Source organism: Ziziphus jujuba, chromosome 8 (genome assembly GCF_031755915.1).
Source record: "Ziziphus jujuba cultivar Dongzao chromosome 8, ASM3175591v1".
Lineage (NCBI taxonomy): Eukaryota > Viridiplantae > Streptophyta > Magnoliopsida > Rosales > Rhamnaceae > Ziziphus > Ziziphus jujuba.
The window spans coordinates 11758676-11888263 of record NC_083386.1 but is presented as its reverse complement, the minus strand read 5'-3'; the positions used below and the strand labels follow the sequence as shown (position 1 = coordinate 11888263).

At 31.6% G+C, this 129588-nt stretch overlaps 15 protein-coding genes and 2 non-coding genes across 22 annotated transcripts; 12 read left to right on the top strand and 5 right to left on the bottom strand.

Moving 5' to 3' along the window:
* Window positions 1-19739: 19739 nt before the first annotated feature.
* On the top strand, window positions 19740-21581 carry LOC107413553 (zeatin O-xylosyltransferase). The gene has a single exon (XM_016021534.4). The coding sequence runs from the start codon at window positions 19848-19850 to the stop codon at window positions 21321-21323; it is 1476 nt and encodes a 491-aa protein (XP_015877020.3). The 5' UTR covers window positions 19740-19847; the 3' UTR covers window positions 21324-21581.
* Window positions 21582-24553: 2972 nt separating this feature from the next.
* On the top strand, window positions 24554-26017 carry LOC107413455 (zeatin O-xylosyltransferase). The gene has a single exon (XM_016021409.4). The coding sequence runs from the start codon at window positions 24554-24556 to the stop codon at window positions 26015-26017; it is 1464 nt and encodes a 487-aa protein (XP_015876895.3).
* A 1194-nt stretch (window positions 26018-27211) lies between these two features.
* LOC107413456 (glucan endo-1,3-beta-glucosidase) lies at window positions 27212-30351 on the bottom strand. Its single transcript, XM_016021410.4, has 4 exons — window positions 29856-30351; window positions 29198-29773; window positions 27537-27819; window positions 27212-27435 (listed from the first exon to the last, which is right to left on the bottom strand). Exons 1-4 carry the CDS (start codon window positions 30303-30305, stop codon window positions 27407-27409), a joined length of 1338 nt encoding a protein of 445 aa, XP_015876896.2. The 5' UTR covers window positions 30306-30351; the 3' UTR covers window positions 27212-27406.
* Window positions 30352-39378: 9027 nt separating this feature from the next.
* Window positions 39379-40848, top strand: LOC125421535 (protein RDM1). Its single transcript, XM_048470738.2, has 2 exons — window positions 39379-39601; window positions 40475-40848. The coding sequence occupies exons 1-2, from the start codon at window positions 39379-39381 to the stop codon at window positions 40846-40848; spliced, it is 597 nt and encodes a 198-aa protein (XP_048326695.1).
* Window positions 40849-43143: 2295 nt separating this feature from the next.
* On the top strand, window positions 43144-46126 carry LOC107413452 (uncharacterized). The gene is made up of 3 exons (XR_001581063.4): window positions 43144-43430; window positions 45053-45156; window positions 45335-46126. It is a non-coding gene; the product is annotated as an uncharacterized LOC107413452 (transcript).
* A 145-nt stretch (window positions 46127-46271) lies between these two features.
* Window positions 46272-48560, bottom strand: LOC107413434 (uncharacterized). Its single transcript, XM_016021382.4, has 3 exons — window positions 47763-48560; window positions 47401-47617; window positions 46272-47290 (listed from the first exon to the last, which is right to left on the bottom strand). Exons 1-3 carry the CDS (start codon window positions 47964-47966, stop codon window positions 46800-46802), a joined length of 912 nt encoding a protein of 303 aa, XP_015876868.3. The 5' UTR covers window positions 47967-48560; the 3' UTR covers window positions 46272-46799.
* A 6776-nt stretch (window positions 48561-55336) lies between these two features.
* Window positions 55337-59015, bottom strand: LOC107413447 (DNA replication complex GINS protein PSF2). 3 transcript variants are annotated; one of them, XM_016021400.4, is made up of 9 exons: window positions 58870-59015; window positions 58681-58783; window positions 58512-58586; window positions 58293-58407; window positions 57220-57319; window positions 57120-57150; window positions 56920-57015; window positions 55816-55968; window positions 55337-55695 (listed from the first exon to the last, which is right to left on the bottom strand). In XM_016021400.4, exons 2-9 carry the CDS (start codon window positions 58726-58728, stop codon window positions 55675-55677), a joined length of 639 nt encoding a protein of 212 aa, XP_015876886.2. In that variant the 5' UTR covers window positions 58729-58783; window positions 58870-59015; the 3' UTR covers window positions 55337-55674. The 3 variants fall into 3 exon arrangements, with proteins under 3 accessions (XP_015876886.2, XP_060675339.1, XP_015876885.2); XM_060819356.1 differs by having other exon boundaries at window positions 58861-58879; XM_016021399.4 differs by having other exon boundaries at window positions 58681-58982.
* A 5981-nt stretch (window positions 59016-64996) lies between these two features.
* LOC107413459 (triosephosphate isomerase, cytosolic) lies at window positions 64997-69555 on the top strand. Its single transcript, XM_016021413.4, has 9 exons — window positions 64997-65156; window positions 65490-65565; window positions 65998-66121; window positions 66550-66634; window positions 66721-66853; window positions 67465-67559; window positions 67722-67800; window positions 68974-69056; window positions 69194-69555. Exons 1-9 carry the CDS (start codon window positions 65118-65120, stop codon window positions 69239-69241), a joined length of 762 nt encoding a protein of 253 aa, XP_015876899.1. The 5' UTR covers window positions 64997-65117; the 3' UTR covers window positions 69242-69555.
* Window positions 69556-72597: 3042 nt separating this feature from the next.
* On the top strand, window positions 72598-75796 carry LOC107413457 (receptor-like cytoplasmic kinase 176). 2 transcript variants are annotated; one of them, XM_060819914.1, is made up of 6 exons: window positions 72598-73006; window positions 73561-73847; window positions 74074-74209; window positions 74315-74457; window positions 74557-74692; window positions 74947-75796. In XM_060819914.1, the coding sequence occupies exons 1-6, from the start codon at window positions 72955-72957 to the stop codon at window positions 75303-75305; spliced, it is 1113 nt and encodes a 370-aa protein (XP_060675897.1). In that variant the 5' UTR covers window positions 72598-72954; the 3' UTR covers window positions 75306-75796. The 2 variants fall into 2 exon arrangements, with proteins under 2 accessions (XP_060675897.1, XP_015876898.1); XM_016021412.4 differs by having other exon boundaries at window positions 72626-73006; window positions 74557-74680.
* A 7568-nt stretch (window positions 75797-83364) lies between these two features.
* On the bottom strand, window positions 83365-84138 carry LOC107413453 (agamous-like MADS-box protein AGL80). The gene has a single exon (XM_048470942.1). The coding sequence runs from the start codon at window positions 84136-84138 to the stop codon at window positions 83365-83367; it is 774 nt and encodes a 257-aa protein (XP_048326899.1).
* A 5332-nt stretch (window positions 84139-89470) lies between these two features.
* Window positions 89471-91348, top strand: LOC107413446 (anaphase-promoting complex subunit 11). The gene is made up of 3 exons (XM_048470210.2): window positions 89471-89521; window positions 89796-89914; window positions 91135-91348. Exons 2-3 carry the CDS (start codon window positions 89857-89859, stop codon window positions 91248-91250), a joined length of 174 nt encoding a protein of 57 aa, XP_048326167.1. The 5' UTR covers window positions 89471-89521; window positions 89796-89856; the 3' UTR covers window positions 91251-91348.
* A 634-nt stretch (window positions 91349-91982) lies between these two features.
* Window positions 91983-96539, top strand: LOC107413437 (uncharacterized). Its single transcript, XM_048470209.2, has 10 exons — window positions 91983-92296; window positions 92438-92513; window positions 92646-92743; window positions 93324-93425; window positions 93585-93671; window positions 94067-94183; window positions 94965-95068; window positions 95211-95350; window positions 95513-95649; window positions 95761-96539. Exons 1-10 carry the CDS (start codon window positions 92057-92059, stop codon window positions 95935-95937), a joined length of 1278 nt encoding a protein of 425 aa, XP_048326166.2. The 5' UTR covers window positions 91983-92056; the 3' UTR covers window positions 95938-96539.
* A 542-nt stretch (window positions 96540-97081) lies between these two features.
* LOC107413461 (serine/arginine-rich SC35-like splicing factor SCL30) lies at window positions 97082-102548 on the top strand. Of its 2 annotated transcripts, none has more exons than XM_016021416.4 (8): window positions 97082-97239; window positions 97868-98063; window positions 98199-98276; window positions 99828-99992; window positions 100103-100143; window positions 101297-101375; window positions 101507-101716; window positions 102212-102273. In XM_016021416.4, exons 2-7 carry the CDS (start codon window positions 97876-97878, stop codon window positions 101691-101693), a joined length of 738 nt encoding a protein of 245 aa, XP_015876902.2. In that variant the 5' UTR covers window positions 97082-97239; window positions 97868-97875; the 3' UTR covers window positions 101694-101716; window positions 102212-102273. The 2 variants fall into 2 exon arrangements, with proteins under 2 accessions (XP_015876902.2, XP_015876901.2); XM_016021415.4 differs by having other exon boundaries at window positions 97083-97239; window positions 101507-101689; window positions 102212-102548.
* Window positions 102549-110204: 7656 nt separating this feature from the next.
* LOC107413451 (16 kDa phloem protein 1) lies at window positions 110205-112571 on the top strand. Its single transcript, XM_016021404.4, has 5 exons — window positions 110205-110361; window positions 111158-111223; window positions 111652-111784; window positions 111951-112086; window positions 112239-112571. The coding sequence occupies exons 1-5, from the start codon at window positions 110295-110297 to the stop codon at window positions 112299-112301; spliced, it is 465 nt and encodes a 154-aa protein (XP_015876890.2). The 5' UTR covers window positions 110205-110294; the 3' UTR covers window positions 112302-112571.
* Window positions 112572-114787: 2216 nt separating this feature from the next.
* On the top strand, window positions 114788-114860 carry TRNAK-UUU (transfer RNA lysine (anticodon UUU)). Its single transcript has one exon. It is a non-coding gene; the product is annotated as a tRNA-Lys (tRNA).
* Window positions 114861-115442: 582 nt separating this feature from the next.
* Window positions 115443-117024, top strand: LOC107413427 (uncharacterized). The gene is made up of 5 exons (XM_060819821.1): window positions 115443-115605; window positions 115746-115862; window positions 115961-116297; window positions 116401-116733; window positions 117020-117024. The coding sequence occupies exons 1-5, from the start codon at window positions 115537-115539 to the stop codon at window positions 117022-117024; spliced, it is 861 nt and encodes a 286-aa protein (XP_060675804.1). The 5' UTR covers window positions 115443-115536.
* A 1906-nt stretch (window positions 117025-118930) lies between these two features.
* LOC107413460 (AP3-complex subunit beta-A) lies at window positions 118931-127975 on the bottom strand. 2 transcript variants are annotated; one of them, XM_060819650.1, is made up of 11 exons: window positions 127586-127975; window positions 127354-127430; window positions 126910-127159; window positions 125485-126117; window positions 124557-124730; window positions 124086-124212; window positions 123899-124008; window positions 123044-123244; window positions 121573-122546; window positions 120660-120929; window positions 118931-119518 (listed from the first exon to the last, which is right to left on the bottom strand). In XM_060819650.1, exons 1-11 carry the CDS (start codon window positions 127799-127801, stop codon window positions 119149-119151), a joined length of 3402 nt encoding a protein of 1133 aa, XP_060675633.1. In that variant the 5' UTR covers window positions 127802-127975; the 3' UTR covers window positions 118931-119148. The 2 variants fall into 2 exon arrangements, with proteins under 2 accessions (XP_060675633.1, XP_024927490.1); XM_025071722.3 differs by having other exon boundaries at window positions 127335-127430; window positions 127586-127600.
* Window positions 127976-129588: the final 1613 nt, after the last annotated feature.

Sequence of the window (129588 nt, the reverse complement as noted above, 5' to 3'; positions counted from 1 at the left end):
ATATGGTACTGAAGCCATCTCCTCTATCTCTTCTTTGGATGAGGGGCACAATCTCTTACTCAACTTGAAATGATTTGCAAGTGGAATGCTGACCGGTTTGGCTTTATCCATGTTGAATCTCTTTATCACTCGTTCAACATACTTCTCTTGAGATAGCCATAACCTTCTATTCTTCCTGTCTCGGATTATTTGCATTCCCAAAATTTGTTGAGCTGGTCCTAAGTCTTTCATATCAAAGGACTTAGACAATTCTTTCTTCAGCTGACTAATCTTCATTGCATCTTGTCCAACGATCAACATGTCGTCCACATATAGCAAAAGTGCAATGAAGTTTCCTCCTGAAAATTTTTGAATATAAACACACTGGTCTGCTGCAGTCCTTTAATAACCTTGACTCACCATAAACGAGTCAAACTTCTTATACCAATGTCTTGGTGCTTGCTTGAGGCCATACAAGCTCTTCTTTAGCTTGCATATGAGGTTTTCTTTCCCTGAAACCTCAAATCCTTCTGGCTGCTCCATGTAGATTTCTTCATGTAAATCACCGTGAAGAAATGCTGTCTTCACATCCATCTGTTCAAGTTCTAGGTTTAGACTTGCTACTAAACCAAAAATGACTCGAATTGAAGTCATTTTTACCACTGGTGAAAAAATCTCATCAAAGTCAATTCCTTTCTTCTGAAGAAATCCTTTGACCACCAATCGGGCTTTGTGTTTCACCACTTTTCCGCTGCCATCTTTCTTGAGCTTGAACACCCATTTATTCTTTAGTGCCTTTTTTTCTGTTGGAAGCTCAACCAACTCATAAGTATGATTTTTCTGCAAGGATTCCATCTCATCTTGCATTGCTTGCAGCCACTTTTCCTTCTCTTGATGAGAAACAGCTTTCTGGAAACTCTCTGGCTCCCCCTCTTTAGTAAGCAGAATATACTCAGATTCTGGAAATCTCTTTGATGGAATTCGGTCTCGCTCAGATCTCCGAACTTGTAAACCACTGGTTTCAGGAGGTGTACCATCATCTGACCGTTGTGATGGCCCTGCAGCTGCTTGAGAGGATTAAGTCTCCCCCTGCTCAATATCCCCTTCTTCCTCCTGGTCTGCTTCTGGTATATCTTCATGCACCTCATTATCTTCTGTGGCTATTTGTGCTGGTGCTGGATTAGAACAAAAATTCTCGGCACTAGAACTACAATTAGGAGACATTCTGGGCTTTTCAATGTCTTCCATTTTCTGGTTTTCATGGAATACTACATCCCTGCTTCTAATAACCTTCTTTGTTTTCGGGTCCCATAACCTGTATCCAAATTCTTCATCTCCATATCCTATAAAGATGCATGAAGTAGATCTTGCATCGAGCTTCTGTCTGAGCTCCTTGGATACATGTACATAAGCTAAACAACCAAACACTCTTAAATGAGAGTAGGAGGGAATCTTACCCGACCACATTTTCTCCGGAATTTCAAAATTCAACGGTACTGATGGTGATCTGTTGATTAAATAACAGGCGGCACGAACAGCTTCTCCCCAGAATGGCTTTGGCAGCTTAGCCATACTGATCATACTTCTGACCTTTTCCATAATGGTTCGGTTCATTCTTTCGGCTATTCCATTATGTTGTGGGGTGCGAGGGACCGTCTTCTCATGTCGAATGCCGTGTCTTCTGCAATAGGCATCGAACTCCTTGGAAGTATACTCGCCTCCATTATCTAAGCGGAGACATTTCAGCTTCTTTCCTGTTTCACGCTCTACCATGGTATGAAACAGTTTGAAGTAATCCAATACCTGGTCCTTTGTCTTCAAGAAATATACCCACACCTTCCGTGAAGCATCATCAATGAAGATCAGGAAATACTTGTTGCCACCTAATGATTCCACCTCCATGGGACCACAAACATCAGAGTGCACCAGACTAAGCAACTCTGATCTTCTCGATGCAGAGGAATTGAAGGAGACTCTATGTTGCTTACCAAACAAGCAGTGATTACAAGGATCTAGCACAGCATCCTTGCAAACAGTGATAAGCTTCTTCCTTGCCAAAGAGGACAATCCTTTTTCACTCATGTGACCGAGTCTCTGGTGCCACAGATTTTGAGACGCCTCTCCTTCTGCAATATTGAGGCTATCTGCACATATCTTCACATGAGTCTTGTACAGCGTTCCACAAATATGTCCTCGGGCGATAACTATGGCACCTTTCGTCATTTTCCATGTGCCTTTGCTGAAGTAGTTGTCATAGCCTTGCTTGTCTAAGGCTGCTCCCGAAAGTAGATTAAGCCGAAGATCTTGAACATGACGGACATCCTTCAAAGTGATTGTACAACCAACATTCGTTTTTACCTAAATATCACCAGTTCCCATAATCTTTGCAAAACTGGAATTTCCCATCTTTACCGTATCAAAGTCTCCTGCTTTGTACGTTTTGAAGAAATCTCTGTGTGGAGTGACATGGTAGGATGCTGCAGTATCGACTACCCACTCAACATCTTGGGTTGATATATGAAGGCATGTCTCTTCTTCGGTGGAGCAGAGCGCCACTTCTCCTGTAACAGTGACTAGTGTCTCTCCATCCTTCTTCGGCTGATTACCTTGGAGTCTCTGCTCTCTCAACAACTTTCTGCAGTTCTTCTTCATGTGACCCTCCAGGCCACAATGATAGCACTTATATGATGATTTTCTACCGTCTGTAGATCTGCCTTTGCTCTTGCTCCTACCTCTCCCCCTATCTCGACCACCTCTTTGCTGTCTTCCTCTCTCTGTGACGAGGGCATGTGACTGATCCATGCCAATGTCCTTTCTCCTGGCCTCTTCATTAAATAGGGCATCCTTAACCATAGACATAGTAAGTGTGCCATTCGGGGCCGAATTGCTGAGAGAGACTACCAATGTCTCCCAACTGTCTGGAAGAGAGCTTAGAAGTAGGAGGGCCTGATCTTCATCCCCTAGTTGGTAATCCACAGCAGATAGTTGATTTACCAAGCTCTGGAACTCACTGGTATGCTCGGCTACAGAAGTTCCACTCTGTAATTTTAGATTTACCAATCGCTTAAACAACAGGGCTTTGTTCCGAGCAGTCTTGGCCTGGTACATGTCCTCCAATTTTGTCCAGAGGGCATATGCATCCGTTTCCTTCGCTACATGATGGAAGACACTGTGATCGATCCATTGCCTGATTTGACCGATCGTTTTCTTGTTTAATTTCTTCCATTCTGCTACTTTGCTGGGATCGGGGTTTTCTCCTTTAGCTTCTATAGGATCAAACAGATCCTTACAATTAAGGAGATCTTCCATCCGAGGTCTCCAAAGTGTATAATTTGTGGCAGTGAGCTTAACCATAGCTCCCGAAGATGATTCTTCCATTGACATTATGGCTTGACCAAAAATGGAGCTGAATTTGGCAAAACGGAGTTAACCGTTGCGTCCGGAACGGCCGAAAATGGTGGACTTGACTCTTCCGGGGTCAAAATATAATTACCAGAAATTTGGGAGCAAAACTGTAATTTCACAAAATTTCTAGGTCAACCTGCAAATACAGAAACTTCAGGGGTCAATCTGTAATTTCCAATAATTTAGGGGCTGTTCCGTAAGTTCAGAAACTACAGGGGTCGATCTGTAATTTCCAATAATTCAGGGGCTGTTTCGTAATTTCAGAAACTACAGGGGTCAATCTGTAATTTTCAATAATTCATGGGTTGTTCCGTAATTTTAGAAAATATTGATGACGTGGCAGATTGTGCTGACGTGTCAACACGTGGCAGATGACGTGTCGGCTGGCGTGGCAAATGACGTGGCAGGGTGAGCTGATGTGTCTGCTGATGTGGTCGTCTTCAACCTCCAGACGGCGTGTGCGGCGCGTGAGGCGCGTGACTTGTTGCAGAAAATTTCAGGTGGCGCGTGCGGGCGCGTGAGACGGTGTCTTTCTCTCCGGAAAACTTGTGTGTTCTGGTCTCGTCGACTACTTTCACCTGGGATTGTCAAATTAATTATTTGAGCAACCTTTCGAAACACCAACTTGAAGAACAGTAGCTCTGTTTCTTCAAATTTTGAACCCAAACTCTCGACCTGGAGCTCTGATACCACTTGTTGTGGTTCTCTGACCACTTTAAAGAAGAAATATGAGAAGAAAAATAAAAAGAATTTTATTAATCTCTTAGAAATAGAATACAAAAATAAAAACTTCTCTCATGGAGGATTCTCACGTGGAACCTCTCTCTACACTCTCAAATTCTCTCTGGAATTGCTCACTCTTCTCTCAAACTCTCTCTGGAACTTAAACACTCTCTCTCTCGGAGTTTTCTCTCAATATTCCTCACTTGGGATAATATTGAGCTTGCTCTCTTGGCTTAGTTTGCATACAACGGGATGGAGCCTATTTATAGGCTTACAAGATCGGTTGCATGGCCTCAATCTTCAACAGCCTCTGCAGAGCCCACAATTGTTGAACAATCCATTTTCGGTGCAGCAATGGTGATTGTCAAAAATGGTGGCTGTCGGTGCAGTGGTGTCAAACATGATGGCTGTGCAATCTTCACACTGTCGGTGCAGTGGTGGTGCGGCTGGACTTCACAGGATATACTGTCGGTGTGTGCCTTCATATAAGCTTCCCTATAACACACAGAACAAGCAAGTCACTAACTTTCAAATTTCCCGAAGTGTAGATTGGTGAAATTGCGTGGCCATATGCGATCCAGCTTAGTTCCCACCTCCTATGTGAACAAATTTTGACACGCAAGTCAACTAATAAAACTTACACAAACAATATTTTATAACGTAATTTAAATATATATGTGTCTCAGTTTCTCAAGTCATGGACTCATTAATAATTTTTGCACCGAAGAGAAAACAAGATGACAAAATGGAAACCGCAAATATTTTAGATATCGTTGCCTTCTTCCAGCATAATACTCAATTAGAAAGGATACAAATAATAAAATAATATCTTCTCTGTTAACTTTGTCAATGTTGGAATACCTTCTCTGTTATCTTCGACAATGTTGGAACATCTTCTCGGTTATCTTTGTCGACGTAGATTTTCTATTTATGATGGAATCTTACCTTTTAAAAGCAGTAATTGTTTTCACTCAGTTTTATTTGTGATAGAATCCCACCTTTTAAACATGTGACAGAAATCATGTAGTGTAATGTGGTTAAGTCTAATAGTATCTTCGACAATAATTTCAAATTTGAAACCCCAGTCTTGGAATATCAAAGCAAAACAAAAAATAAATAAACAATACCCTCATCGAAAACTAGTATTTCATTTTATAAGATTTTATTTATTTATTTATTTTTTTGCTAAGGTATTTCATATCGTAAGATCAATTATGAATTTTAAGTTACTCAGTCCCTCCTACAAAGTCGCCAACCAAATATATATATATATATATATATATTAAGAACACCAACCAAATATTCCTTAAACCATTTGCTTTTTTCCCAAAGATCGATAAACACCCACGGGTTTACCAGAAAAAAAGAATACAGATAATTAAATACCCACAGTAGACATCATGTTCAATTATGGACACTTGTGTTTAAAAAAAATAAATAAAATAGAATAAGTAATAATATAATATACATTCTAAAATCTTATATACAGTAAATTATATTAACACGCTACTATTTTTCTGAGCTTCTAATTTTTTATTTATTGCAATGTCAGGTATTTTTTACACAATTATTAAAATCTAAACATGTCATTTTTATTTTTTACCCGGAAAAACAATTGTAAATTACTTTTTGCAGACAAATGCAAAAAACTATCAGCTTAATTGGGAATAACAGTAACAAAAACAAAATTATTCAATGAAAAAGGACCCAATAAAAAAAAAAAACAGAAAAGAAAAGAATTATAGAATCTTCCACGTTATCCTTAATGAGCTTGCAAATGTCCACCATAAATTTATCTATTTCTCTCTTTGCTCATCTAAGATACGTACACATATGACCACCACATAAATTAAAAATCTAAGAATTTCACCAAAAATAATTATTTTTAAAAACTAAATAAAAATTTAAGATTGACAAAGATGGATTACTATATATTTTGCCCTTGGGTTCTTGCATGCTTTCAAATGCAATAACGTAATCCTATGTTCATGATTGGCTACTCATCATCATCATTATCATCATCACCATGAGCAGAAACATGAAAACCTTGGCGTCAAAGAGGCTTCGGTTATTGCGTTAACGGTTCCTTTCCAAGTTCACAGCCATATGAACCAGCTCTTGCAACTCTCATTTCTTATCCCTTCCTACAAAATACCAGTTCACTATGCCGGTTCTTCCATTCACAATTCTCAGGTCCTACTCGAGTGATGCAGGAGCTGAATCAAATTTTTTTTTTTTTATTAATAAAAATTTAAAATAATTGGACGGAAGTCGTGACAGCCATATGAGAGAAATCAAAGTTGAAATCGGTAGGCCTGAAAGTAATGAATGAAAGCGTGGGACTGGATGTCATTCGGCGGGAAGAAGGCCTCACCTGGCCGAATGGGCTTGCAATCCAAGCCAGAAATGCATGCGTAGTCTATGTTTCCTGCCCCGTGACGGTGCCATATTGCCTCGCCACTGCCACCACCACCGCCCTATACGTTTTTAGACAAATTCGAATGTTAACAAGAAGGAAATTTGGAATAAAAAATATAAAGTTTTGGGATCAATGATGAAATGCCTTGTGCATTTTTATTTTTTTAACATAAAAAAAAAAAAAAAAAGTTCTTTATCTGGTAAGGTTTTTGCCTTGGTTAGCTACCCATTGGAAAACCCAATAATCAAGTAAGTGCAAATATGTGAATGTATTATAATATTTGATTCAGCTTACATCAGTTTTTTATTATTATTATTATTTTTTTTTCGAATCATTTTACAAGTGAGAGTTGAAAATGCATTATAGTTCACCAAATTTGGTTCATTTTTTCCAAATTAGATTTTAATATATTATTAAATTTATATTTAAATTATTAATTAATTTTTAAATCCTATTTTACAAAACGATTTACAGATTTCAAAACTGAACGCTTTATATCTATCTTTTAGCGCCAACATGTTAGATGCAATCATATCAGCATTAATATACCGGATCCCATTAGAATTCCCACTTAGACAAGAGTAGTATTAGGAGGGAGATTGTAGTATTAAGATGGGTGACCTCCTGGGAAGTCTTCATGTTGCATCCATTTTTTTCTTCTTTGCACATTTTACCCTCCTTTTTATCTTTAGAGTTTCCTTTTTTTCCCCATTTGGTCAGTGGGTAGGTACCCCTTGGAGTTTCCCTTTTTTCCCATGTCATTGGTGGGTAGGTGCATCGATGCCATTGCTCGGATCATATCGAACACACTGTTTGAATGCAGATCAGCTTCACTCCAGCTTTCAAAACTTCATGCTTTATATCAATACTTTAGCATCAACATGCCGGGTGAGATCGTACAAGCACTAATGCACCTAATCCCATTAGAATTCTAAAATTAAACGTGGTTGGGCAAAAATAATATTAGGATGAGTGACCTCCAACTGCACGCCTTATATCCATTTTGTAGCACCAACATGTTGGGTGCCATCATACTAGTACTAATTGTGAGATCCCACATCGGTTGGAAAAGGGAACGAAACATGACTTATAAGCGTGTGGATACCTTTCCCTTATAGACCTGTTTTAAACCTGTGAGGGCTAGGTTGTAAGAGGATTTCCGAGGCCCAAAGCGGACAATATCTACATGCGGGTGGTCTAGGCTGTCACAGATGGTATCAGAGCCAGACCCGGATCGGTGTGCCAGTGAGGACGCTGAACCCCAAGGGAAGAGGATTGTGAGATCCTACATCGGTTGAAAAGGGGAATGAAGCATGGCTTATAAACGTGTGAATACATTTTCCTTGTAGATGGGTTTTAAACCCGTGAGGACTGAGTTGTAAGAGCATTCTCCATGCCCAAAGCGGACAATATCTACATGCAGGTGGTCTGGACTGTCACATTAATGCAGTGGATTCCATTAGAACTCTACCAGGATGGATGACCTCCAACTGCACGCCTTATATCCAATCTTTAACACTAACATGTCGGGTGCCATTATACCAACATTAATCTAGCGGATCCCATTAGAACTCCACTAATAGTATTAGGATGGGTGACCTTCTAGGTGGGTTAGATATGGATAGTCTCTAGACACTTGAATACCTTATTTATTTATTTACTAAGATTATATGTAATCAGCAACCTTTCGATATCGAGAGATTGCTAACTTCCAATATAACTTTAGATAAAGTGTGTCCGATAGAATAACATTATATATATACAAGGAAGAAAAAATCAGCAATATCATTGAAATTTCGTCGATATTATTAGGTTTTGACCAGCATCGGCATCGATAGAAGGGGGGGGGGGGGGGGGGAGGAAGAAATATCCAGCAGAGGTGTCATGAAAATGCCGGCGATAATACAAAATATCAATGTTGTCGACTGAAATCGATGGAAGTCTCATTTTTTCGACTAATTTTTATGGAAATTTCGAATGTCGGTGAAAATTTGAGGTTGTCGGTCCAGTGCAGTCTTTCCTCTTTTCCTTATTTGTTCAGCAACAAATCTATAGAGAGAGACAGAGAGAGAGAGTGTGTGTGTGTGTGTGTGGGAGAGGAGTTGTCCAAATAGGTGAAGAAGAAGCAAAAAAAGAAAAAGAAAGAGAACGAGTGGGAGAGAGATGCCATCGGAGAGAGAGGAAGAAGATGAAAGGAAAAAAGGAAGAAGAAGAAAGGAGAAGAAAAAAATCTTTCTTCCCACATGGGGGAAAAAGGAAAAAGAAATAAAATAATATAAAATAATAATATGATAATGTTATATTGGGTTTCTTTATAGGCTCTTAAAATGCTCAAATATCCAACTTATTAATTGGTTCGGCTAAGTTGTAGTTACGGATCTTTTTAGAAAATCTAAAGTTTTTAAAGATTATAGAATTGTTGCATCTCAATACACATCCCTCCTCTTTATCTTTTTGTCCACTCTTTTAGTGTTTAATTTAATTTTATCTATTCAAAAACCAAAAAAATAAACAAATAAATAACATTATTAGTTTTTCTATTGTATAATATATAGGATTTTAATATATATGCCTAATTGGATAAGTATTTTATTATCATTGTACTCTAATTATTGTATTTTTTTATATTATTTTACTATACTAATGATTTTATATGTAAAAATTTATATTCTAAAAATATGTATAGTTTTCATAATTTTATTGACATTTTCATCGATATCGATATTTCTATCAATATTTTCATAAAATCATACCTTTGATATTTCTGTCGATATCGATATTTTCATCACTGTATATATACAGGGAAGCAAATATCGTCAAGATGGTGGAAATGTCGGCGACAGTTTCCGTTGTCAACCGCGTCCGACACAGACAGGGGGGGGGGGGAGAAGTTTCTTGCACACGTGTCATCCACTTGTCGAAGGAATTAATGGAAGTCGATGGAATGGTCCATTGTGGGTGAAAATTTTGGGTTTTGGGTGGATAACGTGGAAAGAACGGCCGGTTGTCGACGGGAGAAGGTGGAAATTTTTGGGATATATCGGCCGGACTGGTTGGGTGTGTTTGTGTTGATTTGTGTGTGTGTTTGGTTTGTGGTAATCGGCCGGAAGGGAGAAGAACTGAAGGGGGGAAGAGATGGGGGGATACACAGAGAGAAGAGAAGAGAAGGGAGAGGGCCGAAATTGGGAATTTTGTTTTTTTTTTTTTTGGGTTGTTATTGGCTTTGAAAAAAAAAGTGAATGAAAGTGTGAGGGCCGAAATTGAGGAAATAAAATGTGAATGATAATGCATGAATGAATGTGCAGTGCAGGAATGATTGATTTTTTTGATTTTTTTTCAAAATATTAATCGAGTAGGATATCGAAAGTATAGGAAAAAAATTTGAAATGAAAAAAATAATAAAGTTTACAGCTGTAAATTCACATGTTCGACTGAAAAAGTAAAGTGATGGAAAGAAAAAAATCACGAGAAAATTGCAGAAACAAATAATACAATGAGAGAATTGCGGGGAGAAATAATAAAATAAAATTATTACAGGCAAGTATGTTACTGTCTTTTTTGTTTGTTTAACTTTAAAAGTACAAACATTCACGAGACAACTTATTTTTTAGTGGTTTATAATTTTGAAGAGGTAAGGAAATGAGTGTAGTATAAGAATGCGTGTATAGTAGTTCAGCCATATTTTGATGTTTTGAATCCTCTGTTTCAGCATAAATCATAAAGAGAGTAAACATAAAGTTTCAGAAAAATGAAATTGAGTGCACGTGAAGTTTTCACAGAAGTAATTAGTTTTTAATCTTCTTTTCTTTCTTTATTCAACATTTATATTCATAAAAGGAAGAACTTTTGGAAGATCCACGTTAGAAAAAAAATCTCAATTCACAATTTCTTGATCATCAAAAGTAAGCATTTTAATAACAAATATTATTAAAATTGTGCTTATTATTTAACAATTTCTAATTATTATTGTTATTATTCTTATTGATGTTGTTATTATTTATATTATTATTAATATTGTTATTATTATTATTATTATCATGATTGTTATTAATATTGTTATTATTGTTGATGTTATTATTATTATTAATGTAGTCATTATTATTTCTATTATTAATATTATTATTAATGTTGTTATTATTGTTATTTATCATTATTATTAATATTATTATTATTGTTATTTTTCTTCTAATTATTATTGTTATTATATTTATTATCGTTATTATTATTAACGTTGTTATTATTATTATTAATATTGTTATTATGGTTATTATTATTCTTCTTATTATTGTTATTATTATCATTATCATGTTGTCATTATTTATATATTGTTATTATTGTTATTATTGTTATTATTATCATGATTGTTATTAATATTGTTATTATTGTTGATGTTATTATTATTATTAATGGAGCCATTATTATTTCTATTATTAATGTTGTTATTTTTTTGTTTATTATTATTGTTATTCTTCTTCTAATTATTATTGTTATTATATTTATTCTCGTTATTACTATTAATATTGTTATTATTATTATTAATATTGTTATTATGGTTATTATTCTTCTTCTTATTATTGTTATTATTATTATTATCGTGTTGTCATTGTTTATATATTATTAATATTGTTATTATTGTTATTATTATTATTATTATTATCATGATTGTTATTAATATTCTTATTATTGTTGATGTTATTATTATTATTAATGTAGTCATTATTATTTCTATTATTAATATTATTATTAATGTTCTTATTTTGTTGTTTATTATTATTATTAATATTATTATTATTGTTATTCTTCTTCTAATTATTATTGTTATTATATTTATTATCGTTATTACTATTAATGTTGTTATTATTATTATTAATATTGTTATTATGGTTATTATTATTCTTCTTATTATTGTTATTATTATTATTATCATATTGTCATTGTTTATATATTATTAATATTGTTATTATTGATATTGTTATTATTATTATTATTATCATGATTGTTATTAATATTGTTATTATTGTTGATGTTATTATTATTATTAATGTAGTCATTATTATTTTTATTATTAATATTATTATTAATGTTGTTATTTTGTTATTTATTATTATTATTAATATTATTATTATTGTTATTATTCTTCTAATTATTATTGTTATTATATTTATTATCGTTATTACTATTAATGTTGTTATTATGATTATTCTTCTTCTTCTTCTTATTATTGTTATTATTATTATTATCATGTTGTCATTGTTTATATATTATTATTATTATTATTATCATGATTTTTATTAATATTGTTATTATTGTTGATGTTATTATTATTATTAACATAGTCATTATTATTTCTATTATTAATATTATTATTAATGTTGTTATTTTTTTGTTTATTATTATTATTAATATTATTATTATTGTTATTCTTCTTCTAATTATTATTGTTATTATATTTATTATCGTTATTACTATTAATGTTGTTGTTATTATTATTAATATTGTTATTATGGTTATTATTATTCTTCTTATTATTGTTATTATTATTATTATCAAGTTGTTATTATTTATATTATTATTAATATTGTTATTATTATCATTATTGTTATTAATATTGTTATTATTATTATTAATATTGTTATTATGGTTATTATTCTTTTTCTTATTATTGTTATTATTATTATTATTATTATCATGAATATTAATATCGTTATTATTTTTCTTATTAATGTTGTTGTTATTATTTTTACTACTATTAATGTTGGTATTATTGTTGTTTGTTAATATTGTTATTATTGTTATTCTTATTATTATTAAAATTATTATTACTGTTATTATTTTTTACTTGTTATTATTATTATTATTTTTCTTATTCTTATTGTTGTTCTTAATATTGTTATTAACTTAATAATTATGTATGATTATTAAAAGGAAAAATGGAAAGTAGTAGCGGAAAAGCAGATCTAGCTTGGTCACATTGTATTCCAATTGGAGGTAATAAGTATGGTATAATTTACAAATATTGTAACCATAAAATACAAAGTGGTGGAATAACAAGATTAAAGTATCATTTAGCATATTCTGATCCAAAAAGTAATGTCAAAAAATGCTCCAATGTACCTTCAGAAGTGAAGAAAGAGATTTACCATTATTTGTGGAAGAAAGAACATGAAAAATTGAAAAAAAAAAAAAAAAAAAGACAATGGAGGAAGATATTCGTAATAAATTATGGGGTAACTTAGCTCTATCTCGGAGTAATTATGATGATGATGATATATGTATATATCCAGCAGATATGCATCCTGATGAAAGAGACTCATATAAAGCTGCAGTCCATACATCTAAACAAGACATATTGGAAGGAGAACAAGGAAGGAACTTTGTTAACCCTAGAGGTCAAGGATCAGGATCTTCTCGAGAGGGTGGTAGTCAACCATGTGCTCAATTTTATTGTGCAACAAGTGTAAGGGAGCCCATTCATAGACAACAATATCAAAAATTTTCTCTAGTTGCACTTGCACCTTCGCTATATAAGTCATGCGGTGCAAAACAAAAAAATATAAAAGATGTGTTGACAAAAGGTGGTATGAAAAACGCATTGGGAAGACTAGTAGCAAAGTTTTTTATTTATGATAATATCTCACCTGCAAAAGCAAAATCGCACAATTTCAAAAACATGATCGTTGGTGCTCAACAATCAGGTATGGGAGTTCAAATTCCATCTCTATATGAAATTAAGGAAAAATATCTAGACATGGAATATAAAGAGATGCAACAGCATATTGAAAAGTTTAAAGAAAACTGGAAGACATATAGTTGTACAATTATGTGCGATGGATGGATAGGACTAACTAAGCTGTCCATATTGAATTTTATGGTCTATTGCAAAGGGTTATCAGTGTTTCTTAAGTCAATTAATACCTCGGATAAAATCAAAAACTATAAGTATATATACAAACTTTTGGAGAATGTTATCAATGAAGTGGGCAAGAACAATTTTGTGCAAACAGTCATGGATAACGGTTCTGCATTCGTAAAGGCTGGTAAGAAATTGATGACACAGTACAACTTGTATTGGACACCATGTGCTGCGCACTGTATTGATTTTATATTTGAGGATATTGGAAAGCATGAAAGTATTGCAAGGATCATTCAGCGTGCAAGAATGATAACCAATTATATTTATAATCATAATTTGTTACTTTCTTTAATGCTAGATATATGTAAAGGAGACATTGTTCGACCAGGAGCAACAAGGTTTACAACAAACTATATTACTTTAAATAGTCTCCTTAAAAAGAAAGCTTCTCTAAAAGAAGTATTTACAAGCGATGCATGGGCTGAACATCAATTGAGTCGAACAAAAGCAGGTAAAAAAGTGGAGAAACTTATCCTTGATAATCATTTTTGAGATTCTATTACTCACGTTGTTAATTTATATGAGCCATTATATAATATTTTGCGAATTGTTGATGCTGAGTTTATACCTACGATGCCAATATTGTATGATTGTTTTCAAAAAATGAGATATGCAATCAATAACCAAAAAGGAACTCAGTGGATTATAGACATCATAGATATTCGATGGAACAATACACTTTCTCATCCTCTCCATATGGCTGGTAATTTTATGTCAATTACTTATTATTAATTAATATTTTGTCTTATAATTTATATATTAGATTTAATTTTTATTATTATTTTGTAGCATACTTTCTAAATCCATGATTCCAGTATAAAGAAGGAATGGCACTAATTCAGATCTCGTACAAGCTGTTCATGATGTCTTTGTAGCATTATATCCAAATTCGGATCATATATCTCAATTTGGAAATAAAGTAAGATTTTGTTTATTATTTTTTTTAAGTAACATAATAATAACGTTTTTTATAATTTTTTCATTTTTACATATAGATAATATGCTTTAGAGATGCACGAAAATGGTTTAGTGATCGTGCAGCAATTGCCGCCCAAGCGGCAATGATACCTGGTATGTGCATTTCAATTATTTGTTATAAAAAGATGTGCTTAATATCAAAAAATTTATTAATATTTAAAATTTAATATATTTTGATTTATAATGTTGAAATATACAGCTGAATGGTGGACAATGTATGGTAATAGCATCCCAATGCTCAAAAAATTGGCAAGGCATATTTTGTCACAAACTGTATCATCATCCGCATGCAAGCGTAATTGGAGCACCTTCACTTTAATACACACAAAACAACGAAATAGGCTCGCATATGAAAAACTTTAGAAATTGGTTTTTTGCTACTATAATATGAAATTGCGGATACGTGATATGCAATTAACAAATCAACCGCAATTAGATTCTGATTATTTGGATCTTCTTGAAATTGGAGCTGATCCTGGTGAAGATGAAGATAATCCTAATGGGTTAAGAATTCACACTTAGATGATGATGAAGGCAATCCAGATCCTCGAGTCGTAATGCATGCTTCACAATTAGGGATAAATGTTGACAATGTTATTGCTGAAGAAGTTATGAGCAGTGATAGTGGAGGAAATTATTCGTTTGAAGTAGTGACAAGGCCTTCAACTAGACGATTTAGTCATCGTGTAGAAACATTTGGTGGTGGTTATTCTCAACCAAATGAATATGAGGATGAAGATGATGATGATGTTGTTAATCTTGATGATGATGATGATGATGGTGGTGGTGGTGGCAATAGAGGAGGAGGATATAATATAGGTGGAGGTGGGAGTGGAACATACTATCGAGAATCAAGTCAACAACCATTAAGCCCATTTACTGGTGAAGATCAATATAGACATGCAACACAGGATTTTGATCATGGAGCTGAAACAGCAGACACTGGTTCAAGAAGCCATTATGGCACTTCGATGATGAATCAACATGATGAAGATTATCTTTCTAACTCTTTGGATGCAATGAATTTAAATACACAAGTTAATTCTCAATCTGGAAATTCTGAGATTCCAATTGTGTATCCAATTGGTCAAATGAGCTCACATAATCCTCACAGAGATTACGATGTTGATATCTTCAATCATCCTATGTCTCAAAATGAATGTTATACTCCTCATTGGATAAATCCACACTATCCTCCACTTGGACAATTGGTTGGGACTGATAGAGAAAGATATACTTGGCACATCCACAATTACATGGAAAATTTATCTAATATGATGAGTTGGAATGCCTATTTTTATACACATGAAACATCAAGATATGACCATCAATTTGAAGAACCAAGAAATCCTTTTTGGTATTAATAATGTATTAGGGATTATATTTGAGAATTTCTTGTATCTTACTATTATCTGTTAAATTTTCTATATTTTGATGTGAATTAACTTTATATTTTATTCACTTATAAATAATTTGTTATATTTATAGAATATTTTATGATTATTGTATTCTAATTATTATATTTTTATATAATTTTATTATATTAATTATCTCATATATAAAAAATTGTATTCTAAATTAAAAATTTACAGTTTCCGTAACTTTATCGATATTTCCATCGATATCGACATTTCCATCGATATTTCCGTAAAATTATACTATCGATATTTCCATCGACATCGATATTTTCTTCACTATATATATATATATATATATATATCAGATTGTACCACTCCAAATCATTTGTGACAATTTGCTACATCAACTCAACATAATTGATTTTTATTTTATTTTCTTTGGAAACATAAACCATCTGCACGCCTTTTCTTCTCAGGGTTTCAACTTTGATTTTTCTATGATCTCCACTGTAAATTCACAAGAACAAAAGCTTAAAGGTAAACAAAAAATTTATAATTAACAAAATAAATAAAACCCTTTCTGTAAATTTTTCAAGCCTTTCCCAAAACTGAATATAGAAAGATTAGAAAGCTCAAAATCTTCTTCTTCTTTTTTCCTTCATTTTTTTTTTTTTTTTTTTTTTTTTTGTTTTTCTCTCCTGTAAAATCTGTCATGGAAGATTGTCAAACACATAAGAGATTGGCTTTGTATTCGGTGATTTGGCAAGTTCTGTGGTCCATTGGTGAAAGAGAAGAGTTATCCATGGATTGATGAGACTGAGGAGTTTCTGTTCATGTTATTGAAGTCTCAACCCTTTCAGTTTGAACAAAAATCAAATCTTGTTTTGTTTTCGTAGTTCTTAAAAAAAATTATTTAATTACCATACTAAGAACAGATAACTTTAAAATTTTTTTTAAAATTATCTAAGTTAACAGATAATTACTCTTTAAGAAGAGATAAATTTTATTTTCAAGGTATTGTTCATAAAAATGGAGATAGTTTTGTCCATAAACCAGAGAAAAAGATGGGAAAAGAAAGAGAAAGGTGCTCTGGAGGCACAAAACCAAAAACAATACGACTCTTTTGAAAAATTAGAAATTTATTAGGGAGGATGATTTGGCAAATTTGTAACAGATGCTACGAAATGACTTGGAGTGGTATCAGCTGATAGATACCATCATATCATTCGAGTTTTTTTTCTTCTTTTAATAGGGAATGGCCGGCCAATCATGATTTAATTACATAAAATTATACAAATTGAACGATAATAAATGCTCGTCGCCCATTTATTGATAGGGAATGTTGCCCCCAACAGTATTTTTGTATATTGCTAATAAATACAAGGCAGATAGGAGATAAGTGTAGCTTTATTATTATGACAAGATATAGCAATGTTGCGTGGAACCACAAAAGAAATGGTAGGCAAGGATTAGATAAAGCTAAAGGATGGGTTTTTCCAGGGAAATGGTATCATCGTGGTGCAAAAACTTGTTTTCGCCCTATTTTAAAATGCAAATTTTTTTTTTTTAACTTTATTTTTCTCATTTGTAATGTCCTCTTCTTTTTCTCAGTTTTTGTTAAAGTTGTAGTGAATATTACGCATTTTTAATGACTTCTTTCTCTCAGATTTTGTTGAAATTGAAAATAATAAATATCATATCATAATTTTAACGTTTAACAAGCGCATGTAAATTTTTAAATTTTTATGATTTTATCATAATGTTCGAAAATAATTTGCGTATATATTCGTTCACTTCTCATTCAATTTTTTTTTTTTTAATAACAAATGGTTTTTTCTTTTCTTTTCTTTCTTTTTTTTTTTTTTTTTTTTTTTTTTACAAAGTGTAAATAATTGGAAGTTTAGAACGTTACATGCTAAAAAAGATTTACATGCTATCTTAATCCATTCTAATAAAATAAGGAACTCATTCTAGAAAAAGAAAATAACTACCACAAAAAAAAAAAAAAAAAAAAAACATTTGACATTACTGAATAAAAAACTATGAGAGGAAAAAGGAAATTGACAATCCTCATTATATAAGGATAAAATGGAAACTGCAGAAAATAGAGCATTAAAATTCAGTGGAAACTAGGTGCATTTTACTCCGTGGCAATAACACTGCCCTTTTTTTTCCATGTTAAAAACCCATTTGGAAACAAGACCAAAGAAGATAGTAGCTACGGGATAAAGACTCCGAAGATATGATTGATATGTAAGACTTTATTGTATTGAATTAAATTGTAGTATATTATTTGGTGTAGGATCATGAAAAACTATAAATTTTGACTAAAAATATTTTTTTTTATTAAAATAAAGTTGATTTTTAATATTATTCCTTCTAACTTTTTATAAATAATTACATTTTTTGAAATAGATAAATTGATTTTATCATTATTGCTTATGAGTTCTTGATTTTATCATTATTGCTTATGAGTTCTTTCTTCAAATAATTACTTTATAAATAGAGTTTTGATTATAATTTATTATGACAGTTATGAAAGAATTTTATTATACCTAGTCTAAAAATACCATTTTTTAAAATTGTCATTTTTCTTATCACTCATGTAATTTTCATAAATAATTACATAATCTAAAATTACATTATTTGAGTATTTATTTTTCAAGTAAATGTTTATATTCTTATTCCAACTTAAAAATAAAATAAAATAAAATCGGCATGAGTTAGTGCGAGTTGAACCGGGGGTGCTGGATCTAACGGTGCAAGATAGAGTGTAAATTGTATACTTTCGTACAACTTTGGGCACACCAAACGTGTACTGTACTATTTAGTATAGTCTTGCTTTATAGGGGGTTTCAAATGCATTTTTAAGCATTATCAAAAACAGGAAAATGGAAAATTTAGGATATAAAAGAACCCAATTGTTTTATATATATATATATATATATATATAAAGGAACAACCTATTCACCAAAAAGAGGAACATTGTCTTCTTCTCTTCTAATGTTACATCTAGCTTAGATATCAACTTAAACGTCAGAAGGGTTTTATCTGGCAACCCTCCGATGTGCATGAAGCCTTGTTTTCAGGATGGCAATGATGCTATGTGGAGCAGAGTCTAAGCTTGTGGCATTAACATATATATTTTGCAATGATATATTGCAAAATTTTTGAAACATTGTGTTATTTTTGGTAATAGAAAACGTGTTAGAAATCATGTCTTGTGACGGTTAAATTTAATAGTTTCTTCCAACAATAATGATTTCAAATTTGAAACGCCAATCTCAAATATCAAAATCTTTTTTTATTGGTAAATATTTCATTTTACAAGATCAATTATGAATTTTAAGTTACTCGATCCCTCCTACAAAGTCACCAACCAAACATTACTTAAATCGTTTTCTTTTTGCTCAAACATAAATACACACAGCTTTACCACCCCCCCAAAAAAAAAAAAAAAAAAAAAAAAAAAAAAAAAACAGATAAGTAGCCACATTAGACATCATATTTAATTATGGACACTTGTGTTTAAAAAATAAATAAATAAATAAAGATAGTAAATTAATAATCTAATATACATTCTAAATTCTATATACGTAAATTATAAAAACACCTAATCTATTTTTCAGAGCTTTTGAATTGTTTTGTTGCAATGTTAAATATTGTGTACGCAATTATCAAAATTTACGCATGTGATTTTTATTTTTTTGACTTGGAAAGATAATGCAAATTACTATGTACAGACAAATGCAAAAATATCTGCTGAAAGTAGAAAAATATAGTAACAGAACAAAATTATTCAATAAAAAAAGACAAAAAAAGAATCATAATATCTTCCCTGTTATTTTCGATGGACTTGTTAGTGACTTTCTCTCTTATCTCATCTAAGATACGTACACATATCTATTACAAAAAAAGAAAAAAAGATACGTAGACATATTACAACCACATAAATTAAAATCTAAGTATTTCACCGAAAACAAATGAAAAATTAAGGAAGACACAGCTCAAGTAATATATATTTTACCCCCGGTTTTTTGCTTTCATACGCAACGCAATCCAAGATTCATCAATGGCTACTCACCATCAACATCAACATGAGCAGCAGAAACATGAAAACCTTAGCATCAAAGACGCTTCGGTTATCGTGGTAATGGTTCCTTTCCCAGTTCACAGCCATATGAACCAGCTCTTGCAACTCTCATGTCTTATTTCTTCCTACAAAATACCAGTCCACTACGCCGGTTCCTCCATTCACAATTCTCAGGTGAGGACGCGAGCTCATGCTTTGAACTTATCAGAAATCCAATTCCATGACTTCCCAATTCCTCCTTTCGTCCCTGAATTTCATGACTTCTCAATTCCTCCAACTTCATACTCCACAGAATTTCTTCTTCCATATTTTCATGTCACTGAGCACCTTCGTCAACCAGTTGGTGCGCTTATCCACCAGCTCTCTTCCAAAGCCAAAAGAATTATCATCATCCACGACGTTTTAACCTCCTCTGTAGTACAAGATGCTATTTCTATAACCAATGCTGAAACCTATTTCTTTCAAGCCACCACTGTTTTCACTGTTTTTTGCTTTTCTTGTGCTGCGAGCTCAGAGAAATTTCTTCCAATTCCTAGTGAATTAGCTCATGAAATTAAAGACCCAATTGAGATTCCATCTACTGAAGGAGCTTTTAGTTACCAGACTACAAATTTTTTAACTCGCCAAACCCAGTTCGTGAAATCATTATCTGCTTTGGGAACTTTATACAATGCATGCAAAGTGATAGATGGTGCTTTTCTTGACCTTCTGGTGGAGAAACAGAACGATAAAAAGGGCTGGCCGATTGGGCCTCTACACCAGGTAACATATAATTCAAAGAATATTGGGAGAAATTCCATTAATGGCAGAGACAAATGCTTGGAATGGCTTGACAAACAAGAACCAGACTGTGTCTTGTACATCTCCTTTGGAACCACAATTTCAATGGGGGATCATGATCAACAGCTTAAAGAACTTGCTCTGGGATTGGAGCTGAGTGAGGCAAAGTTCATTTGGGTATTCACAGATGCAGATCATAAAAAGGATGGTCTTGTAGAAAGTGAAAAAGGTCGACATGAGCTTCCGGAAGGGTTTGAGGATAGAGTGAAAGGAAAGGGAATGGTGGTGAGAGATTGGGCTCCACAGCTTGAAATTCTGCAGCACAAATCTACAGGTGGGTTTTTGAGTCACTGTGGGTGGAACTCTTGCTTGGAGAGCATTAGCTATGGAGTTCCTATAGCAACATGGCCAATGCATTCGGACCAACCCATGAATGCTCTGCTCATAACAGACGTGCTCAAAATCGGTGTGAATGTAAAGGAATGGAGACGCAGAGACCAAGTGGTGAGCTCGTCGGAGATTAGCAAAGCTTTGAGGAGATTAATGGGTTCGGATGAAGGAGATGAGATGAGGAAGAGAGCTAAAGATTTGGGTGACAAAGTTCGAAGTGCTACTGCTGATGGAGGAGTTTCTCGGTTGGAATGCGATTCTTTCATTGCCCATATTACCAGATAGATCTGGATTATGAATTCGTTTCTTTTATTTAATTTGGTGGATGAAAATCTAGTTCCGAATTGATGATAGATATTAATTATAATATCTATTTGTTTTCTGCTCATTAATTTTTTATTTTTTTTTAATTCCCTCTTCCTGTACCTGTTTGCCATTTTCCTTCATCCCCTGCCACTGTCTTCACGGTCCAAACCACAGATTTACTTGTATTTGTATCTGTTTGCTTGACTGTAATGTTATACAAGTTGCTTATTTTGGGCTTTTGGATTGTTTGAACTATTCACCATCAACAATTGAACTACTAGTTTCCATTAAAATAAAATAAAATAAAAAACAAAAAATTGTACTAATAGTGGGGAATAAGCTAATCAATGGAACCCTGGTATAAGCCTTTCTTTGGTAGGAGAGATGGGATGAAAAATAAAAAGGATGGACAATGAAAGAGTAATGAAAAATTGGAGGGTTGGAAAATTTTCATATTTCTTGCTCCTATAGTTTGGTATAACATGAAAGATAAAAAAATTATTTTTTATTTTTTATTTGGTATAGAAGTAAAAAAATTTAAAAAAAAAAACTAAATAAATTGCGTTATTTTATATCTGTTGAATGTTTATCCTTAGATAGAGAAATTATTTTTAAAGAAAAAAATTATCCCTTATTTTTTTATCCATTCTCTTTTCCTTCCTGATTAAATAATTACACTATTTTTCTTCTTTTCACTTTTTCATTCATCTTTTTCCATCCTCGTACTTTTCCACCATAACAAACATAAAACCATAATGGAGAGCTATGTACAATATGTTGTGTGGATGTCGTGGTGGGCTTAAATGGGAATTTTTTTTTTTTATGTAAACGGCGTATGGATATTAAAGCTTCACAGATCATTTATGATCAAATATAACCTAGAGCTCAACAAATAAAGGACTTTGCAAAACCAAACAAGGGACACAGTTAAGCAAGAAAGAAAAGGACAAGACTAGTAAGTACGAACCTTATCAAAAGCTTTGAAATTGAGAGTGCCAGACCTGGAAGTGACAGCCATTAAGTGGCTAATGTTCACCTCTTCTACGTCTCTTCCGCTACCTCATCTCATAGTCATGCAATCGGCTTAGTTGGCTTTCTAACCATTTATAATCAAAAATTTAATAATTATTTCGTAAAAATTACTTTCTGCATTATTACAGGTTATTTAATTTATAATAATATTTTTTTTTCTTGGAAATCATTCAATTTGTAATAAATAAAAGTTATAGGAATAACAATTATATTAATAACTTTTCAGGTCCAAACATACTAGGATCCAATTGAGTAAAATTTACATGAAACAATTATATCACATTCACATCATTGTAGCTCATTATTCAGTGATAAAGGTTTTTCGTACTTTGTACTTTGTACCTTGTTTTTGTTCATGTTTATGGGCCTCACAACAACAAATTTGGCCTTCAGCAACACAGCTGTGTATCACTAAGTGTATAAATTTCATCATTAAACCAATTTAGTGGCATAAGAATGCTAGTCACGTAATGGTATCTGCGATGCTAAAGGCTCACAGGTATAAATTTAATGTTTTTGTAGCTGATCGTAAAATTTAATGACAAAGTATATGTTTATCACAGAATGCCATTCATTTAAGTGACACAAATATTTATCACGAACCTAAGATATTTTATCATTGAATTTGAAATTTCGTAGGTGTAATTTCTGGTCAGCCATTGGCTGTCCTCGTTTAGCTCTGGGGATGCTTTCTATCTCAAATTTAGAAAATGAGACAGAAGTCACATAACATGAATAATAGTCCCAGCAGTGTACTCAGGAATTATCCTTGGGTGCACCTTATGTAATAAAACTTAGTTTTCAATTTATAGTTTAAAAAAAAAAAAATCTGCAAAATTATATTGTGGTCATACTAATTATAATATTCACTAAATTATATTGTGGATATCAAAATATAAAACAATTGCAAAAAGATTATTAACATTAATTAACAATAGGATCATGATTTGCAAAAATCCCTATTGAGTATATATAATAAAATTAGCGGGTCACCCTCCTTCCCCATCCTCATCCATTCTCAAGAAACATATTTACATGTTCCACAACCCGCACAAACACACATATATTAGAAATTAATCACATTAAAAATTATAAAATAAAACTGTAGATTACAGAATACTCAATTAGAAGGGACCAAAATAATAAAATAATACTTAATTTTTTTGGCTAAAAAAAGGATAAAAATAATAAAATAAGATCTTCTCTGTTATCTTTGTCAATGTAGATTTTCTATTTGTGATAGACTCCTCCCTTTTAAAAGCAGTAATTTTTTTGACTCAGCTTTATTTCTGATAAAATCCAACCTTTTAAACATGAGTGTCAGAAATCATGTGATGTAACAGTGAAACCTAATAGTATCTTCGAAAATAATTTCAAATTTCAAACCCCCATCTAAAATATCAAAGCAAAACAAAAAATAAATAAATAGTACCCTTATCCGAAAGCTATGATTTCATTTTATAAGATTTATTTTTGGTAAACATTTCATATTACACGATTAATTATGAATTTTAAGTTACTCTGTCCCTCCTAAAAAGTCACCGATAAACACCCACGGCTTTACCCCAAAAAAAAAACAAAAAAAAGGCTAAAAATGATTACCCACAATGGACATCATATTCAATTATGGACACTTGTGTTTAAATAAATAAATAAATAAAATAAAATAAATCAACAATATAATATACGTTCTAAAATCTTATATACAGTCAATTATACTAACGCCCTATCTATTTTTGTGAGCTTTTCGTTTGTTTGTTTGTTTTTTTTTTTTTTTTAACGCAATGTCAGATATTTTGTACATGATTATTAAAATTTAAGCATGTTTATTTTTTGACTTGGAAATAGAAGTATATCAATTTCAGTTGGAAATAACAGTAACAAAGAAAAAATTATTCAATGAAAAAGCACAAAAATGAAAAATAAAAGAATTATAGTATCCCCCACGTTATCCTTGATGAGCTTGTTAATGAACACCAAAAATCTATCCATTTCTCTTTTTGCTCATTTAAGATAGGTACACATATCACCACCATATAAATTAAATCTAAGAATTTCACCAAACATAAATAAAATAAAAGTTGAGATAGACAAAGCTCAAAAGTACTATATATTTTACCCTTACACTTGGTTTCTTGCATGCTTTCATATGCAATAACGCAATCCAAGGTTCATCAATGGCTACAGGTCATCATCATCATCACCATGAGCAGAAAAATGAAAACCTTAACGAAAATCTTAGCGTCAAAGAGGCTTCGGTTATCGTGGTAATGGTTCCTTTCCCAGCTCACAGCCACATGAACCAGCTCTTGCAACTCTCATGTCTTATCTCTTCCTGCAAAATACCTGTCCACTACGCCGGTTCTTCCATTCACAATTCTCAGGTAAGAACCAGAGCTCATGATTTGAATTTATCAGAAATCCAATTCCATGACTTCCCAATTCCTCCGTACCTCCCTGATCCAGCTTCGAATTCTACTGAATTTCTTCTTCCATTATTTAATGTCACTGAGCACCTTCGTCAACCAGTTGGTGCGCTTATCCACCAGCTCTCTTCCAAAGCCAAAAGAATTACTATCATCCACGATGCTTTAACTTCCTCTGCAGTACAAGATGCTATTTCTATAACCAATGCTGAAACCTACGTTTTCCAACCCACCCCTGCTTTCACTGTTTTTTGCTTTTCTTGTGCTGCGAGCTCAGAGAAATTTCTTCCAATTCCTAGTGAATTAGCTGAAAATATTAAACACCCAATTGAGATTCCTTCTCTTGAAGGAGCTTTTAGCTACGAGACTAGAGATTTCATAACTCGCCAAAGCCAGTTTATGAAATTATTATCTGCTTTGGGACATCTATACAACGCATGCAGAGTGATAGACGGTGCTTTTCTTGACCTTCTGGTGGAGAAACGGAACGATAAAAGGGGTTGGACAATTGGGCCTCTACATCTGGTAACATATTCAAAGAATGGAAGAAATTCCATTAATGGAAAACACAAATGGTTATTTGATTGGCTTGACAAACAAGAACCAGACTCTGTCTTGTACATCTGTTTCGGAACCACAATTTCAATTGGGGATTACAATCAACAGCTTAAAGAACTTGCTCTGGGGTTGGAGCTGAGTGAGACAAAGTTCATTTGGGTATTCACAGATGCAGATCATAAAAAGGATGGTTTTGTAGAAAGTGAAAAAGGTCGACATGAGCTTCCGGAAGGGTTTGAGGATAGAGTGAAAGGAAAGGGAATGGTGGTGAGAGATTGGGCTCCACAGCTTGAAATTCTGCAGCACAAATCTACAGGTGGATTTTTGAGTCACTGTGGATGGAACTCTTGCTTGGAGAGCATTAGCTATGGAGTTCCTATAGCAACATGGCCAATGCATTCGGACCAACCCATGAATGCTCTGCTCATAACAGAGGTGCTTAAAATCGGTGTGAATGTAAAGGAATGGGCACGCAGAGACCAAGTGGTGAGCTCCTCGGAGATTTGCAAAGCTTTGAGGAGATTAATGGGCTCGGATGAAGGAGATGAGATGAGGAAGAGAGCTAAAGATTTGGGTGACAAAGTTCGAAGTGCTACTGCTGATGGAGGGGTTTCTCGCTTGGAATGCGACTCATTCCTTGCCCATATTACCAGATAGATTTTTGGATTATGAATTTGTTCTCTTTAATTTGGTTAATAAAAATCTGGTTCTAAGTTAGTGATAGAAAATATGGTTAATAATATAGATTTGTTTTCCGCTCATCAAAATTTTTTTTTTTTTCTTTCTTTCTTTTTTATCTCCTCTTCCTCAACGTGTTTGCCATTTCCTTCATTCCCAACCACTTATCTTCATGTTCCATGGCACACATCTACTTGGATTTGTATCGGTTTCTTCCACAATAATTAGATAAAAATTTTCTTAGTTTTGGCTTCTTCTTCTTTTTTGGGATTGTTTGAACTATTCACCATCAACGATTCAACTAAATGGTGGGGAATAGACTGATAATTAATGGAGCCCCGGGAATAGCAACAATAATGAAGAGCCTATGTACAATAATACGTTGTGTGGAATTCTTGGTGGCTTCAAATTTTTTTTTTTTTTAATCGGTTTATGGATGTTAAAGTGTCACAAATTATTCAAAATTTGAATATTTAACAATCATTTTATATGGTCTATATTATTTTACATTGTATATGAATATAGATTATTCAAATCAAATAATTAAAAACTATACAGAATTGCATAACAATTACATGTAACAACTTGTGAATTCCAAATCTACGTGGATCCAATTCAGGAGGAAAATAGGAAAATTTACATGTAGCAATTATATCGCATCATTTCAGCTCATTATTTAGTGATAAAGGTCTTCTCATTTTGTTCATATTTTTTGGCCATTGGCTATCGTCGTTTACCTTTAGAGGGTGCTTTCGCATCTCAAATTTAGAAGATGAGACAGAAGTCACATGGCATGACCAGTACTCACAGGACATAAGCTTTGTGAGGAAGCAATTGTCGTAATCACTGATAAGTGAACATTTTCCATTTTGTCTTTTTTCCTCTCTTATTTGGTATGTCTGGTCTGTTAGTGACACTATGGAAAAGCATGAATGAAGTGACTTGTATGATTGTCATTTTGACTGTTATGCGTCGTTTGTTCTTTTCTAGCCGGAGATACTGGTAATATTATTGTTGATTTATATTGTAGTTTCTAATAGCCAACTGCATTAACATATTTTACATATCCATTATTGATTCGTTAGGTTTTCAAAAAGAAACAGAGTTTGGTTTTATCATTTATGCATACTCTTAAAGATCACTTTAATACCCAATATTAAGAACAACAAAGCATAAACAATCGAAATTGCCCTTTTGTATTAAGATGGACATTTTTCTTGCGTTAGAAGAAGAATATCGAAAAGATAAAACAATGCAAAAGAGACTATTAATATTTCATTAACAATAAGATTGTGATTTGTAAAAATCCCTATCGAGTATATCTAATAAGATTAACCGATCACACTCCTTCCCCATCCTCATCCATTCTCAAGACGCATATTTACACGTACCATAACCTGTACAGACACACACATATATTAGAAATTAACCACATTGAAAATTATAAAAATAAATAAATAAATAAAAAAGAAAAAATTAAAATAAATTTTTGACGTACTTGGGTCTACGGAAGTTATGACACCCGTATGAGAGAAATCACAGTTGAAATCGTGACGACCCTGGGCTTGAAAATAAGAATTCATAACGAAGGAAGCGTGGGCCCGGATATCATTGGGCTTGAAACAGGCTCCACCGGGCTGAATGGGCTTGCAATCCAAGCCCGAACTGCAGACGTAGTCTATGTTGGCCTGAAGCTGTTGATTTGTGGCCCCTGGCTTTGGTACGCACCATTTCCGGCCCGGTGCCGGTGCGACACTGCCGCCACCGCCGCTGCTACCGCCCTATAAATAATTAAACAGATTTGAACGTTAGACAATTAAAAAAAAAAAAAATTGAATTAAAAATATAAAGTTTTGGAATCAATAATAAAATGCCATGTGCTTTGTCTTCTGCGCTACAAAAGTTTTTGATTTTGGCAATTATGAGTAGGACAAGTTTTTTTTTTTTGGCTTTTTGCCTTGATTAGCTGCAGAGCAGAGGTGACTATATTATAAAATATTTAAAAATATTTGCTGGAAATCATGTGATGTAACGTTCAGATCTAATAAGATAGTATTTATGGGAGACAGATCATCGGTTTCCTCATACAATGATTTGGAATTTGAAAACTTAATTTTCAATATTCAAAAAAAAAAAAAAAATCTAATCAGATAGTGTAATGTGAAAATGATAGCTAAGGGATGAAACAGACTAGTGATGAGCACATCCAAATAAATGTTTTTTTTTTGGTAACAGCAATATTCAAATAAATATGGTTGCAATTTATAAATAAGAAATATAGTTGGGAGTATGGTGTCGTGTACAAGTTATTAACGTCGACATTTATCAAAAAAGTTATTAACCAAAAAGAAAAATAAACATAAATAAACTAATTGTGTATCTACCATGTACTCATAAAGATTATTCTTAAATAAATTTAAAAAAACAGCAACAAACTCAAAAATAAAATAAATAAAAAATAGTTCTTAAATAAAATTCAAAGAAATAGCAACAAAGTCAAAAAAATAGGACCCTCATAAGAAAATTATGATTTCGTTTTATGATATCTATGATGAATTTCAGTAGGCTGCTCGGTCCCTCCTAAGAAGTCACCAACCAAACATTGCTTTAATTATTTGCTTTTTGCCACAGGCCACAGTACACACCAAATTCAATAATGGACATTTGTCTTTTAAAAAAAATGATAATAATAGAATAGAAAAATTAATAATCTAACATATATTAGCACCCTATCTACTTTATTTCCTGCGCAGCCCCTTTTTTTTTTTTTTTTTAATGTAAGATACTTCTACACAATTATTAAAAATTTTACATATGTAATTTTTATTTTTAACTTCAAAAGAGAGATTTAAATTGCTTGCAAAAAAAAAATATGCAAAAATATCAACTGCATTTGGAAACGATATTTTAAATATAATATATATATATATATAAAGTGAAAATTTAGATGTTCGCAAAATTTTAAAAGATTGTGTATAAAAAATAAAAAAATTTCTAACAAAAACAACATCTGAAAGACAGCTTTTGCATTTTCTACAAGAACATGAACTCATCTGCAAAATATCCAAACTAAAAAAAAAAAAAAGGAAAAAAAAAGAAGAAGGGATATCAATGTAATTTGATGAAATAAAATTAATTTATCTAAAATAAAAATCAAACCTGTTGATTGCGCATAACCCCGGCGTTGTAAACCGGAGTAAAATCCGGCTGAAACAAACCCCAATTGCGTTCAGCGGTCGGACCGGGTTTAAGATTTTCATTGAACAAAGCAAACAGGTAGGTCTCAAACGTCCTGTTGGGCATCAACGGCGTTCCTTTCCCCGACTCAACATGGTTTACCAGATTATAATTGTACTGCGAAGCGATCTGCGGCGAACACGGTGGTCCTTCGCACACCGATGGCCAACCGGTCTCGCCCACCACAATATTCACATCTCCATAGCCCAGAGCTTTCATCGCCGAATGCACGGCGTCCATATTAGCATCAAACATGTTGGTGTACACTATCCCCGTATACCTGTCGGGCATTCCACGGTTCCGCTTGAACAACGCGTAGTTCTCCTGTTTCGGAGAGTAACCGAAATACGGATACGGATTCGCCATGAAAGGACCTTTGCTCTCGCGCAAGAACTGCAACATGGGTGCTAATACTTGCTTGTCCTGGCCCGGCCAAAACCGACCTGTACTCGGTGGCTGCGACCTTCGGAGAATACCCAATGAACTCGGGCTAGTAACCTATAAGAAATAAGTTTTAAAAATAATCAGTATCCATGGAAATATCGGAAAAATTCCAAAATACGGAAACATGGATTTGAACCTTGATGTCATTAATGCCCTCGCGAATGAGAGCATGGTAAATGGTTTTCATAGCAGGAACGAGATTGCTGATGAGGTTCTGATCTCCCCAGTGGAGGACTTCATTTCCAACGGCAATGTAATTGATTCGGGTTTGGGGGTGGAATGGTTTGATATTGGCAACGACCCATCTTCGAGCCTCTATAAGAGTGGTTAGCCTAGGGATATCGCCGTTACCGATGGTGATGGTGACGGCGATGCCGCTGTTAGCGAAAGCACGGAGGATGTCCGGGTTGTTGTCGAAGATCTTGACACGGTCGATGATGGTTTGGGTTTTGAGGAAGTTGGCAACCTGTGCCGGCGGTGGAAGGTTGTTTGCGAGAGTTCCATAGTTTACGCCGATGGAGTGTACGGTAGAGGAGAGGCAGAGGAAGAGGAAGAGGAAGAGGAACGAGAGGTGGAGGGTAGACATGGTTGAAGTTGTTGCTGCTTCAGATGAATAAGAAAATGAGAGGCTGTCTGAAAATGAAAATTAATAGTGGAGGGATATAGGACAACGGGCCAATTGGGTAATGCCATGTGGTTTTTCTTAAAGAAAAATTAATAAGTATTATAAGCTAAATTTATGGTTTTCTTATCATTTTTTAGGTATATTGTTAATAACAGAATTCGAATTTTATCTGTCTCTTTTAAAAAAAAAAAAAGAAAAGAAAAAGAAAAAGAACAGAAAAGAATTTGGATTTTATCTTTAAACTCAATTACATGCTGTACTCAACCAAGATTAGTGGAATCCGTTTTGTCTTCACATATATGTTTGTCTGGATTTTATCCGAACATTTGTAACTTTCCTTTTTTCTGATTTTTCTTTTAATTAAATCCAATTTAACCAATATAAATATACTTAAAAGTGCAAGAGTTTCAACTACAATTGAGTAGTTTATATACAAAAAATAGTAAAATCCACTATTTTTTGGGGGGTTTATAATCCAAATTTAAATCTCTCATTCTTCAATATACTACGATTGGAAAGAACATAATGGAAAAAAAAGAAAAAAAGAAAAAGAAAAAAGAAGTAACGTTACAACTACTTCTTACCTTTTTTATTATTACACAACTACTTTTAATGCCAAAGCAGAAAATCAGATCTACCTTTACTTTTATTAAACAATTGGCTTCAATGAATGCCATTCTTTAGCAACCTCAAAAACTTTAAAAATCTTCCATTAAAAATGTATATAATTTGTGCCAAACAATTTATTATTATTTTTTTTCTGAAAAAGTCGATTATATTTGATAAAGGAAACAATATTAAAATTTGAATAAATAAAATAAATATTAAGATATTTGTATATTTATAAATAGGGGTGCATAATCATAGTAGGAGAGTAAGCCGTGTATTAATGAGACAGACAGCTGGTGTGAGTTTCCGGGTCAAAGATAGAAGCCGAAGAAGAGTGTAGACTCTGGACCCACCAAATGAGACTTTTTTTTCCCTTATCAAGAATAAGATGAGAAAAAGCAAATCGTATTTGTATTGGTGCCGACTGTGAACGCGGTTCAAAGTTTCAAACAAGCCAGACCACCTTAGTTTTTTACCACAATGTCAATATTACAATTACAAAACATAAAGCCAAGGTAAAAGACAAAGACAAAGACACACACACACAGAGCCACTAATTAATATTCGATTCCGTGGGTTGTCGTCGGTCCTAATCTTTTAAAAAGGTTGTGGTGGCGTTTCCTGTCTGGAAAAGCAGCAACTTCTCTCTGTTTTTTAGTGCGCCTTACGCGGTTTTCATTTCTTTGTTCATATTGAAGTAATGAAAGCATACGTATAAAGTACAAAGCTCAATCAATTATTAGAAACAAAAGTAGAAAGAATAAACACGTTTCGTTAACATTAAACATATAAGGAAAAGGACAATGTGAGTAGAGACTATATAAAAGAAAATTAAAATTTAACAAGCATCCACTGAAGATGGCTTCCAATTAGCAAACCTACTAGATTTTAAAACTTCTTAACCAAAAAAAAAAAAAAGGATTTTAAAATTTAGTTTTTTAAAAATATAAAATTTTTTATTTTTTTAGTTTTCAAGAAAGTTTTGGATTGGAGAAGGTTTTAGTTTAGTTGGGCTGTGTTTTGCCAACTTGGTTGACCCAACCTTTAGCATTACGAACCAGGCTTACCGTTTACGTGGCCCATGCAGGGCTCAAAAGGTGCCTTGAACTGCCCATATAAGAGTGATTAAAAAAAAAAAAAAAAAAAAAAAAAAAGCTTCTTTGAAAGTGAAAAATGTAGAATGGCTGCCAACTGCCAAGGGACTCCCACCGCTTACTGATGATTTGGACACTAGTGGCTGCTAGTGAGGTGGAGATGGAGAAGAAGATAAGTTAATTAAAAAAAAATAAAATTTTAAAAAAAAGAACAAGAAAGAAATTTTAGACATTTCAAGAAATTTATTTAGAGGTTGGATTTAGAATCTCTCTGGAATTGCAAAAAGAAGTATCTCCCAACAGTTGTTCTAAATCTAGTTGGGTGAAGACAGCCCATTATTTGAGGTCACATATTTAACTCAGTTTAAAGAATTTGAAGTGTATGAGTCCGGATTAACATGTATTATTATGTATATTCTGCTAGTTTGAAAAAGAGTAGGCAGTTGGATTAGTTGAAGAAATAAAAATTAGGACCAAGAATGGTGATATTGCAGCCCAACATTGGTTATCTAAAAACACAATCTAATTTTAGCTGAAACTTGTAAGGAAGTCCAATAGATAGCCCTCGAGTTACGCAATTGACAAATGGACATAATGAGATGTGTGAAAGTTAACAATAAAAAAATGATTCACTTTTCTTTTAAGGAATGAAAAAGGATAAATATGAGAATGAAAATTGTTTAGCACTAAGCGTTCCTCATCCACTTGTTTGCTTTGGGCCAAATTTCGGTCATAAAACAAATATAATCCAGGGCCAGAAACTTTTTCATTTCCTCATTTAAGAGTGTAAAATGCACAAAAATTGCATTTAGTATTAAAGTTTGCCTTTAACTTTCGCTGCATTTATTATTCTTTTCCATTAACACATCAAAGAGAGCTACGTTGATTACTCTCATCTCCTTCTATGCTATTCTCTACCAAGGCATTAAAACTATCCAATATTTATGATGTTTATTCCATCATAAAAGAAAATGCAAGATAAGGAAATTTATTTCGTACCATATGCGATACCTAGAAGGGCTCATATCTCAAACCCCACTAGGATACCTTTTAAAGGAATCGGTCTGATAATCAAAACGACGACACATATGTATATATATACGTGTATATTGCTTTTGAAACAATAACAGTTTCATAGTCCAGGTGCACATGGTCACTCCAAATGTTAATTATGAAATACAATCCAGGTGTGAACGGCATGAAAAAATTTTGAGGTGACTCAGATGAGAAAGAAGAAAAAGGCAGTTTCATGCAGAAATGGGTCCCACCTCCTTCTATGTGTCTAATTAATTGCATAACCTTTTCTGCAACCAAAATTCACATGTGGCCAATATGCAAACGGAGCCGTTTCAATTTGGGTAATGACAAAAGATTAAAACTAACTTGGAATCCTTAACAGAGCGGTTTCACTACCCTGCAGGGTCTCCAAGTTCTCATATTGTTATTCACTCCCATACCCCTTAAATATTATACATTTATATATGATATATTTTCCATCATAGCTCATAAAGGTTGGAGCATGTTTAACGGGAATATGAATTTTTTTCTATATGTAGTGAAGAAATTGGAAGAGATTATGTGACATAGATGTTTATTTAATGGTCATTTAATCCCAAGAATCAATTTTTAATCATTCTGTCTTAAATGCAAGTCATTGATAATATTTTAGTAAAAAAAATTATTAATAATGTATGTATTATTTATTTTTTTGAAAAAAAGAATATATTTTTGTCAAAGTTTTTTTTTTTAAAAAAAAGAATTATTTTTTTGGATATTAGCATTAAGAATTTTCTAAGCTATTTTTTAGCAATCTATATTCCCATTGATTGAAGATGCTTTTATATTCAACCTTACATGGACTGCAAAGATGAAGCTGTTAGATTAAAAGAAAATCTTGGGATAAAATATAAATATCTCAAAGTTTTGATCTATAAATACAGACACTTTACGCAGACCGAAAACCACACTTCTCATTTCCACTATTCTGCTCATTTCCTCTCACTCTTTCTCACACACACACACACACTCATTTTCATCCTTCTGCTAGAGAAAGAAAACCATGCCTTACAGAGCCAATTTGATACATGCTTCCAACGCAGAATCACCTAACTTATACGCCGTGGTAGTCGCTCCGATGCCTTTGCCTCCACCAGAGCCATATCTTCCACAGCTTCAACGGGGCTTTGTTTACTATGCTTCTCAGGACGGTTCCATTGCTCCGGTGTCCTCTAGTTGACGGAGTTGTTACCGGACAGGAGCGGCGTCTTGCTTGGGAGACTAGCTTGGCATGCTCTCCGACTCTCTGGGGGGCAAAGTTGAGTAGACGGCTGGATATAGACCAACGTCCATCTTCTACGACAAGTTCTCTACCCCGTCATTATTGGCTTCTGGATCGATATTGGGTGAAGCATCACGTTAACTATTTTTCTTTTTTTTCTTTTTTTTACTAAATTTAATCCTAGTTGTTTTTATGGTCATAATTTATTTGCTCAAACATTAGGGATCTATGTTTCTTTGCTAAATAAAAAGATATATTTTAAAAAAATTTCTTTATGATTTTTCTAACTTAGTATGACAATTTTTTAAGAAAAATTAGTATGACAATATATATAATTTTTTTTTCATCTTAATATGATTTATTTTATTTGATAAAAATTGTTTTCATGAAACAAAAATTTTTAATGATATATTTATGTATAGAAATTAATCTTCTTAGCCCTCTTTATTTGTATCTCATTTAGTATTTGAAATGTGGGTCGTGTATATATATATATATATGCGCCCACTAGATCTAGATACTAAAATAATTTCCACAATCGTCATCTTCTATTTTGAGAAAAATCTAATACTGTTCAAGATATATTCAAAATACAAAACCTATATATCTTAGCGAAAAAGAAAAAAGAACCTAAGTAATTAGCAAAACCATAAGAATGAACTTTACCTCATTAGAGGCTTCCCTATAAAAGAATTCTTTCTATCGCCACCATTCAGAAGTGAGCAGTGGCCGGGCAGCTCACTTGTAGTAGAAGATGGACGTTGCTCTATCCGGTTGATCTACCCAACTTTGCTCGTTAAACAGTCTGAGAGCTCTTTGAGATAGTCTCCTGGCAAGAGTTTGATCCAGCCTGGTAACAATTCCAATTCGGTCATGGCCACCTGAGCGGCTGAACCATCCTGAACTGCATAGTTTATGAAGCCCTGTCGTAAGTGTGGAAGATATGACTCCGGTGCCGGTTGAGGCCTTGAAGCCCATTTCACAGCGTAACATTTGTTCGATGATCCTCTGTTGGATGTACAGATCAAATTGGCTGATTGATGAATAAAAATGAAGGGATCGATTTAACGCCATCGATGCAGCAGTTCTTCAATGCTAGCTGGTAGAGAAAGCTTGGAGTGTGCAGATTAGACCATTGAGATGGTTGGATTTCTTACAAGTGGTGTACTTAATTTGGTGGAAAAATGAGCAAGAATATGTTATTATTCTATAAAGCCCCTCCTTTCTATATGTTCACTTCAATAAGAAAATAGGTTGCTTCTTTTGACATAACTACAGTTTTGATAATTTAGTATAAATACTAACAGTTGAAAAGAACCTTGCGACGAACGAAATTAGAGAAGAAGAATAGACATTATATTATTAAAATAAAAGGTATGCATAGACGGTGTTCAAACATAAATAAATAAATATATATATTAAAATATTAAATCATTGAAACACCAAAAAAGGTCAAAAACACATTTTAAGATTTTCCACTATCCTTGTGGAAGAGGGAAAAAAAAAATTAAAATTTCTCTCAAACAAAAGTACATACTTTTAAATCTACACCTTCAATACTACTATTGAAAACAAAGTTTCAGCAGCAAAATAATTAATTAAATTTTTATAATTAATTCACAGGTAGAGAGATGAAATTAATTCATGCATTAATTAATTGTATATTCTTTTGTGGTAATAATTAATTGTATGTTTTGAAAACAAAGTATTTACATGTTTTCAATTTCAATCTTACTATTCATCTTGCACCAATAAGTAAAAATGTTGTGATTTTTACAAGCTATGAGAAAGAAAGTTGTTATATATGATTCCAAATTAAGAATAGTGCCCTTTAAATTTAAGATGTAACCAAATTAAAGTCCACGATACAAACCATGTATAATTTTATCATTATTCAATTATAATTGCAAATTAATATGTTTGAAATCACAACTTTCTATACCACATGAGATTATTACATCTTCAAGATGATTTAGTATTTTATGAACTTATTAAGTAATTGTTTTTTTTGGACAGTCTAATTGACAATGATCATGATGTAATTTTTATATTTTAAATTCAAAGTTTGATGTTAAAATTTTCCTCCCTAATTTATCAAAAAAAAAAAAAGTTTGATGGTAACATTGTCTAGCTCATTGCTCTGTTTAGCTTTTTCAGAAAATTTGAATGTATTTTTTAATAATATTTTTTATGTATTTATATTATTCTCTCTTTCGGATATAAACTGTAAATTAATTACCATAACAATGTGAAAATAATAATAACACTTTTATATCGCCCAATAATACAAGTTATTGTTCTTTCGGCAAATAAAGTTTGGATCTCTCATTTTCAATATCGATACCGATGGATATAATTAATACATGGCATACGACAATTTCAATGTGCTTTGTAAATTTTACCCACCGTATACAGTAGACATTTCCCAATATGTTCATCGTACTTGTTGACAATATGTACAGCGGACATTTAATGTCCATCATAATTGTCATGTCTCCTTTTTGTGTAGCAATGTTTTTCTTTACTTATCGCATCCAAGATGGTCTTTCAAGTTACTGCCGTATAACTCAAAAACGTTGTGTGTGTATATATATATATTTATATATATATATATATATGCATTGAGTTATTTTTGTTGTAATGTATACGGTACAAATTTGGGACTAGCATCGTTAAAATTAAGATGTGACTATGTGGTCGAATTAAGCGCAAGTTACAAATCATACATAATTAATGATCAAGAAATTATTAGAACTGCAAAGGTGTTTAGATGAGACAAACTCACCTCATAAGTTAATTTAAGTGAGAGTTTTTGAGAAGGATACAAGCTAGGCACTTCCCAAAAAATGCCAATGAAACTTTAAAGAAATATGGACTAAATACTCTATTTTTTTTCTCATAATTAATATAGCATTTACTTCATAAGACCACGCATCCCAAAAATTATCAATTCATCCATTAGAGTGGGTGAGAATCTCCATTAATATACTTGTTTTGTATTGCTACGAAATAGATGTTTTTCTATGGGAATACAAATATTGAAGAACTAATTAATAATGCTATGGAATCCAAAGTGATTAAAAATTCTAATGATCAGTTTGCTTGTTAATTATCATCTCTTTTTGTTATTTACAGCTCTACGTACTATGATAACTTGGGAATCCAATATTGGTCTAAGGAGCAAGTTTTCAGATTTTGGAGAGATCAGGCTTGAACAAATGAAGAGGTATAATGGTTAATCAATAATGTTAGGTTTATCAAAATTATTTATTAAATTAATTGATTAAATCATATGACAGGCGATGTGATAATATTTAATTTATTTATTCATTAAGGGTTTACTCATTCATATATTTGTTATATAAATGTATCAACTAATAACATCTTAATATGTCATTTGGTAGATATCAAAATGTTCATCAAATTTATTTATTAAATGATATGTGTTAAAATATTATTTATTAATATATTCATATAATATAAATATATAAAAGTAAACACTTAAATGATTGAGTGAATAAAAAAAATAATATAATCAAATATTATCATATCATTTAATAAATAAATTTAATAAATATTTTTATAACTTTAACATACACACACCGAACTAAAGATCATGAGTCGTTTTTCAGCTCAACAGTCTTGTTACAATAATATTTCAGATATAGTTGATGGACTTAAAAGGAATTTGTATAGTATATATATGGCATTCTTGCTGTAAATGTTTTTTTTTTTTTTTTTTTTATCTTCAATTTCGGACGTGGGAATTTAAATTTGGGATTATTGTCCGAAACCATGTATTGGGTCTGGTCGTGAAGGAAATCCATTCCTGCCTTTACTTTATCTCTACGTGTTATGGCAGCCGTGGTGGCTGCATTCTGATTCAAATTTTGTCAATTAATGCCTGCTCGGAAATGTGACTCAAAAAAATAAAAATAAAAAAAGAAAGTTTTTTATTAGCGATTGGTCAATAAATTAGTTGCATGGTTTTTTTAAAAGACCTCTCACGCGGTTTCTATTAGCTGACAGCCTGCCAAATAAGAACATTTGAAAAATGCAATCATTCTAGGTCCCATCTTTTTAACTTACCATCTTAAATACCTCTACTTCTTAGCAAACAAAATTTGGACCTAAAAACAAAATTTTGGTGCTTGATCAGCTGACGCCATTCTAGCTTGCTATTAATACTTAAATTTGGCCATATATATATAACATTATTACTATAGATACCAAATTATTTATCAAATGATGTTTTATAGTAATGTGTCAATATTATTATTATTTTTGAAAAAAATATGTCTTATATTATTGATTAACATATTTATAATTTTATATAATTTAAATATGAACAAATAAACTGTTATATGAGTGAATAAAAAATAAACCAATTAAATATTATTATATAATTCATCATACTATTTGGCAAACAATTTAATCATTCTAATATTATCAAAATCAGGTTATTGTTGTGAAACATTGGCTTTTACCATTGTGCGTTGTCCCCGCATGGAGTATCACCGTTATATTCAATGGTTCAAATGAATTTTTTAGAAGTACTTTTGTGGTTAATGGAGAAGCCTAAGGTTGTTCATCCAAGTCTACGTTAATTTTTTTTATCTCAATGTCAAAAAGTAAAAAAAGTTAACCAAAATTTCAGGCAGAAAATCCAAAATTGTAAGTAAATGACAGTTTTTGTGTCAAAAGGAAAACTGTTTTAGCATTGACGGTTATAATTTCACATGTAAGTAATGGAAGACAAAATGCAGTTCTGGGCATCTTTAAGAAGTAACATGAGAAAAGGGGAGGGTGGGGGTCTAATTGGAAATATCAAACTGCTTAACTTTAAAAAGTGCTTTATGTATAATTAATTTTCTATATGAAAGTAGATATTTTATAAACATAAAGAGCAATACAACGATGCAAAAACCTTAGCCATTGATGAAACCTTAGCTTGTTAATTAGCTACTTAATAAATAGCTTAAAACCAATATAGCAAAACATCTATAGTAAAACCTTTTCATTTACCCTAATCTTGGCCTTTGTTAGTGTAAAGATGCTGCGGCGGCGTTGTCCTCTACACTATGAGCATCTATTACTGTCAGATTCAGAGACAGAATCCGATGATCTGTCTGAAAAATATAAGATTCGATTGCAGAAGATAAATGAGGAAGGAAGAATTATTGCAACAGAATGTGATAAAAGCAAGAAAGACAAAAAGAAAATTGGCATTCAAGAAGAGAGTAGAAGAGATACAAAGGCACATAAGGAAGATCCAGGTTTGGAAATGATTGATGAATACTGTATTTACTTTGAAAGTATTTTGTACATGTAAAGTCTTGAATAAAAATACATATATAATATATATCCATTCTTTTGCATAGGTTAATTACCATATAATATAGATGTAGTTGTTGATTAAAGTTTCATTACGAAATTGGACTCATAAAAGCTACTTTTGATTAAGAAACATGTACAAGCTACATTTCCAGCCACACTAATTCGTTTTAAGCCACAACCTGGCCATAATCCCTTTATATGACCATTTGGTACTCATTAAATAAAACGCTTTTAGCCACAAAATATTTCAAGACTAAAGATTATTTTGTTATAGGAATATTTGATAAATCATATTAGAAGGGAGTTATATATGTATATAGTCATATATTTAGGAGACATCACTTCCCCATTATATAATTCTATGTGCAGCCTGTCTTCACTATGTTGCTTTAATTTTGTCCCCATCATACTTCCCTCAGGAACAATTTCGAATACATAGTTAAGAAGTGAAATAGGAATGGTAGAGGTCTAGTATTAATTATGTATATCCATTAATAATTAATTGATAAATTCATTTTCTTTTTAAATATTTCTAATCTAACATTGTTTACCAACTTGATCAATTGCAGTAATACTCAAAAGAAATAAGAAAATCATAAAGAGTAATTACATGATATAGGCTAGAATTAGTTCTAAATTTAATTCTCATAACATGCAAATAATCTGCACTTATCACAGCCAAATGCTTGCTTTGAATCAATAATATATCAAAGTTTTCCAAATAATTTCATTCATAAACTTCCTCTAAATATTACTAATCATATCACAGTTATTTACATATCAAAATAAATCATATATATTTTGCATCGCAGATGCTCTGGTAAAATTGGCAAAAGATTATCAGCAGAGAATGAAACAGATTCCGATCCCAGAGGGCCGGCAAACGACAACGGAGATTGTGTTTATAACTTGGCGTGGATTAGCAAGATCAATGAAGCAACTTTATGGACAACCGTTACACTATCTCACTCATGTTCTTGCAAAGCAGTGGGATGAGTCAAGGATTGGAACCGAGGACGAAGATAAGCCAATGGAAAACCTTATTCATCCAGCTAAAGCTGAATCTATCATTTGGGATGTTGAAGAAATCCATAGGCTTTGCACTTCTTATTCTCATTTGGCTAAGCTTTGGGTTTCTGATCCTGATTTCCATACTTTTGTTGATGAGATTATTCCACCATCTTAATTAGATCCAATAATATTGAGTTTGTTTGAATTTGAATTTACATTTGTACATACATACATACAGTGTATGATTTTATTGGATGTTGTGGACATGGCCCTTTTTTTTATTTTTTCGTTTTAAGGGTTATTATGAAATTTTTTTAAATTCAAAATTTGCTCATTCTTTTTTTTTTTTTTTTTACATGAATTCAAAATTTACTCTTAGAAATGAATTTTGGAACATGTTATAGCTAGAATATCTTAATATCTTCTCCATTTGTTTTTATATATATCTTTCATTTGTTATTTTAATGTGTAGATTAATCGTAATATATATATATATATATATGCATATATGTATCTGAAGGCTAACGGTGCTCTTGTATATAGACCTTTTTCTTTTATTCCTTAATTTGCTCCCATTATTGGTAAACACTTATAAGGTAACCAGTTTATTTTCCTAAATATTCATTTATGTTGGCCCAGTTTTTGTAAACAATATATATATACACACACATATTGTATATAAAAGAAAATTTTACAATGCGGATGGTCCGCATTTGGATTTTAATATTGTAAACGGTTTTGTGAAATATTTATCATTAACACTTGTCTGTGTATAATAGTATTGAGGATAATTTTTTTAAAAATCGTTGTCAATATTGGAGATCTGCATATGGACCGTCAAATTATTTATGAATGCATATAAAGATAATAATTTTTTCTAAAATCGTTATCAATATTTTACTTATAAAGAACAGTTATATTAAAAATTATAGTCTTATATATATATATATATATATATATATTTATAAATTAAAAACTTACAGATAATCTACACTATAAAATCTCAAAATTTTATACGTATATTAATTTCTTTTAGAACTAATTATGAGTAGATTATTGGCGGCATATCATTGCACTTTTTTTTCTTTCGAGGATTACAGCATATTTTTAAATTAAAAGGGAAAGAAGACTTCACCCAAATCTAATCAAATTAGAATTAATGAAGATATATTCTCTGTAGTTTAGGCCGAACCTACAAACAAAGTTTTTTATGCCAAAATTAGGATGATACTTTTTGTAGCTTTCACAAAATCAAAGAGATGTGTCTAACTCGTTTATTTCATATATATCTTAGTTTATTTATTTATTTATTTATTGACAATAAACTATTGGTATTTTTTTGTTTTTGGTGAATAATATACTATTCTTAATTAGCTTAAACAAATATATATATATATATATATATATATATTGGTGAAACAGATATATAGTTCATATTATTTAGTTATTTATCTTGCTAAAAATATATTGTTTAAGAAAAAAGGAGAGGAATTAAAAAAAGAAAAAGAAACTATAGATAAAAGAAATGAAAGAATAAATGTTTCTATAGAAAATGCTCAATAAAAGCATTAAAATCTGAATCACAGTAAACACGTTTTGCAAGCTAGGCCGGATGGCAGAGGAAGCAATAAAGCAGAGCATACCCACAGTACCAATATTAGCCTTTTTTGGTAATACAGTATCAGCATTAGCTATACAATATCAGTTACATAATAATTAATGGCCCAGTTAGGGAATCTACCAAAGCTTTACTGACAAAATCCAAGTTGGATTTTGACTGTTTCTACCTTTAATATTAATTTTTATTTCCAAATTATCCTACCAATTTAAGAATCGGTTTTTTTCCATACTGTACCCAAATATTTATTTCGTGTTTTTTTATATCAGTTCACCACTAGATTATTATTATCCTTTCTAGTAAAAAGCATAAAAATAAGTATTAAATACTATTCATATACAATATCATCATCGCAGATTTTTCTTCTAATGTATAATAATCATGGGAATGTCCTCGATTCATCTTCTCTAGCCCCTAAATCCTAAATCATTCGGCATACGCAAAATCTTTACTATTCTTTTTGGACAAAAATTCAATAGACAATTTTTTTTTTTAAATAAAAAATCAGAATTCGAATTCTCATGTTTCATATTAAAAAAAAGAAAGAGAAAAAAAAAATAGCTTGATGACCGAAAGAACTTGAACAACAAATCTTGTTGAAATCAAAAATTATGTTTTTATTAATTAGAACAATTTCTTTAAAAGAAAAAAAATATATAATAATGGCACATACACTTGCAACAATTTTTTTTTTTTTTTGAAAAAAAATTAATGAGCATATAGACCCGAAAAAAAGTCAAGTGAAAAGACACACGCATGATAAAAGCATGCTTACAAAAGTACTAAGCACATACATAACATGCATACATACATACCATACACATACATCATACATCATTATAAAATAGCTGCTTTCTTTTTACTGGAAGGACCTTAAAAAAACCAAGCTTGGTGATATGGGAAGGAGTGACCAAAAAAGCCAAGACCGGCTGCAAGTCGGCAAGAACAGCGGCCAAAGTCAGAAGATATCAAAGTTGACATTGTGCACTGCATTAAAAATAGCAAAACAGCGTCGGCGGCGAGCAAAACAAACAGCGACAAAGTTGACCATCCATGACAACACTTCTCAAGGCTATGGCTGGCTGCTTCCTGGGTGGCTCGCTGAAGAGCGCCAAATGGAGTCCGGCAGGATCTACAGGGTAAATGCAAAATTAATAATATTTACATATCCATACATACATTTAAATTATAAATCACCATCTATTGGATCCGTCGAATAGCTTATATTAAGAGTTTATAGTTCTATTACCATAACACCTTATATCTTCTTATTAATTTGCTTCCTCTTTCATTGCTTTTATATGTACTTTGCATATGGGACTGCTCGTATATTGTTTCAATTAGGGGTGTGTGTGTGTGTGTGTGTTTTAATGATACTGACAAACTGAGGATCCAAACTTTGACATTTTTTTTGAAAGAGTAACAGCTTTTTACCATTAGGCTATCTACTAAAAAACTAATTAGGGTTCTTAATTGGAAGAAAATGAGGGATATTGATTGTATAAAATTTAATTTCAGAGATGAGGGAGACTTGGTTAGCTAGCTTGGTTGATAAACATAAAGAATTATCAATGGGAAGAGAATTTTAATGGTCTTAGAGTGATCATTTGTAGAAACGACACACAATGAATTTTTTATATTCTTAACTCTTAAAGGAATTTAATTAAACAGATTTCAGAAAGAAGGAATGCGAATAAAACTTAGTGTGTTGTATAATATCTAATGATTTGTTCAATACTTATCATTTCACAGATCTCGTACTGCTTGGTATTCGAAGTGTTATCAATTCAAACTGAAGTTAGCGATTTTTAGTATTCATTATCAGTATTAAATTTTCTTTTTTGATATAAAGGGTGAGGAATAGACTCGGGGACATTTGAAGACTAAAGAATTGGTCTTTTTGAGATTTAATATAATTGAATTTGGTTGGAATGCAGTGGAGTGGAATGTTACATAAATCATGATATGTAATTGATGACTGTCGTGGAAAATGAATGATAAATTATGTTTTAGAGGGCCTTTGGAAATGGATCTTAAAATGGGCTTCCATCAAGTACGCAAAGGATATGTTTTGTTCATCAAGAATGGGCTCAGATAGGCTTAGAAATAAAATAGTGATGCAACACATCCACGAAAATTTTGATAAATCTTTTTCTTTCAAACATTTTGAGTTTGACACCCTAATTATTTCATTTTCAAATGAGTAGGAACTTTAGACTTGCATTGTGTAAGAGAACACAATTTTTCTTCTTCAATTAGACATTTAGACTTGAACATTTAATAGAAGAGGAATTTTTTCTTTGCTTTAAATGTTTGGGTCCATCATATAGCATCTTTTCCCCAAACAAGTTGAAGGGTGAAATTAAATTTTCAAGTTCTATTTGGGTATTTGAGTTTGGGGAAAAAATAAAAAAAACCAAAAATAGAGCAAAACAATGTGGCAATAATAGGCTAGCAACTTAGAATTCATCTATAATTGCTAATTCAAGTGCATGATATGCACTAATTTAAGAATGGAACTTCCTCAGTTCCTCATTTGTTCCATATATACTGCAAACAATTGTTAATTTTTCAGTACAAGGCAATACAAGGACTCATTTGAGGTGTTGAACTGCAGTAGATTGATCTGGATCCAATCATAAATTAAATTAGTCTAATACAATCCAATGCAGTCCACTATTCCGAACGAACCCTTTTGATATATAAGTTTTTGCAGCCTTCCAAGTAAAAATAATGAGAAGCAATTAAAACTTTGATGCAGTACTACTATGACCCTTCTGGACGTTTGTACCGCAGCCAACATGAAGTAATCCATGCTTGGGAGGAGCAGGGTATTGTGGTCCTTGACAAGTAATCAAGCAAAAGGTAATTGATATTTCTTCATTCATTCAACATCCTTTATCTTCTAATTAAGCTCTCCATAACTAACCCCCTCTATAAGTCGGAAAACAAATTTCCTCTCATGGACAACTAGTTTAATCTTTTATGGATGACAGTCAGTCTCTTTGCTTATATGCTTGCTCTTATACCTTGCTAATTGCAGGTTATGAAGCTCCAAAAGTTAATGACAATGTACTTGCCCAAGAATATAACAGAGCAGTAGCATTTAAATAAAAGCATAAAACTATTGTAATAAACTCTATCAATCTAGCAGTGGTATTTATATGAAAGCGTAAAACTAATAAATTCCATCAGTCTACATGGATATGGCATTTCGTGGATCTTTAACTAGTTTGGACAATTCCTCATCGATTTCGCTGATTGTAATCTATTTTTGCTTCTGTGATTTGGGAATTTTTAAGGGTCATTTTCCAACACTAACTTGTTGGAGCTTAACATTATCCAGGAAATAGACGATGTTAAGGCGATAAGTATATGAAAAGTTATTTCCTTCACACTGAGGATCAAGTATATGGTTATTATCATGTAATTGGAACTTAAAATATTATGGTTAACATCTTTGATAATCCTTGAGAAAGACGTAAAGAGGCCACATTTTGGATCTTCTGCAGGTGATGAAAATGGCAGCATTTGCAGAATACATGATCAATTACAAAGTCTGTTGAATAGTCTGATTGGATATGCAAATTATTGTGACAGGCAGATCACATTCACGCACATATTCCAGAACTAATTTATACGTTAATTTTCCATAAAAGACAAACAGAGAGTTTGAACCAGTTTGGTGTCAAATACGGCAACTTCTCTCAAGTGGCGTAAACCCTGAATTAGCTCATACGCAAATCATATAAAAATGTAAATAAACAATAAATTAGCCAAACCATAAGAAGCAACAAACTTAATTCCCCGCAAAGAAATGAAACATTTTTTTAAGCCTGATAAAATGCTTTTCTAAAGACTAATTTTTGGATCAAACTCTTACGAACTTATCCAGAACAAGAAAAGTCAAAACTTGCAAACAAACCTTCTGAGTTCCGACTGATGGAAAAGATAATCAAAAGAGCAAACCACCATTCCAGTAAGAACAATAAAATATGAGATATATAGTGACAAAATTTTCCCTGTGCCACAAAAATAATAGAGGCAAAGGAAATATTACATCAACGTGGGTTTCCAAAAGCAAAAACAAAAACAAAATCCAAGTATATAAAATGACGCACCGCCATAACCACACCAAATAAGAACCAATTCAGCTTGTGAATATTGAAAACCCTTTGAAAACCCTTCAGCGGTATTAGCCGTTTCCAATACCTTGATACTGTTGCTTGATGTCAAACACACGATAAAAAAGACAAAAGAGTAAAACCGTATATGAACCCCCAGTAAAAAAAAATTGTGAAATATTTCTCCACCATTAAAATGGCTTATTTTGCTTTTAACTTTTGGTTTGGATGATACCATTTATCAAGAATTCTCGGATGAGGTAAGTAAAAAAAAAAAAATTTCTTTCTAGAGCCGCAATACAATTCGATCTCTCACAAAAAGTAAATTTTCTTCTCTTCTGTTTTTCAAAAGGCCAAAAATCCGAATCTGTACATCTCTCTCACTCAAAGAGTTCTGAATAAAGAATGTCTCCGCCTCTCGTTCTTCAATCTCCAACCACTGTCATTGCTTATGGGTTTCAAAAATCTCTCTGCTTCAATTTCAGATTGAAGCAGAGACTGCAACCTCTTCAGATGGCCAGAGCATTGGTTGTGATCAAAAGGGTTGGCTCCAATAACGTTCTGCTCATCTGGGTAGAAGTTTCTCTGGTAAGGTGATTGCCATTTCGCTTGTAGATAAGCAAGCGATCTCCATGGAGGAAGAGGCATGGAGTTCTGCTTGAGAGAAGATCTAGCAGCTTCAACCATAACTTGAAGAAACTGTTCCAATCTACTCGAAGAACCCACATAGACAACCGGCAGAGAATTTAATATCTTGTCGTACGAAGCAACAGCTCTAGCTATTTCAAAATGGCTACGGAAATCAATGTCTATGATCAAACGCTCGGAGCTATTACTTCCATTATGGTTGACCACATCAATATATTCATGATCCCCTGAATAAAATTGGGAAAATCAAAAAAAAAAATAAGAAAAAATTTGTTTTAATTATCGGAAAGTTTTGAAGAATTTAAAGCTATGAAGTGGGTTTTAGAGTGAAAAGTACCTCCAGGAACTTTGCCAGCAGCTTGCCATCTCGATGAACATACAGCGGCATCGTATCCAGATAACCTCAGAAGCTTAACCAGAGAGAATCTGATGCAGCTGGCGTTACAAGGACCTGATTTGACGAAATCAAGCTCCTTGTCGTTGATTGAAAGTATAAGAGAATGAACCACCGACTTTAAGTCACTCTCATACTGCGCCACCGGATGCTTACAAAACTGCCCATATGACAACATATAATCAGAATTCAGAATGAGAATCAAAAATTGAAAAAAAGAAAAAAAAATTAACACCCTTATCTTTTGGAATTTGAAACTGTTGAATTCAAAGAAAAAAGATTGAGAGAGAGAGAGAGTGAATTACGGGAATCTTATCGGCGAGGTGGGAGAGATCGGAGAGACCGGAATCGCTGTCGCTGCTACACCAAGATTCGGCACCGGCGCTACCGTTTTCCAAGAAATCAGAGACCATAATGGCGAGGTCGTGTTCGCTTTCATGGCTTAAACCACCACCGATCTGACCTTTCAACCATAGCTCCCCGCCGGCCAAACATACACGGCAATCCATCCCCCCTCCTCCTTCTCCTCCTAATCCTCCACAACCACCCCACAACGGCGTCGTTTCCTCCAAAGCCACCACCTCCACCTCTCTCTCCGCCCTCTAATCACAGGCAGCTCCTTCTTCTTCTTTCTTTTCCTCCTCCTCCTCCTCCTACTCAGTGATTTAGGGCGGTAACAATCACCATCATCAGCGTAAAAAAAAATAATAATAATAATAATTGGAATTTTTTTTTTTTAATATTTATCCAAATTCACAAGAATTTGGCGTAACGCCTAACCATTTGAATTTGAATTTGAATATGATACAGCGGAAAATTTATAGAAAAATTCTTTCACGCTTCCGAAAAACTAAAACATAAAAAAAGAATAGAAAAAAATAAAAAGATTAGATAAAAATAAAAATAAAAAATAAGAACGTTTTCTGTTTTCCAAATTCTTCGGTTTTGTTTTTCAGAGATTGGTGATTTTCCTGGAAATGTTTTATTTTGTTTTTGGGGTGGGTAGGATGGAAGAGACGAGGAGGGAAGGAAGGAAAGGAAGACGAAAATGGCTTTTTTTGTTTTTGCGAAAATGGAACCACAGACGACGACGGAGAGCGAAAGAAACGGGAAAAAATGGACTTCATATAAAGTCGGACATATTTGAAATTACCAGAATAGGCTTGTCGATTTTGTTAAAAGACCCTTTGGATAAGGGAAGAAAAATTGAACTTGGTCGCTAATGAAGGGCATATTCTTTTTCTTTTTTTCTTTTTTTCTTTCTTTCTTTTTTTTTTGTCAGGAGAAAAATTAAAATATCTCCTTTCGTTATCTGTTACTCTGTTAGAAACTTCCCAATAATCTCTAACAAAATACTGCCAAATTTTTTAAAACTAATCCTTCTTTTTTTTTTTCCCTTTTTTTTGGATAAAATTTTCAAAAAAAAAAAAAAACGAAAAAAGAAAAAAAAAACTTGGTAATAACACCTGATTCCTTCCTTAACTAGAATGGTTTGTTTGAAAGTCGAAACTGTTCCATTTTCCTCTCTGGGCCTATTTAATTGTTTCTTTTTTCTTTTTCTTTTTTTTTATGGGATAGGGATGGTAATTTTTAATTTATCTTTATTCTATATTTTTATTTTAAAATTTTAGTTATTTATAAGTATTTCTCAAATTTTAGTGCTTTCTAGTTGTTAGTTGTTACCTACCTTTCTCTTCTTTTGAAAATTTTCTTATCCATTATACAAGACAATTTTTTTTTTTTTTTTTTGGTTTCTTAATTGTAAAATTTCTGTTAGTTTTATTTTTATTTTCATTTATAGAGTTTTACATTTTGCTAATAGGTAGAACTCCCTCCCATATGGCCACGCTACAATAAAAGCTTAATTCTCTCACATAGATTATAGACCACAACTTATTAAAAATTCATACTAATTCTCTTTTTGACATTAATAAAATCAATACTAATAAAATTAAAAAGAAAAAAAAATACATATGAATGTAATTACTTGTCACCACCAATACTTATGAACAATGATGACAATTTTGTAAAGAATATTGCATTCACTATAATTATTTTGACTTTTCATGTGACATCTATCACCATATATCTTTATTGATAATCTCTTACTGCTTAATGATGATTACATTTCTATAATACTAATTATAAATGTTGAAAAACTAAAGGGTCTTCCATATAAATGCATCTTATGTCATTTCATAAATATAATGGAGACTAATTAGAGCTTAAAAAACTCATATAAATTTCTAAACAGTGATTCCAAATTCAAGTCCTCCATTTTTAATATCAATAAATACTACATATTAAAAAAATAATTTTTTTAAAAAGGATTATAACAAAGCTATAAAAGGCATAGCTTACGCGTGATGTGTTTAGCTTAAACTTTTTATAGTTGTAACTACAATGCTTAAGAAAAAAAAAAAAAATTACCACTGTATTGACTGTCTAATGTCCGACTGCGTGAGCTTTTTTGTTCATTTTTTTATTTTTTTTAAATTATTTTGTTTAAAATAAAAAATAATGGAAACTTATTATAAGGTTTAGTTTTTTTTTTTTTTAAAAATGAATAGAGTAAAAATGTAATAATATATGAAGAAGAAGATCTTGAGTTGGAATCCAACGAAGAATTAGACAATAATTAGTTAGACAGTGGTGATATTTAAAAGATATATTAAAAATATATATTAATTTAGAAATTATTAAATAATTATAAACTTATAATATATATGATTGAGACTAAATTTTTTTGTTGGAAATTGAAAAAATATGAATTTCTATAATTTTTTTATGATTACGTATTTGTTGATTTATGTTTATTGCACGTATAACAATAATATAAATTTGTATACATTTTATCATTTAAAATATAAATTATTTTTATTTATTTAATAGTCATATAATAATTAAAATGATAATATAATAACAAAATATTTTATTATATCTCAAGTTTACATAAACACATCTAAATTCATAAGGTTTAAGGTTTGATTTCGCCGGCTTACAAGTCTTAGTTTTTTTAGAACCTTGATAAAGGGCAGCTTATGGCGGCTTTGGCAAAGCCATATTTTTTCAGTTGCATGGTGCTTTACCAACAAAGTTATTGGCCATTCAAGAGGTTTCATAATTCTGTGTGCAAGCTGGTTTTAATAGTGGGGAGCTGGTAACTGACTCCACATAAGTGTTCATTTTCTATATGATGACAACATATATATATGGGGCATGGATTGCAACTTGGCAGATGAGGTTAGAGTGTCTTTACGTGTATTGCTACTTTTGTTTGATCATATAGTCCTAGAGAATCAAATAGAGCTGCCTATAAGGTAGCTGGTTATTCCTTTTATTAACCTATGTACGAAAATGGTTGGAAGAGATACCTATCTCGGTTGTTTTTCCATATTGGGTGATTTGTGTACTATTTCTTCTTAATGAAGTTTCAGATTTTTTTATTTTTATTTTTTGCCCCAAAAAAAATAAAAAATCCAAACATATGTTCCAAGTAAACTAATAAATCATAGTATTGGGTTATAACGACTTTTTGCCCAGCCAAATTGTCATTAATGTTATATCAATTTCTCAACCACAAAACAGCATCAAAGTCTCTAACAATTTGGTTGGCCTCTATAGTTGAGCCACCTGCCCCATACCTACAAACCCAACTGCTCATGAAAATGTAAATGAAAATGAAAATGAAAAATACATCTCAGAAACAATTTGGATGTAATATCTTTTTTTTTTTTTTCACAATAAAGTCAATGAAGGAAATGAGATGGGCATAACAGGAATCTCGTGAAGGGCAAACCAATAATCCTTTGCCTTGGTGACCAAGTCACCTATCCCACTTTGAATTGAACGGACCAGATCAAACACACCGAAAAATGCCGATGGTCATTACCTCCCAGTAGAAAATTACGTGTGCTATGCGGACACCAGCCCTTACTCTTACGTCAAATTTAATTATTATTTTATCAGTTATTGCAAAAAAATAAAAAATAAAAAAAAATTGACCGATGACCAGGATTTTTGGCTCTTAAATTAAAAGTTTTAAAAAATGTATAAAAATGGGACCCACATTTCTATCCAAATTACAAAAATAAATCACACCCACAATAATCGCACAAGACTGGCAGACGCAGATGGTGTTTCACGCAGACAAACCAAAAGAAAAGATTAAAGATAAAAAAATAAAACAAAATCAAAAACAAAATTGAAAAGAACATGAATTAATTCTTTCTTTTTTTTTTTCTATTTTTTTAACGCGGCAAAGATGGTCACAGGGGGGACCAGACTTTTTTCCAGCAATATATATAGATATATATAAATATATATAGATATAGATATATATTATATTTTTTTGTGTAACTTTAATTTAAAAAAAAAAAAAAAAAGTAGACGCGGACAATTGCCACTCTACAAATTGATGATGGTCGATGGACCCCACGCTTTTTATTCGTTTGGTCGGTCACATAGAGCCATTAGGAACCACTTCGGCGTTGAGGAAACCGAGACCCAGTTTCGGAAATTTTCACGTGCCAATTCCCTTGTCGTTTTGTACGAAACTTTGGTTGTGTGCATACGTGGTTCTTGTTAAGGGGAGTTGTTTCAACCAGGCAGCTCAAAACCTCCCTCACCCTATTAATTTTTTTTTTTTTTTTAAATTACACTTTTGATTTTAAAATTTAAAAGTTCCAATTAAATTTTTAAGTTTCAATTTATTAAATTTTGATTCAATTGTATTTTTAACAAATAGATATTAACAATTTGAAAGTATTAAAATGTAATTTTTTAAAAAAATTAAAAATTTAAATTACAACAAATTAAAATTAAAAAACCTAAATTGCAACTATTAATATTTTAATATTGGTTAAATATGAAAGAACTATAGATTACTATTACTTCAAAATTTTAATTAGATTAAAGTGCAACAAATTAAAATTTGAAAATCAAAATTGAAATTTTTTAAATTTGAAATAAAAAATGCAACTTTTTTTTTAAAAATTAAAGAATACAAAAATATAATTAATCCGTTTTTTAAATTTAAATAATGTTAAATATCTTATACCAAAGACTGTAAACATGATTAATAACAATTTATGCTATCGATAAGCATATGACAGAACATATTTAAGTTATTCGGTACCATGATTTTAATCAATTTTAAATTATTCTATTAATGAAAATCGAACAAAAACTACTGTGGGCGAAAAAGATATTCTGACTCTTTCAGATAAATCCTCTTTTTCCTTGGCATAAAGTACAAAGTTTGGTGCCTTGGACCTAAAGTTTCTTAAACCCCTCCCTTTTTCTATGGTTGCCTACCATTCAAGAGACAAAATGATTTATTCATAATTTTTATTTATTATTTTTAGTTTTTTACTTGTAGTTGAGCAAGCACATACAAATACAGCAACATCTCAACCTTTGCATCTCAGATTCTATTGAGCTTAGCATATACCGTCTAAAACTTTCAACTTAATGAGATTTGACGTGCATAACACCTCATGTTTAGGAAATTAAACGTGGGTTTTATCATGTAAAAGTGTAAAATATTTTTATTAATTCACCTTTTTTTATTTTTGATAAAAAATTCACCTTAATATGTTGAGTTACAAATTACCATTTTACTATTTTGACTATAAAGTCACGTAGATGTGGAAAAATAATAGTTATAATAGGAAGGGAAAAAAAAAAAAAAAACAAATCAAATGGAAATCAAACTTGACATGGGAAAAATTTTCAAGATTTTATACAATAATCAGCTTTTCAAACAAAATCCATTCCATTGTTTTCTTAACCAAGCCAAACCAGTAACCTCATTTAATTGAGATTGATCCACTTTAATTAAGTTAATTGGATTAATAAACATTTATGCAGTCCCAACTACCATCGTTTTCAAGCATAATTCTAGTAGCTGAAAAGACATAAATGCATGTGCTACTTTGTGTGTCCAGTGCTAACCCACTTATCATTGCCTAATAAAATATAGATTTATCTCCATCATAAAAACTTATTTTGAAAAAATAAAAAGAAAAAAGGAACCGAATAAACACAAGGACTTCATACTGTTGGCTCTTTGCCAGGCTAGAGGTCAACAAAAGACCTATTTTTATTTATTTTTTTTTTTTTTCAACAAACAAAAGCAAATGCAATTGGGCTAAGAAACTAATTTACAAATTAGTTTTGAGTTTGGGAAACATCGAACTAATGGATAAAAAAAAGCATCATATATGCAAACACCCAATCCTTTCATGGCCAACCAGGATAATATTTCAATCAGAAATGAAAAATAACAACTAGAAAATAAAAACCAGGATCATATATTTTTAAGTTAAATATTCAAGTCTTTTTTTTTTTTTTTTTGTCGTTTCTTTAAACTTTATCGACAACATTATGGTACTTGGCCATCGGCTTCTTAAAGATCAACAGGCGTTAAACAAAGGGAATGGGGTATTAAAATTTATTAAATTTTAATAGGCCTCCACCTCTGAACGGAATCTAATAATTGCCAAAAAGTGGCCATGAAGGGGAATCTAATAATTACCTTTAAAAGAATAACTTAATCAAAAACCAACCACCTATTTAAAATTTTCAGAAGCAAATATTATATATGTGCCCACCAAAAAAAAAAAAAAATTTGAGGTTGTCTCCTTTTGACTTAATTTAATCTAAAGAAATAAATAAAAAAAAAATAGAAATATAGAAAGGCATCTTTTTTTTTTTTCCCCCTTCTCAAGTTTTAAAGTCATCGTCAATCCACAACAACACAAATAAAAAATTATGAAAATAGACCCGTGGTTTGCAACATAACATGCAAGATAAATTGTACAGTCTAATGGCAAAGCCACCATCATCGATGGTGAATACAGCAATGTGCCACACAAAAAAAAAGAAAAAAAAAAAAAAAAAAAAAAAGGGGGGGGGGGGGGGGCTATGTTAATGATAATGAAATTATGGTTTCTAAAAGATTCTGGATGGAAGTCATCTCTTTACCTAATTATGGGTTCTAGTTTGGCCTAGCAATAACAACAAATCCAGACAACCAAATACATATCACACATGGAAGCCACAAAATACTTTTGAGAGCCCCATAATGAGGATGGGTACAGGGAACACGTAGACATGAGATATGAATATGATCTGGTTCTTTCTGTACGCATCATGGAAGAATAAACAGGAAGCCTGAGACATGTTCTGGTAGTTTCTATCTGGATCATTGAGGATACCAAGACAATCTTTTCTTTTGGGGATCTAAAATTTGAGGATCTATATGATAAATCTGGAACAAAGGATTGACATTCGGAACATTGACATAATTTCAAAACCAAATTCTTTAGACCACTTTGTTTTAATGAGGTTCTCATCTAGTTACTAAATGAGCAGCAGAGATATTATTGTTAACCATCTTAAATTATATGGGGAAATTGCTAAGGCCCCAATTTCATTCTCTTAAAGTTGACCATAATAAGCATTGTAAATAGTGCATTGAGAGTGTTAGAAAGACAGAAAATCCATAGAACTAATCGTATTATATGGACAGAATGTCAAACAATTAAGTGTCCATTTGATAGTGATTTTAGAATAGCTAAAATCACTTCAAAGAGATAAAATGCATTACCTATTACGTATGGGGGAAAAAAATTGTAAAATCACTTTTTAGTGATTATGTTCCTGGAAAATAACCTATTTGGTGATTCTAGAAGAATTACCAATTAGGCGAAACAGGAAGGGATTCCTAGAAATCAGTTCCAAACAGGTCCTAAAACCACTTGCCATAATTATGAGAAACAAGAAATGGCTGTAGCACCTAAATGAAGTGAAAGAAGCAATTGACATGACAAAGGCCCAATATTAATGCCTGACACACATGAACAAATCCCAAACATGGAATGTAAGGCCTAGTCAACCATTTTTAACTGAAGAAATGAAGCACAAATATATTGGTTATGCCACATGAAGCAAACAAATAATACAATGAATCATGTAGAAATGTGTTGACCTCAATGTTCCTATCTGCACTTTGGTGTCTTATAGCATTATAGATAATAACATTACCCTCTGAGGACTGCCCAGAAAAAGTGACATATACCATACTGTATAAAAGGATTCCATTGATAAGGGTTTTCAAAGAAATGAGAACTACCTTCCCTGCTAGAAATATCATGCAAGATTACTTTTTCTGTCTAAATGTGACAGTGTCGATACTCGCTGCTAATAAAGCTTCTACCTTTTCCGGAGAGTGCGCTGGAAAAGACAAAAAAATGATAATTAAATGTTTGCTACTGGACATAATCCTCTAGTGAAAAACAGACTAGAGAACTCTTCCTTATGTACGTTTCAATTATTCAAGAAAAGCATACATACTTTCTGTCCTGGATCAGCTGGTTGTTGCCATCTGTTAGGCACAGTCTCTGCATTTGGAACCAAATCTGGACTAGTATGCTTATAAAATGCCTGTAGAGCTCTACTGACAAATGGGCGTGCTATATTCACTTCCATAGCAGATAAGTTGTTAATCTGTAGTACAAAACTATGAGCTTTAGGATATAGAGATTCATAGTAGAACATGATGGAAGAAAATTATGGTAAGTAAGCATGCATGCAAAAGTAAAGACCAAACCATAAAAAAGCAAGAATGCAAAAATGTGTTCATGGTCTTTCTCCCTTTTGTCCCTTTCTTCCTCCCTCCCTTTCTCCCTCTCTCCCTCTCAAAAACACAAACCAGAGCAAGTACCAAAGTACACGGTGAAAATGTAAATACACACAAGAAAAAAGGAAATAGGCATACTTGACTGATCTCTTCGACTATGCACACATTTAAAATGCATAATCATTTAAAGAGACTCAACAAAGAAATAATGTTCAAAAATCAATTTTAATTATCAGCTTTACTCTTCACCTTCATTCTTATCGTTAATATGCAATTGACCTGCATTTACACTATTCTTGTACCACCAATTATTACAGATAAGGAGGCTGCAGGCTGAAACACAGTGTTTTTTTCCCATTACTAAAAGTTACAAAATCACAATTTGAGTGTTTGGGGAAAAACCTACTTAAATGTTTTAATTGCATATAATGACTAAAATAGATACGAATAATTATTTCCTCATGTATATATATTATTACTATATATAAATGAGTAAAAAGGAATTTTATTATTAGTTGAAGGATATAATAGTAATTTTTACTTTAAAATCCTGCTAATGCTCGAGGGAGAATCAGAGAAGCTACCCCTGGCTACTTTTAAGATTCTAGCTTATGGAGGATGTAGATTATTAAAGGATCTAAAATCCATAGGTTTACCAAACACTACATTTAATTAAAAATTCTCTCATAATCCAAAAATAGGGGTTTAAAAGCAGCCCCAAACACACACTTAGGAAGAGGAACATGACATTGAAGTGCCACTTTACACGCTTCATACTACTCAATATTACATAAATAAACAAATGGAGAAAATTATACCCTCACAGCAGAGGAACGAGCAGCCTCAAATGATTCTAAGCTAGTCTCAAATTTATGAAATCTTACATCTCTGATGTCCTCGATAAGAGACCTCACCTACAAGAAAGTTTCTCATAAGTCACCAGGAAGGAAAGACAATCTCCTTTTTTTTAAATAAAATAAAATAATATGGAATATATGTTGAAGAGTCTTTGACTCACCATGTATATGTCAGGAATATCCCCAGGTGCACTATCATCAACAATGTTAGAACTAGCATCAATGAAAAAAATCTAATACCAACCATGTTCTTAGACTTACTGATCAAAAAGAAGTTTTGAAATTTCCACATAATGAAAAGGAAGCACTTGAAATACATCTTGAGATTCACGCTCTGATTCCAAAATCCGAGTCAAACTTTCTAGTCACAAACAGAAAACAACAAATAAATAGAAATTTTTGAGTGACTGGTTTTCTCCGATGTCTCTGATCTGCATAAATCATAAACTTGAAACAATTCCTAAAAGACAATATTGTTTATCTCCTCAAGATAATGTTTTGTACGATATGCAAACAATTCCAGATATGAAAGATAAAGACAATGGAGACAATTGAAGCTGCCAAAAGACTAAAAAATAGCTCTGTGCTTCGTATTCAAATCTCATATGATGAATATCAGTTAAACGCCATGTACTTATGTTCATGCCATGTTTGTTTATTGCTGAATACACAAAAATCAAAATTCATAAATGGTTGTAATCATTCAGCAAAAAGGGACGGCACACAAGTCTATAAAACAAATTGGAGTGGAAATTGGCTGAAAAAGATCCTCAAGTAAATGGAAGTGCAAGGGAAAAACAAACGAAACAGAAAAGAAGCCACACAGCACATCTTATGAAAAGTTATATGTGACATACGCAACATCCAAGAGTCAAAAGTCCCATGTGAGTTACATGCTAACATCTTACTTACTGTGGGTCCTTAACAGTGATCAATAACTCAAAACACCTATATGTAGGGATACAATGTATGAGACTCACAAATCAGAATGAGACCCAGTGATAGTATCAGAAAACAGATATGAACGTTCAAGCAGTCAACAACCCTTATTTCAAACACATGAATCAAGTATCCAATATTATAAGCTCGACCAAGTTTCATCAGTTTTTTCACATACAATACTTAAGCAATGAATGATTAGTAATATGAACCTAATACTTTTCGACATCCACAAAGTCAACCTTCGAAAGAGATACTCTGACTACTTTTCAATATCCTTTCCTATATTTTGGTATCAATATAACACTTCCTATGAAATTGTACAGTACGAGTGCATAACAATAACTAATGCAAATTTCCTTAACAATTAAGAAAACAAAGTAACTAAAACTCACCAACGGACATCCACTCAGGAGGTCGAATTGAGCATTTCCCTCTCTTCTTCAAAGCAATCGCCAGCCAAACCGGCACCTGGGTGACCATTTGAGGAAAGAATGGACCATAATCCCCCTGCAATCAAAACCATAAAAATTAGTTAAAAATAATTGTCATCCAAACATATTTCGAAAAAACCAGAGAGAGAGAGAGACTAGAAAAGGTGGAGAATAAATTACACAGAGGAGATTGAGAGGTTCCATTCTCATATTGGGAACGATCTCCACTAATTCATCCTCGGCCATGAACTCAAGCTGAGTAATCGAAATTTCGAGAACGATTTCATTAGAATGATGAGAATATCAAAGAAAAAAAATTCCGAATCCAAAAATCCAAACGGCTATGTACCTCTTCCGCAGAAAAAAGAGACACGTGAGGATCCGATTGACCGGCCATTGATAGAAAAAGATTCAATTGAATTCCTCGGCCAGATAAACGATTTGGGAAATTACTGGACCATTTTTAAATAGGAAAATCAGGTTAAGAATTTAGAAGCTGAAAAAAAAAAAAAAAAGCTGTGTGTGTTACTTGGCTCACATATATTCCTAAATCGTATCCATTTCTGATTCTGAAGTAGAGTTAAAGTAGTGATGCAAAATGGCGAACCCTAATTTCTAATGGCGGGAAAATTGATTGTTTTTTTTTTTTTTTTTTTTCTTCTATGTGTTTGACATTTATTGGAAGGGAATTATTTTTCTTTTTTTTAATTCCGTAAACAGGACGAAAGGACGAATGTTGTTTTTCTTGTTTCCTCCTTTTCTTTTTGCACTGTATAACTCATTGCGGTAAATTACAAATAAAATCGCGTTAAATTGTTAATTTCTTCTTAAAAATTGTAAATATTATCTGCGGGAAAAAAAAATGTGTGAACAAAAAAAATATATAGATAAATTTATAAACTACTACTTTGATTTAGTGTAACATCCTGATTCACAAAAAATTATGAATTCAAAATTTTGACCAAGCTAATCAAGGTTGATCAAAGTTAACCAAGTGTATCCCATGTTAACTTTTTATTGTTGGAGAAATTTCATGTTGACCAAGGTATCATGATAAAGTACGACTCGATACGAGTTTGTAGATTAATAATATGCCAAGATCAAAGTTAAGGAGAATGTATTCAATTAAAGTTTAATAGATTTAAAATGAGCTATAGACTTTAAAAAATTTGATGCATTGTTATGGAATTCTACAAACTCCATAAATATTTTATAAGAATTCAACGAAATCTTTGGGTTTAAAGCTGGATTTCATATTGACAATTTTCTTCACAATTTCACTGTTAAAATCTTTTCAAATCCATCAAAATTCATCATTTTTTAAAATCTTTTAAAATCAATAACTTTTTTAATACCACCAAATTTTAAAAGAATTTTACAAAGTTTTAGTTGAATACATATAGATTTTAATGAACTTTTATAAAATCCATCAAAATATAAATTGAATATCATTATACTTGTATGGATTCCTTTAAAATCTAAATCGAATACCTCTAAATTTTTAAAGACTTTTAAAATCCTTCAAATTCTAAATTAAATACAGCCCCCTACGACTAGAAAGTAATAGTCAAAATAAAATATGATTCTGAGTAAACGGTGAGTTTGGAGTTGACTTTTTATTTATATGTATTTTGACATTGACTCCTATTCTATGCAATAGTGCTCGTCGATATGAGTATGTAGACTGACAGCATATCTAATTTGGACTTACGGTTGAAAAGTTACAGGTCTGTAAAATTATATTTATTTTTTTCGAACTAATTTTACTGGACAGTGAAATATTTAAAATAGTTTTTGATTTATTATTGTGAAAAAAAAAAAGAATAATAATGAGTAGGCAAAGTTATAATTTATGATACTAATTTTCTCCAAAAATATGATAAGTAGGCTTATGTAATATAATTTTGGATATTGTTTGTTAAATTTGAATTTTTTTATTTTTATTTGCTTGGTTATTGGAAGGCAATTAAAAGTTAAAGGAAAACTATCAATAATATTAATTTGTTAAAAAGTTTTATTACATCAATAATATTTATAAAAATTTGAAAAGAAAAGTTAACAAAAAAAATCATAGATATTTCAAAAACTTCTATGAAAATTTATAAAAAATTAAAAAATTTTTATGAAAGCTATAGATTTTTTTAACTAAATTGTAAAGGATTCAATATAAATACTATAATAAATTTTTTCATAAAAATTATGAAAAAATATTTAAAATTTTAATGAATATTATGGAAATTATACCTATTCTATTTAGAAGTTAAATTTCTTTAGTGTTTGAAAAATAAAAATTTCATTTTGAATTTTGCTTACATGATGAGTTTAAAGAGGCAAATTGTCCAATTCTGGGTTCTCCAAATGCTAAAAGTCGGTGATCTTGGCAACCGCCTTTGGGGTATTCATATAAGATTAATGTGGTTGCTGCGTTGCGTATTGGCAAAGAGTGTGTGGGTATTGGAGCTATCGTCTAACTTGTGTGAGCTTACTGCTATTTGGGATGGTTTACCGTTGGTATTCTCCGGAGGTGTGCTTGAAGGATTCTCAAGTGGCAATCTCTTTGATAACAGAGCCTAAGTCGTCTTTGGATGCAAATTGCTTTCTAGTAGAAGAAATTATAAGTCTCTTCTACAAGTTTATGTTGATTTCAATTGTTCTTATATATCTGGGGAGTCTAACAATGTTGCACATTGCCCAGCTCACTGTGCTCTTGGTTTGGATACTTTTGAGTCCTGGCTTGAAGTTGGGCCATCATGTCTCTCTCAACTTCTTCAAGCTGATCTTTGTAACTTTGTCCCTTAATTAATAAAGAGTTACACTTTTCTTTCATAACAAAAAACCAAAAACCAAAAAAAAAAAAAAAAAACAAAAAAAAAAACAAAAAACAAAAAACAAAAGAAGAAGCAAGGCTACTAGTTTTTAATAATGTTTCAGCAAAAATAAAATAAAATAATAGTTCTAAATAAAATAATAGAAATTTTATAAATATTATGTTAAATAATGAAATTAATAAATGTTATTTTTCTGAATATCATATGCACCATATCTATATTAAATTGCTCATGCATTTGAAAATAATTATTAAGTCTTTTTTTGGTGCATAACTAGTTTTCTTAAAATAAATTTAAAAAAATAACAAATAAACTGTCTCTCTGCAAGGATTGCATACTGGCGATATTCACTCTTTCATATGTGAAGTTTTGAATTTAATTAACTAAATTGTAAAAAAAAAATAATAATAATAATAATAAAAGAAAAGAAAAGAAGAAAAAAACTAAAACTATTTAGCAAATAAATGATTAAAAATTTTCAGCAAAATTATATGATTCAAAATGGTCCTATGCATGCAGGAAAATATTTAATTATAGTGATGATTTTTAATTTTAAATATGGTTTTCTTTTAGCATAGGCATGATCCATGAATGGACAGTGTATGACCACATGATTCGTGATTCACATAATTCAATGTGTATGTGAACATGTTTGGGGAATATAACTATTTGGCGTGACTTGTGACTTATAAGCATGTGGGCGTTACATTTTTTTATCCAAAATATATAATATATATATATATACAAAAATTCTATGGTGAGGACGGTCCGCATGAGAATCACAGTATTAGTGACGATTTTTCATAGTATTAACGATGATTTCTTAGAAAATCATCACCAATACTATGAAAAACCGTCACCAATACTGTGGTCCGCATGAGGACCGTCCACACCATAGACGGACTGTATATATATATATATGGTCGTTACATTTGCATTTATACCTGAAAAAGCACGCCTACGTATAAATATAGCTTATATAATGTGATATTATTTTTATATCCAAACCAAAAAGTAATCATTTATATTTTATGTCAAATTCAAAATGCTAATATCAAAATTTTATATAAAAAAATATGATTCAGGATCAAAATTCAACAATTATAATTAATATGTATATTTGCATATGTTTGTTATAGTATGTGAGTATATTTGACAATTTTTTAAAATAAAGTTTTGCCATATCTCTATAATGTATAATTTATTTTTGTTTCCACTCCTGCTGAAAATATATTTTTATTGCTTCTTTCTCATTTATAGTTTGTTAGTATAACGATGTAAAGCTCTTCAATAGTACATACCAAATATGTAATGGAGACAATATTGTTTGATAAAATTATAACCATGTATTTAAATAAATAAATAAATTATTGTTCAGTTATGGATGAACTTATTTTATGGTTTCTTTGTTGCCTTTGCAATAAAAGTCATTTTAGAAAATTACAATGGTCAGTGTCCTCACTTCGGGTCCTATATATATTTTTTCCTTTGTATATATATAATTTTTTTTTTCTTGAGAATAATAAGATCCAATCCTCCTATTTAGAGAATAAAAATAAAAATAGAAATACAATCTAATGGCAAAATTACAACTTCTTAAATTAAGATAACCGTTTTTAAAATCAAATTTACACGTGAAGATGAAGATAATCAAAACAATTTATCTTCTTAACCAAAAAAAAAAAAAACAATTTATCTATTCACCAAAAAAACACCAAAACAATTTATCTAATATGAGATATAATTTTTACCAAAAAAAAAAAAAAAAAAGATATGACTTTAACTTTTGAAGTGTTTACATGAATAAAGTCCACGGTTAACCTACTCTAAAGTACATGCTACCTTCTATGAGAGATTCCACACCAAGAACATGAACTATTTTAGTTTATTCTACTTTTCACGAAGCCGGAGTAATGAAAATATTTTGCGTTTAACATTCTAATCCACAATTTTTCATCTTCCATTGCAAGCTTCAAGTCTAGCCTAAAGCACCTCCAATAACAACTTTGTGAATTGTTATAATTTTTTTTGTCACATTAAAAAAATGAAATAGTTAATTAAAAATTTTCAAATCGGTTTGTTAAATAACTCTGTTCAACTGAGGTGACAAAATAAAAATTAAAAATAATCCTAATAAACATATAATTTAATAAAATAAAAAAACAACAATATGAGACAGAATTAAATACATTATCACATCAATATTAAATAAAATTATTGAAGATTAATTTTTAAAATTGACCATATATTAAATAGATATCTATGCTACAATAACATTAACTTCATTTTAGTTATATTCTATGTAAATAACAATATACAAAGTCATGGTAAATACCATCAGTCACCAAATAATATTCTTTATCAAAAAGTCACTAAATGATATCAATGTATTTCTAACTTCAATTAACGTACTCTCCTCAAAGACTTTGATGTGCAAATATTGATCCAAGCAACGATATTGAATGATTAACTCTTCTCAACTATCACAAAGAGGGAAATGTGGATTCATTTAACCTGGAAACGCAATCATGGTAAGAGCCTTTAATCATACCCTGTGAGGTTGAAATCCTTTACTTTAAAGAAATATTTAATCTATCAAACTTTTTAAAGTTTTTATTTTCTCCGATCATAAAGCTGGCATTTCAGAAAAAAAAAAAAAGTAATAATAATAATAATAACGATGAAGAGGGCTAACCCTTCTGGTCTGTTCTGGGGAGGTGAGGTAAGAATTGGAGGAGGCACTGCTAAAAAAGGATCCTTCATCCACCTCTTCTAATCCATTACAGAAAGCAGTCAGATATAAATTTTTATATGTACATATATAGAGCGAGAGAGTTCAAGCATTTTGCACCACCACCATATGATCGATGGGCATTAAAAAAAAAATAATAATAAATAACATTGTATGAGAAATTAACAACTCATTAAACTTGCAAGAGACCTGCTACCACATCACATTTTTATAAAATAAAAAAAGAAATTATCAAATCATATCCTTCCACCTTGTGAGAGACCATACTAGTTTCTTCACTATAGTATCCAATTAGTTTCATTTTGATAACTCGTGCAACAATTTGAATATGTTAGATGTAAAATTAAATATAGTATAAGAAGTATCGGAAAATTCTCCGTGTTGGATTGAGATTTTCAGTAAAAAAAAAAAAAAAAAACAAATATTATTATTGTTATGAAGACAATCTAATAATAAAAGTTATTGTTTTTTTTTCTTTAATGATAATTCATTTGAATTTCATAATATATATAAAAAAATATATACTTTTCCAGAGCATATTGCATATATATATATAAAAAAAAATGTAATTATCAACAGATCAAAACTATATATATATATATATATATATATATATTATAATTTTGTAGGAAAACAAAATTAGGTTTATCCACACAAATATTACAAGAAGGCAATATATAATAATTGCAGACAAAAGAAATATCTAAAAAGTTAGATATCTGTGGGCTCAGCCCATCTGAGGTTCCGCTCACACCTAATCTGCTAATAACCACGCACTCTTTGTGACTCAGGAAAGAAAACAGTGGGCCAAACAATGCATTTAAACAGTGGACTCCAGCAGTTATTTTTTACTTTATCACCATCATATATTAAATTCACAAAACTACCCCTCCTTTTTATTCCGCATTTCGCCGTTTGATGCTCCGAGCATATTCCAAAGTCTGCACTAAAATCGTAAATTCGTAAATACAAGCCCGAACTCCATAGTCCCAAGCAGTAGAATCCACAAATATTCATTGTTTTTTTTTTTTTTTTTTTTTGGTAATTCATAGCCTTTAATAAATAAATAAAAATTTAATATAAATATCCATTGTATCTCTCACCCACAATTGTTAAGCTGAAACCAAATCACAAGTTCACAACCAAACAGTTCTGTCTCTCACTCTTTTCTCTCCGTTTGCTCTGATTTCGTGAGTGTCGAGGATCATGGGTAGGAAGTTCTTCGTTGGCGGTAACTGGAAATGCGTAAGTTTCCGATCACGTTCAATCGATTATTTTCTGTTTGGTTGCCGAGAAAATCACTGAAAAAATGCAATCCGATGATTTAATTCGAAGAGTTTTTTATTGGCAAAGTAGAGAATAGTAGTTCGATCGACTTTTTTCATGTACTTTTTTATTTATTTATTTTTTAACAATAGCAATCTAGCGGAGCATAATAGCTGATCTAATGTTAGATCTTCGTTCTCTTTGATCTTAGTTGGTTTCTGAAAATGCATTGATAGTATCGAAAGTAGATAGATATCGAATTCATATTCAAATTTTGAACTGATTCTTTTTTTATTTATTTTTTTATTAAAGAATGGAACTACTGAGGAGGTGAAGAAGATTGTCTCCACACTTAACGATGGTCAAGTGCCTTCCCAAGATGTTGTGGGTGAGTCAATGTATTCGATTGTTTGTTCATTATTATCTTTGTTGTCATTTATTTTTAGGAGCTTATGTGGAGGACTTGTTGTTTGCCACACCTATAATAACCGGACTGAGAAAAAAAAAAAAATAAATAAATAAATAAGAAAAAAAAATTACGTCCTCTTATTTATTGTTTAATAATTGTAACAAAGCTTTTGTGCATTTTGAAAGAACAATAACAAAGAATGTTGACAGAGATTATAGTATATGATGAATTGGATTGAACTTCTAACTTCTGTAAGTCTGTGGTTCTACACAAAAATATCATGGATGATTTGGTGGTGTTATTATGTTTTACCATTTTAACAATTTGATGCTCATTATGCTATTGAAAGTAACTGTGACACATGTGTTGTTGAACTATTACTGACATGTTACGTGTATGTCCCTCTTGCAGAGGTCGTGATCAGCCCTCCATTTGTGTTTCTTCCACTGGTAAAGAGTATATTGAGGCCTGATTTTCATGTTGCGGCACAAAATTGCTGGGTCAAGAAAGGGGGTGCTTTCACTGGTGAGGTTAGGTATGTTCAAATTTACTGTTTATTAACAGTAAAGCCATGTTCTTTTTCACACCAAACTATTGAACTTCGTCGTTTGGGCAATGAAATTGTGGTGGTCGTTGAAAATAAATGAAAAGAGAGATTTGTTGATACAAATTGGATTTTGTGCTCATTAAACAGCATTTGTAAGAAATTGACATCGTTTTATAAGTGGATATGTGGCACAGTACGGAAATCCATAAATATGTTTGCATAAATATGCCTAAATAGATCAATTTCTCAACAAAATTCAGCTGTTCTAAACCGAATGTTAAATTTTCGTGCTGGTATCGTGTGATCTCTATTGGGGGTTTACTTTTTACGTTGATGATTCAATTTTTGAATAACGCAATTTGGATCTAAATTTTTCAATTCTATGATTTTGATTTTACTTATTGTTGTATTTGCAGTGCTGAGATGCTTGTGAATTTGGATATTCCCTGGGTCATTCTTGGTCATTCTGAAAGAAGACTTATCCTAGGTGAATCCAATGAGGTGAGCCATTGACATGGCACTCTAAATGGGCATTATATTGATCCCAAAAAAACATATAACAATTTATTAATATACTTCCATTTCAGTTTGTTGCAGACAAGGTTGCATATGCACTTTCTCAAGGTTTGAAGGTAATTGCCTGTGTTGGTGAGACTCTTGAGCAGCGAGAATCAGGATCAACCGTGGATGTGGTTGCTGCACAAACCAAGGCAATTGCAGGTGCATATTTAGTATCTTATGAAAGTTCCATTTTGCATATTCATGGACATCTCATAGTTGATGCTATAAACAGTAAGCTTCTTTGAAGTTGTGTTAGAGATGTTCCTTAATGGGTGTTTTTGATCATATAATGGTTTACAATTATCCCAGTTTATTAGGTTTACTTTGTTTACTAGTGATGTACTACTAAGTAGATCCGGAGGTTCTTGGTGGTAAAATGAACTTTTTAGAAACTCAAATCATTGTTGTATGCATGGAAGCTTAAAATTTTCTAGAACTGAAGACTATATGTTGTAAGTTTACTTTTGGTCTTCAATTTCCTTTTGTGAAAAGATCTTTTGCGGTCTTGCTTTAACTTCACTTGGTTGAATGTTCATATTTTATATATCTGTGTATGATCGACTGATTCTTTACCATTTGGTTTTTGCCACTCTATAGTTGATTATGTGAAGGATTTCTGTTAGACGCTTAATTAAGCTACAAGTTGTTCTTAACATTACATAATATAAGGATTCATTACATGTGTATAAATATATCAATTTAATAATGTAAGGATTCATTATACGTATATAAATATGTCAATTTAATATCAATTATTATTTCTTTTGCAGAAAAAGTGTCAAATTGGGCCAATGTTGTTTTGGCTTATGAACCTGTGTGGGCTATTGGAACTGGGAAGGTCGCTACTCCGGCTCAGGCTCAGGAAGTGAGTCAGGCCTTTACCTTTCTCAAACTGTGCAACTTTATACTCATAATGTTTCTGTAGAACATCAAATGGAAGAGCAGAGAGAGCAAATAAATAATACTATAAATTGCATCAATTGCTTTACTATATAGGTTTTTTGTAATAAATTTGATTGTGTAACAGGTACACTTCGAATTAAGGAAGTGGCTTCAAGCAAACGTCAGTCCCGATGTTGCTGCAACAACTCGTATTATCTATGGAGGTACCTTCTTTTCACCCCTTTCATAATCCCACATCATGCTCCTTTTTTTTTTTTTTTTTTTTTTTTTTTTGGGTGGTGGTTAAATATACTTGTTTTTATATTTTTCGCATTGCTATTTTCTTCTATGAGATATGTTTTCCAATAACGCAGAAAGACAGGTTGAACTTGTTTTTTATGATTCTTATTTCCTTATGAAGTTTCAATGTTTATTTTCTTAAAAGAAATAAAACTGTTGTATTGAAAAGCTGATTGGGGTGTGAAATGTGTGGGCAAACTAATGAAAACTAAGCAAAATGGTGAAGGGTTGTATTAATTCTGTTGTAATGAATGTCATGATTTTATCTAGCAAGTATCATTTGATGAGTTTGTATATTATGAGTCAAAAAAAGCAAGACCTTCACCAGACCAATTGAATAAAGAAGCAGACAGAAGTATGTATCTTTCATTTTACATTGTTAATTATAGAGAGATTTTTAGCATGGTGGAATTTATAAGCATGGAGAATTTCTAGATCTCTGTCATTTGCATCATAATTGTGGAAATGGAGAGGAGATATATTAAACATGAATCTCTCTTGTTTAGTTGTCTTTTTATTTTTATTGATTTGGAGAGAATTTGGTCTGCTTTCTTCTTCTTGTTCCTTTTTTTTTTTTTTTTTTGGGTCTGATATTACATAAGTCATTTGTTCAAAAATGGCACCTAAACAAGTACAAAGAAGTCAAACTCTCCATTATCTCTATTTCTATTTCCTCTCCAACTCAAATTGCCTAATTCTATGCAAGGTCAATGACTATATAATAAAGTTTCCAAGACTGATTGCTTTGAAATGAGGTAAAACTTGAGTTGGACTTTACGGTAGCATGTTAAGTAGTTTGGTCAAGGCTGAGATGACACCTGAATCGAGTGATTTGTTGAAATCAAATAATACTTGTATATGTTCTGTCTAATGATGGATTTGTATTGATCGTCTTCAGTTTAAACTACGAATCCACTCATTTTCTATTTTTTTTTTCCTTCACATTATTGTACAAAGTATTCCATTTGGTTATATTCTAAATAAATAATGATATATTACAGTGATGTTGTTGCATAAATTTGAATAAATATTATCCTTTTTCTGTTATTCCTCCATACTTCATTTTACATGGGACATGAATTGAATTTCTTTTTCAGGATCTGTTAACGCTGCCAACAGCAAGGAGCTTGCAGCTAAGCCTGATGTTGACGGGTTTTTGGTTGGTGGAGCTTCTTTGAAGGTAATTCTATGTCCTGAGTGATCAGTATGCCTATGTATGCTGGCACATGTTTTGTTTTTTGGCTCTTGTTCCCCGCATTTTGTCTCTCCATGTCTCATTTTTCTGATAGCTGTTTCCCCTATTGCGTCTCTCTCCAGCCTGAGTTCATCGACATAATCAAGTCCGCTGAGGTGAAGAATGCTTGAAGCACTTGAACTGGTGGTGATAGATGTGACTTGGAACCTTTTTCTTTCGAAGATAGTTGAGTCTGCTCTGCACAATCTATAGAAACTTGTTGAGAAATAATCTTTACCCACTCCACTCGGATCAGTACCTAGAGCTGGAATTTATGTATGAATAAATGATTTGATTTCATGCATCTAAAAAGTTAGCGGTTTGTTTTCTATTTTTCTTGGGGGCCAGTTTCATGTACGAAGATTTATGAAAAAGATTTTTGACAAATATTATCCTAGAATGTTCATTCTAATGGTGTATAAACCATTGGGGATAATTACCATAATTTCCCGATGCTTATCAATCCTTTAACGTATCCAATCGAAGCCAAGATGATATGTTGAAAGAACGCTGTTTTCTTTGTTTGGTGCATGTATTTTGGCTTTGATTAGTGGCAGCCCCACACCGCTTTAAATTCATGCCTATGTTTCTGGAATGAGTGGTCGTCAGCATTACATGTGGTTAACTTTTTCCAAACCATAGCGTAATTCTTTGATCGCATAGCCGTCCTTGTGGACTTTTTGAGGTAGCTGAGGTTTTCAGTGCTCTTTTTAATACACTCCTGACTCCCTCTCTCTTAAACCCTGTTTTCAGTGCCGGCATCATGATACTGATAATATAAAAAGGATTTACCACCCGTACTCTAAGTTTTCCACACTTCCCATTTTACCGAAAGTTTTCCGAGCCCATAAAATGGTTGGATTTGTATGTGAAGGGAGTGCGTTAAGATAATATAAATATAACAAATCTTATTTTCTAATAGGTTAATAACTTTTTTCAAGTTTTTGCAAAGAGTGGGTAATTTAATAGTTTGGTTTTCAAAATCCTTGTTCTTTGATAGCTTGAATATTAGTTTGCTAATCACCAAAACTAGCGTCCAATCTTTCAATATCATAACGGTAATGCAATTCAACCAATAATCAGCATGTAGGATTCCAAAGCTTTTATTTTTGTTTCATTTATGAGAGCAAATTTTATTGTTTATTTATTTTTATTCTTCAATTTTTTTTTTTTTATCAATTGGAATTTATTAAGATGAAAATAATATATTTAATTATTGAATTCTAAAATCAGATTTTTTTTTATTTCTGTTAAATTTTAGTGTTATTATGATGAAAAAAATTTTAGTTGATTGAATTATCTCCATTATTAAGACATGCAGTCCGGGCAACGGAAATATGTGTTTTTATTTTTGTACTATCTCAATTTTTCTTAGTAAAATTTTTACAAACTTATGTATTGGATCTTTATCGATGTTTCAACCTATTTAAGAATGTCCAAATTTCTCAATCTATTTTAAGTTACCTATTATTATTATTATTATTAACACATGTGTTTGTTTATATGTACTTAAATTATTATAAGAAATGGTTGATAGTTGACTAAAGTAATTGGATGCAATTGGGATGAATGTTCATACTCGGTTCAAGGAAAATTCATAAAAACAGAAACTAAAACAAAATTATGAAATATTGACAACAACGAAGAGCCGCAAAAGACAATTGGCGAAAGAGTCAAATAAATACTAAATGGAAGATAGTGACATAGGGTCTTATATATTCGCAGATTAGTTATTTCTTTTCACAATTTCAAGTGTAAATTGTCCTAATGTTTGGCTACGTAGAAAACAGAACCACGGGGATTTTGAGAGTTGGGTGCATTTTCACACTTTGTGTCATTTGCATTGAATTTAATCAATAAGTAACATCACCTACAACTCTTTGATAATGACTAAAATGTATCTCAATTCAATTTCATTTCTTTCTCTTTTTAATTTAAATATTATTATTCTCTTTCGCACTTGGCCTGCCATATTAAGTATAATAATTCTTTTAAAACTCAGTACTTTTTTGTTTTTTTGGCTAAATATTAAAGCTCAACACTCAATTAAATATGCAAAGAATTGTTCAAATCATCACACAGCGTTGTGTCGAAAAACGATAATTTTCTTTATATCTTGAAATCCATGACTTTTTATGTTTGAATGTGAGTTGGTTATTTTTTTGTATAAAATATAGAATGCATAAAATAATAATGCATTTTTTTTAAAAATATATAAAATGTTATTTCTTAAACTATAACAAGACAAAATCTAATTTTTTAGAATTTATGTGGAACAAACATTTTGACCATGTTAATTTTGTGGTCCGTTTTGGAAAAGGTAAATGACAACAAAAATTAGAGCAAGACAGAGTGAATAAGCATGTGTTCCGTTTAAGGAAAGATTTAGCGACATAAGTAAAGGTTGGTACATTACACATCAAGTGAAACGAATTTCACATTTTTGTTCCCTATCCTAATTCAAATTTGTTCCAGATTTTATAAAAAAAAAAAAAAAATACAATTTGTTCTAGATTTGTCCTAGATCGTGAATAATCTTTGACAAACAAAATTATTTGTTTTTATTAATATCTAAGATTCTAAATTCATATATAACCACGTAAATCAAAGTTTTAGTCTTTCTTTTTTAGTGGAGTCGTTTCGAGCATCCTGCCTGTTAAAGAGGGCAGGTTTGGTGAAGTAGGGTCCACCGTCAAGCCGTGTTGCTAATTATAAAAGGAAGCCGAGTTGACCAGCCAGCCACTAGCCCACCATACTATAATCCCATTATACCTAATGTTAATTAGTTAATCATCTTATTCTTAATCAACCATTAATTAGTTCACCAAAAAGAACTTTTAGTTAATTTTTTGAGTAGCATTAATTAAGTTAATAAGACTTTAAATAAAAGCTAATTTATGTAATATATACATAAATGATGTGAAGTCATAAATTATTTATAATTGAATATTTAATAAGTATTATTTTTATATAATGATTAAATATTTTTTTATTATGTTATGCATGATAATTGAAAATGAAAAAAAAATGATACATATAATATTTTTGCTACTATTAGATTGAAAAAAAAAAAAAACACTTTTCTACAAACGTTGTATGACTCATATGGTGTACTGATTACTCATTATAAATCAAAATGGATTCAGTTTTGAAGTAAAAAGAATAATATGATATCACTACTGTATGCAGATTTTTTTTTTTTTTTTTTTTTTGGTAACATAAAGTGGCTTAGCTTATGAAACTCACTGCTTACTGAAAGCCGTCATGCATTGTCGTATATCCGAGAGAGAAAGGCATTGACCATGGAAACTTATCCATTTTTCTCCATGCTTTTTTCTGTTTATTTTTCTTTATTATTATTATTCTTTCTTTTTCTTTCCCACTTGCAGATAAAGAAGAAGAAGCTAATTAACTGAGAAGGCCAAGTCAACCGTTTCACTTTTGTCCTTCTCGAAGGTTATGACAGATAAAGGAACTGTCCTACAGTCCAAACATCATGTTCAAAAAGAATGAGCTTAATTTTCCTCCTATCAACTAATTCTGTCTTCTTTCCCATTCATATCTTTTTATTTTTTTATCTTGTATTCAATTGGGCGGTTATGCATCTGGGCTGACAGCTAACTTTTTGTTGAAAAAGCCTCGGCTTTCACACTTTGGCCAAGCATCTTCTTAATTTTGATCCACGGGCTCTTTCTTTCCACTGTTTCAACTTGTTCACATCTTTGCTGTCTAATTTTCCTTATTCTTTCTTCCCCTCTGTTGGGGGCTGAATCTGGTGGGAAAAAGAAAAAAAGAAAGAAAAAAAAGAAAAAAAAAAAAAAAACTTCTGAGCTCTGTCTTCCTCATGGGTTCCTGCTTCAGTGCTAGAATCAAAGCTGAAAGCCCTGTTCATGAAGGTATGCATATCAAGTAGAGAGTGATTTGAACTTCACTTTTATATGCAAAGCTTTGGGATTTAGTCTGCTAAAGTTTTCGTGGGGTTAAAATGAATTTTTTTTTTTTTTTTTGGGGGTTTTGATTAACTGATAGGACATGCTTTTTTCAGTCAATAGGAGCTGCCTCTCTTTTTTTTTTTTTTTTTTTTTGTTGGCAAAGTTCATATTGGTTCGGTTCTCTAATCAGACATTTGTGCTTCAAAAATGTTAATGCTCTATTTGATGGTACCATATTTGGGCAATATGAACTTTGATCTTCTGGTTTTTGATGAGAGCAGAAAAAAAGAAAAGAAAAAGGAATAAAACTTTTTGTCTTAATTTTGAATCAACATTTATATTCAATGGAAAAAGATAATCTATGTAGAAACCAATATTTGTGAGCTAATTTTCTGACTATGAAGGTACCCTTGTGACCTTATTATTTTCGTATTGAGATATTTGTAAAATAAGTGCCTTTTTGCCTTATATTATTAGAGTTTGGACGATGCAAATGATGTGCGATTGTTCATCTACAGGGTCGAATTCGAATTATGGAAGCAAAGTTTCGTCAGTGCCTTCAACTCCCCGGACAGAGGGTGAGATATTGCAGTCCCCCAATATAAAGAATTTCTGCTTCAGTGAACTTAGAACAGCCACCCGGAACTTCCGTCCGGACAGTATGGTGGGTGAAGGTGGATTTGGCAGTGTGTTCAAAGGATGGATTGATGAGCATTTATTGAAGGCTGCCAAGCCTGGAACAGGCACTGTTATTGCTGTAAAGAGGCTTAATCAAGAAGGTCTCCAGGGTCACAAGGAATGGTTGGTGAGTATTATTTCATCCTTTTGCCTTAAATGCATTTTCTGGACTTTATTTGTTTATCTCTTTTCGCCTTTAATGCCCTTAAAAGCGATCTGATGATGCTTATCAATAAATTGGAATCTTTTTATTAGATCTTGCTTTTCAATGATCTTTACCAGTAAATGATATTGCACATAATGTTATCTGTCCGACAGATTTGATTGATATTTTGTTGCCTCTTGAAATATAGACAGAAATCAACTACCTTGGACAGCTGAGTCATCCCAATCTTGTGAAACTGATTGGTTACTGCTTGGAGGACGACCACCGGCTTCTGGTGTATGAATTTATGCCCCGGGGAAGCTTGGATAATCATCTGTTTAGAAGTGAGTTATGGAATGTTTGCTGTCTGTTTCTTAGTTGTTTTATGGCCTTCCCAGAAATATCTCAGTTGAAGTTTTGATTTGGGAACTAAAGTGTTTCTGCTACAGGAGCGTCTTACTTTCAACCTCTCCCATGGAACATCCGTATGAAGGTTGCCCTCGGTGCTGCGAAGGGTCTAGCATATCTTCATAGTGACGAAGTGAAAGTGATATATCGTGACTTCAAAACTTCCAACATCCTGCTTGATTCAGTATGTTAAAACATATTTAAATTGCTGGATTTATAGCTTCCAGTCGAATTCCTGTTGTGAAGCTAGACTCACAGATTTTATTGCATTGTAAAATGACAGAATTATGATTCAAAACTATCTGATTTTGGATTGGCCAAGGATGGGCCAGAGGGTGATAAAAGCTATGTCTCAACAAGGGTCATGGGCACATTTGGGTATGCCGCTCCAGAGTATATGGCAACAGGTATCTTTAAATGTATAACATTGTTTCTGCTCACTTTTAATTTTCATATGCTGAGAAAATTAGTGTGAATCAAGTATTCCACATCAAGAATACATAGACTTTAAGCTTTTGGATCGGCTTGGGTTGTGTGAAGCATATTATGGTACAAATTGTGTGACTGCATTATATAGTACAGTTTATTTCCTTCTTTATGTGTTCCTCTTTGTTGGAGATAATCATGCATGCTAATTCTTTTCTGATCTCATGCTCTTTCACTTCTTATGAAGGTCATTTAACTGCTAAAAGCGATGTCTATAGTTTCGGAGTTGTTCTGCTCGAAATTTTATCTGGCAGACGAGCAGTGGACAAGAACAGGCCAACTGGAGAACACAACTTAGTAGAATGGGCCAAACCTTATCTTGCCAGCAAACGCAGAGTTCTTCAGATATTCGATGCTCGTATTGAAGGCCAGTACTCGGTAGAGGAAGCTCTAAGAGCAGTTAATCTTGCAATTCGTTGCATAGCCACAGAACCCAAATACAGACCAAACATGAAGGACGTTGTAAAAGCATTGGAACAGCTTCAGGATTTGAGTGACAAGCAGAGCTCAGCGAGCTCTCAATCAACAACATCAACAAAATCTTAAATGGAAATTCAAGCAATGGTCCTGTACATATTCACAAAGTTAGCGAGGGAAGATCATATTCACAAAGTTAGCAAAGGAAAAAATAGAAACAGCTGTCACATCCCCAGCCATCTGTTGTGTTTCTTCCCCATGGTTACATATGAGGAAATTGATACACTACATGATTTGTTATCTCCATTGATTCAGAGGAAAATACGGAAGGTTTTTTGGGGTAGCACAATGTCTTGTTGAGCTTGTATTACAATAGCCGATTACTGTACAGATGCCTAGCTATTTTGTTTAATATCAGCGGGATTACTATATTATCCTATTCTTGTATCCATCGCACATTGTGCAGGAGAGTTATGACATGTTTGTTGAGCTTGCGTAACATCCTGCAGAACAGAGAATTTGGTTACCATGGATGAGGCTTATGAGCCTTCTGTTTTCCCTATTAGTATATGTATTTTCTAATAATACTAGTAATTATGAAAAAGGCATTCTGTGGTTCATCATGTGAAAAAATATTTTTAATGGCTAACTTTTTGAATATTGACTGATGTGACATTATGTTATGGTTAATAAACTAATGAGCAGACAAGCATAGAGTATGATTCCGGTGCAAACCCTGTAGTGGATATTCCAATACATGATAGACAGCTTTGGAAGCACTAAAAACGTTTAAAAGTCAAAAGTGCCTAAAAGCAGAAGGGATAAGGATATGTGAAATATCCTGTATATGATGTCATCTTGAGCACATAACAAATGTTGCAATTTTGTTCTTGGGGAAATCTATTTTTGGACGCTATTAATTTATTTATTTATTTTTGAGATTGTAGCACGAAAATAATAATAATAATAATAATAAGGTTGGACAACAGAAAAGGTTCGGAATAATATAATATACACTAGATTATTTATTTAAATTTTTTTGGTTTAATATCATATATGATACTTTATATTCACCAAAAAAATAAAAAAAAGAGAAACTATATAATACCTTATTGTTTTATTTGATTTCATCCATTCGTTTCATTTTAATTTTTAATTTTCTGATCTTTTCTCATAATTTAATATTCTAAAAGTTGAATATAAAAAGGGTGATGAACCTATTATTTATCATTATTTTTCCGGTCAAAAGAAATTTTGTTTCCTTTATGTCATTTCAAATGTTTTTATTGGTGAAAGAAACTCTTGTCACTTTTCCACACAAACAAAAACAATGGATAATGAGAATCACAAAACACTCTGATTGAACCTTTCTGGGAAGCTTGCCCAACTTTTCTTCAATTATCTCAAAAAGCATTTTTAACTACTTTTTGTTTGGTAAGAGAATATATCGCCCACAACCTAATGGGGAAAAAAAAGAAAAAAAAAAAAAAAGGAGAATGAAAAAAGCTTTCTCACAAACAATTGGTAATTCTAGTTGGCATCATGGACCAAATTTTCAAGTGAAGCCCAATATCTAAACCATGTTCTTTACTTCAGTACTGGTTCTAAATACAGCGACTTAAAAACTACGCAAATGTATCAATCTGTAAAAAAAGCTGTACACATATATACTGCTTCTTGTTTATCCAAAATATATATATATATATATATACTGCTTCAATCAAATTACCAGAAACTCCCTTGATTTTTTTAATTCCTCCCTATTTTTTTTCTCTTGATTTTGGTGGCTTTGTATGTTGATTTATTTTCAGATATTTGATACAGTTCAAATGCATATAGAAGACTCAAACTTGATGGCAACGAACCAAGGATCAGTGCCAAGACTATCTTATGCTGCCTTTGTTGTTGACTTCCAGATTTATTTATTTTTAAATAGATATTCCATATTGTGTACAGCATCTTCATGGCTTTCATGCTCTAGAAATAGTATGCAGTTAAATGAAGAACTATTTTACCATTCATCAAAAATAAAAATAAAAAACAATGAACTATTTTACCCAAAAGAAAAATTGTTGAATGAAGAAGTATGCTAACTATGCTTGATAAAAATTGCATAGTATTAGCTAAACAAAATCAATAAAATTTTACTTGATATTTATTTATCAATGACAGTAACTGTGCATTTTTCATGATCTGTATGCCAATTCATTAGCATATATTATGTATCATATTCTGAAAGCTTAAAAACAAACATAATTACATATTTAAAGTAGTAAATGAAAGAGGCTATTATTCATAATCTGTCTAACTACAATTTGTCAATTACCAAATGAATTGAATTCGGCTCTCTACTATCAATTTTCTCGAGCAGCTTACCAAGCCGTAACTATGTAAACCCATAACTCTCAAAGCCCTCAAAATTAAAGAACCCTTTTTATAGTTTTCTAGCACACACATGTCCACACATATGTCACAATATGCACAGACACACTTGACACAACAGTATGCACATACATTTGACACTTATCCTACACATGTCACAAAACTCACACACACTTGACACATATTACAATTCATAATAATATATTTAATCTTAATAATTATATAAATAAAAAAAATTGTAATGTTTATGCAATCAGCTTTACGATAAGGCTTTAACTAAAGACAAAATTGATCCTTTGCTTTAACAGGCCAACCAAAGTATTGTAAGAGAATAAATCCAAAAAGACATTACGATAAATATAATTTAAATTGAATGTTCTAACTTATTATTGGAACATAGAGGTCAATTAAGTTGCATAATTATTGACAGTCCACACATACAACAAATTTCAACATTTTCCCATTTAGACTACGTAATTATTATATATGTCAAGAATACTTATCCAAAATCTTCAAAAATAAAATGTTATTTCACTAAGCATATTACATACCAACAGGATACAAAATATATCAAATTAGGCATAATAATTTATCATGATACCTTTAGATTAATATACATATACGCTTAAATGAAAATATTTTAAGCAGGGCCACAACTAAAAGAACAACAATATGTGTATCTCAAATATATATATATATATATATATACATATATAACAACAATCTGCATGTGTGTATTGTTCTCAAGACAATACCAAACAATATACAACATATAACATGGATATTATTACATATTACAAACTTTTACTAACCCATTGCTTCTTAAATAAATCTATAAAGTAGCTTTAGTAGTGGATCTATACCATGTTGTAACAACACGTACACAATAAAATGAGATGCACAATAGAAAGATAGAGATGCAAAATTACCACAGAAGATTATTGGCCATATAAAAGCATGTGTCATAGTCTTAAAAGTATGCTGCATACTTTACTTTCACAACCAATGAAGTTGTAAGTGTTTGTGTAACACTATTTTATAAAATAACTCCTATTGCCTTGATAAAACATACATATTATTGGACCTTTTATCATCCATACATCCATATAATTTGCATTGTCTCAGCTAAATGGATCAGAATTATTGAAGATTAACCAAAAATATGAAATACTCCCACAGACCCTCAATATTCTATACAATCAATTTTGAAATACCCTTGTCACCAGACTTATCCCAAATCAATTCCTGCAAATAGACCTCATAATTTATAGGTATAAAAGATCTTTGAACTCTCTATAACCCTTTTTTTTTTTTTCTATACAATCAATTTTGAAATACCCTTGTCACCAGACTTATCCCAAATCAATTCCTGCAAATAGACCTCATAATTTATAGGTATAAAAGATCTTTGAACTCTCTATAACCCTTTTTTTTTTTTTGTTTTTCCCTAAAATATATACCCAAAGGTCTTATCTTGACTAATTATTGGTTCCTCAATAACACCAAGAATTGTAACACCCAAGAAATAAACACGTTTTCCTCTTTAAATCAAGCTCCATCATCAAATGCATAGCAAGGGAAGTCAAGAATATCCAATATTATTATTAATCGCGACATACTACTATATAAGTCACGTTGAAACAAATTGCCATATAGATTTTTTAGGTCCTAAGATACCATCTTGATACAGTTTTACTATTTCCACAAGAAAATTATATTGACATTAATGAAGCAACATTCTATAACTAGCTGCTACTTTTGATAGATACATACTAAGATTGGTTGACCTCATTTTGTTTGTTATTCATTAACTTCTCTTGTGGTGCCTTAAACTTCCAACAGTTGACTTTTTTATGATCAAACTTATGGCAATATTTGTATTTTCCATTAAATTCTTTCGTATTACCTATCAATAATGAGCCACCTTTGTGCCAATTTAACTTGATACCGTATCCTTTTTTTTGAGGATTCGATTTAGGTGATATTTTTTATCTGTATAATAGCTTTGGACCTCAATCTGTTTTTATTAATATCATCTTCCTCTTTAACAAGAATAATTGTTATCTCCTCTGAAGTCCACTCAACCTTTTAGGTGTTGTCATTTGATCTAATATCTTCAAATTGAGATGAAAGACTTTGCATTATAATATAGGTTATATATTTGATGCCAATTTCCATATTAAGGAACATAAGCTTTTAATGATAAGAGGAAAGTTTCATCACATGCTCCCACCACTTACCCCATCATATATAATAGTATTCTAAAAATTAATATAGTGATGTTTTCATTCTCATCAAACTTAATAAACTTTAATTTCTTCTAGGAGGTTTTTAGCATTATCAACTTTAAGAGTGCTAGCAAATATGGAATCATCTACACAATTTTTTATAATTATCATACAGCATTTATTAGAATGCTTCCAATTTTTAAACAACCTTTTAGTGTTAGTAGTACTTTGATTATTAGGTATCTTTGGTGGATTGATTTCTAAGGCTAAATTTGTAACAGTCCAGACCACCCGTATGAGATATTGTCCGCTTTGGGCCTAGCCCGCAAGGTTTTGTCAAAACGCGTCTTAAGAGAAAGGTTTCCACACCCTCTTATAAGGTATGCTTCATTCCCCTTTCCAACTGATGTGGGATCTCACAATCCATCCCCCTTTGGGGCCCAGCGTCCTTGCTGACACACTGATCCAGATACTGGCTCTGATACCAACTGTAACAGCCCAGACCATCCGCATGAGATATTGTTTGCTTTGGGCCCAGCCCGCATGGTTTTGCCAAAACACGTCTCAAGGGAAAGGTATCCACACTTTCTTATAAGGCATGCTTCGTTTCCCTTTCTAACCGATGTGGGATCTCACAAAATCTAACTTTATAAGAGCCAAGTTCATTATTAGACTATCTCTTCATTTTTGGTAATTAGTCCTATCTAATTTTATCATAGCATTCATAGGCAGAGTATTATGGGTGATCGATGTGGGATCTCACAAAATCTAACTTCATAAGAGCCAAATTCGTTATTAGATTATCTATTCATTTTTGGTAATTAGTCCTATCTAACTTTATCATAGCATTCATAGGCAGAGTATTATGGGTGATCTTAGCTATAAAATAGTATAATACTTAAATGCATTAAGTCATAAGAAAATGCAAATACTATCTTCCTTAACCCTTTAATATATATATATATATATATATATCGTTAAGGTCCTTGTAGCACAAAGGAACCTTTAAGCGGATCATGGATATTTAACCAAATCACTACAATTAATTGTATTGAACTAAGTCACTAATAATGTAACTTAGAATTTGCAATTTATAGTATTTGATCAACTTTCACTCAACTTTCATTGTCAATTCAAGTATCCTACCATGTAATTAACCATCAATAGAGTGGCTTAATCATCTGTGTGGACGTTGGTACATAAGTGGAAAAGTACAATTATATTGACTATTTCATGAAATAAACAAACTAAGTTTCACAATAAACAAGTACTTAAGCATCCAACTTACTTTGTCAACTTTATGTTGACACACATGAATTGGACAATTAAGTTTCACGATTGGTGAGTACATAAAATTTCATCTACTATGTCAACTATTTTATCACATTGGAACCCATGATGTAAACAAACTACATCTCACGACAGGTGAATACTTTAAATTCCACATCACCATACCTACTAGGTATTTAACCTATTACAATTTATGGTTCAGAAATTCAAGGTTTTGCAAAAGATAAAATACTTAGTCAGTTTGTATCAAACATGGCATAAAAACTTTTTTATGGTACTATAACCAAAACATTATTTAATTTTGACCATGAACACTTTAAATTAAATAAATTGGAAATTGAGATAATTTCTCACAAAATAAACCTTGAAAAATTAACAAAATAAAATTAAAATGTTGGATTCATCTTGTTACCATAAACAAGATTCTGTTCCATACAACTTTAAAATAACTTGAAAACTAAGCCCAATTTCAGAAAATATGAACCATGGGTTTCATGGTTTTTCTCAATTTTAGTAAGTTTCAAACCAAATTAAAAGCTCAAAAATATTTCTATTCAGTCCAAAATTCAGTTTTCAATAAAGCCTAGGTCTCAACCCATTTTTTTTAAAAAAAAAAAAAAAACAATAATTTTACAAAAATCACAATGTTGGTATTCACAATGGAAAATCAAAAAACTGATATACCCAACACACATATAACTTGTGAACTTGCTATGTGGCTTTATACCAATTGATAAAAATTGCATGCCATTAGCTATAAGAAATCAATAAAAGTTTTGCTTGGTATTTATTCATCAATAATGGTAAACATGCACTTTCTATGATCTACATACTAGTTTATAAGCATATATTATGTATTATATTTTTGAAGCTTAAAAAAAAAACATAATAACATATCTAAAGCAGCAAATGAAGAAACCATGATCCGTAATATGTATAACTAGACTCACCAAATGAATTGAACTCTGCTCTTTATTACCAAATTTTCTTAAGTAGCTTACCAAGCCATAGGCATATATAAGTCCATATCTCTCATAGCCCCCCAAAACTAATGCACATATTTTTGACACATGTCCACATACTGTCATAATGTACATACATACTTGACACATGTCATAATGTGCACATACACTTAAGATATCTCCATACACATGTCACAAAACTCACACACACTTGACACATGTCACAATTCCATAACAATATATCTAATGTTAATAAAAAAATTGTGATGCTTATCCACTTAGATTGAACAATGGGATTAATAAAGAGAGAATTCATCTTTTAGTTTAAAATGAGACAATCAAAGCATTATAAGATAAATAAAGAGGATAACTTCAGTGATTGAGCATCTATATCTATATTATAAAAATATAGGTTCAAATTATGGGAATATAGGAATTTAGGGTATTGTAATGTTAAAAAAAAAAAAAAACATTATAAGATAACAGTCGCAAAAAAATTCATTGTAAATATCAATTAAATAAAATATTTAATTTCATTATTAAATTATAAAAGTCAATTAAATAAGTTATATAATTATGAATAGTCCACGTAGATAAAAAATTCTTAACGTGTCTGACCAGTAGAATTGCAAAACCTTTTACTTTTATAAGCAAGATCTTCAATTGAAAGAAGAAGGCTGGAAAAGGATGAAAATATAGTTGCCTTGAGAAAGTGGGTTTTGTTAAGTTCTTTTTAATTATATTTGGCACACATAATTCTCATCCATGTTGTCTCATCTGATATTTCTCTATATTTTTTTATTATTTAGCTGGGATTCATATTTTTTATCTGTTTAAATTAAATGTGCTTAAGAATTGTGGATTTCCATAAAGTATTCCATCAATGTGATTTCTCTAATATTGAAAATTATTAAAAGTAGATATAATAGTAAGATAGAATCCCTGAATTAGTATATTACATGACATAACACAAACCTAGAGTTTGAATTCGTGATATATAAAAAAGATCCGAGATAAATAACTGTTGTCTTATGAACAGATGGGCAGGTCCATTTCCTTCTCAATATACCAAGGAATAATATAATATAAGAAGATCTAAAACTGTTTTGAGGAACAAAAGAACCAAAGCATGTGATCACGATGATGAACATATAATATAAGTGGACTGAGTATACGGTAGTAGATTATTATTCAATTAATTAAAGGGAAATCAAATCAACACCAAAGTTTCCATGAGGAATAATATATAAATATAATTTAAACTTCTAAAAGCAAAACCCAGGTAAGAAAAAAGAAAAAAAATAAAAAAAACGCTGAAATATCATTCTAAGGGAAAAAAGGGTAAGACCCAAGAGAATTATGGTTATGATCACCAAATGGAAGAATATTCATCATAATCTCATCTCCACCAAACCCTATTTGCTGATCTTGTACCGGGTTCATCAAGTCCATGAACCATGGCTGTTTGTGCATGGTTTCCATGTTATTCATATCAAAAGCAGCAGCAGCAGCATCAGAAGACCTCTCTACATCAATGGTTTCCGCATTATTAATATGCTCATCTGCTTCTATACTATTATTATTATTTGCTTTTGATTCCACCTTTACTTGCTTCTGAGTCTCCCTTTTCAGTATTTCAATTCTTCTATCAATCTCCCTCAAGTTCCGATCAATGAGCCAACCAACATCTTTCAAATCTACCAGGCTCAAACCCTGCAATCCTCCTCCTTGACCTGTCAATCCCTGAAACATAACCCTAGTCATTTCCTTCTCCCTATTCTCCTTCCTCTGTTTTCTCAGCTGTTCGTCGGCTTTTGCGATCCTTTGCCTGAGAAAACTGTCCTGGTTTACCATCTTCTTGTTCTGCTCCATTGCCGGCATCTTCTTGAACTTCGCAAGCACTCTTTGAGCACCCGACGGGGACGGAAATATCTCCGGCTGAGTGTCGTAAGGACTGTAAACGATAGCGCACGCATCGACATCGCAAAGGGTACTCAGCTCGCTCACCTTCTTCATCAAACCCTTCTTCCTTTTATTGAACGTTGCTTTCCTTGCAGAGTCATTGTTGATGTATGCAAGTTTCACCTTCTTTCTAGTCATGGTTTAGAACAATGAAATAGAATTATTTTTTTTTTTTTTTAAAAAAAGGAAAAAGAAAGCAAACCAATTATAGAGAACAATATTGGGTTAATTCTGAGCTTGCTTTCCCATATAATTTCCTTGTACCATATATATAGAGAGAGCTTTTGAGAAATTTGTATATCAAATCTTCGATACCATGTGATATGGCATAATCTTATTAGGTTGACTTTTCATAGGAACCTAATTAGGACAGTTTTGTATCTTTCCGTTGGAAAATTTTATTAATTAGGAAGATCCTTGTTGATTTGGAGTAGTAATAACAAAGTCAGCGTTCTAAAGAGTTTTTTTTGGCTTGCTTACTAGGAAAATTGTGATTAATTATAAAAATGGTAAGTTTTAATGAGTAATTAACATGAAAAATATGAAATATTAGGGTTGAGATATTGTTGGTTACAAATGTGTGTCAGAAAATTTAATGGGATGAGTTGGATATGGAACTACGGAAGTATGTAAGTTTGTTTCTTTTTCTTTGGAAAGCAAATCCTGATTTTAATGAAAGCAAATCCTGATTTTAATGATTAACATCAAAGATTAGAGTAATATAATGATGGATTTATGGGATGATTGTCTGTATAATTTGCTGTTTTTGGTTACCACTAATAAGGTAACTATATATATGTACACATTGAAATGTATTAATTGTGACAGGAAGATATGAACTATGTATAGTACAGCACAATATCTTTTTTGAAATTTGGAAGAAGATTTTGTTCGTTTTAATTTCAATTTTTTTTTTTTATCATCTATAAGAAACTGTATGTTTTTATTTTATCTCAACAAGCATGCAATATTGTCTTAATTTCATTTTCCTTCAGAAATTAATATATATATATATATATATATATATGTATGTATGTATGTATATATGTATGTATATGTAATATAATATAATAGATAATATAGATGATAATACATATTCTAGACTTTTAATCTCCTAATAAGAATTAACAATATATATATATGTATAAACATTGGCTATATATAAAAATATATAAATAATTATATGTTCAAGTTATCGAACAACATCAAATTTGTATGTGAAACAGAACAAATTTATGGTATTAACGCCAATGTATTAGAGGAGGAAATTGGTATTCCTGAAGTATTTTGTATCTTCTTCATGGAACACATTATATACATAGAGCAACCAATTTATATATATATATATATATATATATGTTTTACCACATAATTAATTCATATATAACATGGTTAGTTAAACTGATGTTACATCAGCAATGACGCCATCACACACGTTGTGCATAATATATATTTCGTATAATTTGGGACTACAGATCTTGGATCCTATGGATAAATGACAAATTTGATTTTCGTGAAATAGTGTTGATTATGTAATTTTGTGTTTGTCAAAAAAAAGATTGTGTGATCTTGTGTCATCATAGGACATAATCCATACCACATTATATATATATATATATATATATATATATATATAGGGTAAAACTACGGGAATCAATACCAACATCGATATTTTTTCAAAAAAACCATCGATTTTGCTATTATACATGCATAACAAAGTTGATATAATTTTTTAAAAGCGTCGATTTTGATGCTAATATCCAAGTGAACTGTCTACACCATAATCTCACCCTATATATATATATACTAACTAAACCAAAGCGAAATCTCTATTATTTAGAAGATAGTGAGGAATTCATCAATAAATTGTGAAGTGTATTCCAATCCATGTCCTGTTACTCTACCACAAATTGATCACATTGCTATTTCTCACCAAATTGTCTATTTAGAAACATTGGACTTCATTATTAAATTATCTCCCAACCATATTATTCCAATTCATGCCTTGTTATTCCATAAAAAATGAAATATAAATTGAATATTGCTATTTATTATCATTTATTGTCATTATGAATGGATCAAATTGACAATCAAATTGAGATATAAATTTTTAATTGACAATATTTAAAATATACACACACACACATATATATATATATATATTTAACTTTATTAAAAATTATATGAAAAAGTGAACTTATGGTAGCAAGCAAAGACAGAATAAACCATTGACGCATGTGTGAGTCCCATCAATAACAAACAGATTTTTTCATATAAATTTCTATTTCAAAAATTAAATATATAAATTCATTCATTACATATAATAAATACAATATTTTGAATATAAAATTATTGTATTTTTTAACGGAAATTCTTTTGCTACCCAACTTATAGATTAATGGTCAAGTAAAATTGGTCCAGTGGTACCTCTTTCCTTTTCAAAGTAAAATTTATTATAACACAATAAAAAAAAAAAGAAAAAAAAGGTTATAAATTTAAAATTTATTATAACACAATAAAAAAGAAAAAGAAAAAAAGGTTATAAATTAATACATATTATGAACATACATCTATTTAAAAAACTAGCACCCACCCTTTTAATTAACTATTATTTCAAAGTAATTGTTTTGATGGAAAAGAAACTAATTATCGTTCCAAATAAGAATTGCGGTTCTGTATTCAAATTAATTGGATATACACATGATGTAAAAAAAAGAAATGAATATACAGATGTCCAAAAATATATATCATACATGAAGGTTTGATAGAGTAAAAATTTTGTGAGGGCCGGACTTGTAGAGGGACTCCTATATGACTCTATGTGGAGAAATTTTTCCATATTTATTGTGTGTAAGCTAATTTGGTACACATAACCACTTAGAACCTTCCACATGTATTAATTACATACCATAAAACAAATCTCCAAATAAGCATTATAGTTTTTATTTTTATTTTTTTATTTAGTGAATAAAAATGAACCTTCTGGTCTAGAAAACTTGAAGACTATGGACCATAAGCATCCATGGCTGTTCACAATACTCATGGGAACCATATAACACCTAGCTTATCACTCCATGACTATCCCAATCTCCTTCCTCTACAGTATATGGCGGCATGCAGGATCTACTCCAAGGTGCAAAGTAGGACTACTGAGATTCAAACCCATCTGTGATAAGGAGTAAGCTTCTACCATTTGCTCCACCTTTTTGGTAAATAAGCATTATAGTTATTAACATTGTTAGTTTCCATTCTTCTTCTGTTCTTTTTCGTTTTTTAAACCTATGACAGTTTTTCTAATCCTTATGGTTCTCTTATATATATATGTGCAACAGATTTTTTTATTCGATGGATAAAAATAATCAGGATTAACAATATAACATGGAGAATCTAATGTTTTTGTTTATAGATTCTCCAATAAAGTAGGCCAAGAGAATTCGACAAATTAAGGAAACAATGGGTTTCATTCAAGCAATAATTGGAGATACATTTAGGATGCCACGGATGGAGGATTTCCTAGTGAGAGTTGAGAATCTTTGACCGTTGTTTATAAGCTGTATATTTGAATGTTCAAATCTGGTTAAATTTGCGTTTATTCATCAAATGCAAACATTGAAATTAAAGGACCCTAATAAAACTTGCCATTGTCAGAGATTAGGATTAGTATTCACACTCAAGAATGGAGAGGAAGGGTTTAAGTTATAGCAAGAAAGAGTAGAAATGGCAACAGCACGGGTTGGAGAGCCAGGGTGGCCTTCCCTGCTCCTCTTGCTCCATTTATTTTTCCCCCCTCTATCCTTCTCCCATTTTTTTTTTCTTTTTTTTAAATTATCCGCCCTGCTTACCTATCAATAAATCAAAAATGAATTTTAAAGTATATTTTTAATTTTTTAACATAAATAATATATTTTTAATTTTTTACCATAAATAATTATAAAATTATATATAAAAAATAACAAGTGTTAGATATAAAAATGGAAAAAAATTATTTATAAAAATATATCAATTTTTTATCTAAGTAATATACAGATCAGGTTGAATTTGATTAGATTGAGTTTATACTCTCAACTTCAAAACCAATTTAAATTGAAAATTTAATCATAATTTGATTATGATCCAACCCAATCTATATGAAAAATCCAATTCAAGCTGTTCAAAATAGTTTGGATTGATTGCTTTAATCAGGCTGGTTTGGGTTTTATCCACCGATAAATATAATATATGCCTCTTGTTGGATAAAATAAATGCTATAATATGTAATATTAAGGAGAATATTTACGTCAAAAAAATAATTAAGGAGAACATTTGTATTTTTCTTTTAAATCTTCTCAAAATATACCATGTTCATTTAAATGAAATTCATAATTTTATTTTATTTTTAAATATTTTATAAAAATTTATATTTCCTTAAAACATGAGAATTATATAAACAACAAAATCAAACTGCATCGATAAATATTCCAAGAGAAGTGAATTTAAACTCATAATTATTCAATTTTTTAAAGAGAAAACTCGTAATTATTCATTGAAAAAAAAAAAAAAAAGGGTGGCGGGAGATAATAATAAGTTTTTATTTATTTTAAAGAAAAAAAGGAAAGAGCGCGAGCCTCTTCTTGGAGGAGGGAAGAGGAAGGAAAAGCCGGTAATAAAAAATTCTTGGTAGCCAAACAGAACATAGAAAACCCATAAGCTCTTTATAAAGAGAAATTGAATGTGAAGAGGGTATAAGCCCTAAACCGTTTGGCCAAGAAACCCTGATATCCTCGCAGATTAATTCATTCAAAGGTACTTTATTTATTTATTTTTAATTTCATTTTTAAGATTTATTTATTTATTTTTTAATTTCATTATTAAGGTTCAAGAAATTCAGATTCATTCGCATTAGGTTCCCAATTTCCACATTAAGTATCTGTTATGTAATTTATCTGAGAATTGGGTTTTGGGTCTTTGCAGGATGAAGGTCAAACTCTTACGTATCCTAGCTATCATGGGTTTATCTTCTTGTTTCATGTTTATATAAATTTTACTATTTGTTTGCTATTTTTATTTATTTAATTTTTTTTTTCTCTTTAACTTAGTTATTCTTTTGCTGGCATGCTATAGTGGTAGCATTCTTTAGAACCTGATGATGGTCTTGAATTTATACTAATTTGCTTCATTTAGAATGATTAATAAATCGAGGGGATTGAAGCATTTCAGAAGTTCCTTGGTGGTATTTCGATTTAAGGTTTTCTAGTTTCGCTTTAGATCTTAAATAAGTAATTGAAAAAGCCTCTTCTTTGGATGAAAATTAAGCATTTTTCTTTTTTCACCAAATTGTATTGGTTGCTTGGAAAGTTGGATTCTGTTTTCACAGTATGCATTAGTCTATAACACATTTTACGCTCAGTTCTTATCAGGTAATGGATATTTTGATATGACTCGAAATATAGCTGTTGCTAATTTGACATGCTGTGGACTATTATGATAACAGTTTTCTCTTGACACAATTCTCTTTGCAAATATCTACGAACTGTCAAATAGAGTACGTTCTCTTTTATCCTATCTATCTTTTTTTTTTGAATTTGAACATATCATGTGATGTAGGTGTCTAAATGTATATATACGACTAGTGGTTACTTAAGTTCTTGGTCGGACATTTTTGGAATTCACAATATTCTACTAGCCTCTTTTCTTTCTTATAATTTCCCAATGTCTAGTACTGTTTTATTCTTTGTTAACCTGTCGGCTGACTTTCAAAATGATTGTGTTTCATTTGCTTTGCGGCAATCACTCGAGCTCCTTTTTATGAATTATAGGTGGCATGCTGTTGCTTCATGGACTTGGGATGCACAGGATGAAACATGTGGAATTTGTAGGATGGCCTTTGATGGCTGTTGTCCTGATTGTAAACTCCCTGGGGATGATTGCCCATTAAGTAAGCACTACTCACTATGACTGCCTAGGAGTTACTCAGATGAGTTTTTGGTGGTTAAAATTCTAAATCCTCATTGGGGTTATGCCATTTTTCATGTTCCTAACTCTTACAAAGAAAACACTGTTTCTACCAGTCATTTATTATTAAGGCATGAGAATGCATTTTGATTCAATACTCTATATCTTCTATGAGTTACCTGCGTCGGATATCTAATGTGTGATATTAATTTCATGTTGCACATTCGACATAAATATTAGTGACTGGCTTCCTCAAAATGGTCTGAGATACAAGCTGAACTCTAATGCTTTTGCGGTCTGAGATACAAGCTGAACTCTAATGCTTTTGCTGGATGGAAAATCCATCATTTTTGAGAATTTTGCATGTCTATGTTACAATTTTAATTTTATTTTTGGATTGGTTGCCTGACTTGTTTATGATGCGATTATATAATATAAGTTGGAAGTTGGAACCTTGTTGTTATGTTAATTGTAAAGAAAGAGCTTGCTGGTCATATATTATTAGAAATATTCAACAAAGATTCTAGTAATCTGAGATGATTGTTTAGTACAGACATATTGGCAGTTAGATGAGATATGTGGTAAATTGTTGTGACACTCTACCTATTGCACTTCTGGGGAAAAAAAATATTAGTAGTCTGCTTGTGAGATCTATATTTTAGCTATTTACACGGAGTGATATTATTCCTCATAGATTTGCAGTGTACATTTTATAATGGGTTTGGGAATTTTTGTTTTTTTTTTTTTGTTTTTTTTGTTTTTTGTTTTGTTTTGTTTCTGAAGTGTTAATGAGGCTATCAATCTCTGGCGGAGCCTTTTCTCTATTGACTAGTTTCTTACTGTCTATGGCGTTCACATAAGCAAACACTTATTCATGCAACAACCATCTATTCCGGTATGGAATTGTCTTCAACTATATTTGTATGCATCCCAAAAAGAGATGAAGAACAATGCCTTTTTAGCTGCTACTTTTTCTTAGTAAAAAGGTCATGTTCTATTTTGAACACTCATCTACTTCTGCATTCACATATTCTGAGGTTAAGAAATAAGAATTACACTCTGGGATTTGGTGGTGGTAATTGCAATGGATTTTTTTTTTTTTTTTTTTTTTTGGGTGTGTATACAGAGACTGATAAATGTTTCTCCTTTATGTACATATATGTTGATTATTTGATTTTAATGATTAATTATTTGTTTCTGCAGTTTGGGGTTCATGCAGCCATGCATTCCATCTTCATTGTATCTTAAAATGGGTTAATTCTCAAACTTCTCAAGCTCATTGTCCCATGTGTCGTAGGGAATGGCAATTCAAAGGGTGAGAAGGAATTCTGTTTATGGAAGTCATGGATTTGGACTCTCTATGTGTAATACATTTCTCATTATGCCTCCCAATATAAGAACCATTTTGTTATTTTAATATGCTTTTCTCTCCTTTTTTCTTCTTTGATGTCCTCTTTTTCTAATTGTTCATGGTGTTGATAACCAAAGTAGTTTTCTTGACTTTGGTTACATTAACGAAATATAGAAGAAACAAAATCCACTTGGAAGCTAAACCTTTTACCATTATGACATAATTATTAGTGGTACATACTTCAATGCTTACAAAATAATTTAAAAAAAAAAAAAAACTATGACACCCTTTATTAATTTAAACTAAGGAAATTGAAGTTTTTAATTTGGGAATGGCATTGGCATGGACAGCTATGGCACTGTCAAGGCTGTGTACAAAGAAAGTCAGCACTCCACTGAAATTATTTTGAAAAACAAATTCGAATTTTCATTACTTGTTTTTATAAATCGCAAAATAAAAACAAATTTATCAAATGCATTTGAAAAGCAAAAGTAAATTTAAAAAAATCGAAAAATAAGCATCACTAGATAGAAATTAAAAAAAAAAAAAAAAAAAAAAAAAGAAAGGCAAGAAATTGACCTATTTCAGTTTTGGATAAGGCCTCAAAGCCTTGGCCCGAAGGATCCTGGGCCTAGGCCCTCATACAAATAACAAAGTGAAAAAGATGTAGGGCTATTATCGTCTTTTCAGTAAAGAAGCTGAGGTTTTTGCTAATTTTTGGCTCTTCCTTCTCCTTCATCTTGTTCCTTCAAAAACCTTTGCAAACACAGCGTGATGATTGCTGCGTCAATGGCGGTACTTCAGCTGGCATGCCCCGTACCACTCGCACGTGCGGTGCGTACTCGTTCCATATCAGTGAATACCGTTGTGTCAGCTTACAGTCCCAGGCACAGCAGCAACCTCTCTACTCTTACCACGCCCTCTCCATCACGTGCTTCTCACGCAGCCGACTCTCGTGTCCTCCTCGGCCTGTCCGAGGCTGACCTTCAACAGCTCGCCCTCGACTTTGGTCAGGTAAGAATTTTCAATTTTCCAAGAATAAAATTGAAAAAAAAAAATGAAATTGTTTGTGCTCTGTTTGGTTGTTGGAAATTTGTTGAATTGAAAAGATTAAAAATTTTTCATTTTTCCTTTTGTTCGATTTTATATGTAAAGCAAAAATATAGAGGGAAGCAATTGCATCATCTTATTTACCAAAGAAAGGTCAAAGATATTCAGGATTTTAGTCACTGTGAGTGCTTCTTCTTTCTTTCTTTTATCGCTTTTCATTGTTTGATAAATGTTTTGGTGGCTTATATGTTGGACCCATTTGCAGAATTGTAACTCACTAATTTTTAAAAAAATAAAAAATAAAAAATGGCAGTGCCTCAGGCATTCAGGAATGAGCTTCAGAATGCTGGATGGAGGGTTGGGCGATCTCCTGTTTACCAGTCTGTCACTGCAGCCGATGGGACTGTTAAGGTAATTTCCTTATAATATGGTTATTGGGCATTTCTGGAAGTGACATTTTGGTGGAATTTTTTATTGTCTGGAGCCAAATTCATAAACGTGGGTTTTTCTTGTTATTGCTTAGCATGATGTCCACGTTTGGAGGTCATTTAAGCACCTAACTGAGCTTTTTAGTTATTTATGACAAACTATTGGGCACAATGGTTGTACTATGTAAGTAATGCAACAGGCAATTACCACGCATAAACCCACCAACTGATAAACACAAAAATTAAATTTAAAGCATTTGGCTCCAATAACATGTGTGGTTCGATTACTAATGGCTTTAGTTAGCCATACATTGTTTGTGTATAAGTTTTTCTGATTACTGCTTGTGAATATTGTTGCTTTACCTAAATGATGGTTAACTTGTATGGGGTTTTGGTAGTGAGGTTAAGACTTGCTAAACCAATTGTCTTTCCTTTATATATTGTTCCCTTAGCATTTTATCTATGTGACATTTCACATTTATCTCTTTCAATCTTTCACTCTCTTTCTGTCCTTGTGGTTGTGTCAGTCTCTTATGCAATTTTGCTTATCGCTGACCTTGCAGTTACTGATAAAGTTGGAAGATAACAGATTGATTGAGACTGTTGGCATACCAGTTCCAGATGACAAAGGTTCAATGCGTCTTACTGCATGTGTCTCGTCACAGGTAATTTTTTGAGATGATATCAGCCAGGTCCAAACCTGCATTTCTTTAAGACTGTTTAACGTTGGATTTTGTACACTGAGAACATGAATAATTGTCAATATATCTCTCATGTTGCTGTCTTCACTACATATTTGTTGGTCTTTTACTTTGCATAATCAGGTTGGCTGTCCTTTGCGATGCTCATTTTGTGCGACAGGGAAAGGGGGATTTTCAAGAAACCTTTGCCCGCATGAAATTGTGGAACAGGTTTGTATTACTTCTTTTCAATGCTCATCTTTGAAGTTCAATATGATTCAGGTTTTCTTGGATGTTTCTGCTTCATGCTTTAATCGATCTATACACTTTTTGTTAAAGTATGTTAAGCATTTAGTAGATTAGGGCTTCCAAGCAATTAGACCTTATTATACATCTTGTGGACCAACTTGACCTATAAGCTTAAAATATTAGGTTATCTGTCAAGCTATGTAATGTTATCCTTATTCGTTAATTTAATTTCCCACTTTGGACAACCAACCTTAAATGCTTCTATGATGAGGAAATACTTGATCTGTCTCTGGAACAAGCTAGGAGTATTTTAAAATAAGAAATATTGAGTTTGCCTTATAAATACGTAATCATTATAAAATCTGTTATGTACCCAGGTCTTAGCAATTGAGGAGGTCTTCAAGCATAGAGTGACAAATGTAGTGTTCATGGGAATGGGTGAGCCAATGTTGAACCTGAAATCAGTACTGGAAGCACATCGGTGCCTGAATAAGGTTTATTTACAACTATCTCATGCATATCATCTAGCTGCTTTATCACCATTTTATGTGTTACCTTTTTTCTTGTCACCTTGCAAATATACTCCTACTAATTAATTGCATGATCTTTCCCAAGGAACATAATGTTATTTTCTTATAAAAATAACCTACTTATTTCAGTTAGGTAGGTGCAATAATTGTTGATCGTACCATATTATATCCTACAAATGTTTAGTGCAAATTTTTCTTCAAAGTTTGTGGTTGTTCTTGCCATACTTGTCTGGCATGAATTGATTATTGATCCAAATTTCTAGCATGTAAAGGTACATGGATATTGCAGCTTGGGGCCATTCTATCGAGTAATTGACGTCTTATTAGGCTTTATGAGTAGAATGAACAGGAAGAATAGGGTTTTTTCCCGCAACAGCTTTCCTCAAACAAATAGACTAATATAGAGTACCAACCAAAAAAAAAAAAAAAAAAAAAGGGCACCAATATGAGTATGGGATTGTTCAGAGTCAAAAAGAGCAGCTTACCACAACAAGTCTATTGTTCAATCTAATTCTTGACATGCAATTGTTGGAGATGGATGGCTGTTGGTCTATTCTAATAATGAATATGTAAGCTGAGATGATAGTTGCAAAAGTATATATGTGTATGTAAGCCTGATTTAAGACTCATTTTTAGCTGAATTCTTTTTCAGCTCAATTTGCCTCATTTAGAAATGTTGTTACACTCGTCATATTAACAGCTTGAGTTGAAGTTTATTTGTGATGGGACTTGCTTTGGTTTTTAGGATGTGCAAATTGGGCAAAGAATGATAACAATCTCCACTGTGGGAGTTCCAAACACAATTAAAAAGCTGGCTACTCACAAACTTCAGTCAACATTGGCTGTAAGGTATGCTATTATAGGTAGGAAGAAAAGAATGTATGGATCAATAACTTTTTGGATCAGGTATGGAGTTTATGTGGGGGTTGCCCTAACCAGTTTATTCAGTTTATGCATTTTCTCATTAATGATTTCCATTTTCGTGCATCAGTCTCCATGCTCCTAACCAGAAACTTAGGGAAACAATTGTGCCAAGTGCGAAATCCTACCCTCTTGAAGCAATTATGAAGGATTGCAGGGATTATTTTCGTGAAACCAGTCGACGGGTTTCCTTTGAGTATGCACTTTTAGGTACTATAAAACTTTCCCCACCCAACACCACCCCACCCCCCCCCCCCCCCCCCCCCCCCCCCCCAAAAATCCATCCTTGACTGTGTTGCTTACATGATTATTGAAGGTTGAACAATCTGAATGTATTAAAGGAAAAATCCTCCTATTATCTTATTTTGACAGCTGGAGTCAATGATGCCGTAGAGCTTGCAAAAGAACTTGCAGAACTACTCCACGAATGGGGTGGTGGTTATCATGTGAATCTTATACCTTTTAATCCAATAGAAGGCTCTGAGTATCAGCGTCCATACAAGAAAGCGGTATTCAATTCTGGGCCATTTTCCCTTATTATAAAAAATACTGCCTTAATTTTCCAACTTTCCTTGCAACTTGCAAACATGGAAATTTATATTGTCTCATAATGGTTGCAGGTAATGGCTTTTGCAGCTGCTTTAGAGTCCCGTAAAATAACTGTTAGTGTTCGCCAAACAAGAGGGCTGGATGCAAATGCAGCTTGTGGTCAGCTGAGAAACAAGTTCCAGAAGAGTCCTTTGCTTTCTGAATCTGAAAATGTTCCATCTCAATCAGATATTGCAGTTGCATGTTGATGCACAATGTTTCTTGGTTGCATGCTTCTCTAAATACTCTGCTGGATCCTGCAGTTCAACAAAAGTGGTGCGGAGAGACAGAACCAGTTGGATTGATCTGCAAGCCTATCTGTGAAGGGTGCTAATGAAATGCCAGTCACCCTGGCGCTGTCATCATTGTTTGGCAATGATACATAAGGTTTTGAGGGGAGAAGTGAAGAGGAAGTGCAAAAGTACAGTACAGGAAACGACTCCTGTGCTCATGGGGTTTACTTCACGCTTGGTCGAATATGTTATCATCATCTTTAAGAGTAAAGAATTTGATTCTCTTAAACTGGAGCATCCATGTCTAGTAATAAATTAATAATACTTTGATGTATTTTATTTAAATTTCAGTTGTTTGCAGAACCTTGTGATGGTTAAAGAACCGATTCTATGTGTTGTAATATAAACGGACACAAACATACATTGTTACTCCTACAAAATAGGCCATTGAGGTTTGTTTGTAACATATCATTGCTATTGAACTTTCTTACGTTTGTATACTAAAACAGATTTATGTTTGTAAACTAACTATTAAAACGAAGAAAGTAGAAGAATGTAAAGGATTTATTTATTATTTATTTTGTCCTTTTTTTTTTTTTTTTTTAAAAAAAAAACAAAGAAAAAAGAAAAGGAAAATCTCTAATGTAAACAAATATTGCATAAAGGTTTGAATAGGCGATTAATTTCTTCAATGAAAAGCCTACTGATTGTCCATTTGGGAATAACTTAATGACAAAGTTACTTATTTGGTAAAGATCCAGAATCCTTTTAATCAAATATTAAAAAAGAAAAGCCTATTAACTTGGAGTGTTGCAGTTTAGGAATAATATCTTCTTTTTTAAAAGCCACGGCATAATAATAATATTATCCTTTTTTTCAGAAATCTTTATCCATATTTTTTACTATATCCGATTCATTTGTTCTTTTAAAATAACCCTATTGTTTTATTTTTATTTTTATTTTTACTTTTATGTAGGTAAGTACATTCGAACTCAGATAAAGCTGTTCCTTTGTCCCTATGGCTATTTGGCCGCTTTCTAATATCGGACTTCGGCCCATGAAAACCCAATGATTAAACGGGTTATAAAGATCCGGGCGACCCGCCCATGAGGGAACTCTAACCCAACAGTTGTTGTTAATGTTGGGGTTTAAAAGACCAAATGTATAGACGAAGCAAACATCGTCGTCTCCAAAATCTTCAGATCTAATAAGTAAAAATCAAAAACTCCAAAACTAAGTCTCACTCTCTCTCTGTCGGCAACCGCTGCGCGTGTACAGGTAATCTTTCCCACTCTCCTTTCTCTCTCAGTCTATCAGAAAATGAAACTCCCTGTTTTACTGCTGGGAAAATCATAGAGAAATTAAAAAATCCAAAAAAAAAAAATAATAATAATAATAAACAAGTTTTGGGAATTCTTTGTTGCCTTGGTCTAGTTAAAAAAAATTGGTCCTTGTTAGATTTTATAACTTTTTTTTTTTCTTGTCAACAAACATCAATTTTTGGCCCGTTATATCTGTTTGGTAGAAAGATAAAATCAAGTTAAAATTTTGATTTTTTTTTTTTTCGTTTTTCTCCAATAATCTTATAGTGTTCTAACATATACGGTGAAGAAAAATCGTACGCACCCCAATTTTAGGATTTTGTCAAAGAAAAACGTTGATTTTTTTTTTTTTTTTTGGTTTTTTCAACCAAGCATTTCATCTGGTGTATTGGTTTTTGGTCGCAAGTTGATTTTTTTTTTTTTTTTTTCCATGAAGAAAAAAGTTAACTCTCATTATGGTATGTTGTATTTGTAATGGGTTGGAAAAGCTTTTATTTTTCTTGTTGGGTTAAGAAATTGAATTTTTGAGGTAATAAAAAAATTATTCCTATGATATATTTATGTGAATTAATTATCCTCTTTAGGCGGTGCCATGAGGAGGTACAGTCCACAGTACTATAGTCCTCCTAGGAGAGGATATGGTGGTCGAGTAAGAAGCCCTCCAAGAAGGGGATATGGTGGAGGTGGAGGTGGAGGTGGAGGTGGAGGTGGTGGATATGGAAGGCGCAAGGAGCAGACTCATGGAAGCCTCTTGGTCAGAAACATTCCTCTTGATTGCAGGTTTGTATATTTTTTTTTTTCACCAGTCCTATGTATTATTCAGTTGTGTCCAATTGGACTATTTGTTTCAATTTCTTTTTTTTTTGACTTGTTTATTTGGTTAAACCTAAGTTTTATTTTACTACTTGATTGTAGACCAGAAGAACTGCGGATTCCATTTGAGAGATTTGGGCTTGTTAGGGATGTCTACATTCCAAAGGACTATTACACAGGGTGAGTTCCTTTGCATGGAAATCACCAACAGTTTGCTGTGAATTATGTTGGCTTGACTAAGAAACACCCTCTATTTTCTAAGGATGTGTAATATTTTAACTTTCCTGTTTGTCATTTGTCTAGAATCTTTATAACTGGGTTGTGATTTTTCATGAGTGTGTGGATGTTAATAAGCTGAGTGTAGTTTTGGGCTCTTTGGAGCTTACTTCAATTGAATTTGGATCAAGCTTGCTCTTCTTCAGAGCTTAACTAGCCAGTTTCAGTTCAGGTGGCTTTGCAAGACTTAGTTTTGCCTGCGAGCTTAATGTTCTAGTTGGGTTGGATAGGTTTGATGGTTGATTTCTTGTTGGGAAGGATGGGTTTGACGGTTGATTTTGTTGAACAATCTAACATCCTTCAATTGACCAATTGGAGTCATTTAATGTTGTAAGATATTGCTTTAGCTTTAATTTAATCAACTTATCCTTTTCTCAAAAAAAAAAAAAAAAAAAAAGAAAAAAAAAAATCTCTTTGTTGTAAAAAGAATTTCTCTTAGACTTGCTACCACTGCATGATTCATGAGCTCAATATTCATGGACCTCAACAGGCCAAGTATGTGGATTAGTTTGCTTTCTATGTGATCTTGGGTTGAAGATGACCATGAGATTTGTAGGGACCTCTATGCCAGATTTGCATGCATATTTAGAGATCTCCTTGGATCATATAAAGCTAGAAGCTCTGAATTAGCAAATGAATATTGACGAATTGACTTTTAATTAGTGATTCATAATCACGTATCCAACTGAAATGATTGGATTGATAATTGCTAGTTGTTTCAGATACCATATAAATCCTACACTCTTATTGGCATCTATAGTTGCAGCATGTTAGTAGGGAAGTTTCAATTGTGTTTTCTGAACAGTATTCAAAATGTTTATTTTTCCTTTTCATAGTGAATTTTTGAACTGGTTTGTCAGGGGGTATGTTGGTTTGAACTTTGAAGTTAAAACAAGCCCAAGCCCCACATTTGATGAAGACCTACTCTTTATCATTGCGTAACATAATGGTAGCCAAGCGTGTTAGAGTAATGTTGAAATGAAGAATGTTCCATTTATGAAGAGAAATTATATAATTTCACAGTCAATAGAAGTTTGATGAGGAAGGAGATTGATACTTGACCATTTGAAGACTACATGAGGAGGTTTTTTTATTTTTTATTTTTTAGTTTGGGGCAACGTTGATTTCAAGTGCGTCTTAGAATTACAAGAATGTGAAGAGTTTTCAAGTCACTTGGATCTTTTGAAGTTGCCTATTGCCTATGATACTTGTATAAAGAAAAGGTCAGCCCGCTAAGCTTCAATATTATCTGCTTTACATAAATTCAGCATCCACTTTTGTGTGAATGCACTGGAGCTGATATTAGATTTTTAAAGAAAGGTATACTGAGTTGTGACATTGTGGTGGTAATTCTTACCATGCTAAATTTTATCATTCACCATTCTCTGACAATCAATGTTTGCTTGTATATTGATTACTTACTTTAAATGAAGCTTTATTGTGTCGTTAATGCAGGGAACCTCGAGGATTTGCATTTGTGCAGTTTGTGGATGCCTATGATGCTTCAGAGGCTCAGTATCATATGAATGGGCAGATATTTGCAGGACGGGAGATATCAGTGGTTGTTGCCGCAGAGACCCGGAAAAGGCCAGAGGAGATGCGTCAAAGGTCTAGGGTTAGGTAGTTTAGTTCCACCTTTTCTCTCTATTTAAATTCTTTCCTTCATAAAGAAACTATATGCTTGATTTTATAAATTTAGAAATTCCAACTGTTTGTTATACTTACTGCAGGGGACCATCAAGCTATGGAGGACGACGATCATCTTATTATGGTATTCTGTTTCTTATATTTAAAATCTTATAAAAGAATTTGTATAGTTTCTGATTTTTCGTTAGGATTGAAGGTTTTGATTCTCTGTGAAGCTTATTGCTTCCTGGAATAAGAATTTTACCCATTGTTGACCTTCTTAGGGTCTTATTTTTTGTATTTGCGTTCACAAGTTGTGTGTTTTGATAGCCTGCCTATTAGGAAGAGACTCCATGGTTATTAGTTTTATTTCTGTTTCATTCAAAATCAATGTAACTTATCCTCTTTCCCTCTCTCACAATGTAGAGTACCTATATGAATTTGAAGCTCTATGTTGCAATGTGTTTACTACCTTTCTCACAAAATCCTAGGGTCTACTTGATGTATATATAAGTAACAAGTATCTGTTCTCTAGGGGACAGCCTAGCGGCAAAGCTGCTACTTTCTTGGACAACAGTTCTGAGTTTGAATCCCCCCACCCCTTGTATCCAAAAAACAAACCAAAAAAAAAAAAAAAAGTTTGTGTATGCTATCTTGATTTGTAGTATGTTTTGAATTAACTCAATAAGCTTTTGTCACCGAAGATTTGTTGATGTATAGTGTCTGATTTGTATACATTTACTATGTTTTCCAGCAGTCATTGCTCTGTTAATTTGAGTGTTGTATGTATAGTGTAATTTACTATATTTTCCGTTGTCTGATATGTTGATGTATAGTGCCTGATTTGTATTTGTTTACTACATTTTCCAGCAGACATTGCTATGTTAAATTGAGTGTTCTTGCTATTGGCTTCTATCGAGATGGTGTAATATTGTTATAACCCAGCTTGTGACACCTGCAATTGTTATGCTGTGGTGCTAATAGACCAAATAATCATGGTAGCTGTTTAGAGGTAAAGGAGTTCTATTTGGGATTCTATAGCCTGTGCACGGGCGTCAAGGGGACGAAAGTTGGATGAATCTTCAGTGGTTCCTTAGAAGTTTGGGTTAGCTAGAAGTTAAGAAGTTCAAAATTAGGGATTTCTTAGGTTGATAATGTTCTTGTAGCTGTTATTTCATCTCAAAGTATAGTTATTGATTTTGTCTATGGCTTGACATTGTTTTTGTACATGTGTATTATTGCAAGTATGAGTTGGCTTATGTTAGAATCTAAGAAGTAACTTATTCATCATTCCACAGGACGTTCACGATCCCGCTCTCTGTCTCTATCACGCTCTCCTCGCTATCCATCGGGTTCTAGAAGTCGCTACCGCTCTAGGTAAGCTGTCAGGACAACTGGCTGGCTGATGCCATCTTTTTCTATTGTCTGAATCTGTAATCATGTTGGGATGGCATTTTTTTCCATTGCCTACTGAATCTGTGATCATGTTGGTTATTTAACCTTGCCAGGTCAATCTCTCCTACTCTCAAGCGTCGTGAATATTCTGTCTCCCCTGGTAGAAGGCATGCAGACCATCCAAGATCACCAAGAGGTCCTCCACGAGAGCGAGATGGTGACCACAATCGTAGGTCATATTCTCCTGGTTATGATCGTGATGCTGAGCAAGATCGGAACAATGATGGGTTTGGCAAGTAAGTGAAAGTGTCTCAACATTTTAGGTATGCTGCATTGTGTGCAATACCAATGATGTGCCACTTATTTTATTTCTTTGTTTGGTTAAATAAGTAACTTATGTTATTCAGCATCTGAACCTAAAGGTAAGGAGTGGTTCATTGGTTCCATATATATTTTCTCTGTCTTAGTAATATGTACTTGTTTTTTATGTCATCCAATCTCTTGCCACTTTATCTAGTTATTCTTTTTACTTTCCCTGTGTAATTTCTCTGTTTCCTTTCTCATCTTCAGGTCTCTTTTTTCTGTTAATGCATTTTCTAAACTAGCTGTTGTAAATAGTGGTTATAAATGATGCTAAAAGGCCAAATCCAAGGATGGGACCAATTTTCATTCTGAGGATATTGGGCTATTAATGTTTGTTCAATATTTTCTGATACTTGCTCACCATGAGTGTCCACTTGTTGGCACTCAATGAAAGCTGTTATTATTATTATTACTGTCTGTTACTTATATGTTCTTACATCAAAATGCTATTGTAGGAAATCTGCATTTGAATCTGAGGATGTACGTGGGCATTGGAGGTCACCTGGCAGAACATCAAGATCGCCAGCAGGGTCTAATGGTAGATCTGCTGACTTGTGACCTCGGCCTAGCCAGAATTATTGGGCAACAAGAATCCTCCAACTTAAATTTGGTCATGGAAGTTTGGCTTGTCAATTACCAACGCCCTTATATTTTAGCACTATATTTGATGTTATGCATCTTGCAGATTGTTGAGCAATGAGTTAGCTTCTAGACTTCCTGTGCAATTATGTTAAGAAGTAAAAAGATCTTTTTGTTTCTGTTTACCAACTGTTATAGAGTGGTTTTTTATGATATTGTGTTGTGTGCTTCAACTCTGACAATTTTTTATGAATTCTAGTTTTTAGTTCTATGCTGGCATAAAATGTGTTAGTAGAGACGTACTTAAACTGGGCCCTTTTTATCTACTTATTCATCTGACCTTCTTAATATTAAGTAGTTAATCTTAAAATTATAAGATATAGGAAAATAAATTTTAGAGGTGTCTTAATTTGATAATTTATTTTAAGTTTTGGTGGAGTGAGTCTGAAGTATCCTTTATAATATTTTCGTACTTAAAATTCCCTAAGCGGATCCAGGAGCACTTGATGATCAGCTCAGCCCTTTGTCTCATTTACACTTGTAAATCCTAATGTTCTTATTCGCTTGGGTACATTTAGCATACAGGGTATGAATGGATTGAAATTTGAATGAGGATTAGATTGAAATTGAATGGTAATCCAGTCTTGTGTTTAGTGTCAATTGAGTAGGATTTAAATTTTTTTTAATATATAATTATTATTAAAATGAATATAAGTCTTTTGCTTTTTAAACGAAAAATGAATATAACTAATATATTTTTTGAATTAAAAAATGCTTTAAATTAACTAAGTTCAATAAAAAAAATTAGATAAGTCATATATTTAATTATTTTTTAAAAAAAGTTTAAAAAGAGAAAAAGAATAGGGAAAACAAAAATAAAAAAGCAAATTAAAAACATAGAAAAAGAAAGAAACTAAAAGATAAGAATATGAAGTGGAACTTAAACTAATGCCATGAGAAAACAAAGAACATGATAAGAAAATTGAGAGAAAAAAAAAAGGAAGGAAAAAAGATAAAAAACAAAAAAACAAAAAGCAAAAACAAGGAAGATAAAAAATCTAAAAAAAAAAAAAAGAATAAGATAAGAAAATGAAAGAGAAAAAGAAGAAGAAAAAAATTTGATACTAATTAAAAAAATGAAGAAACAAAAATTTAAAAACAAAGGAAATAAAAAAATAAAAAGAAATGAAATTTATAAAAAAATAATACTAGAGACAATCTAATTTACCAAAAGTAATTTAGCATATTAATATAATTTAGAAGTTGGCAAATAAATTTTTAAAAAAATAAATATTATTAAATATAAATCAATAGTAGTTTTGGTAAATATAGTGGTAGATTAAATTGTACTTGTAGCATTATTAAAAAATAAAAAAATAAAAAAAAATTTTGATGGGATAACTTCATCTCCCTCTTTTACATGGGAAAACTTTATCCTATATAAAAGGAATTATTTGATAGGTCAAAGATTTTTTAATCATGTCAAGTGGTGGCAAAATACAGGATTATGATTATTTAATATCGCAATCTTAATCTTATCCTGCCTATCAAATAGGACCGATATGCTTATTTGTAAAGTACTTTTGCATTTTCGTGGAACCATCGAAATTGTTAGGTTAGGTCATTTCCTAGGTAAGCCTAACCTCTAAGTACGATGAATTTGTCCATTTACACAGATTACAAATTTAAAGGAAAAACGAAAAGAAAAATATTCCGGCCAAAAGTATGCTGTTAAAGGTTATATCATTTTCCATCAATAAGTAGAGGATCATAATTTCATAAAATATAAAATAGTCATTTTTCAAGCATTTTTCTAGCAGTTTGAAAATAAAAATGATCTTTAATTTACATTTTTATTTAAGTTCCATCATTGTAATACTTAAAAACCTCAATTTAATCATACCATATGATCAAATAATTCTTTTTCTCATCGAATAAGAGTTTGAACCTGCTTGATTAAACTTAATATTCTTATCTAATTAAACTAAAATTATTATTGTATAGAGAGATAGTCTAATAACAAAATCATTGTTGTTTCAGATAATAATTTTAAATTCAAATCTTTAATCTATATTAGAACTACTAGAAATGGTACGATTAAACATAAGTTTTTTTTTTTTTTTTTTTTTTTGAGAGCATTGAACCTATTTGACCAATTGCAATTTATTTACTTGAGACTAGACAAAAGGAAGATAGTTTTTAAAAAGTGCACGAAACAACAAAGCTTACCCTTATTTGAAAAGATCACGAACTTCGAAATACGATGTGTTCTTGACGACAACGTCATACATATGGAATAATTTCAGGTTGGAATAATTTCTAGGGAGTGAAATTAGGTAAGGAGAAGCTTCAGAGCGGTGGAATTGAATGAGGTCCAGATTTCCTCCATCATTGTAACGTTTCCAACCAAGCTCGAAAAGCCGCTGCTCAAGCTCCTCATGCGAGCTTATCACCTGGTTACATGGCAAGAACACTAGGACTTTTCGTCGACTTCCAAGTGAAGTCACTGAACCATGCATAATGGATATGTTGGGGTCGGATACAAGCCAATTAACACCATTCTTGTTGAATATCCACATACCAGATATTTGAATTAGTATGGTAGTGAGACTGAAGGTAGGGAAATATAGAGAAATGTGATGGGTAAATCATAGATATATATATATATATATATATATTTGGCAAAGGCTAAACAGTGAAAAGCTGCTTACAATTGAAAGTATTAAAGTATAATGATTTAAAATTTTAACGTTTCTCAAAGCAATTTTCTAAGGGTTCAGGAACTACGATTTCACGGGTTGAATTAAGCTCTACTTGGACCCTTATTTAATTCATCCCAATATAAAGATTAATCATTGTTAAATCTTAGTAGTTAATAATTTTCTTATTGAACAAGGCACTTCTCAGGTGCTCAACCGTACGTGCTGAAGGGCCTTTTTATTTTCCTTTTGGCTGAACCTCTTTTTTTTTTTTTTTTTTTTTCTGTGTTACCCAAAGGATCCAAAAAAATAAATAAATAAAAATTTTAGGAAAATTGATCTCTAAATCATATATTTTCAGTGTACGTAGAGAAAGAAAATTGAGCAACCAATAATTCTCACCTAAACATTTCATTAATTCTTCTAATCATCTCCACTTTGTTTTGTTCTCTGTGATAAATGCAGCAACTTGAATGATTCACAATTTGACAAACACACCCATGATACATACAGATCACAATTTGAGGGGATAAAAAAAGAAAAAGGAAAAAAGAGAAACTTGGTTTTTCTATGATACATATAGATCACAATCTCATATGGGTGTCAACCAACAACCAAACTCTGTCATATATGACGTGGATTCCTCAGAGGCATTGAAGCATCCTACTTACACCACTTCATCCATCACAGAAAGGCCTTCTGCATCACAGGCCGGCCCCCCCACCAGCCCGCCCCCCCCCTTCTTCTCCCAAAAAAAAAACACCTATTCCAACGTACCAAAATAAGCACTTTCACGTGAGGCTTTGTACTGAATTTGTGAATCCTTTATTTTTCATTTTTGAAGATCTAAACTGTGGAAGATTTGTATATAAGTGATTGTTGGTCTAGTCCTAGACTCTTACACTTCTTTTTGCTTTCTTTTTTCTATCAAAGGATAACATACTAATTCAAACAAATAAAAGTTAGGAAACCAACAATATTACAACGATACATATCTTACTGGCACCATTATTATGTTAGATCGTGTTCATATCTTTTATATATAATTACAAAGTCTTTATTCATACCATGTCCAATCCTTTCAAAAACTTTCCTATTAATAATTATAAGCCATGTTAGACCAAACGCCACCCAGATTTTGTATTATTGCAATAATTAAAGAGGTGGTTGTGAATATAAATCATACTGTAAACGGACAAACAAGCTTTGTAAGCTTGAAACTCCATAGCATTTCGGAGAGAATAGTGCAAAAGCACTTTGGAATGAGTACAATGAGAAGTTATATTTTGTGTGAAGCTCATGAATTCAGGAAAACAATAATTGAAGAGTGGAAACTGAAATATTCAGAAATTTAATTAATTACTGGAAATAAAGTTTGATTTGAAATATTTTAAGAATAATTTATTACTTTAAATAGAGCTATAAATAGCTTAAATCGTTTGAGATTGACTCTTGATCAATTTGGTTTAAGCTCGATCGAACTTGACTCATCCAAAAAATGAGACAATCTTGAATATTAAACAAAGCTCGCACAAATGTGATTTGTTGTAAGATTTGTGAGCCTTGAAGAATGCGATGTAAAAAGTGACAAGATTAATAAATAATAGATTGGGGTGAATTGTAACAAAGGACAAATGTGATGTAGTCAAGGTAAGTTTGGATAGATGTAAGGCACTAGCATCCAACTTTAGTGGTAAAAGACACCTTGTCTAATTCCACATCAACTGGGTGTAGAACGATGATGGTTTAAATATAAAATAGATATTTTTTTAACAATTAATGCATTTTCAAAACATTTAATTGTAAAGTTCGAAAAAATTCTAAGATTAAACATGCGTCAATTTGAGTAATCCTAGGATGCTAGATCTTCTAGAACGTCTAAATAAAAAAATCTCATACTATCTAGAGTGTGGTCAATAAATTTAAAATGAACCCATACTATCATACCATTTAGAGTGCGGTTGATAAATTTAAAATAAATCTATATCCAATGTTCAAAATTTAGATATTTATGGAAATATCAAAAGTTTAAAATATAAAAATTTCTATGGATATATCGAAAAATATCGAATATCGATAAAAACTCATAAAAAAGATAGAAATTTACTTTAAAAAATGAAAATTTTTGTTAAAGCTTTAGAATTAACTTATTTAATCAATCAATTATCAAATTGATTATAAAATTACAAAAACATTGAATAGATATTATATATTTTCTTAATTAATTTAATTGATAGTAAACGGTAATGATCATAAATAAATTATTATTAATAAAAATATGCAAAAAAAGTATAGATTTGATAAAAAAAAAATTGTTTATTAATTAAGATAAAACAATTATTACAATTACATTATATTTCATAAATATCATCTCAATACTCATGAAATTTTTAGGTGGTTGAAAATTATTAGTTTTTTTCCTCATTCTCATTTTTAGATTTGAAATGTAGGAAATAATTATTAAAAAATATATCTCGTTGATAATTTTTTTATGTAATTATTAATATATCAACTATAAGAATCTTGTATTAAATGTAGTTATCCTTAATATTTAGTATAATATATTCTATCATTTTTTTTATTTGCCTTATGTTATTAATTTAAATACTATCAAAATGCTAATTTACATAATATTATATTTCCATATTATTATTTTTTATTCTTATATAATCTACTATAAATTTGTAATTACGAGACTATAATGAATATATTTTATACAAAATATATAGCAAGTATATATATACTTTATTAATAAATAAAACATATGAAGGTTATTCAATTTAATTTACTCCATTTTATTCATATCATTAAATATTTGAAAGATAATTAAAAGGAAAAAAAAAATTATCACTAAAGTTAATTTGGTAAAATACTTTGCTAAACATCAATAATATTTATGAATTTTTTATAAAAGAATTTGAAAATTTTTATAGATATTTTCAAAATTTTCATAAAAATTTCACAAATTTATTTAGAAATTTTTAAATTTTCAATGGATATTATAAATTTATTAATTAAATTGTTAAGAATTGATGTGAATATTTTAATGGAAATTTCCATGATAATTTTTGCAAAATTACAGAATTTCGATAAATATTATGGAAATTATATCTATCTTTATTTGAAATCTAAATTTCTTTTCAACCCTTTAAAAAAATAAAAATTTCGAAGAGACAATATCAGTTTGAATTTGCATTTTTTCCATATGTATAAATATTTTATTATTAATTTAAATATATAGAAAAGTTATAATATATAAATATTATTTGTTATTTTTAATTTTATAAAAAATTAAAAAAAAAAAAAACAAATGGCATATGATAATAAGTTAGTGATGAAAACATATATTATGAAATGAAATACTTTCAAAATTTTTTGGGTTTTCATCTTACGACAAGCTAAGCTCAAGCTCAACTCATTTCCTTAATTTTAAGTGTATTTGGTGTATGCACATACTTTTGATCTTTTCAGTATTCGAATATACCAAAAAATGGTTGAAAACTTTTTGCCTTTCATATTCTTGAATAAACTTTGAACTAAATTTAAAAAAAACTTTTCAAATTCAAATCCCTCCTCTGTCTAATTGGGAAAGGGAAAAGAAGTCTAAAAATGTTATGTTAATTGAAGTAGAAACTTTCTTTTTTCTTTTTCTTTTTCTTTTTTTTTTTTTTGGGGGTTAAAAGACTTTTTGTTAAATAAGTTAGTAAATATTGCTCATATACAATTTTGAATTGCTCATATACAATTTTGAATAATATTAAACATATCAATTAAACTAATAAATGCTATTATATCAATGATTTATATTTAGTTACATTTATTTTTTAAAAAATTATTTATTCATATTTAAATATATTAAAATTTCAACCAATAAAATAATAATATGTCTCTTTGCCACATCGTTTTTATACTTATTGTGGTGGATTAATAGGTACCTTTAGCTTTACTTTTTAATTCTAATTTCTCCCATAAATACTATTAAAAATTAATTAAACTTAATAAAAAAGTTGAGTTTTCAAAATTAAATTTGGCATTTGTACACTTTCGTATGAGCTTGCTTGGCACATATGTACACATAATATAATTTTGTTCGAGTTAGGATAAGTAAATTTTCATGTACAAAATTGTAACTACCAGTCAAATTAATGAAAATGAAAGGGAAAGAAGTTTATCGTCCAAAACAGAAGTTAAAAATAAAAAATAAAAAAAAATAAAAAAAGAAGACAAAAAACAAAACAAAACAAAAAAAGAAAGAAAAAAGGAAATAGAAAGAAGCCCATTTTATGATGTTTACTGCTCATGCTACTCAATATTTTTCATATAAATATTATATATACATATATGATATTAGCTGGATTCATAAAATTATCACTGCCTAACATTAATAATTGGAATTATATTCATTAATTAGGTACCCATCATTGGATTCTCTTAAAAGCTGAATTAAATATGAATACGTTAACGTGAATATTTTATTACCCAATTGGTCGATATGCTGTTTAGGTAGAGCACAACAACTTGCAAAGACAGTATCTTTTCCATTTATCGATTTGGATATTTTCGATTAAATTAAAAAAAAAAAATTACCACCACGTGGTTTTACAGGTTAATTTTTTTTTCTTGTTAATTAATTAACAATATTTATTTTTAATTAATTATTTTTTCTTGAACAAAGACTAAAGCATTTATAAAATAAGGACACATTATCTTTCCTATATATCGATTTAGATATTTTCGATTAAATTAAAAAAAAATTACCACCACGTGGTTTTTACAGGTTAATTTTTTTTTTCTTGTTCATTAATTAATATCATTTGTTTTTAATTAATAAATTTTCCTCGAACAAAGTCTAAGGCATTTATACATAAGAGTCTCAACTCCATAATAATAATAATTTGATGTATAGCAGCCTAAATTTTAATATGGTCAAACATGTAACACTCTAGGGACAAAAAAATAATAATAAATAAATAGAACATGTAACACGCAAAAATATTAGTTTAATTAGAGAAAAGACTCGCTCTGAGTTTGTGAGGTGTCTAAGCGAGAATTGGTATTTGGTAGTCGTTTGTGGAATCTTGACCGCCCGTCACTGGATCCATGACAGCCCTTTGAAAAACACCTCTATATAAACCGTTAACCATGCCCATCTCACCCCAAAAAGGTCATTACCAATATTCTTGCAAATTTATTCAAACTGATCGAGTTCTGAGAAAATATTCTTTATCTGAGAAAGAGAGCGACACAGAGACAGAAAAAAATGGCAACTGGGATTTTGGAAGTCGAATTGATTGATGCAAAAGGCCTTGGAGGCACCGATATCATTGGTATTTATATGATATATATTTCTTCTCTCTTTTTTTTTTTTTTAGTTTGTTTGTCTTCTTTAGTATTTCGTGTATATATATATATATATATATATGTATGTATACATATGTGTGTTTGTGTTTTCAAAGATCATGCATGCATTACATTTGACATGTAAATCATGATTTTTGAGGTAGGAAAACTCTATACCGAATACCCATTCATATGCGTTAAATTTTCTTGGTTTCCGATTGCTTTTCTTTCATTTTCCGTTACTATTAGTGTTAATATCAATAAATTAGTCTCAAACCCTCCTGCATTAACGGAAAGGTGGTGAACTTTTGCACAGCAATTTTTTTATTTTTTTGGGAACGATTTTTGAGGTTTCTTTCCCATTTTTTTTCTTTTTCTTTTTTCTTAATTATTTAACTTGGTATATTTTATAATTATAATTAAACTATCCTCAATAGATACATATTTCGAATTCATTATCGGTTAAAATTCTAAGAAGAAAATGAGAATAATATAGCTAGCAGAGACAATTTCATTGAGTATATATATATATGTATGTATGAATATATAAAACAAATATATTTTGAGATGAAAAATTAATTGCTGAAAAAAGTGGGGGTAAATAGAAAGGAAACAATCGGAAAAGTTAGATGATTGATTAATTATTATTTTAATTTGCATTGCCGTGAAAATTTTATAATCCCATTTTGTAGCTTATATATTAATATTTATGTGCAACTACCTACTTTATTAATTTTTCTTTGGTATGAGATTTTGAATATTTGTTGAATAATAATCTGTTAGGCGACATCGATCCCTATGTTCTGATTCAATACAAAGGCCAAGAGCACAAAAGCACCGTGGCCAAAGGTTAGTTCTCAACCCACACCAGTGTTTTGATGCTTAATTTGAACATATGCTAATAAATTAAGGGAAAAATAATTAATCGGTTAATTCACAAAAACAAAGAAATAAAAAAAAATACCAAATAGCATTTTTAAAAAAGTAATTGCAATTTAATTTTTCGTATTTAACATTCTTTCTATATAAAAATATTAAATAGAGGCCTACTTGTACATTGAAACATATAGTAACTCAAATTGTGTATTATCGAAAGAAAATATATATTCTCAAATTTTGTCTATCAGTTGACCAAACCAAACAAACTTAATAAATATTTTACACAAAAAGAATAATATTTTCAAGGAACCAATTAAAGAGAGGTCGTCTTTGAATTTAAAATCAATTTATATACAGTGAAAATTCATGACATTGGGTAAATTCCAAATGGTGTGCAGGAGATAACCCTGTTTGGAACGAGAAATTCTTGTTCAATGCACAGTATCCAGTGACAGGCGATGGCTACAAGATTATCCTCAAAGTCTGGGACAAGGACACCTTATCTTCTGATGATTATATTGGCCAGGCTACGTAAGCAACTATTCATATTTACCTTTTTACATAAATTTGATCTCTTTGAAGTAATTTTTAATTCATGTGACGAAGACATAACTGATGTTTAAGATTCATGTGACGATTATTTATGGTTTCTGAAGTTTGAAAAATAATATTGATGGGTATTGATTGATGTTGATAGGATATACATAAAGGATTTATTGGCACAAGGAGTGGAGAGTGGAACAGCCCAATTACCTCCTAACAAATACAGTGTTGTTGGGGAAGACCTAACTTATCTTGGAGAGGTTGAAGTTGGTGTAATTTTTACCCGGAAGGTATTAAAAATTTTTTAAAAAAAATCCAATTTTCAATATTTTAAAAGAAGGGATTTTGTTTGGTTTCTAAATATTTCAGCTGATAAAAAAACAAAGTTTTCTTGTTTCATTTAGTTGTTTATTTATTATGTTTATATTGTTGGATTTTGTAGGATGGAGAGGTTCATCTTAATGATAGACAGTTTGGAGGATGGAGGCAAAGCGGTTTTAGCTAAATTTCATATATAATACCAATTCCAGAGACCCAACAAAGAAATTCCATGAAATTTGGTCAAGAGAGAGTTGGTAATTTGTAGAAGTATTAACTCCTTGTAATGTATTTTTATTTTTTTATTTTATTTTTTGTTTTTTTTGTGTCAATTGGTTGTAATGTAGTGTGCAATGCTTATTTCGTTTGTTTATGAGTTGGATCATCAATTAGAGTATGCAAAAATAAAAATCTCAAGTTGGTTGAATCAATATTAAAGCAATGTTTTGCTCTCTTTGACTAAAAATAGGATTTTTTATTTATTTATTTACCTAATTATTTCTCTAACAGTTGAAGGTATAGAACTCAAACTTCAATCATTAGATTGAGGAAACAATAGTTTAATCATATATACTCTTATTTTTATTACTAAGGCCCAAATTATTATTATTATTATTATTATTATTTTCATTTTTAAAAAAAAAAAGAAGAAAAAGAAACAAAAAATGGAATGAAGTTCTCAAGGTCCCAAACCCAATATTATCTATATATATATATATATATAGTTATTTATGCACTCAACTTCAACTCAAAATATTAGAATTTTCTTTTTTAGCTTTTGAATTGTATTGAAGTTAAAATTTAAAATTATATTTATTAATTATTGAAATTTTAAAAAAATATTTTTTTAAAAATAAAATTATAATAATTAAATTTATATTTAATTATTCTTTAAAATGTTAATTTTAATTTTTAATATGATTTAAAGATTAATAGAAAATCTAATGTAAAAATTATTAAATCATTCTCATGTCAACCTATTATATACGTATAAAATTTGGGAAATTATTTTAGGGACAATTTAGCCTAACAAGTAGGTTAATTAAGAGGATGAACAGAAGAATCAATGAGATGGATTGCTTGAGTACTTAGGTAATCGAAAAAAATATGTTAAAATAATTAGCATGTGCATATTTTTTTCCTTAAAATATGAGCTTGGGCTTTATCGTGATGTAGAGCCATAACTTTGACAAATTGTCCCAGTTGCCCCTGGATCTCAGAAGGGTAAGAAGTAACATTTTATTTTATTAAATATTTTTAGTCGCCAGCATACATAGAGAGTGCAGTTATCTATTTTTTTTATTTATTCTCAAATATCACATCATTTATTTTCCCTCCTCAGCCTGAGTTACCCTGGAATTTCATCACTTTGACGTATGTGATTCTTTCCCTCAATCTCTAATTTTAATAGAGGTTTAGGAAATTATTCAACAATTATATAATTAAGTCGACAAATAAAGAAAAGTTGTCAATTATCATTCTCTCACTCATAATGTACTTCCAAGTTCCAACATTGTGCATGACTCATTCACCCAAAAAACAGAAAAAAAGAAAAAAACAAACAACTTGTGCATGAATCTATTCGCCAAACAAAAAACCATGGTGCACGAATATGCTCCAAAAACTCTCTTCAATTGCTAACCCCTTTCCCAAAAAATAATAAAAAATAAACAAGTGCTAAGTCCAGGTTTGTTGACGTTTATGTTTTGGTTTTCTAGTTTCCTTATTCTTTTGAAAGATCAAATATATAAATGGTAAATGACTATTATGTAAATAAATTATAAGGGTGAAATAAAATATTTATCAAGATAAGCATCATTTTATAAATAATTTGAAATAATTTTTAACTATATTTTTACTTTTAATTTTGTAAGCAGCTCTTTTAAGATTGTAAAAACTTAACTATTATTTAAAGCACGCGCATAAATAATAAATAAGTAAAGTAAAAAAATTTCAAAAAATTGAAAGAGAAAAAACATAAATGAGCATTAAAATTTTAGAAATAACTAATTACTAGATTCTTCCACAAGTAAAAATGTATAAGTTAAGAAATTTCTCATATTGAGGAGGTCCCTAGCAACCAGACTAACAAAACAAGAATGAATTGTCAAATTTGTGATTGACATGCATCCACTTGTTCATAAATCATGCATGTGCAGGAGAAACATGGGCACATAAATAAATTGACCAGCATTGAGACTCAAGAATTTGTTGAATCTTTGTTAAGTTTGTGAATTCATTGAGGAATACCACTATTGACACATGAATTTTCCATTAATCAAACTTCCTCAAACCAAAGTTGCAAATGATCACCCATGAAGGAAGCCCTCGTCCCCTCAGCTAGGAACTTCTTTGGGATATCTGTTATGGATTTCTAAAAATCTCAAGAATATTCAATAAATGGTGACTTTCTCTAATTTTTATATGGACCTCAAGCTTGTATCTCGATTAAAAGAAGAATGTCGTTTTTTCTTTTTTTTCTTTTTTTCTTTTTTGGATGAAAGAGTGTCATTCTAGATGTAATAGGAATGTCCTTGATGTATGTAATTAATGCACCGTGTACATCCGTTTTAAATGATGACATCTCTCTCCTATTCACCAAAAACAAAAATGGAAAGAATAATGTTATTGGATAAAGATATATAAATATTTAAAAGAAAGATAAAGACGCAGGCCGTCTTAGCTCAGCCGGTAGAGCGCACGGCTTTTAACCGTGTGGTCGTGGGTTCGATTCCCACAGACGGCGTTAATGGGTTTTTTTAAATAAATATTTTTATCATCTTTTACTTTTCAGAACATGAGTTTCAACTATTCATGGGCTTCACGTCTCCATTCCTCCTTTTGAAATTAATGCAAACCTTGGAAACCAGAGAGACATTCATGAGATAACCATGCAGTCCCACTAAATTATCAGAAAAATTTTGAAACCGCCCAATCACATTCACACCCTACAAAGAAAAAAGAATTCTTTCCACCGCAAATTATCTATCATATTCAAATTATTACAAAATAATTTCTATCAACCTTTCCATTTTCTCGTTTGTTTTCCCATCCTTCCCTTCATTCTCATCCTCTCCATTGCCTCGTCTTCTTTTCTACCTACTCTTTAATGGCCACCACCACCACCAAATAATTCCTTTCTCTCTTTTTCTGAATTCTTTCCACCGCAAATTATCATATTCAAATTATTACAAAATAATTTCTATCAACCTTTCCATTTTCTCGTTTGTTTTCCCATCCTTCCCTTCATTCTCATCCTTTCCATTGCCTCCTCTTCTTTTCTACCTACTCTTTAATGGCACCACCACCACCACCACCACCAAATAATTCCTTTCTCTCTTTTTCTCTGTCTCTCCTGTTCATTAACACCTCTCCTACTTCTATTAATTTATTGTCATCTTCATTTATCTTTCTGAAACATAATGAAATTCGAAGAGTTTCTAATGCAGAGAAGTGATAATCAGCAGAGAAGACTCGCACTCGAGGATGAGGTTATTAACATTTTTTTTTTCCCATTCATTTTTCCCATCTGGGTTCTTGTTGAAATTCAGAACCCACATTGAATTTATGTAGAAGATTGAGAAAATTTTGCAGTTTTTAATGCTTAATTTAGCTTCCTTTGTATATACAGGTTATGAAATTGCAAGCAGAATTAGATGGGGAACAAACGCTCCACAGCATTTTGCATTGTGCAATTAATGGCCCCGTGCTATCACATCCATTTCCTTTCTCGTTTCTTCCTCGTCAGGTATATTTATATACATATATATATATATATATATATAGATATATATAAGTATTTTTAATACAAAGAAAACAAAAATTATAGTAGAAATTATATTATAGGTTCAGATGCTACTTGCTGAGCTAGCAATGGTAGAGGAAGAGATTCTTTGGCTGGAAAGAAAAGTTGAAGAACTGAAACTGAAGTTGTACCAAGAAAGGTCACAGAATAGAGAATGGGAAATGCGACAGCAGGAACAACCAAGGAGGCTATGGAAACAGAATCATTTAGTACTATGTGAAGAAGGAAATCAGTCTTCTTCGTTAGTTGTCGGTGAACAACGATGTAGATCACAGAATTATGAAGTTTTGAAGAAAGAGAGAATGGCAGGAGATAGAAGATCATCAATGGGTTCTGCATCAGAGATACAGAGTTGGTTTTCTAATTACAGGTCCAATGGTAAAAAATAAAATATACTACTACTCTGTTCATATATAGCAGAGAGAGACAATGTTGCAAAATATGCTAATTCTAATTATTTATTTATTGCATATTTTCAAAGGAGAAATTGCTGAGATATCAAGGAGATCAAGCGGAAGAAGTAGAAATCCACATGGAAAAAAAGATAACGAAAATGGAATTCAGAGACCAAATGAGCTGTCAGAAGAATTGCTGAAATGCTTAATATGCATATTTCTTGAACTAAATGAAACAACATTATTAGACAAAGAAGGATCAGCCGGTGTCCCAAAGCTGAGCCTTTCCTGCATGAATTCAAAAGGGTTTATGGCAAAAACCTCATTGATCAGTTGCAAATCACCTGCATTTAACATTGACCCTCGAGACCGTAGCCCACCACTGAGCCCGACGGGGGTGCGGGGGCAGCGCCCCCGCGGTATGGACCTGTTCAATTTTAGGGTTTCTTCTGTACCATATATATATCTGTATTTTTGTTCGGCTGTCATTGGGGTTTTTTAGGGTATCTCGAAATTTGGCTCACCTTGTACAAATCTTTCGATATTGGATTTGCTTCTCCCTGCCCGTGGTTTTTCCCGTCAAGGGTTTCCACGTTAATTGTGTGTTTGTTCTTTGCTTTCTTTGTTTCCGTTACTATTTATTTTTCTCCCAATTCCGTAACAATAACCATTTTAGTATGATGACTGAATCCTAATGTATTTCAGTATGATGTTGGGATCCTAATGTATATAGATTTAATATATAGGACTCAATATTACATGCGCATTGTAAATGTACAAACTTCTAGTTCACTATAAATATTCCTACTTTTATGGTTTATAAATAATGTTTATGCAATGAGATTGCTTTATTTGCTACACTTATTTACAATTCTATAAAGACGTAATGAAGAACTGCCATATGTACAAGTATAATTGATCTTAAGACTTATTGCTATCCACCGCCACCTTCTACCTCTATGGAAACTCTCTAAAATGGTACATATTGGTTTCATTATTTTAAGCATTATTGACCTTTAAAATATGCCATGTTACAAAGGGTTAGTGATCATAGCTAACTTGGACATAAATTTATAATTTCCATAAAAAAAAAAAAAATTTAAAAACATATGAATCTCGTCTTCAACAAGAACATCACAAAAGCCGCACATACTATTTTTAGTTAACCCTTTTTGCCACCTGGTTTCTTTAGTTAAGAGTTTACCGTAAGTGAGAAACCAAAAAAATATCTTTAACTATAGTTAATATCACCATTGTACAGCGAATGATAAGAAGGTTTCACAGACCGGACTCAGCCACGTTATGAGAGAATGTTGAAAACTAAGCTTGTATACTAATAATAATAATAATAATTCTGAATTAAAAATATCATGGTTTACCAAAAGGACTAGTGCTAGGCTATCAAAAAGTCTATCAGGATTACTTTGAAATTTTAATATAATCTAAATATATATAAATAAATTTTTAAAAAGATAGATACGAGAAAATATAAGCTCACAATAGCAATAACAACAACAAAAAATCAAATATAAACCAATAAAATTGAATAATGCTATAGTATCAAATACATCTGCAAAAATGCATACGAAATGTCATATATCAATATTTTATTAACTTATGTTTAATTATATATATATATATATATTTAAATTTATTTATTTATAATTAAATTATGTTAATATGTTAACTAATAAAATATTGATATACAGGCTAAATCTCTTATAAACAATTGTTTCGATAAAAAATTTCAGACACTTTGGGGTAGATTTATTTGGGTCGTTTAACATTATTTATAAAAATAATAACACTTCATCACTTGTATATATTTTGATAGACTTCCTCAAATATCATTCTTTTTGAAAATTAGGATCCCAGATATTTTCATAAATCTTGTATTTTCCAAATCTATTATGGACGTCCTTAACTGCTTTTTCAATTTATATATTATAATAATAATAATAAATGATGATGATGATAGCTAACATCTAACTAATGTTTTTTCTATTCAAATTTTTTATATTTGCTACTATTAGCAACAATAACAAATGAGAGCACAACTTATATGATAAATTTTAATTAGAATTATTTAATTATATTTGTCTTTTATTGCTACAACTCTGAAAATGAACTCATCAACGATAACAACTTAAATTAAAAGTTTCAAGGGTCATCCATCACCAAATACCCTTTTCATTTTCCAAAGATTATTTTTACAAAGTAACATGTATTAATATATATATATATATATATATATTTATATCTTAATTTGTAAAGAAAAATATTTCTAGTAAAACGTTACCAAAAGTCAATATCTTGAAAAATAGTTCCTTAGATTTTGCCCTTCTTTTTGATGGGATAGTAGACAAAGGCTGGCTTTGCGGGTCCTTCCAAAGGAAGGAAGCGTAAAGAAAAGAGAAAAATTGCTGAATAAAACAGTAAAAACCATTTTGTGAAAGTATAAGCAGCAATCAAATCATATTTGAAGGAAACTAAACCATACCCATACATGCTTATAAAATCAAAGTTTTGGTTTTACAGTTGTCCCGTTTCTGAGGAAACAAACAGCTGTCTGTAATATGTTCGAAGCAAAACACACATTCTGATCACAAAAAGAACTATCCAAACAAAACGAATTGGCATGCTCAATACATACTCAGAATAATACGTATCTTTTATACAAAGTTCTGTTTCTGTACAGATATCTGGACGGTCAGGAACTTGTAACTCAGCATGGAAAAAAATACAATTGCATTTTGGAAAAAGAAGTCGGCAGTGTTTTTCCTATTTTCTCTTCAAAATTAATCACATGGTTTTGCTCTGACCATTCTTACCAACTACAACTGGGTAAGAGAGGGCTCAGCTAAGAAATTGATAACCCTGTTCAACAAATTTAAGGCAAATACAGTTTCTTCACAGTTCACTTTAACGGACACATTCAGTGGTTCAGAACATTTACCTTCGATGGTTATAGTAATTAAGCAGGGGTTTGAGGTGCTAAGGATCTCACCACTGAAGCGTAAACACAAACCTGACGCATCGTCAAGGCTGGCTGCAATTGGCATATCAACAGATACAAGAAAGAGATTTGCATTGCTTAGCATCTTCAATGCTAGACACCGGCAAATTTCAAGGAACTTGTCTTTCACTAATAAGCTTTCACCCTCGTCCTTGTTTAACTCCCTAATGTGTTCCTTGAAGGTGCAACTGTTGCAAATTATGCAAGAGCATCCACTTTAGAATACCAAACAAAGACCAAAACAGGAGGAAAAAGAATTTGACACCCATGATTGATGGATTAGAAAATTGTCTTATAGTAGACTAAATAAAGGAGTCATCTTTCAATAAATAATGTAATGTGAATACATGATAAGATTAGCAATTAATGCACCTGTACAGGAGAAACCTTGAGAAACCTTGTAATTTGCTTCTTGACATGAGATAATTATGATAGAAATTGATACTTTTGCTCATCTCTTTTTTAAATTTTTCCTTGAAAGAAACTTCAACTCTATATTTGGAATTGGGATTTCAGTAAGGAAAGAAAAAGAGATAAAAGATATTGATTTCCTTGCATATTTCCATAGAAACTTTTGTTTTAAACAAACAACGGAATCTAAATCCTTTACATCCTATTTCCCTCATGAAATTCAAACTCCATATATAGCCTAACTGGTTTGAAAGGGAAGCTTGGACCAAAGTGCATTCACAACATAGCACCTCTATATCACTATTACAGTGATTGTCGTTCTATTTCTAAGCCAAATAAACACTGGAAGCACCTCGACACCACAGTGGACACAGCGTTGACATGCATGTAGAGTTTTAATTTGTAGCTTAATGAAGATGACAGAAATTCAGAAACTGAACCTCTTCAATACCCAGAGAAAGCATGGACTTCAGAAAAATATGAAATGTCAATGCTACAAGAAAATTCATCAAATGATGTTCAAAAGCATAGGCCAAAAGAATAAAGTTCAACATGCAACAAAATTAAGGTTTACCATATGGCCTAACAATTTGAAATAAAACAAATCTACAACAACGAAAAGGTCTAATTCACGTTTTGAATAGTGCAAGGGTGGGAAGCCTAATGAAAAACAGTGTACTAAATGAAATGTGTTGAGTATCACAAGACATTCTTCCCTGGATATAGCCAAGATTGATTTAAGCTTTAGAAGGTGTAAAATTGAAAGTGGCTGTGCATCTTTGTGTATTTTTGGGTGTGCACATGCAATCACACACTTTGTTTATTTGTTTGTTTGTGTAAGTGTGTGTGTGTGTGTGAGAGAGAGAGAGAGAGAGAGAGAGAGAATCCTCTATATGAACAAGAAAATTAGTCACTAACCTCCGTTTGTATTCAAACATTCCCGGGAGATGAGATTCCTTATTTACGAAGGTTTCTGGGTCCATTGGTAAAGCTCTCACAAAATATCCAATGTCAGGCCGTAGTTTAACAGGATGCCTCTTGCCATTGCAATATAAGGCCAATTTTAGAGGCAAGAGATGGTGATGGAAACGAACTTGGAGAATTCTTGTCATTGTCTGACCAGGTTCCAGACATATGATATCTTCTATAGGAACCACAGTGGGCACATCATCTTGTGATGTTATTGAGCTGCAGTATCAAGTATGATAGGAATTAGTACTTATTAAAGCCAAGATGATACAATGAACATGCATGATCATGGAGACACCACAGACTTTACGATTAGTGGCATCTCGAAGCTAGACATCTCAGTTATGCACCACAGATTAACTGTCTACACTAACAAATTAAGAGTTAACATAAAAGTCAGAAAACAATATTAGGGGAAGACAATACAAGAGCATTAAGAAAAATGGAAATGGAAGCAAGCATCCCTGAGATTTGATGTGTTGCATTAAACTTCGCCATTTGATTAAAATTTCATCAACTACACCCTACTGTAGAAGCAACATGCAATAAATGAGACTGCATCTCATCTCAGATACGTTAACACAGAACAGTACCAGGTATTAAAGAAGATTTGAAAAACAGAAGATCTGTTAGTACAAAATAAAGGTTTCTAATCAGGACTTTTCTTTCTTGTTTTAAAATCAAAGATATTCTGAACATCAAGTGTTCTACTGCCCAAAATAATCCAGGCGTGAGCCACCTAGAGTGTCCTGCAATTAGTTCTACTTCCCAAAAACTAGCACTTACATAGTCAAGTATAAAACTAGCACTTGCATAGACAAGTATAAATTAGATCTTTCTAAAAAGTGAAACTTAGAATCACCTCGCTGTCACTTGGTCTGCAGAATCTAAGTCTTTGCTAGATTCTTCATCAACTAAAGTTATATCGGACATTGGTTCCGACGAACAGTTCTTGAAGGAAACCTCTATACACACAAGTAAAGGTGAGATGTTTGAGATCTCTGATGAGAAGGAATAATCCACCTTTAAGCCATTTCCATTTACAGGATCCAATAGTGCATAGTTTTTAGGTTTAACTTGGCCTCTAATATCCCCAATAGAAATTCTTGCTGAAGATCTATGGACTATGCTTGGTTCTGAAGTATTCACACTTGACAAACCAGGCTGCTCATCTAACCATGACTCTAAAGCTCTATTTGATAGTAATTCCCCAAAATCAGCGGCACCAGACTGAGAACCACTATTTTGCGTTTTATAAGTATTGGCAACTTCAGAAATCTGAATTAAAGGATCAGCATTGCCCTCATCTTCACTTGCAGAACCTGTTACATCACCGCTGCCATTGCCACTTGAACCCCTAATGCTATGCTGAGAACTATAACAAGATGCACTTTCATTATCTGATGATCCCGATAATGTATCCAGATCATCTGTCACAGACGAATTGCTATTAGTGGCAAGCTCCCCTGATGCACTTAGTTCACAGGTCAAACTACAAGGCTTCGGTAGTGGTTCATATCCTGGAGCAGCATGGAGAACAATCTGAGATAAAGATCCAGGAAGATAAATTCTATGGTTATAAGGCTCAGGGGGCGTTGGTTTTGTCTTTTGCCCAAAAATGCATTCTATGAGTACACATGACAAGTCTTTATTTTTGGGTACATAATTTCTCTCTCTCTCCACACCTTGAGAATCCAAATGAAATGACAGAAGTTTCTTTAGAAAACTAGCCCGGTCACGAACATCATAGTTCAAGTCATATTTGGCCAATTCAAGCACATAGCTTAAAACTCTTTGAAATTCCAACAGATCCTCTCCTTTTGCACACAGTAGAACCTATAAAAATACCATTTTGAAACTTCAGAATCAATGAGTGACTAGTAACCGCCATAGTTAGATAGGAAATATAAGAAATTGAAATTGATGATACAAAACTTTTGTGTTATACTTACATATGGTAGCACTACAACTTATCCCAACTATATGAGATTAGCAATTCAAACCTAGACTAAAGAAGTAAGGAGCAATGTGAAGGAACATTACACAAAACTGACACTTGTTTGCATTCAGGAATTTATTGATGTTGCGCAATTAATTCTGTAGGAAAACAAAGTTCAAACTAATAACCACTCAGTATATTCATGTTTCTCCAATAACCAAGGAGGCTAAAGCATGATATCAATATCCATATCCGTGTATATACAAATTTGAAACCATTTCAAACTATATACCTATATATTTTCCAATTTTACATATCACAAGAATAATTTTATGAATCCTATAAATCTTACTAAAACCATTTAAAGATTATGAGGTAAGCTGGTTTACAGTACCTTAACAGTAGTATTAAGGATCTGAAGCTTTGTTTCTAATGCTTCTGACATGAAGCACCGTGCAAGATACTTAAGTACTGTGGTTAACATCCTTGGAATTTGGTCTCCTAAAGAGCCATACTCTCCCACCATCCAAATGATCATTGCACGAGCTGCAGGCACCTTTATTGAATCCAAACTACGAACCAACTGGATAATAACCTTTAAAATGAACAGGAAAGAGTTATTATATGCAAAAAGAAAAATGAAATCAAAGTAAACGTTAAAACATTCCAACTAAAATTACTCACAAAATCATAGATGGGAGCCAAATTGAATGATCTCACTTCTTATGTTATTCTCAACATATCATTTACATAATAACCATGCCTGAGGTTGAGAGGCACTGCCATAACAATTTTTACAAGGAAAGCTTCCAAACTAATGAGTTAAGAACTAAGGCTAGAATATCATATCAATACAAACAAATAGCTACAGCTGCAAAGATGCTTCGACAATGAACATTCAACAACAGAGAACAGAAGTATTAGATCCATGTAAAGCAAAATCCTCAGTAGCATATATAGTAATTCAAATTTGATATTGCATCCATGCAGCAAACAGAAAAAAGGAAATGAGGCATAATTGTGCAGCCATTACAAAATTACACTAACATAATGAACAGAACCATCCTATGAGCAATAATTTTCTGCAAAAAAATCCAAATATATCATGTATTCTCCTCATCCTTCTTAAATAAAGTCTCTCTTTTCCAAAGTTCTATAAAGATCTAATATTCAGACAGAATAAACAGAAAAGTGAATATTAGAAATAAATGACATCACCTTAATCATAAAAACTGGAAAATAAGAATACCTTTTCATGGCTGAGTGGATCTTGTCTAATAATCGACTTAATGGACATTATTGCTTGAATCAAAACACCCGCTTCCCCATCCATGGACCCATTGACAGTAGTAAAACATTCTGCAAAAAGTGGATGCAATTCAGAAAAACGACTAGCCAAATTTTAGGTAGATTTGTATATGTAGGTGGTCACAAACCCTGTCTAGTAAAAGCCAATAACCATTCCAAGCATGTGCTTGCCATTTTTGGAAGTCGTTGTACACATATACCAATTGCAGCAACAGTATCAGCAGCAAATCTCCTGTCTGGATCTCTAACATAATCCTAGCAAAAATAGAAAAATCAGCATATTTCATGCACTTGAAAGTTGAACGCATTAAAAATATATAACATTGAAAGCAAAGTCAATTAATACATTTATTTTCTAATTGTGCATCCTACATAATATGGTGTAATCCAACATGGCCCTCATTTCTTCTCAAAATTATCAAGGCGTTATGCCAACAGAGAGTATTGTTTTAAAAAATGTTCTAACTAGAAAAAATCAGAAAGCTAAGATAATAATTTATATACTATCCTGTACACACTGGAAGAAGAAGCCCAACCAGGTTTAATACTTCCTCATAGAGCGCAGCTACCTATTTGAAAAAGCATCAGGGAGAACTTACCTGAAACTCTTTTAAAATGGACATGATTGATGAATCTGTAGCAATAGAAGCCAAAATCTCCAGCTTCAAAGTTTTAATATGATATGAATCTGAAGAGCATATGTATAAGTCTTCATAGTGTGGAGCAAAGAGAGAAGGCATTGCTTTGGCAAACACTTGAATGTTGTTGAGGACCTGGACATGCACGTCAACAAAATAACACTCACCAACTTAACCAATGCTAACTGATAGAAAAACACAAAAAGATAACAAAACAATATTTGAATAGTATAATTGGCCAGAAAAAAAAAAATACATAAAATAATAACAGCAAGAAATTTGCCAACCATATGAGTCTAATCTTAAATCAATTTTATATAATGTTTGGCTGATTTTTGGAGAACCTTACATACACCAAAGAATTGTGGCATTACCAGGCTGACCAAGATCCAAAAATGAAAAAACTAGTCAAAAACAGCTAAAGTTAACAAATACTAAGTACAGAGGGCTAGAAAGTAAGCATCAATATTTATGATTTGGACCATTTTCCTATTAAAATTATGTCCAAAATACTGAGATTAAAAACTGGTACGATCCCTCATTTGAAAGTTGAACAATAATAAAACATTTGCCTTCACTTAACTTCAAAAAGTTTGGAATCATAAATGAGCATCATACAGTTGTAAAAACAAAGTAATACAATTGTTTGCACAAATCTCATATTCTTCATGGTTTGTGCTTATAAGCACATTCCACATAAATAAATATACAATTAAATGTTATTAATTCTCAAAGACAACAAGATTTTGGAAGTTGCAATGTCAGACTCGTCATATTGGTATCAAAACTCAAAACGTCATACATTATACAAGATATATACGAACAGATGAAGACACACACAAACATCAATGGAATTTGAAAACTGCAAGTTAAGGAATTGCTCAAGTACCACATATTTTGAGGCAGTAGATGATCTTAGGACAAATAAGAGAGGTTTAACAATCCTTTTAACATCCTTCATTGGCGCCATAATCCAGTGCACACCAGCAGCTGCTAACACCACGGCACTATTATTACTCCATAACAATGGAGATGTACACTGCAGCAGGATCTTCACATCTTCATTACTTTCACCAGAGTGGAAACATTCTGATTTAGATTCATAAGAACCTTTATTCAATAAACTTGATCGAGACAAATATTCATCTGGTCCTTCAATATAGCATTGAGAGACCATATGTGCAATTTCAGACTCGTAATACAAACCCAAGTCACCATTGTCTTCTAGGAAAGTAAATTTGGGGTTAGACTCTAAGCCATCCTTTTGAGATTGACTGTTCTCTTTACAGTGCAAAGAACACATAATTGATCCTTCTACAAGCCCATGCCTTGCAATTACATAGCGCAAAAGAACACCAGTTAAAATTATTTGACCCCATTCTTCAACATCAGGAAGAATCTCGCACAATCTTTGATAATTTCTTCCAATCATGAACAGATTATTTGGACAAACAGAAGCAAATGCTGCAGCAGCAGCTCCAACAACAGCAGGTGAATGATCATTTAACAATATTCCGACAATCTGCATAAAATAAAGTACACTTTAACATGAAACTACCTGTAGCATAGTAAAAGATAATACATATTACCTATACAGTGCGGGTGAGCACACCTTTATTTATATCAAACAACAATTGGCATTACTCAGACAACAAGAAGAAGAAGAAGAAGAAGAAGAAGAAGAAGAAGATTTGTGTTGGTATGTTCCACATTAAGAAGTCACTATTCCACCATGGAATAGAAATTTCCCATAAAATGCCGAATAGCAAAAATATTAACTTTGATAGAATATAAGCACATGCTTATGCATGTCAAAAACAATTTGTTAAAAGTAATCCTAAAGAAACAAAGGTTGTGCTCGAACCATTACGCTGGCAATATATGTTTAGCCAAGTAATAACATTTGATAACACAAGCATATAGCTACATGCATATAGACACACAAATTTGCCTCTAGCTAAAATGCATCTATCTGGGAAACAGAACTCCACATGAGAGATAGTTTGACATGAGGCTGAATGTAGACACACCAATCCATGCAAAAACAGATGGAAACATTTCAAATTTCTATATGACATGTACACTTTCCGCATTGAGGTCAGCTTCAGAAAAGAGAACTGTTTGGGAAACTTCCAAAAAGTTTATTCTAGGATAATGAACATAACAATTCTACTTAAATGGATTCTACTATCCCATATAACTCGCCTATGAGATTCTTAAAACCAGCAAAGCTTTAATTTATTTCCTTCACCCAAAAACACCATAATCTAGAATAACAATGAGCATCACTTATTAACATAAAAATGAAACTAACCTCTTCAATGGTTTCTGTGTTTTCCTCTTGGCGCAAATCATGCAGCTTGGGAAGAGCATTTGCTGCACATTTCCGGACAAACACAGACGGGTCTCTAGCACATTTTCCAACAGCAACCAAAACAATAGGTGCAATAACATGTAATCGGATTCCCGCCATTGTACGGAGCGCCCATGCCCTCACTAAAGGGTTTGTATCCCCTAAGTCCTTCTGAAAACAATTAATTGATAGCAATGCTTCATTCGGACGCCTAAATTGCAAAGACAGAACTCTTGTAAGTAAGCTAAACAAAGTAAGATTTACAAGCTGAGCTTCGAAAAATAATCTAACTTTTGAGAAAGATGAATTGTAATTCAGATTGAATTTTTATATAATTCGCATTAGCAATGAATATATCGAAAATTGAGAAACGGTTTAGAAATTACAGCGTAGAGCATAGCATACTTTTCAGCATAATGCAACAGGTATAAGTAAGCCAGCTTCTTTACTTCCAAAGATTGTGAAGCCACGTTCTTAACAACCTACAATTCCAATTGAATCCGAAAATGATTTTAGTTTTTCCTCCCTTTTTTTCTCAGAATCCTAAAACCAAAATCTCAAAGCCAAACCAAAAAAAAAAAAAAAAAAAAAAAAAAAGACGGAAAACGTAAAAAAGATCACGAAGGGCGAGAAGAACCTGAGGGAAGAAATTGGAGACGTCGCATCCCTGAGCAATGAGAGCGAGCAAGCGTTTGAGAGCTTCGCACTTCTCGGAATCGAACTTGCTGTCAAGAAGCGGAGCGATGTTGACGTCATCAGGATCGTCGTAGAGGTGGGCGTCCGTACCGATCCGAAACACCATTGTGGATGCCTTGCTCAGAGTCTCCGCCGTGGCACCGAATTGCGGAAACATTTTAAGGGTTTTGGCTTCAGGATTTCCGATCTTTCTCGACGACTACATGAGAGAGTGACAATGCTCAGAAAAGAAAACAAATTGGCAAAAAGAAAAAGAAAACGGTGAACCTTGCTGAAATAAATGGGTCACAACCGGTACCCAGCTGAAGATGGCATTGCGATTTTGGGGGGTTGTTTGGCTACGCACGAAGTTCGATTCTTGTCCGGGATAAGGCAGGTTCTTAACTAGGAATTATTATTATTATTATTATTTTTTTATTGTGCATATATATATATAAATATATATATATATATATATATTTATATACACATTTTTTCTTCTTGCTCGAAATAGAGAAATTCATGTTATCATTGCATTAATGTGTGTTGTTTGTTTCGTTAGAACTTATGGTTACTTCTAGTCTTTATTAATTATTATTTGAATTCAATTAATAATTATTTATGGTTTTTTTAACTTAATCTTAATTAGATTTATTTTAAGTCATAATATATTTTATTTTTGTTTCTTTTTTTTAATTTAGTATTTAATATAAAACATTTTTATCTTGCTTTAGAATGCTTAAATATATCACTTATTCTAAAAAGCTAACATTTATTTTTTTCTTATTCGGCAAATATCCGAAAGTGTTTTTGAAGTTTTTTTTTTTTTTTTTTTTTTTTAAATAAAAAACTACCTTTGTCAAACTTTGAATTCTCAAATCAGGCTTCGACTTTCTTTCTATCTCACTCTCTTCTGTAGCCACCAATTTACCCAAAAATGGATCTAAAACCCTTTGGATGAGTCTATCATTGATTTGAGACCATCGTCTTGAGTTAGGTTCTTTAGATCAAGTTTTTTTATTACAGTTTAGCTACAAATTTTTTTAGCTTGTAAGTTTTGGAATTTCTAATTCGAGTTTTTTTTAAATTTCTGTCTACAATTCTCTCAACTTCTTTTTTCGACTACCATCTTCTCTTCTTGCCACCGATAAGTTGCTTTGCTTTCCTTTTTCTCTCCTTCCTCTTACGCTCTTTCATATCTGTCTCTCATATGGTAGTTATTGGCGATTGAAGCATCAAGATCATGGTAGGAAAGAAAATCGATTTAACGGGATGGAGGAGAAACTAGTGGGTGTTACAAAATCTTTGGTTCCCTTGAATTTTCTAGGAAAATACAAGGGAAAAAACCATATTGGGGAAAAGAATAGTTTTTTAATGCTTATATTTTAAGAGAATAGTTATAGTTGTGTGCCGAAAAAGGAATTAATTTTTATTGTGTTAAAAAGAAAATCAGCAAAATATTTGATAATTTATATTAATAAAAACACTATATAAGTATCTGGTAGCTTATTAAATTGAATTGCTGTAAATTTTATAGTTACTAATATAATATGCATAAGGTTTTTTTTTTTTTTTAATAAGAAAAAAACAATGATTTATATGTAGCTATGGATGATATTTTGTATACTAAAATTAAATCATATATAATAAATCGTAAAAGTGTTACTTTAAAGTATATAATTTTTTTTTTTTGAGGTCCAAATCTCAATTTTAAAATAAAATACTTAACAACCAAAATATTATTTATTTAAATATAATATATAATACATTTATTTAAATATTAAAGTGGTTGATTTATATTAGAATTTTTATTTGAGTTTTTATCTAGAGAGTTTTGATTTGAGTAAAATTGCTTGATGGGATAAAAGATAAATGTAATGTGGTATTATATTAATTAATTAAGGGTATTTTGAAAATTTAAATTTATCTATCCTAAATTACTTAAAAAAAAAAGTAAGTTTTAAA

Bases quoted from the DNA above. Each gene is read 5' to 3' on its own strand.
- LOC107413447 (XM_016021400.4), bottom strand. From the start codon at position 58,728: ATGGCCGGTCAATCGGATCCTCACGTGTCTCTTTTTTCTGCGGAAGAG. The intron at 58,587-58,680 runs GTACATAGCCGT...TCGATTACTCAG, and splicing joins CTCTTTTTTCTGCGGAAGAG to CTTGAGTTCATGGCCGAGGA. The intron at 55,696-55,815 runs GTATGTATGCTT...TGTCTTTTCCAG, and splicing joins CAGCTGATCCAGGACAGAAA to CGCACTCTCCGGAAAAGGTA.
- LOC107413446 (XM_048470210.2), top strand. From the start codon at position 89,857: ATGGCCTTTGATGGCTGTTGTCCTGATTGTAAACTCCCTGGGGATGAT. The intron at 89,915-91,134 runs GTAAGCACTACT...TTGTTTCTGCAG, and splicing joins TGGGGATGATTGCCCATTAA to TTTGGGGTTCATGCAGCCAT.
- LOC107413461 (XM_016021415.4), top strand. From the start codon at position 97,876: ATGAGGAGGTACAGTCCACAGTACTATAGTCCTCCTAGGAGAGGATAT. The intron at 98,064-98,198 runs GTTTGTATATTT...ACTTGATTGTAG, and splicing joins AACATTCCTCTTGATTGCAG to ACCAGAAGAACTGCGGATTC. The intron at 100,144-101,296 runs GTATTCTGTTTC...ATCATTCCACAG, and splicing joins ACGACGATCATCTTATTATG to GACGTTCACGATCCCGCTCT.
- LOC125421535 (XM_048470738.2), top strand. From the start codon at position 39,379: ATGCTGCGGCGGCGTTGTCCTCTACACTATGAGCATCTATTACTGTCA. The intron at 39,602-40,474 runs GTTTGGAAATGA...TTTGCATCGCAG, and splicing joins GGCACATAAGGAAGATCCAG to ATGCTCTGGTAAAATTGGCA.
- LOC107413455 (XM_016021409.4), top strand. From the start codon at position 24,554: ATGGCTACAGGTCATCATCATCATCACCATGAGCAGAAAAATGAAAAC.
- LOC107413451 (XM_016021404.4), top strand. From the start codon at position 110,295: ATGGCAACTGGGATTTTGGAAGTCGAATTGATTGATGCAAAAGGCCTT. The intron at 110,362-111,157 runs GTATTTATATGA...ATAATCTGTTAG, and splicing joins TGGAGGCACCGATATCATTG to GCGACATCGATCCCTATGTT. The intron at 112,087-112,238 runs GTATTAAAAATT...TGGATTTTGTAG, and splicing joins GTGTAATTTTTACCCGGAAG to GATGGAGAGGTTCATCTTAA.
- LOC107413456 (XM_016021410.4), bottom strand. From the start codon at position 30,305: ATGTCTACCCTCCACCTCTCGTTCCTCTTCCTCTTCCTCTTCCTCTGC. The intron at 29,774-29,855 runs GTTCAAATCCAT...TATTTCTTATAG, and splicing joins AGGGCATTAATGACATCAAG to GTTACTAGCCCGAGTTCATT. The intron at 27,436-27,536 runs GTACGTCAAAAA...GTGTCTGTACAG, and splicing joins CATAACTTCCGTAGACCCAA to GTTATGGTACGTGTAAATAT.
- LOC107413457 (XM_060819914.1), top strand. From the start codon at position 72,955: ATGGGTTCCTGCTTCAGTGCTAGAATCAAAGCTGAAAGCCCTGTTCAT. The intron at 74,210-74,314 runs GTGAGTTATGGA...TTTCTGCTACAG, and splicing joins GGATAATCATCTGTTTAGAA to GAGCGTCTTACTTTCAACCT. The intron at 74,693-74,946 runs GTATAACATTGT...CTTCTTATGAAG, and splicing joins GGCAACAGGTATCTTTAAAT to GTCATTTAACTGCTAAAAGC.
- LOC107413459 (XM_016021413.4), top strand. From the start codon at position 65,118: ATGGGTAGGAAGTTCTTCGTTGGCGGTAACTGGAAATGC. The intron at 66,122-66,549 runs GTATGTTCAAAT...TTGTATTTGCAG, and splicing joins GCTTTCACTGGTGAGGTTAG to TGCTGAGATGCTTGTGAATT. The intron at 69,057-69,193 runs GTAATTCTATGT...GTCTCTCTCCAG, and splicing joins TTGGTGGAGCTTCTTTGAAG to CCTGAGTTCATCGACATAAT.
- LOC107413460 (XM_060819650.1), bottom strand. From the start codon at position 127,801: ATGTTTCCGCAATTCGGTGCCACGGCGGAGACTCTGAGCAAGGCATCC. The intron at 124,213-124,556 runs GTAAGTTCTCCC...TATTTTTGCTAG, and splicing joins CCATTTTAAAAGAGTTTCAG to GATTATGTTAGAGATCCAGA. The intron at 124,009-124,085 runs GTTTGTGACCAC...CACTTTTTGCAG, and splicing joins ATTGGCTTTTACTAGACAGG to AATGTTTTACTACTGTCAAT.
- LOC107413434 (XM_016021382.4), bottom strand. From the start codon at position 47,966: ATGGATTGCCGTGTATGTTTGGCCGGCGGGGAGCTATGGTTGAAAGGT. The intron at 47,618-47,762 runs GTAATTCACTCT...TCATATGGGCAG, and splicing joins ACCTCGCCGATAAGATTCCC to TTTTGTAAGCATCCGGTGGC. The intron at 47,291-47,400 runs GTACTTTTCACT...AATTTTATTCAG, and splicing joins TGCTGGCAAAGTTCCTGGAG to GGGATCATGAATATATTGAT.
- LOC107413427 (XM_060819821.1), top strand. From the start codon at position 115,537: ATGAAATTCGAAGAGTTTCTAATGCAGAGAAGTGATAATCAGCAGAGA. The intron at 115,863-115,960 runs GTATATTTATAT...ATTATATTATAG, and splicing joins TCTCGTTTCTTCCTCGTCAG to GTTCAGATGCTACTTGCTGA. The intron at 116,298-116,400 runs GTAAAAAATAAA...ATATTTTCAAAG, and splicing joins TTCTAATTACAGGTCCAATG to GAGAAATTGCTGAGATATCA.
- LOC107413553 (XM_016021534.4), top strand. From the start codon at position 19,848: ATGGCTACTCACCATCAACATCAACATGAGCAGCAGAAACATGAAAAC.
- LOC107413437 (XM_048470209.2), top strand. From the start codon at position 92,057: ATGATTGCTGCGTCAATGGCGGTACTTCAGCTGGCATGCCCCGTACCA. The intron at 92,514-92,645 runs GTGAGTGCTTCT...AAAAAATGGCAG, and splicing joins TATTCAGGATTTTAGTCACT to TGCCTCAGGCATTCAGGAAT. The intron at 92,744-93,323 runs GTAATTTCCTTA...CTGACCTTGCAG, and splicing joins CAGCCGATGGGACTGTTAAG to TTACTGATAAAGTTGGAAGA.
- LOC107413453 (XM_048470942.1), bottom strand. From the start codon at position 84,138: ATGACTAGAAAGAAGGTGAAACTTGCATACATCAACAATGACTCTGCA.